Source organism: Dromiciops gliroides, chromosome 2 (assembly GCF_019393635.1).
Source record: "Dromiciops gliroides isolate mDroGli1 chromosome 2, mDroGli1.pri, whole genome shotgun sequence".
In the NCBI taxonomy this organism is placed as follows: domain Eukaryota; kingdom Metazoa; phylum Chordata; class Mammalia; order Microbiotheria; family Microbiotheriidae; genus Dromiciops; species Dromiciops gliroides.
In genome coordinates this window covers 281,114,941-281,238,581 of record NC_057862.1, presented here as the reverse complement: position 1 = coordinate 281,238,581, position 123,641 = coordinate 281,114,941, and the positions used below count along the sequence as shown (strand labels likewise).

Below are 123,641 nucleotides of genomic sequence, written 5' to 3'. Positions count from 1 at the left end.
CTTTGACAACGTTGCAGTTATCATATAAATTGTTTTCCTGGTTATACTCACCTCAGTATGCATCAGTACATACTGTCATGGGGTGCAGAGCACCCCAGAAGTTCTCTGGGACACAACAAGGAATCTTGTCCTTGAGAAACTAAACCAGAGGACAGATAACGCCTAGAGAGATAAGCTGAACCAAATCGGACTGAGCTAGCTTCGGAATCCTACCCTTCATTCTGGTCTCCCTTACCCTGGGGAGATAAATTTGGGTGTGGCTGTGGCCTTTGTGTCCAGAAGAGGGATCCGTAGCCACCCCTCACCCAATTCCTCTAGTCACTACCAGTGGGGGATGGTCCTCCACTCCTCACCCAATTCCCCCAGCTACCACCAGTGGGGGATGGTCCTCCCTCACTAAAGGAACTTTCCACAGGAAGATGGTCCACCCCCATCAGTCCTCTATAAAAGTACCTTCCGGTCTCCTGTTCGAGGAGATTTGGTACCTCTGAGCCATGTGCTTTATGCCAAATCTCCCCATGAAAAGTCCAAGGATTTCTTTCATGGTTTCCCTCCCCCCACCCTTCCCTTCCCTTACTCCTAAATAAACTATTCCCTTATTCTAACTACGTTTTGTGTGTAAGAGGGTGTAATTCTTTAAAGAGGAATTCCCAAGAACCCCAACCCTTACCCCATTTCCCACCATATCAATACAAATCTTCTAAGATTTCTCTGCATCTGTTTCTTTTGTCATTTCTTATGGTATAATAATACTTTATTCCAGTCATATACTGTAATTTGTGTTCAGCCATTCCCCAATTGATAAGCAACCCCTTAGATTTAAATTCTTTGGTCTAATAAAAGTGCTTCTATGAATATTTTTGTATATATAGGTCCTTTCCCTCTTTGTTATTCATTTGGGGTATATGCCTAGTACTAGTATTTCTGGGTCAAAAGATACCTACAGTCTCCAATTTGGAACTGTGCCCAAAGGGCTATAAAACTATGCATACCCTTTTACCCAGCAATACCACTACTAGGTTTGTATCCCAAAGAAATCATAAAAAAGGGAAAAGGACCCACATATACAAAAATATTTATAGCTCTTTTTGTGGTGGCAAAGAATTGGAAATTGAGGGATGCCCATCAATTGGGGAATGGTTGGACAAGTTGCAGTATATTTTGTTTTTGTTTGTTTGTTTTTGGTGAGGCAGTTGGGGTTAAGTGACTTGCCCAGGGTCACACAGCTAGTAAGTATCAAGTGTCTGATGTGGGATTTGAAATCAGGTCCTCCTGAATTGAGGGCTGGTGCTCTAGCCACTGCGCCACCTAGCTGCCCCAAGTTGTAGTATATTAATGTGATGGAATACTATTGTGCTATTAGAAATGATGAGCAGGCAGATTTCAAAAAAACCTGGAAAGACTTACATGAACTGAAGCTGAGTGAAGTGAACAGAACCAGGAGAACATTGTACACAGTAACAGCAACATTGTGTGATGATCAACTGTGAAAGACTTACTTCTTCTTAGCAATACAATGATGCAAGGCAATTCCAAAATATTTATGATGGAAAATGCTTTCCACATCCAGAAAAAACTATGGAGTCTGAATGCAGATCAGAGTATACTATTTTCACTTTATTTGTTGTCATTGTTTTTTCTTTCTTGTGTTTTTTCCCTTTTGTTCTGATTCTTTTATAACATGACAAATATGGAAATACATATAACATGATTGTGTGTGTATATTTATTATATACATATAGAAATAAATATATAGATGTAGATATAAACTCATATCAGATTGCTTGCCATCTTGGGAAGGGAAGAAGGGAGAAAAATTTGGAGCTCTAAATCTTACAAAAATGAACGTTGAAAACAATCTTTACATGTAATTGGAAAATAAAACAAAAAACTACCAAAAAGAAAAAAAAGAATACTCATGATGAGATATGCTGCCTACTTCCTGATAGATTCAGAATGCAGATTGAGACTGTAAACTACAGCCAAATTAAGTGGCCACTCTAGGGTTATAACTAGCAATTCTGTCTACTTGGTCAAGTAGCTTGGAATTAAGATGGGTAGAGAGTACGAGAGACCTTGTGGACTGTCTGTGGACACAAGGTCAAAAGGCAGCAGAGGCTCTAGCATATGACTGATGCAGAAAAGACAGTGAAAAGTAGTAATACTGTGTCCCATATGGCTGAAACATCTTTGAGGCTGTTACTGAGCAAACTCTCAGGGAAGCAGTGACAACAAGACTGGTAGGGGAGGAGCTCATCTGAGGTCTGGCTTTAGGGTCAGAGAAGTGCCTTTTGGCACTATTCTTACTGACTAGATGCTCTACAATGAGTCAGTTGTTTCTGAATTTCAGAGCCTTGGGGCAATGCCACAGTCACCCCATAGTAGTTACAGTTCTGTTCACTTCTCTTCCTCCCTCTTTTCTGCCTCTTCCCCCTCCCTGAAATCCTTCTTATTCTGGAAGGAATTATGTGAACAGCACAATGTCCCAACCCAGCCTTTCAGCCAATGTCATAACCAAATGTTGTTAATCTTCTAAAGTATGTGTGTGGACATGTGGAGAAGGAAGATTTCCATACACTCATGTCAAACATCCCAGGTTATCATTACTAGAAAATATTAAATTTCCCTCTGACTGGGAAGGAAGATCAAAATTGGTCCTGTTCACAAAGGTCTTATAAAAATTAATCAAATCAATTCGACATTCACAGCCATCACTCGGCAGGTCTGAAAAAGAAACAGACAAAAGGAGCCCCAGCTTCACCCTTGTTTGCTTTTGTCCATCAGAAAATTTTGTTAAAAATGCTAATCTCCATCTCCAGTGTATATTTACAAAGAACACACCGTTTCATTTGACTGTGTATACAATGCTGGTTATCTTACTGAACAAGTTTTTACTGTTTATAAATCTACTGAAAAAGCACAACAAATCAAAAGAGAGAACCAGCTGTTTACACAGGAAGGTCCTGTTTGTTCAGAAAGATTAATCACAGAAAGGTTGTGTGCAAATTTATTATTTACGTAATTCTGGAGCTATACAGCACAAGGCAAGGTGATACAAGGAAAATAAATGTTAATTAAAAAGATTTAATATTAGGGTAGATAACATGTCTAAAATAGCAAAATCTTTGGGATACAGTAATTATAGTAACATTATACAGCATATCTTGCATGGCAAAGTGTAGGCTTCCCTCAGTGTAGAAATTCCCTCCAGAAATGTATATGAACACCTCTTCTACAACATATACTTTTAAGAGAGTTGCCTGGGGCACTAAGATATTATGTGACTTTCCCATAGTCATACAGTTAGTATGTGGCAGAGGTAAATCTTGAACCCAGGTCTTTCTGACTCCAAAGCCAGATATCTACTACTCCATGTTGCTTGACTGTTCACTTGATATTAGATGCATAATTATCATTATACACTAAAATTTTAATATTACAGAGTCAGAATGTTAAAACTAGGAGGGACCTTAGCTATCATTTCATCCAACCCTTTCATTTTATATATGAAAGAAAGATACAGATGAAGAAACCGAGGACCGGACAAGTAAAGCTGGAACTGAAACTTAATATATGCCAAATAATTTTCATAAACTATCACCTTAAGAATATATAATGCTTCTCAGACTCATAGTCCTACTTGTCCTAAAATTTTGGTGCAGGACAAATGGGTTTTTTCTCACCTACATTTTATAATAAACTTCAGAATATTCAAAACTTTATAATAAACTTCAGCTTCTAGGGAACAAAGAGAAAAGCCTAAGGATTGAATAAAAGATTTTAAAAAGATATCATATTTTACTTTATTAGCAGTTTTTACATTGTATAGTGTATATGTTGTATAATATATTAATAGTTATTATATTGGTTGTACTAGTATCTACTGATATGGTTGTTTATTTTTAAGTGTCTCATCTTCTCCCAGCAGTGCCCTCTAAACACCCAGAGATATTGATTAAACCAAAACAAAGTTCAAAGAGAACTTGAATGAATCAATCCCTATTTCTAGAAAAAAAAAGTCAAGAATTATACTTTGTTCTAGGTCAAGGTCAATGTCCAAAAGAACATTGGAAGTCTGTTATAAAAAAGAGAAAACTACCAAGAATAGACATCTAAGAACAGGACTAGAAAAATCTGTCTTTACATTTGTTAATTTATTTTCTGCTTGGCCTCTGCTAACTCAGGCAGCATGGTGTAGTGTAAAGAGTGTTAAATTTGGAGTCAGAAGTTCTGGATTCAAATGCTAGCTTTCTTAGTTATTGACCTTGGACAAGTCACTTAACTCACTTAGATTTAGTTTTCTAATTCATAAAATAAAGAGGTTGGAATAAATAAATTCTAAATCACCTTCTAGCTGTAAATTTATGATCCTATAAGTCACAGTTTCTCTCTTATTTATAGTTCCTATTTAACAAACTGAATGTAAGTCAAAAAAACATTTATTTAGTACATTCTTCATATATGACACTGAGCTAGTCCCTGGGCATACAAACATGAAAAATAATATAGCCTTTGCCATCAAATTGCTTATAGTATACTAGCAAGATTTCCCTTCAGATGGCTTCCGAAAAACCTGGGAAGACAAAGTGAAGTGACCAGAACCAGGAGAACATTGTACACAATAAAGGCAATATTGTAATAATGATCAACTGTGAAAGACTTATATACTCTGATCAATACAATCTTCTAAGACAATTTTAAAAGACTCATAATGAAAAATGCTATCCACTTCCAGAGAGAGAACTGATGAGTGTGAACTGAAGTATAATTTTTTTTACTTTATTTTTCTTTTTTTGCAATAATACAGATGTATCTGTTGCATAATTTCACATGCATCATTGATATCACATTGCTTGATTTCTCAATAGGTAGGGGAGCAATTGGAGGAAGGGAGAGAATTTTGTTTTTAAAACATTTTAAAATTAATGTTAAAAATAAATAAATAGGGGCAGCTAGGTGGCACAGTGGATAAAGCACCGGCCTTGGATTCAGGAGTACTGAGTTCAAATCCAACCTCAGACACTTGACACTTACTAGCTGTGTGACCCTGGGCAAGTCACTTAACCCCCATTGCCCCGCAAAAACAAAAAAAACCAAACAAATAAATAATGGTTTTTAAATATAGACTGTCCTTGAAATCTGTGCTTTCAAAGACTCTTTGTAATGAGGGGAGACCCACTTAAACAAAATTATTCTGATACTTTGACAAAATTAATTTTCACATTGGCCATGTCCAGAAATGTGTCTCATGCTGTACCCTGAGTCTATCACCTCTCTATCAGGAGGTAAGTAGTATGATTCATCATCGTTCCTCTGGAATCATGGTTTATCATGATTGATAACATTGTGATCAGAGGTAAGTCTTTCAAAGACTTAACAAAGTATAATTGTTAGTACAAATTGTTCTGCTGGTTCTATTCCCTTCACTGTGCATCAGTTCATACAAATCTTCTCAGTTCTCTCTGAAACTGTCCTTTTCATCATTTCTTATAGCACAATAGTATTCCACTACATTAATATAGAATAATTTGTTCTGCCATTCCCCATTTATGGGCACTGTGTTTCCAGTTCTTTGCTGCTACAAAGAGCACTGCTCTAGTTTTATATCTATGCATCCTTTCCCCTTTTTTTCTCTTTGGGGTATAGGCCAAGTAATAGTATCACTAAGTCAAAGGGTATATATACTAAATTTGGGGGCATATTGTTTTCAAATTGCTTTTCAGAATGTTTAGACCAATTCACAATTCTAACAGTAGGACATTAACGTGCCTATTTTCCTGAAGCCCCTTGAACATTTGTCATTTAGCTTTTTTGTCACCTTTGCCAATTTTACGAGTGTGAAATAGAACCTCAGAGTTTAAGTAGGAAAGTTTTGAAAGAAATGGGTATAATTTATTATATACTTGGAAAAAAACAAATAGAGATTCACAATTTCATAAAAAATTGTCTTTTTGTGTTACATTGTATGTGTGGAAATGTTTTTGTGGTGTATTTGGGGGGTTTTTTTCCCCTTTGGTGTTTACGTTCCAAATTGCTTTTTTATTTTTAAAAAACAGTTTTTAAAAGTACAATTTTCCAAAGACAATCAGATTTGCTTTTCTCCATCTATTCAATTCTGCACTTAGCTCATTGTTTATCCACAATGTCTTTTTTTTTAATTAAATTTTATTCTCTTTTCAAACAAAGATTCTTCCACCCTCCCTCCCTCATTGAGAAATCAAGAAAAACAAAATCCTTGTTACAAACATGTTTATTCAAGCAAATAAATTCCTGCATTAACAATGTACAAAAAAAAAGTCTCAATCTGCATTCTGAATCTGTCAGGAAGTAGGCAGCAAGTCTCATCATGAGTACTCGTTTTCTTTCTTTTTTTTGACAATTTTTTGTTTCATTTTCCAATTACATGTAAAGATTGTTTTCAACATTCATTTTTATAAGATTTAGAATTCCAAATTTTTCCCCCTTCTTCCCTTCCCTCCCCCCTCCCCAAGATGGCAAGCAGTCTGATATAGGCTATAGATATAGATATATACACAATCATCTTAAACATATTTCCATACTAGTCATGTTGTAAAAGAATCAGAACAAAAGGGAAAAACCACAAGAAAGGAAAAAACAACAACGACAACAAATAAAATGAAAATAGTATACTTTGATCTGCATTCAGACTCCATAGTTCTTTTTCTGAAAGTGGAAAGTATTTTCCATCATAAGTATTTTGGAATTGCCTTGCATCATTGTATTGCTAAGAAGAGGTAAGTCTTTCACAATTGATTATCACACAATGTTGCTGTTACTGTGTACAATGTTCTCCTGGTTCTGTTCACTTCACTCAACATCAGTTCATGTAAGTCTTTCCAGGTTTTTCTGAAATCTGCTCATCATTTCTTATAGCACAATAGTAGTAGTAGTAGTAGTAGTAGGCTTCTGCCAGTCAAGGATGACCATGGATCAGCGCCTTGAAGAGCCACAGGCCACAGTGTAGCTGTGCAGTCCAACATGGGAGCCGCAGCTGCCGCCACAACAAGGACACCGGAAAACTGCACTCTATAATATTCCATTACATTCATATACCACGACTTGTTCAGTCATTTCTCAATTGATGGGCATCCCCTCAATTTCTAATTATTTGCTAACACAAAACTGTTATAAATATTTTTGTACATGTAGATCCTTTCCCCTTTTTTATGATTTCTTTGGGATACCCAATTTTATAGTCCTTTGGGCATAATTCCAAATTGCTCTCCAGAATAGTTGGATCAGTTCACAACTTCACCAACAGTGTATTAGTGCTTTAATTTTCCCACATCTTCTTCAATATTTATCATTTTCCTTTTTTGTCATATTAACCAATTTGATAGGTAAGGGGTAGTACCTCAGAGTTGTTTTAATTTGCATTTCTCTAATCAATAGTGATTTAGAACATTTTTCACATGACTTGCATGTGAAAACTGCCTATTCATATCCTTTGACCATTTCTCAATTAAGGAATGACTTGTATTCTTATAAATTTGATTCGGTTCTCTATATATTTTAGATATGAGGCTTTTATCAAAAACACTGGCTGTAAAAATAGTTTCCCATCTTTTCTGCTTTCCTTCTAATCTTGGTTGCATTGGTTTTGTTTGTGCAAAAACTTTTCAATTTAATATAATTAAATTGACCCATTTTGCATTTCATAATGTTTTCTAGCTCTTCTTTGGTTATAAATTCTTCTCCTCTCTATACATCTGACAAACAAACTATTCCATCCTCTCCAAATTTGCCTATGGTATCACCCTTTTATAAATTCATCATGAGTACTATTAAATCATCCACAATGTCTTTTGAAGATATAAGAACTAATTGTCCAGCTTTATAGACTGTCCATACAGATTATCATCTAGGCCATAGGCATTCTTTATCCACTTGGTTTTTTCTAAGTAGATTATAGTTTTTTATTGCAAGTTTTCTTAAACTTTTTCTACTCGTGACCCCTTTTCACCTGAGAAATTTTTATATGATCCCAGGTATGTAGTATATAAAAGAGGTATATATAACCTTTTAGTGTTGGCGAATTTTTCATGACCCCCACATTCAGTTACACGACCCCATATGGGATCACAAACCACAGTTTAAGAAGCTAGGCTCTACTGGATGATTATGGGTCTCATTTAGTAAGTTCTGCAATGTCAGTCATCTCATATTGCAATGCCCAGGATAAGTATTTGCAAAAAAAAAAAAAAATCTACCATGAAGGTCACTGAAATCTATAATGGAAAGAGCACTGACTCTGTAGTCAGAAGACCTGGCTTCAAGTGTGGTCTCTGATATTTACCATTTCTATTACTTTCTGTCACTTAAACTCCATAGGCTTCATTGTCCTTATTTGTTAAATGAGCAGATTAGACTAGACAGGATCTGAGGACCCTTATAACTCCAGCTCTATGGTTCTATGGCCCCTATGATCTGTTGTAGAGGATGAGTTAGAGGAAGTCTTTGAAGAACTTGGTAAAACCCTCCAAAGACAATCATCATGGCTTAGTGGATAGAGAGCCAACCTCAAAGCCAGGAAGATCTGACACATACAGACTTTGTGATTTGGGGATAGTCATTTAACTTCTCAGGGCTCTAAGTGATTGCAGAGTAACACAAATAATTGCTATCCCTACTACATACAAGAAACCATGTTAGGAATTGGGCATGCAAAGACAAAGGTGAAACAGTCCCTGCCTTCAAGGATCTCATGTGCGACTAATACCAAAATAAATATAATATTGAAAGGAAAATTGAGGAGGGGGAACCATATAAGTTTCACAGAGGATTTGGTATCTGAGTTGAGCTTTAAAAGAAGGTATTGTGGGGCAGCTAGATGGTGCAGTGGATAGAACACCAGACCTGGAGTCAGGAGGACCTAAATTCAAATCCAGCCTCAGACACTTAACACTTATTAGCTGTGTGACTCTAGGCAAGTCACTTAACCCCAATTGCCTCACCAAAAAAAAAAAAAAAGGTATTGAGCTTTAAAAGAAGGTAAGGATTCTGAGGTGGAATAGAGTAGGGAGTGTTTTAACAGTGTGTGAAGATGGGAAAGAGAATACTGAGCTCATGGAGTAACAAGTTGTCCAGTTTGACTTGAATGTAGAGGTTGCAAAAAGGAAAAGTATGAAATAAGGATACAGATAGAGGTGGGAGCCCGATTTTGGAGGATCTTGCATAGACAGGTAAGGATTTGTGAAAGTCTAAAAATCCAGTAGTGTATGGATGACTCTGGCCCCTAGGGGCTTACTGATATCAGCCTATCTCTTCCTTCTGGTTCGATGGGTGTTTTAGAGAAACTTTCACACCTCATACTTATTTGGTTCAGCTGGATCTACCTCACGCCAATACCTGGCATCTCCCTGTTTACAGCATCAACGATGAAAAATAACCAGATATGTCTAAGCAAGAAACCACTCCTTCCCTATTTAAAAAAAAATTCAAATAGAATTACAAAATGACGTCTCTTCATATTCCAGTCAAACTGGTTTCCTTGATATTCCCTACATGTGACATCCTATCTCCCCTCTGTGTGGCTTTCCAGTGTCCCCCATTTCTGGAATATTCTTCCCCCTCACCTTGGAGGAAACTAGAAGGAGAAGTAGATAGAGCATTAGGCCTGGAGTCAAGAAGATCTGAATTCAAATTTGACCTCAGATGCTTACTAGTTGTGTGACTCTGAGAAAGTCACTTAATCTTTGTTTTCCTCTGTTTCCTCAACTGTAATATGGTGATAATAATAGTACCTACTCTCCCAGGGTTGTTGTGAAGACCAAATGAGATCATTTTAAAGCACTTAGCACAGTACCTGACATGTACAAAAGGCCTTTCTTGCCCTTCCTCCAAAGTTGTCAGTACTGTTCCCCAACCCAGAAATCACTTTATCTTAATTCTGTATCTATTTCATATTTACTCATCTGTGTCTATTTTGTCATCTGACCTTGCCCCTCCTCAGTAAAATGTAAACTCCTTTAGAGTAGAGGCTGTTTTACTTTGGGTTTTTGCTCCCAACACCTGACCTAGAGCAGGCATTGAATAAATTCTAACAGGAAAGAGGAAGGGGGAAGGAGGAAAGGATACCTTCACAACTAAAGACTTAGGGTGTTACGCATTACTGGCCTAATTCTTTTGTGAAACCCCTTCTAAGCTGTTTTCAATGAATGAGACAGAAACTAGCACAAGATCAGAGTAAGATTAGATGGTTTAAGATCCTATTTTTTACTTTTAATTCTTTTTGCCATAAAACTTATGAACAGACCAAAGCATTTCTAAGTTTGGGGGATTGATACCAAGTATTGAGGACAATTTTGGCATCTGAGTCATAGACTAAGAAGGTGATGCACAATTATAGAGGCCATGATCACTTCCCCTTAGTGAAACATTTTTCTTCTGAATTTTATGATATGCTAGCACATTATTGATGAAGCAGGCAAAAAGGGAATTAACAGATAAACTGAGGTTTGAGTTCTTATCAATAGTACCTAAAAGGGTTAATATGGAAACTAAGGTTTGTGTTCTTATCAGCTGTACTGTGACCAAGAGGGTTCAAGTCCCTATCAACCAAAACTGTCAACAGAAACTTAGGGAAGGTAACCAGGGACCATTAACCAATAAAAGCCATTAATATTCCTAGATGACAGGACACCTAGAAACCAGATCTTAAGTAAAGAAAGATTATAAACACAGAGACCCTCTGGCTTTGACAAGTTTAAGCATGTATTTATGAACATACACAGAAAAGGTCAAATGTGTCCCCCAAAACACACCTCCAAGGAAAAAGGTACCCACCTTGGAGGATGTCTTAGGACCTCAGGAAGTCCAAATTAGGATAAAACCTCCCAAGTACCTCCTTAAGGAGGAGATTAAGATAATGAGGAGATAACCTACTTTTTCTCACTATAAATATAACAATTCTTCCTCTCCCTATTCGAGACACCTATCTCCTTTGGGTGCTTCTCCCTGTGGCCTCACAGTATTTTCCTTCTTTTTTTTTTTTTTTTTGCGGGGCAATGGGGGTTAAGTGACTTGCCCAGGGTCACACAGATAGTAAGTGTCAAGTGTCTGAGGCTGTATTTGAACTCAGGTCCTCCTGAATCCAGGGCTGGTGCTTTGTTCACTGCACCACCAAGCTGCCCCCCCCCACAGTATTTTAATAAAACAGGAAACTGAGTCACTGAGTCTTGTAATTCTTTTGGGACACCTCATGATCAATTTGATCAATTAAATCCATTACTACTACATCATTATGACGAATCCAAAGACCTCTAGCACATCTCCATCTCTCTCTCTCTCTCTCTCTCCTAGAGAAAGGTAAGGAGGGATTGGAGGAGGTTGTACTGATGATGATAGATGGCTTAAAAGGAATAAAACTGAGGGATAGATATAATAAGAACAAAGGACTGGTTAGACAGAAGATTTTTCTGAATTCAGAATTACAGAGGTGTAGCACTGTTATGGATGATGGCAAGAGATAGGGTATAACGAATGTAGGTCATGGAAATAAGGTAAGGAGATGAACTGTGATACCAGGAGTATGAGAAGATATCACCATGTATATTAATATGAGGATCACAGTTGTTGATTTGAAGTACTGAACTCCTTCAGAAAGGAAGAAAATTGACCTAGAAGCCAAAAAAAAAATGCAGCAAAAAGGATTTTAACATGGGAATAAAGAAAAATGAAGTGGTCTCAGAAGAAGAAAGATCGTTGAGTGATGATGATAGATAGAGGTTCTGGAAGTAGTCATGGGAAGCAAAGAGCATGCCAATTCCTTCTCCTACCCCAGCATGTCAGGAGACATAAGGGAAAGTAATCAGTACTGAAGAGGGTGGTCAGTAATGCCATCTTCTGGAAAGAGCCAAGCTTCTGTGAACCCAAGAAAATGAAAAAAATATATAGAATTAGTGTGAAGAAAAATATCATTCAAAGACTTTAGACTTTTTATTAATTCAATGACCTTCAGAGGACTTGCCTTTTGGAAGAAAGACAGCGGGCAATATGTGCAGAATAGGGCATACAGTTTCAGATTGTTGATTAGTTTAGCTTAACTGTACTTGTTTCAAAGGAGAAATAACTTTTTTTTTTGGTGGGGCAATGGGGGTTAAGTGACTTGCCCAGGGTCACACAGCTAGTAAGTGTTAAGTGTCTGAGGCTAGATTTGAACTCAGGTACTCCTGAATCCAGGGCCAGTGCTTTAACCACTGCGCCATCTAGCTGCCCCCGAGAAAGAACTCTTAAACCTCTAGAAGTTTGGGGGTAGGGGGAGAAGTCTTTGAGAAGTTACAGTAATGTAAAAAAAAAACAAAAAAACCCTTTCAGGGGCAGCTAGGTGGCACAGTGGATAAAGCACTGGCCCTGGATTGAGGAGGACCTGAGTTCGAATCCAGCCTCAGACACTTGACACTAGCTGTGTGACCCTGGGCAAGTCACTTAATCCTCATTGCCCTGCAAAAATAATTTTTTAAAAATCATTTTTTTAAAAATCCTTTCAAAATGTAGGTAAAAAGAAAAAACATGGACAAAAAGAAATCAGGAATGAAGGGAATTTTGATTGAACAAGCATTCCAGAGAACACAAAGGAAAAGGAAAGCAGAGAAAAAAAGGGAGTTAAGAATGATAGTCACCAGCTGGATAGAAGAAATTCATGGGAATAAGTAGCAATGGAATTGGGTTTTTACTCTGGGGAAAACTACTCTGAATCACTGGAATTTGAAGAGCAAATGTAAAAATGTGATAGCCATAGATATAAGTTGCTTGGGGTCTCTACCTTCCAGAATCTTGTTGTATTAGAGGGCAACACTGGTGCTGTGTTTCCTCTCTACAAATAATAGAGAGTTGGAGGTAGTGGGGTAGTGAATGGTATGGCATGGGAGTACAAACCAAGGCTTGGGTCCCCAAGAACTAGATCCAATTCACATGTGGTACTATATCCAGTATGACAGGAGATATTTTATACCTGAAGCACATAGCTTTGCATTAGGGCTGATATCCAAAAGTTTGGTCCTTTTGGTGTTCAGTCTGTTGAAAGAAGCACTAGTCAAGGAAGTACTAGGTATTTCCTTGAATTTCTAATTTGTCTGCCTCCAAGAATAGTATCTGAGGCTTGGACCAAAGCAATAATGTTGACTTGATAAAGCAAGGATAAAAATCAATAGAAAACTCTTAGAATAGGAAAAATAGCTTCATTAAAAAGGTAATCCTTAAAAAAAAAAAAGATAATCCTATACTTCTGGTTAAGGTGCTGGAGAGAATAGGAGAACCACATAGTTCCTACACTGTGCTCCAGAAAAGATAAAAGAGTTCCAGGGTGAATGATTAAGAAACAAAGAGGAAAACTACAGTAAGTACTTTCAACCAACCTAGATTAGCAGGGGGAGACACCAAAAACTTTCAGGGACTAAGGAAGGGGCCCAAGCAGAAGAGCTAAAATGAGGCTGGGAGGGCTTCTAGCTTCCACTACCCCAGAGAACTCCAGCCAGGAAGCCTCTGGGCCATTAAGGCTAACCTTCCAGGATGCAGGGGTCGGGGTTGACAAAGTGGATAAAGTTCCTACGATGGGAAACAATCAATTGGCAAACCTTGGCAGCTCTGAAAGTTTGGAGCAGCTGATCTGAGCCGCTCCTGAGATCTTTGAAGAGTTCAACAATATATACCTACAGGATACAAGAAGGCCAAGGACCTGCCAATTATGGGGATTACCATAAAAGAATAGAGAATTGATGGGATATGAGTATTCCCACACTTTAAAATAGCTTTGTCAATAATCAAATCAAACAATGAAAGTTCTTAAAAGCATGAATTGAGAAGACAAGAATTTTAAAAAATCTTCATTTCATCACTTTTTGCATCATCTGCCTAATTATCCTCATGCCATTATCAGAAATTTTAAAATCTAATATAATTGGTAATAGATGTCAAGGCCAAATACAGTGTTGGATTTGGATGATGCCAACCAATCAGCTTGAAGCGGTGTGTAAGGACGGCCTCTGTTCCAGACCTATAAAAAGCTTCCACAATCAGTTTGCTGAAGAGTTTGTGATTGAAGCAGGCTCGTGGCAGAGGACTTGAGGAAGAACCAGACCAGGCTGGAACTCTAGGCTAGGTAGGCTTTTTCTTAACTTTCTTGGGTTTCTTCTACCCACTAAGTACCTAAATATTTCCTAAGTACCTGCTTTTCTCTGGTTAATCAGACAAACAGGGGATAAGATCATGTTAATGCTTCATTTTTGTGGATTTTCTATTTTGATTTATCTTTACCTGCTTTCGCCTTTAACTAATAACTTTATAAAGCATTGGTATTATGAAAGAGAAAATAAAGGTGATCACACAGTATAGATTTTAAACATCACAGTTTTGGCAACCACAAAGGGACAGGAAAGATGTGGAAGGCAACAAAAAGCTTAACAAAGAGGGATCAAAAATCTTACTCCAACAATGGGCTCCATGAAAATTTGAATGGACCAAACAACAAGAACTCAGTGAGACAATAAAAAATTGTAATGCTATGCTTTGATAAGGTTGGATTTATACCAGAAATTGAGGCATAAACTCACTCTAGCTCTTGAACAAAATCAAAAGGCAGAAAAAATAGAAGAAAATTTAATTGATTTAGAAAAGAGATCAAGGAGAGAAATTCTAAAAATCACGGGACTAACAGAGAACCATAACCAAAAAAAAAAGTTTTAATACCTTATTTCAAAATACCTGAAATTAAAACTACCCAGATCTATTAAAAGTAGAGGGCAATGTACTGCTTGATAAAGCCAAAGACTCCAGCTTCTGGGATAGGAACTCAGTATTTGACAAAAACTGCTGGGAAAACTGGAAGACAGTATGGCAGAAATTAGGCATAGACCAACATCTTACACCTTACACTAAAATAAGGTCAAAATGGGTACATGATTTAGACATAAAAGGTTGATACCATAGGTAAATTAGGAGAGGAAGGAATAGTTTACCTCTCATATCTTTGGAAAGGAGAACAGTTTATGACCAAACAAGAGAAAGAGAATAGTATGAAATGCAAAATGGATGATTTTGATTACATTAAATTAAAAAGGGTTTGTACAAACAGAAGCAATGCATCCAAAATTACAAGGGAGACAGAAAGCTGGGAAACAATTTTTATAACCAGTATTTCTGATAAAGGCCTCATTTCTAAAATATATTGGTGCAGTGGATAAAGCACCAGCCCTGGATTCAGGAGTACCTGAGTTCAAATTCGGCCTCAGACACTTGACACTTACTAGCTGTGTGACCCTGGGCAAGTCACTTAACCCCCGTTGCCCCGCAAAAAAAAAAAAATTTTAATTAAAAAATTTTTTAAAAATAAAATAAAATATATTGGGAACTAAATCAAATTTATAAGAATCCAAGTCATTCCCCAATTGAGAAATGGTCAAAGGATATGAAGAGGCAGTTTTCTGATGAAGAAATCAAAGCTATCTACTGCCACATGAAAAAATGCTCTAAATCACTATTGATTAGAGAAATGCAAATTAAAACAACTCTGAGGTACCACCTGACACCTATCAGATTGGCTAATATAACAAAAAATAATAAATGTTGGAGAAGCTGTGGAAAAATTGGAACACTAATGCATTGTTGGTGGAGCTGTGAACTGATCCAACCATTCTGGAGAGCAATTTGGAACTATGCCCAAAGGGCTATGAAGTTGTGCATACCCTTTGACCCAGGAAATACCACCATTAGGTCTTTTTCCCAAAGAAATCATAAAAAAGGGAATAGGACTCACATTTACAAAAATATTTATAGCTGCTCTTTTTGTGGTGGCAAGGAATTGGAAATTGAGAGGTTGCCCATCAACTGGGGAATGGCTGAACAAATTGTGTTATATGAATGTAATGGAATACTGTTGTGCTGTAAGAAACGACGAGCAGGCAGATTTCAGAGAAACCTGGAAGGACTTACATGAACTGAGGCTGAGTGAGATGAACAGAACCAGAACATTGTGTGTTGATCAACTGTGATAGACTTGATTCTTCTCAGCAATACAATGGTCCAAAATATTTTCAAAGGACTCATGATGGAAAATGCTCTCCAAATCCAGAAAAAAGAACTATGGAATCTAGATGCAGATTGAACTATTTCTATTTTTTTTGTTTGTTTTTTCTTTTTTGAGGTTTTTCCTTTTTGCTCTGATTCTTCTTTCACAGCATGACTAATACAGAAATATAGAAATATGTTTAATGTGATTGTACATATATAACCTATATCAGATTGCTTGCTGTCTTGGGGAGGGGAAAATGAGGGGAGGGAAGGAGAAAAAATTGAAACTAGAAATCTTATAAAAACAAATGTTGAAAACTTTCTCTACATGTGACTGGAAAATAATAAAAATACTTTTATGAAAAAAACAAATGTTGAAAACTATCTCTACATGTAATTAGAAAATAATAAAATACTTTTATGATTAAAAAAGTCACAACTTCCCCAAATTTCACCTATCAAATCAATAATCCTTTAATCATCTCAGTTTCTAATTGTTTATATTATTTCTTATTTTTTTAAAGTTTTATTCTCTTTATTCCTAACACAGGCAAATGAGCTGAGGATATCTCTGAAGGTTTCAGCATGGTTCAATATTTCTTTGTGTTCTTGAAATTGCTTCTTTACACTGCCTCTTTATAACATTAGACTGTTCCCACATAAGTGAGGCATCTTGTTACACTGTTCAGAAAGAAATTTGAGTCTTTATGTTGTTTTTTCTCAATTTAATTTATTTGTTACATTTCAAGTTCCAAAATGCCCCCTCTCTCTTCCTCCCTCCTTCCTTCCCCACCCTGCACTAGAGAAGGCCACCATTTGACACAGATTTATAAATATATGTAAAACCATATTACTCATGCATCTATTTATCAGTTCTTTCTCTGAAGGTATATAGCATCTTCTTTCATAGATCCTGTGTACTTTATTGAGTATTTATAATACTCAGAATAACTTGGTCATTTCCAATTGTTCTTTAAACAGTATTGTCATTACTGTATATAACAATTTCTTGGTTATGCTCATTTCATTTTTCAATATTTCATGCAATTCTTTCCATATTTTTCTAAAATCAACCTCATCATTTCTTATAGCACAATAATATTTCATCACAACCCTATATCACAATATTTTAGCCATTCCCCAATTGGTGGACATGCCCATAATTTCCAGTTCCTTGCCACCATAAAGAGGACTGTTATAAATATTTTAGAACACAAAGATTCTTTTCCTTTTCCCTAATCACCTTGGGAAACAGACCTAATAGTAGTATTGCTGGGTCAAAGGGTACACACAGTTTTGTAACTCTTTGGATCTAATTCCAGATTATTCTCCAAAATGGTTGGAACAGTTCACAGTTATACCAACAATGTATTAGTGTCTTTTTCCACATTCCCTCCAACATTTGTCATTTTCCCATTCTATCATTTTAGCCAGTCTGATAGGTATGAGCTGCCATTTTAAAGTTGTTTTAATTTGCATTTCTCTAAACAATAATTATTTAAAGCATTTTATATATAGTTTTGATTTCTTCATTGAAAAACTACTTGTTCATATTCTTTGACCATTTATCAGAGAATGATTTATATTCTTATAAATTTGACAAAGTTCTCTATATATTTGAAATATGAGTCCTCTATCTGAAAAACTGTCTAATAATTTTTCCTAATTTTCCACTTCTAATCTTGGCTACATTGGTTTTATTTGTATGAAACCTTTTTAATTTAATATAATCAAAATGAGCCATTTTACATCCCACAAATTCTTCTCCTATCCATAAGTCTGATAGGTAATGTATTCCCTATTCCCTGTTCTTTGTGTTTATATTTTATATTTTATAACAGTTTGTTTTATGTCTAAAACTGTCCAAATTCCATCTGAAAGCTGCTTCCTTCTACATATATTAGCTGTTTTTATTAAAACAAGATTCCCTTCCTACTCCTTTTATGTATTTATTCCTCTATAACAATCTCATGTCATTTAACAAGGAACATAAATCTTTTCCTTTAAATAAAAATACCTTTTAAGCCCTTTTCATCACTAAACTACTCCATCTTATACCAAGATCTCCACTTGTGTATGGTTTACAAATCTCCCTGAGATTATATCTTCTACTGTCAAATGCAGTAGTTTCTGGTGCCTATGACTTTCTTAATACAAAACTATTCCTATGCTTTTTCAGGCTGCCTCTCACTATCTGCATACAGCACATAGGTCTTCTTTCAAACTGCAAAAGCTAACACTGGTGCAGGTGAGGTAGTTGACCAAATTCTAAAAACTTGTTTTTCCTTCTTGTCTGAATGACCTCCAAAGAGATCATTATTACCCTTCTAGTTTTAGTTCTTCCCCAACTATATACTTAGAAAGGGGGGGGGGAGGAAGGGAAGGAAATCACTGAATGACTTAGCAATTATAGCATAATTCTTCACAAATTTCCAAGAATAGAAACCAAAACCTTAAAACTTCTTTAGTTCTCAGAGATTCATAGGATGGTACCAGCTGTTAAGAACTTTTTTATTTTTCTGGGTCAATAGTCACTCTTCATTGCTAGCTACTATACGGATCCACACAGTCAACAAATGCTCTGAAAGATTGGCACTGGCCAATGGACAGCTTTTGCTTTTAGGCTCTTCCAAGCAATATAATACTTTCGTTACAGAATCATACAATAACAGAATTTGAAGACTGGAAGGAAGCTCAGTGGCCATCTAGTCCAAGTCCCAAAGGCATCTGCCAAGGATGAAGCACTTATCACCTTGGAGGCCAGCCATTCTGGTATCTGGTTTGGGACTCCTGTTATTGGTAGGAAGTTTTTCCTGACTTTAAAACTGTTTGCTTCTTTGCATCTTGCGCCCATTTCTCCTATTTCTAACCCCTCCTCTGCATGACAGCCCTTGTATACTTGAAGATAGCTATCAAATCTGCCCCAAGTCTTTTTTTCTCCAAGCTAGACGTCTCCAATTATTGCAACAGAGGCAGCTAAGTGACATAGTGGATAGAGAGCTGGTTGAGGAGTCAAGAAGACTTAAATTCAAATCCTTCCTCAAACACTTAACAGCTATGTGACCCTGAGCAAGTCATTTAACCTGTTTGCCTCAGTTTCCTCACCTATAAAAGGAGAATAATGAAAGCACCTCCCTCACACTTATTAGCATAAAATGAGATCATCTTTGTAAAGTGTTCTGCAAACCTCATAGCACTATATAAATTTTGTGTTTGTGTGTATGTGTATATTTTATTATTATTATTATTATCATTATTATTATTATTAGATCCTCATATGTCATGGACTAAAGATCCTTTGCCATCCTAGTTGTCCTTCTCTGGACACTCTCTATCTTATCAGTGCCCTTCTCAAACTATACCTCCCAGAACGGAACACAACACTCTAGAGGATGTCCGACCAGGGCTAGGTACAGAGGAACTATCAACTCCCTCTTCTTGAAAACTAATGCCTCCCTTAACGTAGCCCAAGATATAAGCTATTTTGGTTGCCAAAACACTAGAACCTAGAGATCTATTTTTTTTTTCAGACAAAAAGCGATTTTTGTATCTGGATGTAAAACCTTATATTTACACCTACTGTATTTCATCTTCTTAAATTAGGTGCAATCCTCTCACCTGTCATGATCTTTTGGCATCCTCTATCGGTTGTGCAGCATATTGGCTATCTTTCTAAGCTTTGTTGTCATCTGAAAATATAATGAGCATGCCATCTATGTCTTTATCCAAATCATTTATAAAAATATTGGCTATTTGTAACTGTTTCCCTTTCTAGATATTCATCAATGATCTCTTTTTTTTTTTTTTTGGTGGGGCAATGAGGGTTAAGTGACTTGCCCAGGGTCACACAGCTAGAAAGTGTCAAGCGTCTGAGGCTGGATTTGAACTCAGGTCCTCCTGAATCCAGGGCCAGTGCTCTATCTACTTCGCCACCTAGCTGCCCCTGTTCCCATCATTTTCTTTGTTTTTTCTTTTGGTGAAGCAATGGGGTTAAGTGACTTGCCCAAGGTCACACAGCCAGTAAGTGTTAAGTGTCTGAGGCCGGATTTGAACTCAGGTCCTCTTGACTCCAGGGCTGGTGCTCTATCCACTGCGCCACCTAGCTGCCCCTTGTTCCCATCATTTTCAACCCAGCTCCTTCCTGTTAAGTGAGAATCAGATACAGAATAGAATTTCAATGTTTCCTCCATCTTTTTTGTGAGAGATGACATTTTCACTAAAACAAGTCAAGAAGTTAGCTCTTCTACTTTTGGCAAGAACTCCAGCAGATATCTGGATAATTGAAGCCCCATATCACCTCTATAATCATCCTTCTGTAAAAGGTTTAAAATGTTTCCCAAATTCTTTGCCAATTTTCTTTTTCTATCCAGGTGATCTGTCATATAATCCAGAAACAGTTACTTTTGTTTCTCCATTCATTGAACTTCAGCCAAATATTATCTACTATATTTCTCCCTTTTGATTCCTAGATTTTTGCACATGACTAATGTAATTCAGGGGAGTTCAGAAAAGCAGCAGCCCACAGAGAAATAACTTTTTTTTTTTTTGGTGAGGCAATTAGGATTAAGTGACTTGCCCAGGGTCACACATCTAGTAAATGTTAAGTGTCTGAGGCCAGATTTGAACTCAGGTCCTCCTGAATCCAGGGCCAGTGTGCTACCTAGCTGCCCCGAGAAATAACTTTAACAAATTTTATTGCTACTCACAAGAGGAGGAGGAGACTAGCTACCAGCAGAGACTACAGCCTCCATGCACATATTGGGTGGCATAGAGTAAGGCTTCTTAAACTTTTTCTACTTGCAACCCCTCTTCACCTGAGAAATGTTTACATGACTGGGTACATAGGTATATAAAATAGGTATACATAACCTTTTACTGTTGCCTTTTTTTCTACCCGCCCCATTCAGTTACATGACCCCAAATGGGGTCACAACCCGAAGTTTAGAGGCTTTTGCATAGAGGGGGAATGGAGGGAGAATCCACACTCCATCTGAAGGATCCAAGCCCTTCATAAGTCAAACAATGTCTCTGAGACACAGAGTCAGTATAATACTAATGGGAGACCATCCTGTTTTTTCTAGGACTGGTATAGTGAAGGTATTTTCCAAATTGCTGAATGAGGAATGATGTATGAGGAGCAGGGAAGTAGGAAGCCTAACCTTAATTGTGCCAATCCAACAAGAAGCTGAAAGGGGATGAGAAGTTAATGCCTAGTCTTTGAGTTTAGTAGCCTTGGCACACTATCATCCTGTAGAGTTGGGGCCCTACCAGTAAAACTGGTTTTCACTAGTTGACAAATATGCCTTTTTATGCAGGGTGTGTAAGTTACCTCTTTAAGTTACGTGTGTATCCACATTGTTATTGTTGTTCAGTCTTGTTTCTTGACTCTTTGTGACCCATGGATCATGCTGCCCATGGGGTTTTCTTGGCAAAGATACTGGAATACCATTTCCTTCTCCAGTTTTATGCAGGCAGGGTCATGCAGCTAGTAGGTTTCAGTGTCCAAGGTCACAGATCTAGTAAGTGTCTGAGGTTAGATTTGAATTCAGGTCTTCCTGACTCCAGGCTCAGCACTGATAGTGGTTAGAGATCCATTGAGCCACCTAGCTGCCTCATGTATCCACATGGGTTTGTCTAAATGTGGCTGGCAGGGCAGTGTAAACAATTACCTCTAGAATATTGTCAAGGGATCTTTGATTCTTGACTAGAGTGGAACAGGAGTTTGGGGACCACAAGGCTGACCTCTTCTCACTTCAGAGAGGGAATACCAGACTAGAATTATGTCACACAGAGCATTGAGTAATCATTCTCTCCACCAATAAGGAAAGTCTTATACAAATGCACCAGGCTTAAGCCCCCAGTTATATTAATACAGGATGTCCCATCACCTGTTCCCCTTTTACTTATACTGTGTCTTTTGTATAAGGTAAACTCATCCAGAACCATAGGCCATTCAAGTTATCAGTTTCACCCCCATCAAGTCTCAATGATACACATGATATGAACTTTGCTTCCTTGCTTTGGTTCCTCTATTTCTTCTTGCTTGTTGCCTAAACTTTGGGCATCTATGTATAGACCTTTGAGGCCAAGAATTTGACTGCTATCTCCTTTCTTGGATTTTGTCTCCTGTCAACTTCTTCCCTCATCCTTTGTAGTTTAAAGCCTTTTTGATTAGATGTTCAAATCACAAAGACATTCTTACTAGCTTTTGTTATAAGAAAGAAAATTTAGTAGCATGAATTGAGGGCACAAATCTGCCAGACAAATTTATTGATTAAATAATTTCAAGCATGTCTGTTTAGACAGAAAAATCCAAAAGGTCAGAAATTCATTCTGCCTTTGAAAACCTCTCTAAGCCAGCTGAGTTTGAGTTATAATTTATAGGTTTCAAGAACAAAGACAAACTCCATAATCAAGATCACACAGGAAAACAAAGTCTAATAAAGAGCTTTGATTCATCAGGCAGCACAATTGTGGCTTAACTTTTTTTTTAATCTTGAGGGATCATTTTCCCAAAACTGTTCAAAACTCTTTAATTACGCCCTTGAAGGATTCTGTTTTTCCTGGTAAAAGTTGAACTCAAGAATTACTTCTATAGCTGTGTGACCCTGGGCAAGTTACTTAACCCCCATTGCCCCGCAAAAAAAAATTTTTTAATTACTTCTATTAACTGAATATATGTATATATGTATGTATGTATGTATGTATTTAACTCTTGCTCTTACTCAATTGATTACTGGGAGTAGTCCTTCCTGGGCTGATCAGGCCACTCCCTTTAGAAACTGTTTAAGCCTTTGATAAAGATAATTTTAAAAGATTTCAGTGTAGGTCATTGTGTGTCAATTGATAGTTAAAAACTGATAAGCTTTCTCATTTAGATTAGACCAAGGACTTCAGATGAAACTACTGTCCTAATACTATTTTGCAATATGTAGTATAAAGAGGACATGGGTCATGGTGGGGGTGGGGAGTAGATAGAGTAATTCTAGAGTTAGATGTAAATTAAGTGTACTACAACATCCTTATGTTTTAAGCCATTGTCCAAAAGTCCAAGTCCCATTCTCAACTACCATTTTATTAACCAGGTATTTAACTTGTCAAATTATTTTTTTCTTTTCTGTATCCCTTGCCTTCAATGGGCAACAGTGAGGAAAACACCATCTGTGTCTTTGTGGTCTTCTGATTTTCGTCCAAAATTTCATAAACATTGGAAATACTTTTTGCATTCCTTCTGGCAATATCATTCATGTTCATGAGTCCCTCAAAGTGGGTAGTTGTCATCCATTTTGATAAATCCTAGGAGGCTCTCTGTTATGTCTTGGATACATGCCCTGGGAAGACAAGTCTCTCTTGCTGTGATCAGATTGTCAAACAGCTGTCTCAGAATCACTGAGCTAGGAATCAGTAACTATTAATAATTTTCAAATCTTCCTCTGACCTTTACTGCTTGGTCTTTTAACTGATAGTCTCTGTGGTTCCACTATATCATTCTTTAGAACAAAGCTTCTTAAACTGTGGGTCTCAACTCCATATAGGGTCACATAACTTGATGTGGGGGTCGTGAAATGTTTGATTTGTATACCTATTTTATATATCTATGTACCTGGGGTCATGTAAAAATTTCTCAGGCAAAAGGGGGTCTCAAGTGGAAAAAGTTTAAGTCCTGCTTTAGAAGATAAACAACTTCTTTCTCTTTAGAAAAAACAGCTCCCTCCTCTTCAGGAAGACCCATAAATCTTTTATTAAACTCATATCGTAGGTGTCTTTTTTCTTCCTATTGATGGTACAGTTCTAATGCTTTAGTTCTAGTTTGATGTTGGGATGAAAGGAAGGACTTTCAAGTCATTAAACATGTAACAAAGGAGGGGCTTACTTCGCCTTAACACAGCAAGAATATTCAACAAGGATACACAAGTAGCTTCTCTGAAGGCAGGTCCCCTTCCCTCCATCTGGAAACTTGTTGGGCTCCTAAATTATCAGGGTATGGTGATTTGCATAGTTTTAGGGCCTTACCAAGTCTGAGAAGTCCAGATTACATGTGGCAGGGGCTTTTTTATACCCCATGACCTGTAAACTAAAATAAGAAGCTGTAGTCCAAGGAAGTTGCTTTAAAAAACACTGGTCCTGGGGGTGGCTAGGTGGCGCAGGGATAAAGCACCGGCCCTGGATTCAGGAGTTCCTGAGTTCAAATCCGGCCTCAGACACTTGACACTTACTGGCTGTGTGACCTTGGGCAAGTCACTTAACCCCCATTGCCCCGCAAAAAAAAACAAAAAACAAACAAACAAAAAAAAACACTGGTCCTATCACACTTCCCTTCCTCTTCCATTCTAAACATTCTGATCAGGGACACCCATATTCAACCTCAGATCCTTTTTTACCCATTGAAACCTTACTTCTTTTTTCCTTTAGTAATACTTAACTGGGTCATGCTCGTAATCTCATACTTTGTTAATCCCTGCTACTGGACAGGCTGAGATTGCTGAATCATTTGAACTCAGGAGTTCTGAGTTGTAGTAGGTTAAGCCAATTGGGTATCAGTACTAAATTTGGCATTAATATGGTGAGCCCCCAAGAAGTGGGGAGAGGGGACAGCCAGCAAGCTGCCTAAAGAAGAGCAAACCAGCCCAGCGATTGTTAAGTGAATTTATTTTTGTCATGTTGGCTGGTCTATCAGTCTAAATCCCAAACTTGATCAATTAGACAATCCTAAATCAGGCCAATCCTTCATTTGGTGTTAGTTGCCTGTATTGGACTGGAAATGACCTTGTGGCTGTGATGGTTGAAGTGAAGGAGGACTAGGGAGCATTAGGTGATTACACAGACATGGCAGGATGGCAACCTACGACCAGGTCCCTTCTGGCAGTATGTGGTGGGTAGTCTCAATGGGACAGAATGTCCCTGCCAACCTGATGGGATTAGTTTGGTGGATGCTAAAGGAGGTTGAAATAGAAAGTAAATATAGCACCAGGTGGAGCATTCTCTGGCTATTAATAATGATATTCCACTTACAGCCCGTTTTTGTGAACTTGCATTTGTAGTTAGCAAGTTCCTTGCCACAACCCTTCTACCATCCTCCATCTGCTTTTGGCCAAATGTATATGTAGACTGTATATTAGACTGATTGGAGGAATTTGCTTCTGATTTTGGGGGGGTTATCTTTGGTCTTCCTAGGGTCCCTTTCAGGTATCTTCTGGGGTTTATGTAGAAGGGGCCTTTGAAGCATTCCCCAATTCCCTAATATGGAGGCACCATGAAGGGGCTTTCCTGGGCATGCCCAGACCTCCTACAATATAGTCTGTGTCCTCTACCACTTAGGTGGAGGCAGCTGAAAGAGGGGTTACACTCTTTTCTGGTTCACTCTGTCTCCTGAATTCTCTTTCCTGTGAGTTCTTTACTGTGATGTTTAAAATGTAATGTGTGTGTCCTTACCTGCCCCTCCACATCCCACCCCACCCCCCCACTGTGGGAGGAGAATTAGCTAAGGTTTACTGATAAATTCAGCAACAGTTTAGGCTTTTAAGTATTTATTAAAGTATATTAGGGGTTAGCTAAGAGAGAGAGGGAAAGCCGCCTTTACCTAGCTATCCAAAAGAGAACACATGAAGTTCAGAAAGATAGGAAACCTGTCTACCCTAGCCTGCTTCTTCTGCCACCACAAGCTTGTTTCTGAATGAAAGAAACTGATCCTGAGTCTCCTCGAGTGGAAGCTCTCTGCCTAACCAGAAGAGGGGCGGTCCCCACACACAGCTCCAAGCTAATTGCCCAGTCGATTTCAAGTCCATTGATTGACATGACCTAAAGGCAGTCTAGGAATAGAGGTAACTTCCGGTCGCCAATCTAACCTTCAAAATCTCAGAAAGGTCACTTCATGCTTTGTAGGTTCTCACATTCCTATTGTTTCCAGAAGGTGAAGATTGAACAGGTGAGAGAGGTAGGACTTTCTTCCCCACTTCTCAGGGAGAAATGGGCTTGGAGGTGTTTGTTTCCATTCTGTTTTGTTTGTCCTTCTCCGTTTCAGGTAGTGATCCTCACTGGATATGGGAGTTAGAGTCATGAAGACTTTGGAGCCAGTGATGCAAGTAAGTTGTTGCAACTATCCAGCCTGGCAGGAAAGCCTGAAGAAGCCAAGGTACCTTGGACTCAAGCCTGGGTTTGGACTTGGAACTTAGAACTGTGCTGTATAGGAAAAGAGCTAAATATGAACCTAATGATCTCCCCAGACACAAATGTCATGGGGAAAAATAGGGTAGGGGGTTTGGGGAGGGGTTAGGGGTTTGGGGTCCTTAGGGGTTTGGGGTCCTTAGGAATTCCTCTTTAAAATTACACCCTCTTGCACACAAAAGCAATTAGAATTAGATAGTAGTTTATTTCAGGGCTGAGGAAGGGAAGGGAAACCATGAAAGAAATCCTTGGATTTATCATGGGGAGAAAGGCATGGCACAGAGGTAGCTCTGAGATACCAATCTCCTTGAGCAGGAGACAGGAAGGTAGTTTTATAGAGGACTGATGGGGGTGATCATCTGACTGAGGAAAGTTCCCTTAGTGAGGGAGGACCATCCCCCACTGGTGGTGGCTGGGGGAACTGGGTGAGGGGTGGCTGCCATCTCTCAAGCCATCTCCTCAAGACACAAAGGCAGCAGCCACACCTAATCTTATCTCCCCAGGGTTGAGGGAGACTAGAATGAAGGGTAGAGGTCCTGAAGCTAGCTCAGTCCGATCTGGTTCCACTTACCTCTATAGGTGTGTCTGTCCTTTGGTTTAGCTTCTCAAGGAGAAGGTTCCTTTAAGTACCCCAGAGAAATTCTGGGGTGCTCTGGGCCCATAACACAAAGGCGGTAAAAGGGGGAGGGGTGGATTATCCCTCTCCTCTGTTGGGAGGAGTAAGTTTGTGTATTTGTGCTTATACCTTTGAAATAAATATTTCTTTGTAAAAGTTAATACAAATGTTAATGCTAAATGTTAAATGGAATTAGAGTGCCAGAGACCCACTTCTACAACTTATCATGATAGAACCATTTGCAGAGTCTAGACACCTCCCACACCCAACAAGGGTACCAGAGAACCGGGAGGAAGAAGTGAAACCTGCCCTTTAGGCCGTAGGAAAATATGTTTTGAGTTCCAAACACAACCTGTTTTTAAATAGTCACTATATGTAAAAGGACACTTGTAAGCTTTGTGGTTTCCTCACAGGTGCCTTTGCTTCACATGTTGAATTCCTTAAGCCTGAAGAAAGGCAGCACAGGAAATATGTTTTTGTGGGCCCAAAGTACCCCAGAAGTTCTCTGGGGCACATCAGAAACTAAACCACAGGACAGATACACCTAGATAGGTAAGTGGAACCAAGATTGGACTGAGCTAGCTTCAGGACCTCCACCCTTCATTCTGATCTCCCTTACCCCAGCGGAGATAAATTTGGGTGTGGCTGTGGCCTTTGTGTCCTGAAGAGAGAGATGGCTTGAGAGATCTGTAGCCACCCCTCACCCAATTCCTCTAGCCACCACCAGTGGGGGATGGTCCTCCCTCACTAAAGGAACTTTCCACAGGCAGATGGTCACCCCCATCAGTCCCCTATAAAAGTACCTACCTGCCTCCTGCTCCAGGAGATTGGTACCTCAGAGCCACGTGCTTTGTTTCATACCTCTCTCCCCATGAGAAGTCCAAGGATTTCTTTCATGGTTTCCCTTCACCCCGCCTTGCCTTCCCTTGCCCCTAAATAAACTACCATCTTATTCTAACTGCTTTTGTGTGCAAGAGGGTGTAATTCTTTAAAGAGGAATTCCTAAGAACCCAAACCCGTATCCCATTTTCCCCCAAAACATATGTTTAACATGATTTTACATATATAACCTATATCAGATCGCTCGTTGTCTTGGGGAGCAGGGAGGGGGAAAATTTGTAATTCAAAATCTTTCAAAAATGGATTTTGGGGGGCAGCTAGATGGCAAAGTGGATAAAGCACCGGCCCTGGATTCAGGAGGACCTGAGTTCAAATCCGGCCTCAGACCCTTGACACTTACTAGCTCTGTGACCCTGGGCAAGTCACTTAACCCTCATTGCCCCACCAAAAAATAAAAATTAAATTAAATTTTTTAAAAATGGATGTTGAAAACTATATTTACATGTAATTGGAAAAAATATATATTATTAAGGGGGGAAAAGGCAGTATAGCACTGCATTAGTTCTCCAGTGAGTGAATACAAGATGTGAATGTCCAAAAGATGATCTAGGCACATACATGGGCTAGCCTTTCTAAAAGGCTGTAGTATCCCTACTCACCACAATAGATTTTTAACCTGAAAATACCTAATCTGCTCCATGGGCTGAACTCATGGCTTCAAGTGGCAGCCCTGGATAGGCCTAGAATTAATCTAATGGATGACATCGACTATTACTCAAAATATTAAAATATGAAGGATTCAATTTAAACCCAGTTCATGAGCCCCTATTCTGTCTGTTTGGGCTCTCCTTTTCTGGCCATAACTTTATCCACATCCTTAGGACTCTGTGAGAAAATGGGTAGTTGTCTCCTCTTAATGACCTGTTTGTAGGACAAAGGTCTCAGATCCCCTCTTCCCCCTCAGGTTAACACAATCACATGGTTCAAGGAGCCCTGGTCTCAATAAGGTCTGCTCCAGAGTTGTGTCCATATAAGGAAGTATAAGGTGCACTCCTGAGTTATTCCCATACAAGGAAGAGGGGTGGGAATAGTGCATTCTGATTAGCTAGTTTTTGCGTGTAGATTGTAACCCTTGAGTAATAGGACCAGTGATGAAAAGGGGGAGGGGTCCATTTGCATTAGGGACTAGGTTATAAAAGAGGGCCTGCAACCCCCCTTTTGGGGGACCCATTAGCATGTACACTAGGGTGCCTCCTTCTCATGAGAAGAAAATAAAGAGCCTTTGTCACTTCGCTGCTGAGTTCCCAAGAACTATTGAGAAGAGGATGAATTTTTCCCTCACAATTGGAGGTCCCACTGAGATGTAAGGAGCTGCGGGGGGGCCCTCCAGGTTCCAGTACTCCCAGCACTCTCTTCTCCAGCAATGGTCGGAGCCTGGAGGTGGGCCACCCCCAACTCCTGAGTCCAATGAACTGAGCAGAGACGTCACAAATGCAGGGTGGAGTATGCTCACCAAGGGGGTAAGAATTTATCAAAACAGGGACTGCTGTGGGGAGGAAGGAAAAGCTAGCGCTCTGGTTTGTTAGGCTCATGGTGGGGAGTCACTTGCTATACGTCTTTTGCAGGGGTATTGGGTGAATTTATGAATGAAAGCTTACCTCCCAGGATTGTGAGGATAGAGCAAAATGTTATTGGGGTTTATTATAATGTTTTATTTGGGGAGGAAAGCCAGGAGAGAGGTCCCTAAATTTCATCTCTTGAGAAGAGAGCATGGTGCAGAGGTGTGGCTCTCTGGGATGCCTTTCTCCCTGAGTAGGAGAAGTGTGTGTGTGTGTGTGGGGGTAGTCCAGTAGGGTCCTCATCTGACTGAAGGGTTACCTTGTTGGGGGAGGGCCATCCCCCACTGGTGGTGGCTGAGGGAATTTGGGTGAGGGGTGGCTCGAGATCTCTTAGGTCATCTCTCTCTCCCCCTCACACCACAGGGACAGCAGCCACACGTGATCTTGTCTTCGCTGGGGGTGGAGGGAGACTGGAGTGAAGGGTGGTGGTCCTGGAGTTACTCAGTGGGTCTGTCCTTTGGTTTGGTTTTGTGGGAATGGGGTTCTTTTAATTTGCCCCAGGGAACTTCTAGGCCCATTAGAAAAACAAAAGGGTTTGCTTGGAGAAGGTGGGTCCTTCAAGAGTCTGGGATTAACAAAGATCTGTTGTCCCCAGGCAATTCATTTGTTTGGGAAAGGGGAGTATGAATTCAGTGCCTTTTCTTAGAAAAGAGAAAGTAATGTGTATATAATACTTGTGGGATTTAGGAGGCTCATTCTATTTGAGAGTTAATTTGTTGCAAAGAGATTAATACTAGGGCATCCAAATTGCTGCACTAAAGTGTGAAAGGGATCTTGCTGTTTTAATCTGGACTTATTGCTATATTAAGAAAACTTTATTATTTGGCTTGCAACTTTTGTGAGAAATCATTTTTAAAAAATGTTTGAGAATTCCACTTTAAAATCCTGAGAAAACTGTTGATTCCATGTTTTAATTGGTAAACTGTTGACAGATGGAAATTATGGTAATATTTAGCAATTGTTGCATGCTATTGTAAATTGGTTTTATGATTTTGCTAAGGGTTAAATACTGTTTGAGTTTATTGATTAACTGAAAGTTTTCACTGCAGCTTTTGTGTAAGAAATTGTACCTATATAGCCCTCCTCATTAATTCCGATAAAAGTTTTCTATTCATAGAGATTTTCATTCTTTTACATTAATTACCTTTATTCTGAGTTATCAGATCTGAGCAAACAAGGTGCCAACTATCCACGGGGAGAGAGGACTCGGTTTCCCCTGCACTATATTCCATGAGGCTTGGCAACTTTTGTTCTTTTATGGTAACCCCCATGATTATCCCAGGTGGCATGATAAACACAATGTTGAATTTGGCCATGGCATCTGGTATCAATGGTATTAGATTCTTTATGAAACAAAGGTGAAAATTCTATTCTTAATTGTCTTATATTAAATTGGAAGGATATAGGAGTATAACTTTATGGACTCCTTTGCAGGTGGCTTGGGAAAGTTTTTAGCATCTCAAGTTTGTTTCAAGAGAAGGAGAAGAGGGTAACTTATAGAATGTTTTGTTATGGTTTTGTTTTTTGTTTTTGTTTTTTTTTACATGTAAGGTATTTTATTTTTTCCGTTACATGTAAAGATAGTTCTCAACTTTTGTTTATACAAGCTTTACAATTTCAGATTTTTCTCCCTCCCCTCCCTCCCCCCCTCCCCTAGACAGCAGGTAATCTGATATAGGTTATATCTATATATCTATATACATATACATATAGATATATAGTGTGAGATTTAAAATTGGATATTAGATCATAAATCTCCCCTACTTAACCCTTCCCTTAATTCATCTCCCAGACTAGTAAATGGAAGAAGCTTCTGGTTTTCTAGATAGAGCCTTTATTGTATATAAGGTGTTGTTGATTAGAAGGATAGGAAAACAGAAATACAGTACAAATCGTCTTAAATCTAGGCTGTCTATATTCCTTATAAAAACTCACCAAACCGATTTAGGCCACCTTTGGAGTGAGTCAGACCGTCTGTGCCGCGCCGCCCGGAGTCCCGCCAAGCCGGCAAAAAAGGCTACTCCCGTTCTCTCCACCCCGGAAGTCAAAAAAACCCGGCAGGCAGTCTGACATGCGCAGCAGGCGCACTGTACCTGGCAGGCAGTCTGACATGCGCAGCAGGCAGACTGTTCATCTCCTCCCCAAAAGGGTGGTCCTTGAAAAACTGGCGTCTTTCACTTATCCTAACCGACTGTTAAAAACTTTCATATTTTACCACATTTCCCCCCTTTGCTTCCTCAAGAAACGGAATGTTTCCTTGATGGAACAGTAAAAAGAATATAATAACTTTTGCTGACTAATAATATGCGAACAACAATACAGAAAAGGAAGAGAGGAAAGTTTTGTCCAGAGGGGCGATTTTTTTTTTTTTCCTCATGAACCGACGCTTTGACATTAGTCTTGCAAAGGGAGAGCCTCTGCAGAGAGTACATGTTACAGATAGTATATAACAGAAAGGAGATAGTAAAAGCTAATAAAGCAAAACAGTTCATATAAAGTCTCTGAGTTCTCTTGTCTTCTTGAAGTGGTAAGATGTCATCAGGAGGAAACTGGATTCTGGTCTGGAAAACTGGATTCTGGACTCTGGTCTGGAAAGCTGGATTATCTTCTTTAACTGTTTGAATTGCTGTATTTTTAAAACCTTAGCATAGCATTGTCAATGATCAAATTAATAAATTCCATTACATTCCCTCCTTTATATGGTTAGACTTGTAATAGAGGGTTGAGGTAGTTATGCAATGTGTAACACTTTTTACCACCATGTGTCTGGATCAAAGCCAAATTTAGTATGTGTTCATGACACCTGAAAATGTTATGGAAAGGTTATCATACCATATCTCATGGTTCTGAGACAGCCAGTGATTGTGCTAGGCCACAGGTGAATTCAACTGAGTGAGATAAAAAGATAAATAAGTTCAGTTAAATTAGGTTAAATTAGGAGGGAGAGAGGATGAATACTGGACTGTGCCTAGTAATTGTGCTCTACATAGTCACCATCATAAGCAAACCATGGACTTACGTATACCTGTCTCTCCTTTTGTTGCACATATATTCTCTCCAGGGCCTGCGTCAGAGTTCACAGCAAGTTAGTCTCTGAAATGATAAGTTTCCATATTTCTGAAATCTCATTAATTTCACCAAAGACAATATGATGGTAAAAATGTGTGCTATGCTGCATAACTGAGAATATATTAGTGATATATACAATAATTCCAAACCATACCCAGAGTATAATGACATATAAATAATAAACGAATGTAAATAGCTGATTATATTAGACATTGTTACATAATCTTCTTTTAGACATTATTACATAATCTTCTTTTAGCAAGTAGACCACATCATCTTATACATGAATTCTCTGGTATAACAGTAGCAGATACTTAAAGTGGTGATTAATTCATCAAAAAGAAATAAGACTTCAATTAGCAAGATTCAATATTCAATGTTTTCAGTGAGGTATCAAGCAATTTCTGGTACTTTTTAGTTAAACAGAACAACATACAAGAGAAAGGAGAAAAATAAATAAATAAAACAAAACTCATTAGAACTCATGGTTCTCTCAAAAAGAAAGAGTAAATAAAAAAAAAAGAAGAATTCTGGTAGCTTCTGAGGCCCGATAGCCTCACCCACAGCATATACTTAAAATGTCTTTGAATAATCACTTAGTTTACAAAATTTAGTTTTAAAGAAAAGCAAAAGAAACAAAAGTAAAAAAAAAAACCAAAGCAAAACCAAAAATAAAAAATAAAAAGCAAAAGATTCGCTAAGCACCCTTTTGTGCTCTTAAAGAACTTAAAGGTGCAGTCAATTCCAGGTCTTTTCAGTGCCTTTCAAAAGTCAAAACAAAAACAAAAAAACCCAAAAATTAATAAAATAAAAAAAAAAAAATAGTTGAGGTAGGCCAGAAAACTAGGCCATGTACTTCAGTGCTTTTGCCTGTAGAAGGAAATGCTTGTTAAATTATAAGGTATTTAAGCTGCTAGAGTTTGGGGTATGCCACATTGTTTTAACTGGTTCCCCAATTCTCTGCATGCCAAAGTGGCAGGGGTTTCTGAATTGTCATTGATCTTTCTAATGCTGTCATAATGTTCTTTATGGTAGAAAATGTGGAGTTCTGTAGCATCAGTTTTGTCTGTGCCACTGATTTTCAATAAAGGCTGATTTAATTGATGAACCACAACATTCAGCTGATGCTGCTTAGCAAATGCTACAATTGTATCATTTCCTCCCCACTTTCCAAATTTCTTTAATTCATCAACATATTCTTCAAAAGGGGAGTCATTTACTATAAAAGACTCAAACTCTTGTCTATGGTTAATCATATAAGAAGCAGCTTCTTGTCTGTGTCTGAGATGATTTCTACAGTGACCTTCTAGCTGGTCTGCTAAAGCCCTAAAAAGGCAATTTCCGTCTCCTGATACTTTACGAAGACTGAGTCCCAAAGCATTTAACTGATCAGTGGGATTCTTAAATGGGAACTTCCTGTTTCCTCTGAACTTTCTTTGCTCTTTAACAGTTGCTATCGTTAGGGTTTTTACCTCTTTAGCGTCTACCTCAGGTCTATCTGAAATCTCTTCACCTATGAATGGTGCAGGCTTTATATGAGAGCAATGAATCCATGAGTCTTTTTCACCAATTTTAATGGCGGTAGGAGTTGTCAATAATACCTGAAAAGGTCCTTCCCAGGCAGGTTGAGTTCCACTGGTTCTCTGAAAATTCTTTACATATATTTTATCTCCTGGGTTGAAGTTATGCAATGAAAAGTCTAATGGTCCTGCCTGGACCACAGCTCCTGCCTCATGGAGTTCACGTAGCCTGGTCTGTAATTCCTGTATATAGGAAGCAACAGAAGTATCACCTCCCACCAGTGATGTATAAACTGGGGAAAAAGTTTTAGCTTGGATAGGAGGGTGACCAAAAAGCATTTCATAAGGAGATATATGAAGTTCTCCTCTTGGTCTACTTCGTAGATAGAATAATGCCAATGGTAGAACATCAGGCCATTTCAAATGGGTTTCAGTACATAATTTGCCAATCATACTCTTAAGCTCTTTATTCATACGTTCGACTTGGCCTGAACTTTGTGGATGGTAGGGCGTGTGGAATTTTGGAGTCACTCCCAAGAAAGAGTAGATTTGGGATAAAATCGAATCAGTGAAATGTGTGCCTTTGTCAGAATCGATGCGGGCTGGTGGGCCAAAACGAGGTACTATCTCTTTAAGAAGAATTTTGGCAACAAAGGCAGCTGTGGCTCGGGGGCTGGGAAAGGCCTCCACCCACCGAGTGAGCTGATCAACTATAACAAGGCAAAATTTATAATGTCCTGCTTTTGGCATAGTAATATAATCAATTTGTAAGTGCTCAAAAGGTGTATATGCTAGAGGACGCCCTCCATAAGCTTTGACCTTAAAAGCATACTGATTATAAGACTGACATGTGGAGCAGCCCGAGCAGATTCGAGATGCTGTATTAGTCACACCTGGTGCTATCCAGGTTCTCTTAATAGAGTCTACAATGCCTTGTGTACCAAAATGGCCTTTTCTGTGAACAGAGAGGCATACCTGGTGGTAGAATTTCCGGGGAAGAAATGGCTTACCTTCCGGAGACACCCAGATGCCATTGATCTGTTTCGCCTTAAATTTCTTTTTCCACTTTTCTACTTCAGAATCGTCATAGGTTAGGTTGGAAGGAATATCCTCAGAAGGTGAAAGGTTAAATACATGTTCAGGAGCTTCTAATGCAGCAAGCTTGGCTGCAGAATCGGCTCGTGCATTTCCCTTTGAAACAGGATCACTATTCCCTGTGTGGGCAGGGCAATGTACAACGGCTAGGGAAGAAGGCAGTTTTAGGGCATCTAAGAGGTCCTTGATAAGGTCCCCATTGGCAATAGCCTTGCCCGAGGATGTTAGAAAGCCTCGTTGACGCCAAATCATACCAATAAAGTGGCATATGCCAAAGCCATATTTCGAGTCAGTAAAAATGGTGGCACTCTTATCTTTAGCTATATTACAGGCCTGTGTAAGAGCCACAAGTTCAGCAGCCTGTGCACTAAAATGGGAAGGCAGAGAAGCTGCCCAGAGGGTGTCATAATCAGAAACTACAGCAGCTCCAGTAAAACGGGTTCCCTCTCTCATAAATGAGGAACCATCTGTATAGAGGACAAGATCAGGATTTTCTAAAGGTGTATCAAAAAGATCATCACGGGGTTTTTCAGCCATATCAACTAAAGAAGCACAGTCATGCAACGGTTCCCCCGAGAATGGTAAGTTAGGGAGTAGTGTTGCTGGATTAAGAACTGTGCAGCGTTTTAAAGTGATATTCTCATTACCTAACAGGGTTATTTCATACTTAGCCAGCCTTTGATCTGAAAAGGCTTGTGTCCTGTGACGTAGTAAGAGAGCCTCCACTTTGTGAGGGCATTGCACAGTTAGAGGGTTACCTAGGACCAAATCAGAGGCTTTTTCTACCAAAAGCGCTGTGGCCGCCACTGCTCTAAGGCAAGGTGGCGCTCCAGCCGCTACAGGGTCCAGCTGAATTGAATAGTAGGCTATAGGACGTTGGTTAGGCCCCAGTGACTGAGTCAGGACTCCAGAAGCCACCCCCCTTTGTTCATGCACAAAGAGAGTGAAAGGCTTACTATAATCTGGCAGTCCTAGGGCAGGTGCTGATAACAAGGCCCGTTTTAATTCTTTTATGGCTGAGAGATGCTGGGGATCCAACTGTAAACTGTCTGGAACAGAACTTTTTGTAAGAGCTATGAGGGGTTTAGTAATTTCACCAAAAGAGGGTATCCATTGTCTACAGTACCCAGCTGCTCCCAGAATGGCTCTCAACTGCCTCTTAGTAGTGGGGGCAGAGAGTTGTTGAATGGCCTGGACTCTCTTAGAAGAGACAGAGCGAGTTCCAGCAGCCAAAATAAATCCTAAATATTCTACCTGGGGCAAACACCATTGTACCTTTGTCTTGGAAACCTTGTGTCCTCTCTTGTGCAGCTCCAGCAGTAAGTGACGGCTATCTTCCTGACAAATTTCAGCATTAGGAGAGGCCAAAAGTAAGTCATCTACATATTGTACTAGTGTGGAGCCCTTAAAGGTAATAGAGGCCAGATCCTGCTGTAAAATTTGGGAAAATAATGTGGGACTGTCTACAAATCCCTGTGGGAGTCTAGTCCAGGTCCACTGTCTATTTTTCCAGGTAAAAGCAAATAAATATTGGAAGTCCTCATGTACTGGTATGGAGAAAAAGGCAGAGCAAAGGTCTACCACTGTGAAACATGTAGATTCATAGGGAATTGAGGAAATTATCATAGCCGGATTTGCGACTATAGAATGTCTAGGAATAACATAATTATTAATCGCTCTAAGATCTTGCACAAAGCGATAAACAGGTTTACCATCTGGCCCAGGCTTGGGTTTTTTAACTGGCAAAATGGGAGTATTGCATGGAGAGTGATGACATGGAATAATAATACCCTGGCTTTTCAAAGCCTCAATTATAGGGGTGATCCCTTCTATTGCTTCCCTAGACAATGGATACTGTGGAATGGAGGGGGGTGGTCCCCCCTTAACTTTAAAGGTAACAGGCATGGCAGACTTAAGGAGCCCCACCTCATTAGGGGATGAGGCCCATAAAGACTCAGGAATGTCAGAGGGGATTTTGGATACCTCCCCTGCTGTTCCTTGAGCTTCTGTAAGTAAAATTGGTAATAAATGAACAGTATCCTCTGGCAATTGTAAGGAGACAGCCCCATCTGGAGCACAAGATATGGTTGCTCTAAGCTTGCAAAGGAGATCACGACCTAATAAATTTACAGGGGCATCAGGCATGAGTAAAAATGAATGTTCCACTGTTAAGGGCCCCATAGATACCATGCGAGGATTCAATTTTGCCACTCTCTGGCTCTTTCCTGAGACTCCCACTACATTCAAAAATCCTACAGGTCTACACCCAGCATCTGGTTTGCTTACTAATACTGATTTAGAGGCTCCTGTGTCTAGCAGACAATCATAATAAGTCTCCCCCACTTTTAAGGTGACATGTGGTTCATTACTCTGGGGAGGTGAATGGACTGGCACAAGTGCATTCAAAAAATCTGGATCTGGGAATATATGGCTTTCATTATCTATGTTCCATTCCTCCCCAAGACACCATCATTCCTGTGTCCTCTTCTGAGGGGGGTCTTGGTTACCATTATTCTGGTACTGCCTTTCTGTATTCCTCCAAAAAGATCTATTTCTATTTTGATTTCGCCTGTAATTAGAATTAGAATTTCTTCTCCAAGTCCTACATTCTCTCAATTCATGCCCCTCCTTACGACAGTAACAACACACCTTAGTGTCCTTGTTCCGGTGTCCACATGGCTGACTAGGAATCGCTGGTGCCAGAATGCTCTGTTTAGGGTGATCTGGATCTTCCTCACGTGAGTCAAAGACATAATTTGCAAGTTCCTTAATTCTATCTACTGAGAGATTTCTCCAGTCTGGACATTGTTTCAGAAAGTATCTGCGTATTTCTGGCAGTGAATTATAAACAAATGTGTTGAGAATGATACAGGAATCTCTTAAATCTACTGGATCCAATCTGGTGTACTGTCTAGCGGCCTCACAAAGTCTATCATAAAATCTGTTTGGTCTTTCATTAGCCTCCTGAGGTAGGCTTAAAAATTTCTGCCAGTTTTCCGGTTTTCTAGAGCAAGATTCCATTCCCTTCAGAAGTGTTTCTCTAGCATCTTTTAATCTTTGGAAATCCCTATCATCATTATAATTCCACTCTGGATCCTTTAGAGGCCATTCCACATCGGCCTTACCTTTCGCAACAAGGGCATTTCCTGCTGAGATAATATCTGTAATCTCAGTTGGGGACAGTAAAGTTTCCAAAAGGCAAGTAACATCAGCCCAACTGGGTTGATATGCATTAAATATAGTCCTTAACTGTGAAATTACAGTGTTTGGATTTTTCTCAAAACTAGGGATGATTGATTTCCATGCGCTCAAGTCACTTGGTCTAAAGGGGCTATATTTTCTGACTTGAATTGGCACTCCCTTCTTACTATGTTCTATAGCTTCCTGCAGAGGGAGTAGTTTCTGCTGATCTGATTCTGAACTTGGATCATCTCTAGTAGAAACAGCCATTTTGAGGTCTCTCTCCATATGTGAGAGTTTCCCCCACATCATAACAATGATAATAACAAAAACAATGATAATAACAAAAACAAAAAAAAAACAACAAAAAAAAATAAAATCCTTAGTCGTATGAACTATGGATGTGGTATTAAAAGGTATTTCAATTGCAGGCATAAAATTTCTACTTATATTAAACGTATTTTCCCAAAGATTCTCACGTATACTATTATACAAAAAACTTTTTGCTGCCTGAATGAGGAAAAAACCAATAATGTTATGAAGGACCATTGAATAAACTATTCCTCTAAGTCGGGATGTTATGCTGTCCCAATACATTCCGATGAGAAAAATCAAAGGGATGGTAGAATATTCGAGCATCTTGCCCTTTAAACTGGGCTGGCTTTTCTGTTTAAAGCAAGACTTTTAGAGGCTTAAAGTCTTTAAGGGAGATTAGACAAAGGGAAAGTCCGCGGGGGGGGGGGGGGTATTTGGAAAATCCACCGAATTAGCCGGTTTATGGCCAAACTAGGGAGGGTGGGAGGGTCCTTAAGGTCCCTTCGGGGTCGCCAAACTGTGAGATTTAAAATTGGATATTAGATCATAAATCTCCCCTACTTAACCCTTCCCTTAATTCATCTCCCAGACTAGTAAATGGAAGAAGCTTCTGGTTTTCTAGATAGAGCCTTTATTGTATATAAGGTGTTGTTGATTAGAAGGATAGGAAAACAGAAATACAGTACAAATCGTCTTAAATCTAGGCTGTCTATATTCCTTATAAAAACTCACCAAACCGATTTAGGCCACCTTTGGAGTGAGTCAGACCGTCTGTGCCGCGCCGCCCGGAGTCCCGCCAAGCCGGCAAAAAAGGCTACTCCCGTTCTCTCCACCCCGGAAGTCAAAAAAACCCGGCAGGCAGTCTGACATGCGCAGCAGGCGCACTGTACCTGGCAGGCAGTCTGACATGCGCAGCAGGCAGACTGTTCATCTCCTCCCCAAAAGGGTGGTCCTTGAAAAACTGGCGTCTTTCACTTATCCTAACCGACTGTTAAAAACTTTCATATTTTACCACAATAGATATATAGATATATACACATAATAACATTAATCCTATTTCTGCATTAATCCTGTTACAAGAGAAAAAATCAGAGCAGTGATGCAAGATTTGTTATGTTATGTTAAATAATTTGTTAGATAAAGCTTTGAACAGCATGGGGCATTCGTGGCATCTCTCACCGGAACAGATTTTCACTCCTGAAGCAGGATCCTGGGGTTCCTGGATTCTCTTTCTTGGTTTTGGGCGTGCCAAGGTACCAGGCGGTTTGAGTCCGTAGGTGCCAGGCATGCCAGGCGGTTAGAGTCTGTAGGCGCCAGGCATGCCAACCAGGGTGCCAGGTGGTTAGAGTCCATAGGCACCGGGTGTGCCAAGCAATGTTCCAGGATATGCCAAAAAGTGTGCCAGGAGGGGGTGGTTCCCAAGAATTCAAACGGTTCATTAAAGATGAGGAATGCCACGTCTAGTGATACAGAAAAGGAAGAAAGTACACCTCCCCAAAATTCCCAAAGACAGCCCTTTGGAAGACAAATTAGAAATCTGCGATAAACCTGAGAGGTATAGAGAAAAATGCAAGAAGAAAATGATAAAATATTGTTGCCTAATATGGTCTGGGGTTCCCCTCAAGAGAGGTTCAGTTCTTTGGCCTAAATTTGGGTCTAATGAAAATCAGGTATCCCAAGCCTTAAATGTATATGTGAATAGTAAAAATCCCCCAAATCAAGAAGATTTGGATATCCTTACTTGGGAAGGGAAAAAGTTCCCCATAATAGAAATGAAAAGCATGTTTCTCAGAGAATATATTTCTGCCCTCTCTGCCTCTGTTTCTTTACTCTGACAGAAGGGACTTCTGGCCCAGACTCCTCTCGAGTTTCCAGCTCACCAATTTAAGCCTGGAGACTGGGTATTGATAAGAGCCTGGAAGAGCAACAAGTTGGAACCTGATTGGGAAGGGCCGTTCCTGGTGTTACTTTTCACTGACATTGAGGAGCGAAACTGGACTCACTACTCTCAAGTAAAAGGGGCACCTTTTCCAGAAGAAAAACCAGAGCTAAAACATGAGCAGTGGACTGTGAATAAGGAATCTGATGGACCGAGGGTGAAGTTTAAAAAGACTTCAATGTACAATGTACCAAGCCTGGTACAAAAAGGGGGGAAGGGAGGTAACATTTTGGTGTAGTGGGAGCTGCTCAGGCAAACAAGTAGTGGAGGAGCAAAAAGGATTTGGTATATGGGCATCTAAAGGAGGAACTGATCCCATAGGAAGAATAGGAATATCCTTTGAAAATCCCATGGATTCTACAACCCCCTATCCTTTTAAGACTCCAGAAATAACCTCTCCAAGTTCAGAAGGGAAATTAGGAAACCCTGAAACTCCTGAATTACAGGCCAGTGAAGTTAAAGATGTGAGACAGACAGTGGAGACAAACTGGATTTGGAGATTCAGATGCTCGGATAGAATGGGTCAGCACTTTGGGAAGACCAGCTGCCCATACTCTAAGTCCACATTTTAGCCTGGAGGAGTTCCGGTGTCTCCTTCAAGTATATACCAGAACAGGTTGGCAAAGGGTGGGAGTTGCAGGAATTTGGAGCTACTCTTCCCTATAATAAAAAGGACAGCAGAAAAGATCATACCCACTTTTTGTGTGTGTGTGTGGGGGGGGCAATGAGGGTTAAGTGACTTGCCCAGGGTCACACAGCTAGTAAGTGTCAAGTGTCTGAGGCCGGATTTGAACTCAAGTACTCCTGAATCCAGGGCTGGTGCTTTAACCACTGCGCCATCTAGCTGCCCCCGATCATACCCACTTTTGTTGGAGTCCCAGGAAACCATCCCTCCTGTCTCTCCAGATGGGTGAGAGCTTTTCTGGTCTTGGGTAATATGAGTTGTGTCCAAACATGGGAAGTAACCAAGAACAACTAGGTAGATTTTTCATCCCTGATCCTCCCCCAAGCTGACCTATGGTGGTACTGTGGTAGAAGACCAATTTTACCCCCTAACTGGAGTAGGACTTGTGGGCTGGTGTGGCTGGCCACCCCCTTTACCATGGCATCTGAGCATTTCTCCAAATCTGAGTCTAAATCAAGAAAGAAACACAGCCCAGAGGGGCAAAAAGGGTCATCTGATGCTCTAATCTGCCTAGATAGCATACCAAAAGGCAAAGGAGATATTCAATAAATGGAATGAGAGGAGCCAAATAGTCAAAAATAAAGAGGAGAGATTGTGAGAAAATGGGTAGTTGGCTCTTCTCAATGTGGATATAACAGTCAGTCATACTCCTCCTGACCTGTCTGTAGGACAAAGGTCTCAGATCCCCTCCTCCTCCTCAGGTTAACACAATCACATGGTTCAAGGAGCCCTGGTCTCAATAAGGTCCACTCCAGAGTTGTGTCCATATAAGGAAGTATGAGGTGCACTCCTGAGTTATTCCCATACAAGGAAGAGGGGTGGGAATACTGCATTCTGATTAGCTAGTTTTTGCACATAGATTGTAATCCTTGAGTAATCTAAGCAGTAATGAAACTGACTGTATATTTTACTAAATATCAGCAAATATGAAAGGAAAAAGATCATGCCCACATATGGAACTACTTGCTTCAAGACATTTTGTATATGTCCCCATGGCTTTTAGGTAGCACAGCGGATAGTGTGCTGGGCTTGGAGTTAAGAAGACCTAAATTCAGATACAGCCTCAGACATTTACTAGTTATGTGATCCTGGACAAGTCATTTAACCTCTATTTGTATTAGTTTCCTCATTTGTAAAATGGAGATAGTAATATCACCTACCTAGTTGTGTTTTGTGAAGATCAAACAAGATAATATTTGTAAAGTGCCTAGCCTGGCACATAGTAGGCACCTAATTAATTCTTGCTGAATTCCTTGCTTTTCCTCAATCTTTGGGGGCACAAATTATTATTGAACCATTCAAACTTGTGGTTCTGGAAAGGAATAAGAAAAATAGGGTACATGTTTTCAGGACTTCATGTCTGGATCATGAATAGTTTATAAGAAAGCATGAGGAAGAGCAATCGGTTCATTCTCCAGCTCACTAACCCAAGGGGAGTCTCAAGAGTTAATGGTGTAAGAATTGGAGATCCTTCCTCTATGTGACTCCAGTCTCCATCTCTTCTGAGACCTAGAACACTGCTGGTCCCCAGAAAGCTCAGCCTCTATCCACTTTAGTGTCAGGTTGCAGTTGTAATAGTACTAGTAGCCACCACAGTAACAATACCATCAATTTCTGTCTGTCTCATGGAAACTCAGCTGACCCAATCCTGTATACCAGCCTATACATAGCTGGAGGCAGCACTATTTCCCTGTCTTCTTTCTGTCCTAGAGAAGATGGAAGAGTCTAATTTAAAAGTGTCTTGCTGACTGTCTGTCACCCACTGTGGAAATTTCTGGGGCTCTCTGGTCCCCACATTAATGAATTGGCTAAAATTCTTAAGTACCAACTACATGTGGAGAATTTTTAATTCAGTCATACAAACAGTGTCTTACCAAGTGTTAACTAAGTACATAATGGTAGGTACTTGGAAAGCATTAGCTGTGGAGACCTTTAGAATGTAACCCTCACTTGTATGGAAGGCTGGGGTAGTTTTTCTGAGGGACTGTTCTGTGATGATGCAAATGCAGAAAGATATGTGACTCCTGATTAACTGAGAGACTGCTAAACTGACAACACCTGTGCAAGGGACGGAACTTCAGAAAAGGCATTGGAGATAGGCAAGAAAGAACTTCTGAATGGCCGATTCAGAAGCCATAGAAATGTGGCGAAGCCAGCCCGTACTAAATTACCTTGATTCCCATAGCTTGTAACCCTAGAGATTGTTAAGAGAGAACTCCCTCAACCCCTCTCAGAATATTTATTTGAGCTGGGATTTAATCTCCCTCCCAAACTGAAGAGCTCATTTGCTTTTGTTTATTTTTTGGTCTATTCTAATCTGTATAACTTCCCCAATCTTGTTTACTGCTTACTTTGATAAAGAGGTTTACTAGCTACTCATGATGTGTCTTTTATGTAACCAACCTTTTGATGGAGATTGCAAGCTGTTACCCTCTCCTTGAGAGTGATGAAGAAAGTACCTTTTACTCTTAATACCTAGTAATTCTTAGACTACAATTATTTGATATGTGATATTTAGAAATAATTCTAGTTTGGAAACCAAAGATGGGTGAGTCACAATAGTACTGGATCCTGCCAGGCCTTCCCTCACTTAGCAACTGGTAGTCCATTCTCTGCAAAGGTAGAAATTTCACCTTGGAAATCTCAGATCATATATCTATCTTGCCACATATAAAGTGTATCTTTGTATCACACACCCACTACATATATATTAAGAAAATAAGTATTGTTTTATTTTCAAATTTGTTTTTGCTTTAGGTTTTTAATAATTTCTCACAACAAAGCAAAATTAAAATTTGGAGGAAACCCACGCACACAGGTAAAAACCATGCTTTTGACTGGACAGAAGAATAGAATTGAGAAATTAGCAATATTTTCTATCTTTCAACATAGTTCCATGAGTCACATGTTGTCTTAAGCAGCAGTTCAGTAACAAATGAATCTTTCATATTGAATGTCAGTTTCAGTTCCTTGAATAAGAGTTTGCAGAAGTACTTCCTTTCTAAGATATAAGGTCTTTTGGCAGGTAAGAGATCAAAGTGAAGCAGACAAACTGTTCATAAAGTACACGTTTTCTCATCTAAATAAAAATTTAGCTATTTTGTTGCCTGATTTCTTTGTGCAGTTTCATCTGAGAGATTTTTCACCTCTGGCCTTAAACTATTGTACAAGAAGACTTGATGTTTCACTCTCTGGATAGCTATATAGAGTACTATTTGCAATTAAACTTTAGATATTACATTAGTGGTATCAGAAATGAGGACGATTAGAGAAATTATAGCAATGCAAAAAGATACCAGGCATTAACTAATCAATCAGATTCACCCTCTCCACCCCCACCAAAAAAAAAAAAACCAACCCTCCTCCAAACAGATTTAGAAAATATATCGGGTTGAATCTGGATTGGGAAATCCAGACATTTCCAGAAATGAGAATCAGACAAAGAGATCTATGGGGTTGGGCTCTGGCAAGGAGCAAGTCAACCAAACCACTCCACTATAGGAAGAAGCTGTATCCTGGGGTAAGACGAGATCCTAGAATCAGCACAGAAGAGCCTAAACCTGTGAAGGGTGCTAGAACAGATGTCAAGTAGCAGATTTGTCTGCCACTACCAAGTTCCAGGTGACAAATCTAGGGCAGACTGGGAAGACCTGTACCCAATAATGGCGTTCCAAAGAAAGGCGTGGTCTTGGGTCCTGGGCTGGTACTGAGAGGAACAAGTTTAGAAGCAAGCAGCAGTAGTCTTATTTGGACCTGAGGGCATTCTCAATTCTAGCTTCTAGCCTAGTTTGAAGCTGCAGTAGAATTGTAGGGATCTCAGAACAAAGGGTAATAAGTCTAGGTTCTGTCACTCAGAGTCAATAGAGCTTTCTAAATGACTAATAGTGGCTGAGTCTAACCAAAGTGTAACTCTTGCTCAGACCCAAACTGGTCACTGAAAACTTATAAAAGTCCCCACACTCAATACCCACAAGAAAGCAGGAGCAGGATCAGCACTGATTTTTCCCTCTAGTAGTGCTGCAGAGCCCAGTTCTAACATAAAATCTGAAATCAGAAAATACATTAGAAGAATAAGCACACACACAAAAATCCCACCATAAGCCATTTTGGTGACAGAGATGTTCAAAACACAAACCTAGAAAAGAATGACTCCAAAACATCTACAAGAAAAACCTCAAGGGAAACCACAACTTGGGCACAAACTCAACTAAAATTTCTGGAAAAGAAGAAACAAGAATACAAAAAGTTAGTTTTTAAATATTTTCTGTAAATGAGTGGGACAAAAGGGGGGAAATGAGAGCTAGGGAAGAAAGAATTTGGAAAGAGAATTAATAGCTTAGAACAAGAGGTGCAACAAACTCCTGAAAATTAGAATGGACCAAATAGAATGTAATGACTTCTTTTTCTGTTGTTGTGTTCAGAGGTAGTTCGGAAGGTTCTATAAGTTTTAGTTTTTCCAGTTAGTATGATCTAAAGAGAGGTATGGTCAATCATCTCCTGGTCTTTGCTCTGGTCTGTGAGTGATCACAAGCATTCCTTTCTACCCTGTAACTGTGACCAGAGTCCCTGCTCCTGGTAGTCCTTCTCCTCATCCTGGAATTGTGACCCAGAATCACACATCAGCAATGCAACAAAGTCCTGTACCCAGTGCCAGCAAATGTCCCCGTCATCTCCTTTTCACCAGTTTTCTGACACCCCCCTGCCCCCCCCCACACACACACACCAACTCTGGGCTGAGAGCTCCAGAAACTGCTACTGCCAGTGTTGATTCAGCTAACTTCAAGGCCTGTGCTAGCTTGCTGGGGTGACTGAGCTGGACTGCTCTCCACATCCCAGTGAGACAGGCCCTTTCTGCCAACCTTCTAAGTTGTCTTGAACTGGAAAATTCTTTTACACCATCCTTTTGTTGGCTCTGCCACTCTAGAATTCATTTTGAGGCATTATTTTAATGTTGTTTGAAAGGAAATTTGGGAGAGCTCAGGCAAGTTCCTGCCTTTGCTCTGGCATCTTGGCTCTATTCCCAATTCTTGGTTTCAATAATTGCGGGTGCTTTAGGACCTGTTGCTGGCCATGTGGCGGTGATGGAATTCTAGATGAGCTATTTAAAATCCTAAAAGATGTTGCTGCTAAAGTGCTACAATCATTGTGCCAGCAAATCAGGAAAGCTCAACAGTGGCCACTGGATTGGAAAAGATCAGTTTATGTCTCAATCCTAAGGAAAAGCAATACTAAAGAATGTTAAAATCACTGAACAATTGCACTCATTTTACACATCAGCAAGGCTGTGCTTAAAATTCTACAAGCCAGGCTTCAGCAGTACATGGACTGAAAGTACCAAAAGTGTAGTCTAGTTTTTGAGAGGTAGAGGAAGTAGACACCAAACTGCAAAGATTTGCTGGATCGTGGAGAAAGCAAGAGAGTTCCAGAAAAACATCTACTTCTTCTCCATAGACTACACTTCAAACCTTTAACTGTGGGTCACAACAAGATGTGGCAAGTCCTCACAAAGATGGGAATACCCAGTCATTGTCTCCTGAGGAATCTGTCTGTAGGTCAAGAAGCAACAATTAGAACTGAACATGGAACAACAGATTGGTTTAAGATCGGAAAAGGAATAGGACAAGGATGTATATGTTCACCTTATTTATTTAACTTCTATGTAGAGTACATGATGCGAAATTCCAGTCTGGACAAATCAAAAGTCAGAATTAAAGTTGTCATAAGGAATATCAACAATCTTAAATATGCAGAAGATAATACTGATGGCAGAAAGTAAAGAAGAATTAAGAAGCCTCTTGAGAGTGAAAAAGGAGAATGTAAAAGTTGGCTTGAAGCTTAACATGAAAAAAAACCTAAGATCTTGGCAACTGGTCCCATCACTTCCTGGAAAATAAAGGGAGAAGAAATGGAAGCAGTGTCAGATTTTCTTGGGCTCAAAGATCACTTGCAGACAGCAACAGCAGCCATGAAATTAGATGCTTGCTTCTTGGAAGGAAAGCTATGGCAAATCTGGACAGCATACTAAAAAGCAGAGACATCACCTTGCCGACAAAGGTCTACATAGTCAAAGCTATGATTATTCCAGTAGCAACATATGGCTTTGAGAATTGGACTATAAGGAAAGCTGAGTGAAGCAGAATTGATGCTTTTGAATTATGGTGCTAGAGAAGACTTTGGGTCTTCTCATTGAACAACAAGGAGATCAAATCAGTCAATACTTAAAAGACATTTATTCAGACTATTCACTGGAAGGTCAAATACTGAAGCTGAAGCTTAAATACTTTGCCAACATAATGAGAAGACAGGACTCGCTGGAAAAGACCCTCATGTTGGGAAAGATTGAAGGCAAATGGAAAAGAGGATGGCAGAGGATGAGATGGATAAAAAGTGTCAAGGAACATGAGCTTGAACAGACTTGGGAAACAGTGAAGGATAGAAGGGTCTGGTGTGCTATGGTCTATGAGGTCGCAAAGAGTTGGACACAACTGAACAATAACAACATCTGGCCATGTGGTGGCCCATTCCTGAATGGATTTTTCAGTTTAGTGTAGGGTAGGGGCTACCTGAGTTCAAAGAACAAAAAGCTTCCTGTTTGGGGTCTTAGTTGCATCTCTTCCTTTTAGCAAGTAGTTTGCTCTTTTCCTTTGGCTCTCCTGTACATTGGCGGGGGGGTGTATTTCTCCACATCCTTCCACAAGCTTCTATGAGGAACATAAACTTAACTAAATGAATTTGGACCTGGGTTCTACAGGCTTTACCCACTATTTTCTTTCCTAAGTGGGTGACCAAATGCGATTTTCCAAATGGATGTGTTCTGGCTTAGATGCAACCTTGTGAGTTCTAGAGGTTCCAGTGAGAACTTGTGGTTGTGACAGTAACCTGGTAGCAGGGAAATCTTCATTAGTGAATACAACCACTAACAAGAAGATTGGTTCAAGCATAGACCAGATATGTACCAGAAATGGATTATATAGTGTAATGCCAAGGGATATGTAAAATGCCTAATTAGTTGTCCTACAAACTGCTTTATGTTCTCATAGAGGTTTAAGTATTTGCGTCACAGAAAATATTTACACTACTTCTGTAATTACATCCTGTTTTAAGTTTCTTTTTGTTAAACATAACCTTGTGAGTATCCTGTGTAGCATACCTTTTAAATTAACTGCCCTATCCCTAATTAATAATATATATCGGGTACTTTTTAAAAAATTGTGTCCTTTTATGGGTGATCTAGATGTGAGCCAATAATAAAAATTGTCCAGGGGAACTGGGTTAGGGTTAAGGATGCAAAGCACATAAGAACAGAGAGGTCTAGCCTTTTTCATTAAAAGCAGGCCCCCTCAGCTCCGAACCTGGCCCAAGTTATATGTCCGGGTCTGGAGCAGAAACATCCCTTGGATATCTCAATATCTACATCCCCTGTGCAGCTGCAGCAGACCCAACAGCCGTTCTAAGAGGTCAGACGTTATACTAGGCTTAGAAACAAAATATAAAATCCATTTCTGGAATGCTATTCATACAAAGATTTCAAAGCACTTTACAAACACGAGGCACAAAACCAGTGCTAAAACCAATCTAACATCATTCGAAGTGAAAAGAACTCTTAAGTGGAGGGGGAGGAGAGGCAGCGGCGAAGAGTCAATCTCACTATCGGTCCCTGTCATATGAACGTGGCTGGGCTCTCTCCACTCCCCGACTCTCCAAAGTGCCAGAAATGCAAGCAAGCTGGCATGGGTCTCGGTTTCCCTCACTGTAAAGTGGGTTGGGCTCAACGGCTTCGGATGCCCTGTCCAATTCCAGATCTCTAAGCCTTACCGGAAGGGAAATGAACCACACGGAGAGCAAGTGCCAGATAAATTCCCTCCCCAGTACAACTAGATGAGTTGGCAGAGGGCTTGGCTCCGTGACGTGGCGGGCAGAGTTCTCTCTCACCCCGCCTCCTGATCCACGCGTGACGCACAGCGGATAGGGCGAGGCAGGAGAGGTCGGTGAAGAAGCCTCAGGCGCCTCCCCTCTCTGGTTCCAGCCCACTAGGAGGAAGTGCCACGTGTACGTCGTGCGCCTGCGCGGCCAGGCGGCTGACAGGCACTTCCGGCGAGGGCGTCCCTTCTCCCGGGTCCCCCTCCCCGCCTCCTCTTCCTCTACTTTTCCGTCCCCCTCCCTCCCCCTAGTCCTCCCCCAGTCCCCCAACCCCGCTCCCCTCTCCGGCAGCGCTGGCTCCAGGGCCGGGAGGCTGTGGGCCGCATGACGAGAGACTGAAGACGCCGCCACCGTCCGCCCGTTCGCTCACGGACCTTCACCTCCGGGCCCTCCGGGACGGCTCGGCCCGGCCCGACTGGAGCAGCTCGCGCGGTCGCCATGGCCCAGCCGGGGAGGCTCGGCGCCAGTTCTCCGGCGCAGAATGGAGCCGTCTCCGCCGTGGGGCCGTCCTACAGCAACGGTGAGTGCCTCGGCCGGCCTGGGGAGAACGGAGGACGCGCGGCCCGGGAGGGGGCCGCCTACTTCTGCCCGTGCCCCCGGCCCGGGCGCCCCGCCGGCTGCCCCAGATTGTGGGGTTTTTCTTGTCAAGGTCCCCACCCCGCCAGGCGACTGACACCGAAAAGTCCCGGCCACTGCAGAGATCTGGACCCTGAGGGATTTCGGAGCCGTCATTTTAAAAGGAGGGAACTGAGGTTTCTGAGAACTTCACCCGCGGCTACACAGCTCCAAGTGAGGAAGCCGGGGATTCCAGCCCTGCCTCTCCACCACACTACCCCAAAAAGCTCCTAGTTATAGTCCCGGGGCAGGCATTCCCTCTCCCGCCCCCTTCCATTCCGAGAAGCACCCCCCAGCCCACCCCACCCCCATCCCTACCCTTTACCTAAGCCCGGAATGCGCCCTGTCTAGGGCGAGTCTCGGAATCCTTACTTAAAGCCTTGTCAAGCTCCATGGACACCAGCTCCGGGAAGCCTTCTCTGATTCCGACCCCCCACCCCATTTGTTAGCGCTTTCCTCAGATTACCCAGATTGTGGACGTGTGCTATTCCCCCGTAGAATGCAGACTTACTCGGAGTGAAACGTTTGAGTTAAAATCTGCTTTTCTGCTTACTCTGACCACTGTAGGTGTTCTTTAGGAAACGCATTGGATAATAGTCGAGGAGATAGCAAGGACATACCTTGTTTGTTCTACTTTTAAGGACCAGTCTAGAATTAAATAGTATTATTGGATTTAGAGTTGGAAGAAACTTTTGAGATCGTTTTGGAAGAGGAAACTGAGGCTAAGAAAGGTTTTAAGTTGTCGATTGTATACTTAAGTTCGGGGGCGGGGGGGTTAGTTGTTAAACAAATACTTAAGTGCCTGCTATCTCTAAGGCACTGTTAGGCTTTGGGGTTGTTATGTTTCTGAGGTAGAGGAGGATCTAGATACCTATTGATACCAGGTACTTCATCTTTATGTTTAACTTTATGTTTATCCATGAAGATGAGCAACTTTGTCGTAGTTGCCTAGGGCACCGAGAGGTCAAGGCACTTGGGGGAAGGGAGTTTCTCACTGAACCCAAAATCTCTTTGATTTTGTGACTACCTCTCTAGTCACTATGCCGCAGGGCACTGGGGGATACGTAGACTAAAATGGGCGGGGGGGGGGGGTGTCCAGTAGCTTACATTCTGAAACTACTCACTCAAAAGTTCCCAATGTTTTCTTAATTGCCAAATCTGAAGGTCTTTTCTCTGTTCTAAACCTTCTGAACCGATTTGCTGTATTTGGCACTGTTAACCAGGAGAGTGAGGAGTCCAGGATAATACCGAGTTTATGAACTTGGGTAATTGGAAGGTAGTTTGGCACTGACAATGCCAAATCTTGCCATTTTTATCCCCATAAAGTCTTTTATATATGTTTTTCTCACTCACATATCACCATAGTTCAGGCTTTCTTTGTATTACCCCTTGCCTAGATGATTGCAACAGATTCTAATTGGTCAACCTGCCTTAAGTCTCTCCTCACACCAGTCTATCCTGCACATTGGTGTCAAAGTAAATTTTTCATAAGGGCGGATCTGCCCACGAGACTCCCATAATCAATCAATCCCATTGGCTTCCTATTGCCTCTAGGATCAAATATAAATCCCTCTGCTTATCTTTTAAATCTTACATAACCTGGCCTCAGTCTATCTTTCCGGCTAGATCCAGTCCCAACTGCACTTCTGTCTCTTCTTCTAGGGGGAAACTCCATGGCCTTTGGAGGTTGGAGTTGCCATCCCCTTTGCCTGGAATGCACCTAAGCACCACCATCTTTCACAGATCCTAAAATCACCTTAGTGCTTAAAGCTCCCTTATCCTCACTTCCCAATCGCTAGTGTCCTCCCCTTCCAGACTACCTTGTATTTAACAACTTGATTTATAGTTGTATTTTCTTGATTTAACTTTATCATCTATATCTTCTCAATCTCTCTCTCTCTCTCTCTCTCTCTCTCTCTCTCTCTCTCTCTCTCTCTCTCTCTCTCTCTCTCTCTCTCTCTCATTGCCTACCCCATTGGTAATTGTATCCCCAGAGCATAGTGCCTGGAGTGCTGAGTACTTGCTGATGGATTAGTTTTACTGAGAAAATAACAGTATTTAAATATATTAGTAAGTGCAAGGAATTTTGAGGCAGGAGAGAGCCCTAAGTAGCTAGGGAAATCAACATCGAAGGAAGATAAGAACTCTGAGAGGTAGAGAATCCTTTCCTCACACACTGCTTAACTTTTAAACAAGGTAGAGAGGTTGAAAGACTTTTTAAAGGCTCCTTGTTAGTTTCAGGAGAGTTCCTAGTAACAGGCTGGAGAATAGTTACAATCAAATCCCTGACCCTTCTGCCTGAAGTAGATATGTGACACCATAAGTTTGATAGGTTTGCCATTTGGAATGGGAGGGTCGTGTCATTTTATAGCTTGTCTTGGACTCCCAAAATTGACTTAAAATGTGACTTACTAAGTTCAGTGTACTTGAGAAGAAGTTAATTGGTAGTTCCTTTCTAACATACCAGTTGATCATTGATTGGGATTTGAACTGTTTAACATGTTGTTTGAAAAGAATTTAATATATTTAGTATGTTGCTTTCTGGACCTTGCATCATCTCTTTGATTAAAGGGGAATTTAGTATTGTAAGGTGGCATTTGAAGAGGAATTCACTTACAGTATTTAAAATGTTGATAAATTTAAATTATGATTTTGTCATGATTTGTAATATATTTTGTAATAATGTACAATTTGTTATATACTTTAAGTGATACAATGACATTTACCACAGAAACAAATTGTCCTTTTGTGTGTAGGGTAGTATGTGGGCAGAAGCAAGAATAAGTAAAAGAAAAGGCTGCGGCATCTTGAGCTAAACTGAACAATATGTTCATTCCATTAAACTAAGGGGGGAAAATTATGTAAACTGATTTTTATCACTAGGCTATTTAACAACTTGCATAAGTAAAGTTGGAATAATTTAAAGGCACTTGCTCTAAGTATCTCAGGTTTCATTCACAATGTATAGAAAAGCTTGTTATCTTTCCTTATAACCTCTAATTACAATTACAGTGATACAAGAAGCAAATATCTATTAGTGCATTTGTAAACTTAAAAAATATAAAACTATAATCGTAATATTTCAAAATGATTTTTAAGTGTTATGACAGAATTGGAGCTATTTGTATGAACTTTGCATGCATATATTGAACTATAATAGATAAATGCCCTCTTCGGTTTTTTAGCTTTAGTTTATATTCATCTTGAAAGCCTTCTATTGTGCCTAAGTCTCCACAGTATTATTTAAAAGTATGAACTTCCATGAGATTCTGATTGAAATATATTGGCTCACTTAGGCATCTAACTCTCTTTGACCATGAAGATGATAATTTCTTTTGAGAGTAAAGAGGTTTCTAACTTCCTCGCAGGAAAGGTGTTTCTGATGTCAGTTATATTCACTTCCAAGTCCTAAATATTTGCTGGCCAAGAATGACACTGAAAACTCCATACTTCAAATGGAATATAATTCAGTTGAGTTACATATTATATGTATATACATGTGTGGTGCTTTATAGTGAGGTAAATGGTATGGATACCTTGAAGGTAGAGAGAGGAAGCTGAGGTGTCAGTGACTTAATTAGGGCACACAACTAGTAAATCTCAGACTTGGGACAAGGGACTCCCAGGCCATTGTCCTTTTTTTTTTTTTTTTTTTTTGGTGAGGCAATTGGGGTTAAGTGACTTGCCCAGGGTCACACAGCTAGTAAGTGTTAAGTGTCTGAGGCCGGATTTGAACTCAGGTACTCCTGAATCCAGGGCCAGTGCTTTATCCACTGCGCCACCTAGCTGCCCCCATTGTCCTTTCTACTACAGCAGCCTGCCTTACTTTAAAAACAACAACAAAACCCATATAGTTTATGAATCACAAGGGTGAGGTTATTCATAGGTTGTCTAGAAAGGTTTTATTAGAGTAAATTGCTATATGCATATATACCTTTCAAATTCTAACTTTAAGACTTCTTAAGCTGTCTTTGGCCAGTTTGTAGTTAGAGTCAAACACTGTTGAATGCCATTAAACAGCTACTTTATTGAACAAATTGATGAGAGCTGTTAGGACATGTCTGTGCCATTAATACGGAGAATCCTTTTTAGTATAATTGAATAAAGTATGAGTTGATTATCTAAATTTTGATCAACTTATAATTTTTTCATTTGATTTTAGGTCTTAATTCTCGCAAATTTGTTGTGTTTTTTTCCTTTTTTTTTTTTGTCAGCCAATGAATTCTTTGTCAATAGTAAAGCAGCTACTCTAACAATCTAAATATAGCTTTACTTGTGTTAAAGTGTAGAGTGCTTATTTCAACATTCTGAGGATCATTTATAAGAATTGAAAGTAATTAGAATCAAAACACAAAAATGAATAAAAATTGACTTGCATATTGTGCTGGTAATTAGTACTGTGAATGTCTTGTGCTTTTATTCAATCTAAATGTCTTAATGTGTCCTATTGATGGCACCATCATCCTTATTTTCAAAATTGCCAACAATTATTTATTCTTAAATTCCAACTTTTATTCAGAAATCTGTATCCCTTGTTCCTTACTCATCTTCCTGCTTTATTGACTTTCTTTGTTTAATTTTCCTTTCTATAGTATTACTTTCTACCTTCACACTTTATGGATTTATTACTAGTTTCTTGAAATCACCTTATATTTTGCATTTTAACATATATTATTTTCTTCTTTTAGATCATTTCTTATTTGTATTTTAAGCATAAATATGCCAAAAGATTGTCCTCTGGAAGACATTTGGTTTCCATTTTTACATCCTTGTGATTGTTTAAAATGCTTTCAGAGGAAATATTATGTATGTGGTAATTTTGTCATTAAAATTGTTACTAAAAAACCTAATCCTTTTTACTTGAAGTGAAGATATAGAGGAACTGAAGTTGGCACTGTTGTGACTGATACACAGAAAGACTACTGCAAAAATGTGAATTAATAATGATTATATGGATTATAACAGTAACTAGCGTTTATGTAGTATTTTAAGTTTTGTAAAGCATTTTTAAAATGTCTCATTTGACCTTCACATCAACCCTGTGAGGTAGGTGCTATAATTATTCACATTTTACAACTGAGGAAACTGAGGCAAAAAGTTAAGTGACTTGCCCAGGGATACACAACTAGCAAATTCCTGAGGCCAAATTTGAATTTATATCTTCCCGGTTCTAGGCCTATTGTTACAGCTATCCACTGTACCACCTATCTGCCACTTAACTGTAGTATTTAATATTGTAACCCATTAGAAAAAATCCCATTCCTATACCCAAAAAAAGCACTTAAAGAGTAGAGAAAAACAATTTAGTTCAGCATTCCGGATTTGCAAAGAAAATTTAAGACTGATTGTATTTTTTGCAGTTCTAGTTGTTCATGATGAAGTTCTTTTGTAATTCATTGTATCAGCCTTCAATGCTACATAAATTCCCTTTTTTCTTCCCTTACTAATTTACTTCTAATCTTCTGTGGCTTTAGGAGCCAAATTTCCAAGCTTGTTAGACTTGTGTGTTAAATCAGTTACTCTTTTGGGTGTTGATGATTTGTTTGTTTTTTGTGAGAAAGATATTCATTAGTGCACAAATTGTTTATGGTGATCCATTATCCATTAACCACTTCTATTTAGATAATGGGCTCAAACCAAGAAAGTAAAAAAACAAAAAAAAAAAAACACCTTTGAGCAACCCAAATAACATTTCATAATCAAAAAACCTTGTTGTATTTAAACATCACAGTTCTATAACTATGTAATCTAAGAGGTAGTGAATTTTTACCTTTTGTAATTCCAATTATAGGCTAAAAAACTATCTGAGATTATCTTTTCTTCAGTTCTTGAATTGTAGATCAGAGTTGTAGAAGCCTGACAGGAATACCCTCATTATAATGGAGAGATGAAGTTTCAAGGGCAATAAGACTAATGCCTACTTCCAAACGGAAATAAACATTTTTATTCTGAGTTTAAAAATACTTTTAAAGTCTTTATAATATTCGGTATATGAATGTTTAGATTTTAGGGATATCAAAGTTATTTTGTATTGAAGTTTGTGTTATTTGTATAAAATAGCTTGATCAAAACATGAAAACGATCTTTTTGCACAAATGTATTGTTTGATTTTTTTTTCTTCTTCTCCAAAGGTCCTGTGCAAAACCCATTGATGCAGTCACAAGTTTCAGTGAGCCAAGGATACAATTCTCCATTTCCAGGATCTTACCCTCATCAGATACCAGCAAAGACTTTGAATCCAGCCTCTGGACCGTATAATTATAGTGCTTCTCAGACTGTTTCTTCATTAAATAGTTATCAGGGACCTGGGCAGACTCTCAATAGACTCCCCTTGGAACCTAATCCAGTGGCACCTTTGCATTCTACTGCCCCTGTTCCCCGAATGCCACCACCGCCTTCATCTCAAACCCCAGCTGCTGTACCAGCATCTTCTGATAGCTTTCTTTATGGACCTGACCCCTCACCATCTTCAAACTGGCAATATAGTCACCCACCAGTGGGATCGAAAACAAATAACTTTGTTCCTGTATCAACACAACCATCTTTATCAGGGAATACAAATCTGTTAAGAAATAATCAGTATGTTTCTCTTGGAGCTCCTTCACTTCAAAACAACTACGTGAAAACAGGTAGTTCTTATAGAAGCATTTGGACTTTTTAAAAGTGAAACTATTATTCTTAGGATTAAGTTCTTCTTTTAAAAAAAAATCTGAAAAATTTGTGGATAATTGTTTTCATAGTCATTAGATGTCAGTCAAAAAAACTACTCAAGAGCCAATTTACATCAAGTAATTGAGAAAATTCTACCAAACAGATAACTATACAATACCTTTTTTTTTCTCTCTAGAGCATTATTTTTAATCCATGTTGCTTCTTTTCTGAGATTAACGTCCCTAAAATGGGCTACTAGAATAGACTGGAAATTTCCTTTGCCTCTTGCCCATATTTTTATTATTTCAGGGTCATTGATAACTATTCCTAATTTTTTGTTTGTTAGTTTTGTTTTTTAGGGCAGTGAGTTGATAAGGGACTTCAGTTACTAACATTTAGTATCTGAATATCATTTTAAGATCACCTTGCTTTCCTTTTTATTTTGGGGTTGACTGTATAGGAGAAATATTTTCATCATTCTTTTATATTTTGTTCCCACTTAAAGATTCCTTCATATGCTTCAGAAAAATAATAACTACCACTTAAATAGCATTTTTAATTTTCAAACTGCTTTACATATGTTATTTCTTTTTTTTTTTTGCAGGGCAACGAGGGTTAAGTGACTTGCCCAAGGTCACACAGCTAGTAAGTGTCAAGTGTCTGAGGCCAGATTTGAACTCGGGTACTCCTGAATCCAGGGCTGGTGCTTTACCACTTCGCCATCTAGCTGCCCCCTATATATGTTATTTCATTTGAGCCTCACAGTGATGGGCCTCTAAGATAGGTGCTACATATGCCTACATTATTTTTACAGACAAGGAAACTGAGACTCAGAGAAATTGAATGACTTGTCCAAGGCTTCACAGCTAGTGTGTCAAAAGTAGGATCTGAACCCTCTTCTTTTGACTTTCATGTTCTACAGTCTTACCTACAATAACACATTGCCCTCACGTTTCAGTACTTTTCTGCTGTGTTGCATTTTGGAAATGGGAAAGATGGAGTTCATGAAGAAACATTTACTCAGTACCTACTATATACCATCCACTGTGTAACATCATGTAAGAAATAAAAAGATTGGTAAGATACAGATTTGCCTCATGAAGCTTATGGTCTAGTAGGAGAGATAAGCCATTCGCATTTCACCTTAAGTGTGGCTATTTGCATTTTTCTCCTTAAGAGAGTTATGGGGGCAGCTAGGTTGCGCAGTGGATAGAGCACCGGACCTGGATTCAGAAGGAATCCAGCCTCAGACACTTAACAATTACTAGCTGTGTGACCCTGGGCAAGTCACTTAACCCCAATTGCCTCACTTTAAAAAAAGAGAGAATTATGAATCAAGTACTATGGGAGCTTGGAGGAAGTAGACATTATTTCTGTTTAGGAATATCATGAAAACCTTCAGAGAAGACTTGGCATTTCTGCCAGACATTTCAAACAGGAAAGACATGAGGAGAGTTTGTGAAGGTGAGAAGCATTGAGTGTGTTTAAAAAGGAAAACAAATAGTCCAGTTTGTCTAGTGTTTAGCGTATATGAAGAAAAATAGGGGAAGATAATAGCTGAAAAGGTAAATTGGGGGCAAGATTGTGAAGGGTGTTTGTGAAGGATCATTGTTCTGGTGAGCAGTTTCAGTGGGAAATAGTTAAACCATTAAAACTTTCCGAGCAGGGGAATTATGTTAATATGATAGATTGTAGGGGCCAGTTGGATGGGGAGAGACCCAAAATAATAATGGGGGGAAATTTGTTATGTCTTGGCACTTTATAGATGGTCAGCAAATTATAATTAGCAACTATAAATGAATAGTGAATAAAATAGTTCTTTAAATTATCATTGGAATTTAAAATACTATCTTCTCCAAAGGTGTACAGGTTTTATCCTCATGATATTTAATTTCCACAAAATTTAAGTACTTGGACACCCAGATTCTTACCCTATGTCTTCCTAAGTCAGTCAGTATTCACCTCGAATATGGGAGAAGACACATAGTTAACTATGCTTCCACTTTTCTTATCTGAATACAAGAGGCGGGCAAGCAGAGCTAGGAGAGAGCAGTGCAATCCTGCCTGGGTATCCTGAAGTTGAAGGGTACTTACGGCCCCTGACTGATGGCTTACAGACAGTTTCCCAAAAGGGTACAGAAAAGTATTAAAGGGGGAACCTGTTGTGCAGATCCTATACATTAAGGTTATTTTGAATTGAGCATCACTGAGTGATTTCCCCTGAAAATAGAAAACAATGTGATTGGCTATTTAGAAACATTCCCCACCTTCATTTTGGTCTTAGAACATTTACTCAGTATCTACTATATGCCATCCACTGGGTAACATCATGTAAGAAATAAAAGGATCAGTAAGATACAGACTTCCCTCTTGGAGCTTATAGTCTAGTAGGAGAGATAAGCCATTCACATTTCTCTTTAAGTGTGGCTATTTGTGTTTTTCAGATTAAGAGAGTTATAAACCAAGTACTCTGGGAACTTGGAGGAAGTAGACATTAGAACATTATATCTAAAGAATACCAGTTATCAAAACAATACCCTCAATCAGTTACATTTCAGATGCTTCCCAAATCTTTGTTATGTGGACATATAATTTTCCTTGTACTGTATTCTTTCTGTTCTATGAGAGAGAATAATTATGATTAGTGTGTGCTAACACAATTAGCGTGGGGTAGTTAAGTTGTTTTCTTTTCTTTTCTTTTTTTTTTTAGTGAGGCAATTGGGGTTAAGTGACTTGCCCAGGGTCACACAGCTAGTAAGTGTTAAGTGTCTGAGGCCTTATTTGAACTCAGGTACTCCTGAATCCAGGGCTGGTGCTTTATCCACTGCGCCACCTAGCTGCCCCCTGGGGTAGTTAAGTTGAAAGCATTAATGATTTTTTTACACTTCAGTTCTGTTTCTTATACAGTTAGAGATTGTCTTTCCGTTTCACCATTTTAAAAGGCTACAATAAGTGCCTAGTTCCTCTCCTGTGTTAAAGCAGAATCCTGGTGGAACTCCATCATTATTTTCTGCATAGAAGAACAATAGGGTTTTTTTTTTGTTCTATGTTTAACTGTTAGTTAACTTAGTTTAACTGTTGTTTTATCCTCAGCTTCTGAAGAGTGATGAGAACACTAAAGCGGAGGTAGACCCAAATGTCTTGTCCAAAGTAATAAATTGGAAAGAAAAAAATAACTCTAGGTTTAACTATCTTAATAATTTTAGACCAGAATTTTTCCTATGAAACACCTAGTTTGTTTTTAGTCTTAATTTACTGAATTGTGTTATCTTTAATAATCCGTCCTCTGATGCCTTGCTGTGGTGGTCAGTAGACCCTGGTTTCTTGAAGGTTTAACCAGGCAGAAGAGGTCTGACAGAATTTTTAGTTGTTAGTCTGGGCATAGTGACAGATTGTACATCTTTTATCTGAGGATCAACCATATTAATTTTGGAGAGGCTCATAACCAATTTGATAACAGAATGATGCAAATTTTTTTTGCAATGGTCTTAAAGACTATTAAATCAAAGAAGGGTTGTGCTTTTTGTTCATGGAGGGACATTGGACTAGACCAAAGGTTCATAATCTTTTTGTGGGTCATGGTTCCCTTTGGAATCCAAAGCCTATAATCCCTTCTCAGAGTATTTTTAAATGCATAAAATAAAATGCAAAAGAATACAAAGGAAACCAATTATATAGAAATACAGTTAGTAAAAACATTTTTTCTTAGAAAAACAAAGTTCACAGACCCCAGGTTAAGAACCCCTATCCCATCAAATCTTTCAAGTATCAAAGTAATGGTTTCTTGCTGTTTGTTTCAAACTGCCAAATCTACATTATGGCCATTTCTCAGAAACTGCAATGAGCAGTCTTTAGACGTGTAGCTTTTGAATGTGTAGCCTCATGGCATTTTAAATTTTATATTATTACTTAAATGCATCACAAAGACTTGGCTTTACTGTCATGGATACTTCTTCCACAGAGGTAGATTAAAACTAATACTACTATGTGAGAATGATTTTCATTTGTTGTGGCACAAAAACATTATGTTGTGTTCTTCAAATGAAGATTATCACAGTGCACTGTGTTATAGGACCCAATAGGTTACATTTATATCACAGTAATAAGGCATCTGAGGAGGAGTTTAGTGTAGGTTTTTTTAAAAGTATGCAAATGTAGGTATCTTAACTCACTGGTTCAGATGAAAATGATATACTAATAGAAGCCCCACTAAGCAGAGATGTTAAGCAAGCTATTCATGAACAAGTAGAATTTCTGAAATATTAATTGCCTTTTTGGCAAGCTTTCATTGACAATGATTTTAAGAATATTTCTGTATTCTTTTGTTATATGCATTTTCAGAAATGGAATCAGCCTTTTATTAGGATATGTATTAGGTCTTTAAAAAGACAAGTAAATTTGTTCTGGGATGAAAAACTGACTTTTACAGTTTCTTTTTTAAAAAACTGTCTTGTAGTTCAAATAAGTAAGAAGGAGCAACTGGAATTTATTGAATTGAGGGGGAGGGGATTGGCATGTTCAGACCTATGATTAAGGAACATCAATGTAATGTGGCAACTGAGTCAGAGGATTGATCAGAATGAGGAGTGATTTGAGGCAGGGAGACTAATGAAAAGGCAATTGGAGGAGTATAGTTATGAGGCGATGAGGCTCTGCATCAGGTGTTGGGCGGTGTTCAAGGAAAGACGTATATTGGAGATGTATTTAAGATAAAAACAACAGGTTTTGGAGCCCGATTGGCTATACAGGTAAGAGAAAGTGAGGAGTTGGGGATAACACCTGGATTGTGATACTGGGTGACAGGATAGAAGTATTCATGACAGGGATAGGGAAGTCAGAAATAGAGGAGGGTTTGGGGAAAAAGATAATGAATTTTGGACTTGTTAAGTTTAAAATATCTGAGACATCTAGTGACAGGGAGGCATTTGTAGATGAGGAAAAGTATGGGCTTGTCATACGGATCTGAGAATTATCTGCATAGATGTAATTGATAAATTCATTAGAGCTGATGAGATCACTTAGTAAAGTAGTAGTTGTATAGAAGAAGAAAAACCCCAGGACAGAGCTTTGGGAAAACCTATATGACCTGGATATAGATCCAGCAAATGAGACTGAAAAGGAATAATCATAACTTAACTAGGCTAGTCCATGACAGATGTAAATTCCATCATCATGCCCATAACTTGAAGCCTTTCCTAATTGATATTACCTGCCATTGCTTTTGTATATCCAAAGTCACTTGCACACCACAAATCATCTTACTTTAGTGAATAAAATTTAGATTATGAAATGTTCTATATTGTGGTTTTTCAACGTGGAGTTAAAAAAAAATAATTCCCAGATTACACTGAGACTGTAATAGAATTCTGCCATTGATATGGAAGAATTTAAAGTTGGAATAGATCTTAGAAATTTAGCCTTCACATTTTCCAGATGAAACTAAGAAACCCAAAGGTTAAAAGATTTGCCCAAAGTGACAGATGTAGAGAACAGCAGTATCAGAATTTGAACCTAGGCCTTCTGAATAAAAATGAGTGTAGTTTCTACTATGCTAGATATTAAATTAGTATATATACTCCATGTTAAATGTAAGTTTGTTACATTTTTGTGACCAGATGTATCTGAAATTCTTGTTCACAGTCTTTGCTGATTTGGTCATGTACCTTGCCCCTTTGTTCTTTTTATTTGTATTGCCAAAGATAATGTGTGGGTGCTGTCACAGGTAAGAGAACTAAATGGGGAGGCAGCTAGGTGGTACAGTGGATAAAGCACCGACCCTGAATTCCGGAGGACCTGAGTTCAAATCCGGCCTCAGACACTTGATACTTATTAGCTGTGTGACCCTGGGCAAGTCACTTAACCCTCATTGCCCAGTGGGGAGAACTAAATGGAAGTAAGCTTTGTCTTAGCTTTTATCAATAAGACTGACTAACCCTCTAAGTAGCTACAAATTCAATGGTGAAATAATGTTTTATATTCATCTCTTCTGTAGTTTCTGAGTGTTAACTACAATTAAACAGGCATACTAAAAGTGTTTAAATATGAGGACTTTGGTCACCCTTATTCTAATAAATTAGTCTTATACTATTTTTTATGTAGAATTCTTGAATTTATACGGACTAGTAGTGAATTAGAAAAGATGTATGATCCACAAAGAACACATACTAGGTAAATCATTGATTGTGAGTGATAGGAAAAAAAAATCAAATCTACTTGAGCCATAAAGGTTGCTGAATAATGTGCTTTATAATTGCCTTCCCCTTGCTCTTCCTCCATACATCTCCTAGTGACTTGTGGGAGAGGGATATAATTCACTTATAAATGGGGAGAGGGGAGAGCATAGTACTTTTCTTGTTTTGTTTTGTTTTGTTTTTTTAAAGAAAATTCTTTGTGCCAGAGTAAATGATCATAATAGCAAGAGCATCATAAAAATCTCATTTTCTACCCTCATTTTACAAGGGAGGAAAATGAAGCTCAGAGAAGGAAAGTGATTTTCCCAAGGTCACAATGCTGCCACAGATTATCTGACCTGAGACTAAAACCTTGGTTCTTAAGTTCCATTTAAGTGCTCTTTTTACTCTACTAGTTCCTACTTAGTTTTCTAATGAAAGAAGAATGCAGTTAGAACAGAGATTACAAATTAGTGAAATATTAGTACCAATTTTATAAAACCGTAAAATCTCAAAGTCGAAAGGAACTGCAGAGGTAACCTATACCTGATTTAGAATCTTTTTCTAACATGTTTGATGTTTAATGTCCACTTGAAGACCTCTTCTACCTTCTGAGGTAGCCCTTTTAACTTTTTTTTTTTTTTTTAGTGAGGCAATTGGGGTTAAGTGACTTGCCCAGGGTCACACAACTAGTAAGTGTTAAGTGTCTGAGGCCGGATTTGAACTCAGGTACTCCTGACTTCAGGGCCAGTGCTCTATCCCCTGCGCCACCCAGCTGCCCCACCCTTTTAACTTTTGAACAGCTCTAATTGTATGCAGGTTTGGTTATATGTTCTGAAACCAAAGAAATTAAATAGAACACTTCTCCCCACACACACACTATTTATTTAGTTAATTTTTTTAATCGTAAAAGTATTTTATTATTTTCCAGTTACATATATTTTCAACATTTCTTTTTATAAGATTTTTTGAGTTCCAGATTTTTCTCCTTCCCTCCCCCCTCCACAAGACAGAAAGCAATCTGATATAGGTTATATATGCACAATCACATTAAACATATTTCTGCATTAGGAATCTTGTGAAAGAAGAATCAGAACAAAAGGGAAAAACATCAAAAAAAATAAAAAATTTTTTTTTAAAAAGGAGAAACTTTATGGTTCAGTCTACATTCAGATTCCACAGTTCCTTTTTTTTTTTTTTTATTGCAGGGCAATGAGGGTTAATTGACTTGCCCAGGGTCACACAGCTAGTAAGTGTCAAGTGTCTGAGGCTGTATTTGAACTCAGGTCCTCCTGAATCCAAGGCCAGTGCTCTATCCCCTGTGCTACCTAGCTGCCCTCAGATTCCACAGTTCTTTTTTCTGGATGTGGAGAGCATTTTCCATCCTGAGTTCTTTGGAATTGTCTTGAATTATTGTATTACTGAGAAGAGCTAAGTCTATCACAACTGATCATCACACAGTGTTGCTGTTACTGTGAACAGTGTTCTGCTCACTTCCTTCAGCATCAGTCCACTTAAATCTTTCCAGGTTTTTCTGAAATCTTCCTGCTCATCATTTCTCATAGCACAATAGTATTCCATTACATTGATATACCGCAACTTGTTCAGCCATTCCCCAATGGGCATTCCCTCAATTTCCAGTTCTTTGCCACCACAAAGAAAGGTGCTATAAATATTTTTGTACATGTGGGTCTTTCTGGTTTTTTATGATCTCTTTGGGATACAGACATAGTCCCTTTGGGCATAATTCCAAATTGTTCTCCAGAATGGTTGGATCAGTTCACAACTCCACCAACAATGCATTAGTGTTCTGATTTTTCCACTGTAACTATTGGAATGATGCCACCTGCTGGAGACTTACTGTAGAAGAGCTCCGACCATGAGGTGAAGGTCTTTGAGGGCAAGACTGTGCCTCTTTTCTTTGGCGTCAGGAAGTTACCTTTGCTTATGGGAGGAAGAAGGGGGAGCCTGGCGCTCTGACTTTCGCTCTTTCCTGTTGACTCTGGCGGAGAGCAGAGCTAGAAATGCGCTCTCCCTTTAATAGATAGATGAATGTAGGCCTTCTCTCTCTCTTTACCAAATTCTTATTCTCCTTAATAAATGCTTAAAAGCCTAACTCTTGCTAAAGCTTATAATTTATTGGCAACCACTCATTAGATATTTTATACAGACCAGCTAGAATTTTAGCCCTTAACACCACAGTTTCTCCAGCATTTATTATTTTCCTTTTTTGTCATATTAGCCAATCTGATGGGTGTGAGGTGGTATCTCAGAGTTGTTTGAATTTGCATTTCTATAATCAATAGTAATTTAGAGCATTTTTTTATATGGCAAAAGATAGCTTTGATTTCTTCATCAGAAAACTGCCTGTTTATATCCTTTGACCATTTCTCAATTGGGGAATGACTTGCATTCTTATCAATTTGATTTGGTTCCCTATATATTTTAGAAATAGGGCCTTTGTCAGAAACACTGGCTATAAATATTGTTTCTCAGCTTTCTGCTTCCCTTTTTTTTTTTTTTTGGTGAGGCAATTGGGGTTAAGTGACTTGCCTGGGGTCACACAGCTAGTAAGTGTCAAGTGTCTGAGGCTGCATTTGAACTCAAGTCCTCCTGACTCCAAGGGCCAGTGCTCTATCCACTGCGCCACCTAGCTGCCCCCTCTGCTTCCCTTTCAATTTTGGCTACATTGCTTCTGTTTGTACAAAACTTTTTTAATTTAATGTAATCAAAATGATCCATTTTGCATTTCACAATATTCTCTATCTCCTGTTTGGTCATAAATTCTTCTCCATATATCTGAAAGGTAAACTATTCCTTACTTTCCTAATTTATCAATGGTATCACCCTTTATGTCTAAATCATATACCCATTTTGACCTTATTTTGGTATACAGTGTAAGATGTTGGTCTTTTCCTAGTTTCTGCCATACATCTTCCAGTTTTCCTAGCAGTTTTTGTCAAATAATGAGTTCTTATCCCAGAAGATGGAGTCTTTGGGTTTATCAAACAGTAGATTACTATAGTCATTTATTATTGTGTCTCCCGTGCCTAATCTATTCCATTGATCCACCACTCTCTTTCTTAGCCAGTACAAATAATTTTGATGACTGCCAATTTACAATATAGCTTCAGATTTAGTACAGCTAGCCCACCATCCTGTGATTTTTTTTTTCATTAACTCCCTTGATATTCTTGACGTTTTGTTCTTCCAGGTGAATTTTGTTACTTTTTCTAGTTGTATAAAATAATTTTTAGGTTGTCCGATTGATATGGCACTGAATAAGTAAATTAATTTAGGTAGAATTGTCATTTTTATTATATTAGCTTGGCCTATCCATGAGCAATTGATATTTTTCTAGTTATTTAGATCTGATTTTATTTGTGTGAAAAGTGTTTTATAATTGTGTCCGTAGAGTTCTTGGGTTTGTCTTGGCAGGTAGACTCCCAAATATTTCATATTGTATACAGTTACTTTAAATAGAATTTCTCTGTGTAACGATTGGAATGACGCCACCTGCTGGATACTTACTGTAGAAGAGTTCTGCCCATGAAGCGAAGGTCTTTGAGGGCAAGACCAGGAGTCAGGAAGTGACGCAGACTAGTGGGAGGAGGTCGCCATCTGTTAAGGGCTAAAATTCTAGCTAAACTGTCTAAAATATCTAATGAGTGGTCGCCAATAAATTATAAGCTGTAGCAAGAGTTAGACTTTTAAGCATTTATTAAGGAGAATAAGAACTTGGTAAAGAGAGAGAAAGGCCTAGATTCCTATCTATTAAAGGGAGAGCACATTTCTAGCTCCCTTCTCCGCCAGCGTCCTCAGGAAAAAGACCGAGACTGAGCGCCAGTCTCTTCCTTCCTCCTCCCACTAGTCTGCGTCACTTCCTGATGCCAAAGAAAAGACTCCTGGTCTTGCCCTCAAAGACCTTCGCTTCATGGGCAGAACTCTTCTACAGTAAGTATCCAGCAGGTGGCATCATTCCAATCGTTACATCTGTCTATCTCTTGATGCTGAGCTTCGTTGGTCATTGACAAAAATGCTGATGATTTATGTGGATTTATTTTATATCCTACGACTTTGCTAAAGTTGTTCATTGTTTCAAGTAGTTTTTAGTGGATTCTCTAAATATATCATCATATCATCAGCAAAGAGGGAAAGTTTTGTTTCCTCCTTGCCTGTTCTAATTCCTTTAATTCCCTGTTCTCTTATTGCTAAAGCTAACATTTTCTAGTTCAGTGTTAAATAATAGAGGTAATAATGGACATCCCTGTTTCACCCCGAACCCTAAGACAACCAATAAAATGTTTTGTTTGTTTTTTCGGGGCAATTGGTGTTAAGTGACTTGCCCAGGGTCACACAGCTAGTAAGTGTCTGAGTCTGGATTTAAACTCAGGTCCTCCTGACTCCAGGGCCGGTGCTCTATCCACTTCACCACCTAGCTGCCCCCTGTTTGTTTGTTTTTTGGTGGGGCAATGAGGGTTAAGTGACTTGCCTAGGGGTCACACAGCTAGTAAGTGTCAAGTGTCTGAGGCAGTATTTGAACTCAGGTCCTTCCTCCTAAATCCAGGGCTTTCTCCACTGCCCCACCTAGCTGCCCTTCCCCCCTCCCCCATTCAAATGTTTAAAGACAGTTATGTTCTCCATTCCTATAATTCTTCTTCAGGCTAAACATCGACAGCTTCTTAGACTGCTCCTCCCCAATATGGTTTCAAGTTATCTCACTGTCTTGGTAACTCTTCTTTAGATGTACTGCAGCTTATCAGTCCTTCCTAAATCATGTTGCTCAAAACTGATCAGACCCCTCTCAGTGTGGTCAGACCAGGCACAATACAGTGTGACTCCTAGGGCTCTCATGCCCTGTTGTTGATTATTCAGTTTACAATCTACTAAAAGTCCTAGATCTTTTTCTTTTCCTATTTATTAAAATATCTTTTTAATGAATTTTACAAAACTATGTCCATATACAAAGAAGATAAAAAGATTTTATATGAAATGCATCTCCTACATATTTCATTTTTTAAAAGCATTTAATAAATTTGACACTAGTTCCCAAACCACCTTGCCTGTTTATGTCTTTCTGAACTTCTTTCTTCTTTCTTTTTTTGCATTTTAAAAATATTTTATTGAATCTCTTTACATTTTTTTTCCAGGCAGAGGTAGCTGTGGCAGGGGCTGTTGGGGGAAGGAGGGGGGGTGGGAGTGGGGGGAGAAGAGTAGTCACTGTTAGTATTACTTCTTCTTTCTCCCCCCCCCCCCCCACTTCTTTCTTATAGCTTTCCAGGTCATTTTCTTATGACTACATGCTAGTCACAGCTCTCCAATTCTGTACTTACACAATTTTTTTTTTTAACCCAAGCATAAGATTTTATTTACTTTCATGTATTTGGGTTGAGCTCATTATTCTAACCTATTGACATCTTTTTGGATCCCAATACTCTTTTCCAAACTGTTATCTATCATACTCTGCTTTGTGTCATCCTCATATTTTATAAGTATGCCTTGAAGCAAGTCATTTGTAAAAACATTGAATAGAATCTGGACAAGGACAGAACCATGAGGATGCAGTAATGAAAACCTTTATCTAGGTACATATTGATCCATGAACCACTACTCTGGGTCTATTTATTCTGGCAGCTTTAAATCCATCTAACTTATATCTCTTTATCTTGTCTCCAGTGACACAGTGAGAGAAAATTCCTATGTATTCTATCTGCATTTAGTCTTCCTCAAGTTGTAGAAAGTCCATGTGTAAGTTTCAAATTATTTGAGATCTATAGTATAGAATAAAGCCTTTAAAAATATATTCTGTATCATAAGTTAGCATCCTTTAATGACTTTGGGAAAATGACAAATGAAAATGTGCAAATTCATAGGTGTTTTAATTTATAGGAAAAACATTGGAAGCTTTATGAATAACAATGTCCCATCTTAGAAGTTTTACATAGAGCCATGTTGAATATAAACTGAACTGAAATAGTTTGGCAAACTTTTTTTCCACCATTAGCAAAATCAATTCAATGTTGACTTTTACCAAGAATAGAGTCTTGATAAGTTCAGAGGGGTATTAATGAATTTTAACTGAAAATAGGTTAAAAATACATAGATACAAAGAAGTTGACTGGAAAAAGAAATAAACAAATAAACAAAAAAATGAGGGCAGCTAGGTGGTGCAGTGGATAAAGCACCGGCCCTAGATTCAGGAGGACCTAAGTTCAAATGTGACCTCAGACACTTGACACTTAATAGCTATGGGTCCTTGGGCAAGTCACTTAACCCTCATTGCCCTGCAAAGAAAAATAAATAAATAAAGAAGTTGACTGTACTGACTACCTAGAGTTCATTTTGAATTGCAAGGTGGGGTGTACTCCAAATGCTTAAGAGTATAATAAAATAGAATTTTCAAGATTAAATTATCAAGTTGGTCTTGAATGTAGAAATTTATATTGTTGTAATTAGTTACTACTTGAAATTTAGAGAGAAGGGACAATTTCAGATTTCATAAAGGAAAGATTCCTATTGATTTGTATTTCTTTTACAAGTGATGTGAAAAACCAATTATTTCTATAGGCTCTGTACCTCCACCAACAAATCAGCCTTTACCTACAATTTATCAACCAACTCGAGCTCCTCTTGGACCACCTCCATCTGGAGGCCCACCTCCAGTAAGATCATTGGATCCCCAGAGAAAAACATCAAACAGTGTTCCACCCCCACCACAGCTTAACTCAGCTGTGAACCAAGAAGGTAAGCAAGTCATAACAGAAATAACTTTATTAAAAAATCAAATCTTAAAGTAACTTTCTGATATTTTAGTCTTATACTTAACAAGTTTACAAAGCTCAAATTTTGACTTTTTATGGAATAATAATAGAAACTTATATTCTTATAGACTTCTTTAGTTACAAAGTGTTTTCATATATACAGAGTAGGCCAAAAGTCACAAAAGTATTTCAATATTTAATAACTCATATTTTTTTGTTTTTAATTTACAATAACATAAGCATCATATGCAGTATATATAGGAAATGAGTTTCTATTACATGTGAAAAATCAAATATCATGAATGGCAAAAGATTAAAAAAATTAAGTTTCAAAAAGTTATTAAAACATCATGACTTTTGGCCCACCATGTACTCTTATTTGGGAGGAACCTTTATTTCTTTAGTTCAGTTAATTCATTAGTGTGTTTTCTACCATTATGCCATTTGTCTAGAATTATTTTGGAGTGGCTATCTCAAGGGTGAGGCCCTAACTTTTAAAAAATTCTATAATGCAGAAATATGTTTAATGTGATTGTACATTATATAACCTATTTCAGATTGCTTCCCATCTTGGGGGGGGGAGGGGAGGGAGGGTAGGAGAAAAATTTGGAACTAAAAATCCTATGAAAACAAATGTTGAAAACTATCTTTACATGTAACTGGAAATAATAAAATATTTTTATGATTAAAAAATAATAAATTTAGTTTTTAAAATTCTAAACCTAACAGACACCAAAACCATGAGCATTTTCATATGCAGAATGGAATGTGTAAAAAGAACTTTATATCAAACTGAATGTTTTTCCAGTACTGCTTGCTATTTAAAAAGATATATATAATAAATTCGGTGCATTGCTTTCAAAACTACCCTGCCTCTCTGTTTCTCCTGCTGAATTTCCTTTTGTTCTCTGCACTTTTAAAAATGTTTGTTGGTTCTTCTCTTTTTACCTTTTTTTTTTTTGCATTATCATTGCTACACTCTTATTACTTATTACCTTCCCTCTCACCTCCCGTTTAAAAAGAGAAAAAAAATAAACCCTTTAAACAAATAAGTGATTATACTTGATTTTTGCTTGATTATAAGCAAAATTCATCTGTACCATGGCCATGTACATTTTACTTCCTAAGCTTATGTTTCCAGGGCCACTTCCATGTTGCAGTAACTCCAGGAGGAAAACTTCTAGGGTGTTATTGTTATTGGTTTGTTGTTGGGTTTTTTTTTATTGATGCAGTTTATTTTTTATTTCACTTTTATTTTCAAAAGGGAAAAAAAGGAAAAAAAATTAGGAAAGAGAAAAAAATTCATTAAAATCCACCTGCAGTTATATTGTTATGTAATTACTACTAGTAATTTACATACTTTCTATTACTAATATATAGCATTTTAAAATGTAATTGGGTACCTAGCAGCATTGCATTGGTGCTTAGTAAATACTTGTTGTTTGTAGATTACATAAGATATTTTCCAGCTTCCCTGAGACAGCAGTTGTGGCAGGTAAAATTCTGAATCTAAATAATGTCATTTTAAAGCATTATGATTTGGGGAAGTAAAACAAGCAAGTAGATTTAAAAGATTGTTGCGAGTATATGTTATAATTTAAAACCAGCAGAAGTAATAATTGTCAGAATTGCTCTAGAACCAGAGTTCTTAACCTTTTTTGTGTTGTGGACTCCTCTAGCAGTTAAACCTATGGATCCCTTTAGCATTTAAATTAAATGTATGGACACCTCAGAATAATGGTTTGTTGCCTAAATTCATAATACAGAAATTCCAATTTTCATTTTATGGTTGGGAAAATAAAAATTCAATTTTTTTCCCATCCAAGTTCAAGGATTTCATGAAATCTATACACAGGCCCCTTTGGCATCTATGGACCCCAGGTAAACAGCCCCTGTTCTAGAAGCAGGTTCTAAAAAATTTTTTAAATTTAAATAAAATTTTTAAAAGCAGGTTCTGTCTAGTAGAAAAAAATTTAGTAATCCCAGAACTTTAAATTAGAAACTTCATTCAAATCGGAAGAAATTTACCAACTTACTATTGTTAAAATTGATTTTTTATTATATCTGCCATGACTAAAGTCAAGGGGGATTTTACTAATTGGAAAGATCACATTTGAAGCAGTATAATTATATTTCCAGGTATAGAGGTAGTTGGTAGATATTAATGTTCTGCTGAATTTAGCACCTTAGGAATTTGAGTTCTTTCAGGTAGGTAGCACAGAAGTTTTTGAAGTAGCTTTGCTTTTCAAAAACAGATATACTTATTGAGAAGATGCCCATCAGTTGGGGAATGGTTGAACAAATTGTGGTATGTGATTACGATAGAATACTATTATAAGAAATGGTGAGCTCTCAGAAAAACCTGGAAAGACTTAGATAAACTGATGCAAAGTGAAATGTACTGTGTACAATGTAACAACAATATTATAAGATCATCATCAGCTGTGAATGATTTAGCTGTTCTCAGCAATACAATGATCCAAGGCAACTCTGTAGGACTTATGATGAAAAATGCTGTCCACCCCTAGAGAAAGAATGGATGGTGTCTGAAGAGAGATTTAAGCATGCTTTTTTTAAACTTTATATTTCTTGAGGTTTGTTTTTTGTTGTTGTTTTTTACTGTTTTCTTTTATAACATGACTAATAGGAAATATGTTTTGCATGGATATACATGTATAACCTATATCAAATCGCTTGCTTTCTCATTGGGGGGGCAGGGAGGGAAGAAGGGAGAGAATTTGAACTCAAAGTTTTAAAAATGAATGTTAAAAATTGTTATTACATGTAATGGGGAGGGAAATAAAATACTAAACAACAACAAACTAAACAAAAAACCCAGATAACCTTGTTTATGACTAATGTAATGCTTCTTAAACCCTTGTGAAATTTTGTTTGGATTTTGTATTGCCCTTTAAAAAAAATTTAAAAACTGAACCTAACAAGTTTAGCTCAGGCGAACAAACTCTTTGGTCATAATCGTATAGTGTATGATTCTTCATAAGTGTCCTATAAAATTTATAGTCATTTAAATTCTCTGTACCTATTTCCTTATCTGTAAAATGAGGGCATTGTACTCAGTGGCTTCCGTGCCCTCTAGCTCTGACAGATTATGATCTCTCAGATGGTTGCATCTTAAATAAGAGCCTAGATTTAGAATTGCATTGCCAATATGTATTCTGAGCAAACAGGATTCTTGCCTTAAGAGAACTTGCATTTCCTTCCACTGAGGTATTGTCTAAATGATGCCCAAAAAACTAGACTAAGAAGCAAACTACTTAGGTATTTAGGCATTTTAGCTTATATGATTCCAAACATTTGAATATTTGAAAGAATCTAGTATAATTATATCAGTTTCTTACTTAATATATTTGGCACCTTGTCAGCACAGCTATTTTATCTATAATGATATTAAAATTTGTCTGTTATTATTTCAGTAGAAAATGAGAGTACAATTTGATGAGATTCTCTTACAAAACTAGTTCTTATGTTTTGTTAATAGTTCCAATATTGGAAAAATTGTGAATAATCATTCTTGATATTGAGCCCATTAAATGATTTCAATGAACTTTTTTCCTAGGTGATATATCAACTGCCAATAATGGCTCCGTGGTTGAGAACAGTTATGATACAATTGAAGGAGGTGGCTTCATGGGTAAGGTACTATTTAAGTGCCTAATGTAAAAAATTTCTCTTGAATGGAAACTTAGTAGATTGTTTGAAAATCAACTGAATATACAAGTTGTCCCCAACTTGCTAATGGTCGGTCATTTATAAAATGAGTATATAGAACTGAAAGTATGCACCCTTACTTGATCAACACTCCTCTGTGTGTATTGTCTCCCCTGTTAGAATGTAAGCTCCATGAGGGCAGGGATTGTCTTTGCTTTTATATTTGTATCCCCAAACATGATAAATACTTAATAATTTTTTTTTACTCATTCATTTTTCTTACAGAAATAGTATTATAAATGGTGGTTGGTAGTCTCAAACTAACCTAAGAAAAGCCTGTTTAATCCATAATATACTCAGAGTATAGTACTTGATACAGAAATGTTATAAAAAATTAATTTCCTATTGTAGAAATTTATTCAAAATTTTAATTCAGGACACATTTTTAAAATATTATGTGCGTTCCCAAGATGAGAGAAGGGGGTGTGTGTCTGTATCCTGTGAGGTCAGAGGGAACTCTTTTTTTTTTCCCATTACTTTCATGGAAATAAGAACGGGGGCTCTTCTCTTGTCTCTCAGCTAGAGTTGATGATTCTATGGCCTGTGGCTTGAGCTCCAATTGGTTAGGGGATTAAGACTCTGGGTATGGAGTAGGAAGTGAACAGATATAGAACAATGGAAGTGGAGTGGGGGGGGAGATAAATCCCCTGGGGATAGTTCGTAGTTTGAATTGGTCCCCTTTCTTTTTGATCACAAATTCTGTAAATTAACCCACCCACCTATTTTTCTTTTCACTGCTGTCTTGGTTTTTCTTCTCCCTTCCCTTCTGCAGAATAGATGGATTTTCCTTTGTTTCTGTCCTTAAAGTGAGCACACTGGGACACTAATACACTATTGGTGGAAGAGTGAGTTCACTGATTTAACCATTTTGGAGAGCAATCTGGAATTATGCCCAAAGAGTAATGAAACTCTATATACTCTTTCACTCAGAAATTCCACTATTCTGTTTCTCAAGGTGATTGGGGAAAAGGAAAACAACTTTTATATTCCAAAATATTTATAGCAGCTCTCTTTGTGATGACAAGAACTGGAAATTGAGGGGATGTCTACCAATTAGGGAATGACTAAAAAAGTTGTGGTATATGATTGTGATGAAATACTACTGTGCTATAGGAAATGATGAGCAGGTTGATTTTAGAAAAACATGGAAAGAACTTAAATGAAATAATGAGTGAAATGAACAAAACCAAGAGAACCTTGTATACAGTAACAGCAGTATGGTTCAAATAATAATTGTGAATGACTAAATCGTTCTGAGTATTATAAATATTTAAATCAGCTGCAAAGAACCTATGAAGGGAGATGCTATCCACCTCCAGAGAAAGAACTGATAAGTAGAAGTATACATAGTATGGTTTTACAAATGATACAGAGAGAGAATGTGTGTGAGTAATGGTGGCCTTCTCTACTACAGGGTGGGAAGGAAGAGAGGGAGACGGTTTGGAACTTAAATTGTAATAATAAAAAATAAATTAAAAAAAATAATAGAGTGAAGTTTTCCAAATATCTTTATTTTAGCAACTGTAGGAAATATGGGATTAAGGACTTCCTCCCTATTGTTTCCCTTTTCTCTTACCTTTTTCTCTTTTTCTTTTCCCATCCTTTAGACCCTATAATGAAAAATGCATTTAGAGGTTAAATGGAATCCTTGAATACATATTTTTTGGAGGAAAAATAAACTCAATTTGTTCTGGGTATTTCATCGTAGGGATAGGATCAGCCTTTCAGGAATGTGAGAAGATTTCTAGTTCCAAATTTTTCTTGCTTCCCTCTCCTCAAGACAGCAAGCAATCTGATATAGGTTATATATGTACAATCACATTAAACATATTTCTGCATTGGTCCTGTTGTGAAAGAAGAATCAGAACAAAAGGGGAAAACCTCAAAAAAGAAAAACAACAAGCAAAAAAAGTAGAACCAGTATAGTTCAATCTGCATCCAGTTTCCACAGTTCTTTTTTCTGGATATGGAGAGCATTTTCCATCATGAGTTCTTTGGAATTATCTTGGGTAATTGTATTGCTGAGAAGAATTAAGTCTTTCACAGTTGATCATCACACAATGTTGTTGATACTGTGTACAGTGTTCTCTTGGTTCTGCTCATTTCACTCAGCATCAATTCATGTAAGTCTTTCCAGGTTTTTCTGAAATCCGCCTGCTTATCTTTTCTTACTGCACAATAATTTTCCATTACATTCATATACCACAACTTGTTTAGTCATTCCCCACTTCAGTTTCCAGTTCTTTGCCACCACAAAAAGAACAGTGATAAACATTTTTGTACATGTGGGTCATTTCCCCTTTTTTATGATCTCTTTGGGATATAGACCTAATAGTGTTATTGCTGGGTAAAAGGGTATGCCCTTTGTCTGCCCTCCTTTCTTGAACCTAGTTAGGTGAAAAATTAGATGGAGAGAAGTAACAATAGCAAATGGGCTAGAGAATGGGAGAGAAATCTTACCTTATTTGTGTGTATATCAGTTGGAGATTGATTATTATATACTGCATTTTGTTGTGTGACAGTAAAGTATACATTATGCTGAAGTTACTGCATTTTTTTCCTTCTGCATTTATTTTCTCTTGTTTGTTTGTTTGGTTTTGGCAGGGCAATGATGGTTAAGTGACTTGCCCAGAGTCACATAGCATAGCTAGTAAGTGTCAAGTGTCTGAGGCCAGATTTGAACTCAGGTCTTCCTGAATCCAAGGCCATTGTTTTAGCCACTGCTTCACCTAGCTGCCCCCTTCTGCATTTATTTTCAAATTATCTCTCCTGGATCTATCTTCCAGGCCAGCTGTTATTCCAAGGAGATAGTTCACATTGCCTTCTATTTTTTCATTCATTTGGATTTGCTTTATTGTGTCTTGATTTCTCATAAAGTCATTAGCTTCCATTTGTTCAATCCTAATTCTTCAGCAATTATTTTCTTCAGAGAGCTTTTCCATTTGGCTTTTCAAGCTGTTGACTTTTTTCATGACTTTTCTGCATCACTCTCATTTCTCTTTTCATTTTTTCCTCCACCTGTCTTACTTTATCTTCAAAGTCCTTTTTGAGTGCTTCCATGACTTAAGACCAATTCATATTTTTTTTGGAAGCTTTGGATGTGGGAGCTTTGACTTTGATCATCCTTGTCACCAAAGAAACTTTAAATGGTCCGCATTTTTTTCTAGCCTATTTCTTGACTTTTAACTCCTTCTTAAAGTGGGGCCCTTCCTCCAGGATGCACTTTCCCAAGCTTTAGGGGGTCCCAGGTGGATCGATTTAAGGAGAGGCAGGTTCTTCACTTTCCTGGCCTGTGCTCTGGTCTGTAAATAGATTCAATCTTGCTTGCTCTTTAACCCAGAAACAGAATTCTGTCTCACTATGGTTGCTAGCTTTGGGCATGCCTATGCCCCTCCCCAACCTGGGCCCTCCACTCAAGACTGCTTCCTGGTTCTCCGCACTTGCAAGACAACTGAGTTCCACCTCAGCACCAGCAGCAACCCCTGAAATCTCCCCTCAGCCAGCCACTTGCCAGATGCTTGACCCTTTCACCAGACTGTGAGCTGAGTTTCAGACATAGTCACAGCTGCAGTTGATTCAGAAGCTCGGGAGGTCTCTTTCTCTGCTGCAGCCTGCCTGGGGCTGGATCTGTGTTGGTGTGGCCATGGGGCTGGGTTCCACTCTCACCCTGGTACAGCCGACCTTTCCTGCAGACCTTCTAAACTGTCTTTGGAAAATGATCTTACCCCATCCTTTTGTGGGTTCTATTGCTCCAAGAATTGTCTTATGGCATTATTTGGAAATTTTTGGAGTGATTATGTGGGGAACTCCGAGAGGTTACTGCCTTTCCTCCACTCTTCTGCATTTATTTTATTTTATTTTATTTTATTTTATTTTTTTTAGTGAGGCAATTGGGGTTAAGTGACTTGCCCAGGGTCACACAGCTAGTAAGTGTTAAGTGTCTGAGGCCGGATTTGAACTCAGGTACTCCTGAATCCAGGGCCGGTGCTCTATCCACTGCGCCATCTAGCTGCCCCTTCTGCATTTATTTTAATCTGGTAGAGAGATACTTGTCATTTGACTTATTTCACAAAATCAAATTCTCAAACTGATTGAACTAAGCACTCACTATGGGTAAATGTATTTAGCACTTTGAAACTTTTTGAGCACGTGTTTTGGTTTTGATCAAAGTAAGGATTCCTTTGATTTATTTAATAAAGTTATTTCTAAACCCTGTTTTTCAACTCAAAATTATTTTTTTTTCTTTTAGCAACACCACAACTTACCAACCAGAATCCCAAAATGAGTCGAAATGTTGGCTATTCATATCCCTCCTTACCACCTGGTTACCAAAACACTTCTCCCCCTAATATGTCAGGAAGGCCGTCCACAGCATTGCAATACACTACTGGGCTGCAGCCATTTTCTCAGGTAAATGCTTTTCCTCATTGCACCATTTCTCTCTTCTTAGTTTAAAGAATTTTGTACTTGGGCAAATTTCAGGATAACTTTCCATATTTTATATTTGCTTAATTGGTTAGGATAATGTGAATTGTTATATATAAAAATGTTTGTCTTTATGTTTGTTTTCTCCAGAGCTAAAATATTGACATGGAAAAAAATCAGTTTTATTCGTCAGATAAATTAAATAGCGAAGCCCCTCAACGTTGTATTATATCTACTTTTACCTTAAAATTACTTGTTCTGAAATTATATTTTTAGTCTCCCTTAGGTGCTAATCATTTAACCACAAACATGGGTGGGTTAAGTCTACATCCAGAAGGACTACGAGTTATCAATCTTCTTCAAGAAAGAAATATGCTTCCAACAACCCCTTTGAAGGCTCCTGTCCCAAACTTGCACGAAGACATACAAAAACTTAACTGTAACCCAGAGTAAGATTTTTAACAATGTTTCTTATGGAATGTAGCTTAAAATAAGCCCCAGAGTTGTTTTCTTACATGTTATATGCAGCAGTATATGGGTAGCTTTTGCCGGGGCGGGGGGGCGGGGGGGGGGGGGGGCAATGAGGGTTAAATGACTTGCCCAGGGTCACACAGCTAGTAAGTGTCAAGTGTCTGAGCTCAGATTTGTACTGAGGTCCTCCTGAATCCAAGGCCGGTGCTTTATCCACTACGCCATCTAGCTGCCCCAGGGTAGCTTTTTAAAAATGGTTTCTGTTTAATTAGAAAGATATTTTATTACATGTTCCATTCAATTATGAAATAAACCTAATTAAGACAGAAAACCAGTTGCTACTGCATATTAATATCAATTCATCTAAGCATGTCAAACCTTGCCCATGTTGCAATGTTGATATCATTTCATCTGCTAGATATGATGACACACATCTTTAATCCCAGCAGCTGAGGAGGCTCTGAGGCTGGCATATCTCTTGAGCTCAAGAATTCTAAATTGCACTGAGCTATGATGATCGAGTGTCCACATTTCAGCATTAATATGGTAGTCCCCAGGAATTGAGGACCACCAAGATGTCAAAAAAAAGAGCAAATCAGCCTAGGCCAGACACAGGGTCCATCAGAGTTTCTATGCCAATCAGTATTGGGATTGGTTCTGTGAGTGGGCCCCTACATTTTTAGCCTGAGTGAGGTACAGACCCTGTCTTTAAAAAAAAAAAAAATTACTTCTAAGAGAATGTTAAACCATACTTGTGATGCAAATTGGGATTGTGATGACCCAAAATAAAGTACTTAGCACAATGCCTGGCATATAATAAATACTATATAAATTTTAGTTGTTGTTATTATTAAAAATTTTATGCCATGTTTAATTCTATCTTGTAGAAATCAAGTAACTTATGTGTTTCAAATGGTCTTATACAAAGTTCTAACAATTGGAATATGATATACTTGAGTTTCAAAATACTTATATTTTCATCTGTATATATACTCTTTCCATTGATGCTAAGGACACTCAACCCACCCCCACCTCCCATGCTTTAAATGGTTTCATGAGTTGCCATGACCAACTTTCACTGATGAGCCCTTAATTGTTAGCTAGACAACCATTTGCCCACCACAATAGCTAAGAAAATACTTTACCTCTGTTATCTCATTTGATCTTCACAAAACCCTGGGAGGTGGATGCTCTTATTATCCTCTTTTTAAAATGAGAAGATTGAAGCTGAAAAAGATTAAATAACTTGTGCAGGGTCAACCCACCACTAATAAGTGTCTCAGTCAGCATTTGAATCAGGTCTCCTGATAACAAGTCCAATGTTTTCTTTGCTATTTCTTCTAGCAGTCACTATGATGAATCATCAGAATAGGTCTTTTATGGAATACCTATTAAATAATAATAATACACATTTATATAGTGCTATAAAATTCAGATATTTTAAGTGCATTATTTCATCTGATCCTCACAATACCATTGTTACATAGGTAGTATAGGTACTATTATCCCCCTTCTACAGAGAGGATACTAGGATTTAAAGAGGTTTATTGGCCTGCCCAAGCTCCCATAGGTAGTAAGTGGCAGACCTACCTTTGAACTACTTCAAATATAATTTGTAATTATGTAAGTAAAGGATGAAATCATGGTATTAGGATAAAAAAGCCAGCCTTTGGAGTTAAGAAGATCTGTATTCAAGTCCTGCCTCTGACATACTCTCTCATTTGTTACAACCACAAGCAAAATTACTTCTTTATTGCCCACTGGTAACTCTCCAAGACAGTAAATTACCAGACGAATTGCTGATCAGCAGAAAGTTTCCACCCTAGGCATTCCCTGCATGGATCCTTCCCCTCTCCCTAATAATGTATGTAAAAATAAAAATAAATAAATAGAATTAACTCAGCCCATTCTGAACAAGATATGCAGTTTTTTGGTTGTTTTTTTTTTAAGTCAAGGAGAAACAAGGCCATGTGAGTGTAAACTACCTGCCCTCTCTTTAGATGGGATTCAACTAAAAAGAGTTAACTTATTGAAATTGGAGAGGATCTGTTTGATATTATTCAAGTGAGCTATGATGATCAAGTGTCCACGTAAATTTCAGCATTAATATGGTAGTTTCCAGGAATTGGGGACCACCAAGTTGTCCAAAAAAAGGACAAACCACCCTAGATCAGAAACAGGGTCCATCAAAGTTTCTATGCCAATCAGTATTGGGATTGGGTCTATGAGTGGGCCCCTACATTTTCAGCCTGAGTGAGATGGAGACCCTGTCTTTAAAAAAATAATAATAATTACTTATAAGAGAATGTTAAACCTTACCTATAATGCTAACTGGGATTATGATGACCCAAAATAAAGTACTTAGCATAGTGCTTGTAAAGAAAAAATAAATGCTTTCTTCTTAATCTTTAATTATATTTCCACAGAAATATTTGAAGCAACTATTTACGTGTTATATGTTTTCATACAGGTTGTTTCGATGTACTTTGACTAATATTCCTCAGACTCAGGCCTTATTGAACAAAGCCAAACTTCCTTTAGGGCTACTGCTACATCCTTTCAAGGATTTATTGGTATGTTAAACTTTTGGAAGTGACTAACTTTATGTTGAGCAGAATTACATGGATTTTGTGTTCGTCTTGATGATATTTGAATTATTGTACGATGAGTTTTGTAAGTTATAGTTCTAGTAACCTAGATGATAACTTTAATTTATTACTTTTTGTCATTCTTTCAAAATTTAATCCCATTTAGAATGGTTTTTTTGGAATAAAAATTAAATATATTACTGAAAAGTTTAAGGAATATTGTGGCATGTGGTTTTTACCATTTAAGGGTTAAACTTAAACCCCAGTACACGGCAATTTTCTCTTTTTTTGCTATTTCAGTGGATTCTCATATTTAATCTTCTTAAGGTTGTTGTAGCTTTTGACTCTTTAATGTGTAAAAAATACATAAAATTGGAAAACGATAAAACTAAATTTCATGCTAAGAAAAAAATTTTGTTTAAATGGAAATTCTTTCATAAGAATTTATCAGCCTATTCACTTAGAATACATTTAGAAACTTGGCATTTATGCTTAGAACAATTGTACTTAAAGCTAGCTTTGTATTTGGTATTTTTAACAATTTTTTAAATTTCTTCAGTATTTTTAACTGTTAATGCTGAAGAGATGGATTAATCCTTGGCTTTTAAAAATGAAGAGTTCTTGTCCTTTTTTTTTTTTTTTTTTTGGTCCTTTAAAAAAAAAAAAAACTAGCTCTATTTTTTGGATGTTGTTTTTCCCCAGCAATTGCCTGTGGTTACCTCTAGTACAATTGTGAGATGCCGTTCATGCAGGACATACATCAACCCTTTTGTCAGCTTTCTTGACCAAAGGAGATGGAAGTGCAACTTGTGTTACAGAGTAAATGATGGTATGTATTTTTTAAATGGTGATTCTTAAATGTTTTTTGTTCAAGAACAGTTCCCATGTCTTTTTCCTTAGTCTCTGACTAAATTACATATTGAGGAAGAGGAGAGGTATAGGAAGAACTTACTGAATATAGTCTTCTCAGTAATTCAGAGAGGGCAAGAGGTCTATTTCTAGAATCACACATTTTCGTTGCAGTTTTCCCTAGGGTTTTGATTGCCAGTTAAGAAAACATTGTTCAGGGGGCAGCTAGATGGCGCAGTGGTAAAACACTGGCCCTGGATTCAGGAGTACCTGAGTTCAAAGCTGGCCACAGACACTTGATACTAGCTGTGTGACCCTGGGCAAGTCACTTAACGCTCATTGCCCTGCAAATATATATATATATCAACCAAAAAAAAAGAAAACATTGTTCACATACTATTTCTTTTGTTTTTGATGCTGTTGTTTTTCTTTTTTGAGGTTTTTCCTTTTTGCTCTGATTCTTCTCTCATAATATGACTAATGCAGAAATATGTTTAATGTTATCGTACATATATAACTTATATCAGATTCCTTGCTGTCTTGGGGAGGGGGAGGAGGGAGGTAGAAAAATTTGAAACTGGAAATCTTATAAAAACAAATGTTGAAAACTATCTCTACATGTAACTAGGAAATAATAAAATACTTTTATAATTAAAAAGAAAACATTGTTCAATTAACCATTTTCAGTTGAATTTATACCAAAAAAATAACATTTTTGTTCATTTAACTTTGAAAATTAATTCAATTTTTAGAAGCAAAGTAGTAAAATCAGCAGTTAGGATAAGCAGACTGCTTTCAGGGATTTAAAAAAATTATAAACAACAAATAGTCCAACTTGTAAAATGAGAAAATTTCATATGCAAAACTCTTTTTACAATATGACACCCATTTTAATAATGTAGACCAAAGAGATAGACAAAAAATACATTTGCCATACATCTCCTTTGAGCTCTAGCTGATATTCCATTACTTTGGGGGGGGGGGGGAGTCATGAGGGTTCAGTGACTTGCCCAGGGTCACACAACTAGTAAATGTCAAGTGTCTGAGGTCGGAGTTGAACTCAGGTCCTCCTGAATCCTAGGCTGGTGATTTATGCACTGGGCCACCTAGCTGCCCCAGGGTGCGCATATTTTATAACCCTATAGTACTATTGTGAAGCTCTTTGTATACAAATGGAAAACTCTTTGTAAATCTTCATGTTCTACATAAATGTCTGCTATTCATGTAATATTTGAAAATGTGACTATTTGGAAAATGCTAAGGCTTTGAGCCTTTATTACTCATGCATTCCACAAGAATGTATTTGGTACCTTTGATGTGCCCAGCTTCACACTAAGGATACAATAACAAAAATGAAGCAGTCCTTTTTTTTTTTTTTTTGCGGGGCAATGAGGGTTAAGTGATTTGCCCAGGGTCACACAGCTAATAAGTGTTAAGTGTCTGAGGCTGGATTTGAACTCAGGTCCTCCTGACTCCAGGGCCAGTGCTCTATCCACTGCGCCACCTAGCTGCCCCTGAAGCAATCCTTTTAAAGATGTTATATTCTGGAGGGAGGGAAGGAGACAGATACAACATTAACACATATAAAAAAACATATAAAATGTATTCACAATAATTGGTGTGGGGAGACAAACTGTAGGAGATGATAAGCATTTGAACTGTATCTTAAAGGAAACTAGGAATTCTATGAAGCAGAATTAAGGAGGGAATGCATTCCCCCATGGAGGACATCCTGTGTAAAGGAGATGGAATTTTGATTATGGGAAATAACAGGTAGGAAAGTGTGGCTAAAATGTTTTGTGCCAAGCAAAGGAGTGGAGCTTCTTTAGTAACAGAGTAATATGGTCGGATCTGTGTGCATTTGGCAGCTTTTTTTTTTTAAATAAATTTAATGTAAAACTTTTTTTTCAATTACATGTAGAGAGATTTTTTTGTTCCAAATTTTTCTCCCCTTCCCCCCCAAGGCCAGCAAGCAATCTGATATAGATTAAACATGTTTCCACATTAGTCATGTTGTAAAAGAAGAATCAGAACAAAAGGGGAGGAAACACAAGAAAGAATAAACAACAACAAAGGTGAAAATAGTATGCTTCAATCTGCATTCAGACTCCTTAATTTTTCTGAATGTGGAGAGCATTTTCCATCATGAGTCTTTTGGCATTGTCTTGGATCATTGTATTGCTGAGAAGAGTTAAGTCTATCACAGTTGATCATCACACAGTGTTGTTGATACTCTGTACAATACTCTTTTGGTTCTGCTCATTTCACTCAGCATCAAATCATGTCTTTCCAGGTTTTTGTGAAATCCATCTGCTTATCACTTCTTACAGCACAGTAGTGTTTCAGTACATTCATATACCACAACTTGTTTAGCCTTTCTTCAATTGATGGGAAGCCCCTCAATTTCCACTTCTTTGCCCCCACAAAGAGAGCTGTTATAAATATTTTTCTACATGTGAATACTTTTCCCTTTTTTTTTATCTCTTTGGGATATAGACCTAGCAGTGGTATAGGTGATGAGAAAGATAGTGGTATCCTCAACAGAAATAGGGAAGTTACCAAGAAGGGAGAATTTTTGGAGAAAGATGATAAGTTCTACTTTTGGATATTCTGAGTTTAAGATACCTCCGTATCATTCAGTTGGAAGTTCCCAGTAGGCAATTGGTGATATGTGACTGGAGCTCAGGGGAGAGGAGGCCTGGATATATAGATAGAATCAGTTGCATATAGATAATCATTAAATCTATTGTGTGTTTTTTATTCTAAATTTGAATTAACATTAGGCCAAACGAATTGTTAGGCATTGACTTAAAATTTTATCATTATATACAGTTCCTGAAGAATTTATGTACAATCCTATGACCAGAGTATATGGAGATCCTCTTAGAAGACCTGAAGTTCAAAATGCTACTATTGAGTTTATGGCTCCTTCAGAATATATGGTAAGTTTACAACTTAGTTTATCCAATACCTGTCTATTTAATCTGGACCATCTCACTATGTAGTCTTCAAGAGTGACCTACAGGGGGCAGCTAGGTGGCACAATGGATAAAGCACTGGCCCTGGATTCACAAGGAGGACCTGAGTTCAAATCTGACCTTGGACACTTGTCTCTTACTAGCTGTGTGACCCTGGGCAAGTCACTTAACCCTCATTGCCCCCACCAAAAAAATAAATAAATATATGTCGAGTGACCTACAAATTCTCCTTCTCCTTGTTTATGATATTTTAGTAATATCTGATAGCATTTTTAGTTATTCTTTATTTGAATTAAAACTGTAAAGGTTTTAGAATCTCTTTATCTCCCAAATGTTCATGGAGATGCTTAACTAAAGCAGATAGTGATTATCTAAGAGGAAGTTACAGCCTCTCCGGTTTCCTCATTTAATTTTTAAAGGGTATTAAATAGTTTGAATGTCTATTCCTCATTGATAAAGCTGTAGGAATGTATAGAACTACATTATAATTGAATTTGACTTAAGTTCCATTGGTTAATTGTTGTCCATCATTCTCAAAGAGGACCAAAATGATATCACTATATCAGTCAAGTTACCTTGTGTTCTACTGTGGCTGATCAGACCAGTATGAGCTCAGAATGCACTACCACAGGTCAGACACAAATAGTCCATGTGAACATTTGGGGTAGACTTTAAATTTGCATATCTCACATTTCTTTTGAGCTGTTGTAATTCTGCTTTCATTATAGAGTACAGTGCCTTCTTTGATGTGAGCATGCCATGCTGGGTGGTCTTTGCCAGCATCTCCCATGCCATGCAATCAATTCTGGAGTTCTTCAGAGAGACCTTGAAAGTGTCCTTTTATCACTTTTTTTGACCTCCATGTGAGTGCCTTCCCAAGGGCAGCTTGGTAGCATATTGAATAGAATACTAGCCCTGGAGTCTGGAGGACCTGAGTTCAAAGAAGTTCCATGTGAACTTAATCAGCCTATAGCTGTGATATATTTAGCTGCACAAGGCCAAGTGTGGACCCATGAATTTTTACTTTAGATATTCAACACAAAGTTATATATAATCACACCCCTATTTTCATGTTTCTTTTTCATGACTTATTAAAGGATCTATATTCACTATTTTTAAAATTTTTCTATACAAAGCTATGTCCTATTAATTAAGTTATGAGTGAAGTAGTATAATCTAATTTTCTTGAAAAATGAGGGTATGTTTTAATAAAGCCATTCTTTTCCTTTCTTTAGTTACGTCCACCTCAACCTCCTGTGTACCTCTTTGTATTTGACGTGTCTCACAATGCAGTTGAAACTGGATATTTGAATTCTGTTTGCCAGAGTTTACTGGACAATCTAGATTCGTAAGTTTTTAGCTTTGCCTATAGAATTTTATCACAAACCTGAGGCTAAGTGTTAAGCATTAATCCCTCAATTTATAGGTTGAGTTCCAAAAATTCATTGACGTCACAGGATTGTGGGACTTAGAGCTGGAAGGGACAGTAGAGGCCATCTGATCTAACTCCCTCATTTTACAGATGAGGAAGTGGGGCTCAAAGAAAGTAGGTGACTTGCCCATTTGTCTAAAACGCAGAACTTTTTTTTCCAGTTGAAACAGTGTTTCAAATATTGGTTAGATTCCTAAGCCAGACCATATAGTGTATTATACAATAATGTAGTTGAACTACAGTAGAACTGCGTGGTAGAACAAGAGAGCAAAATGATCCTGTGCAGAGGGAGAGAGAAGTAGGGAAAGGGAACCACCATTATCACCATTCCATTCATGGAAGAGGAACACTGCATGTAGGGTGTAAGTCTCCTGAGGATTGCCTACCTAGTAATTCCAAAGCAAGAACAATAGGAACAAAAACTTTGTACTTGGTTGTTTTTTTTTTTCAGTAGTACTTTTGTTTAATATTCAAGATATATGGGAGCTATCTCATATGCATATATGACATATAAAGGGAACTACCTTTAGTCCAGTGCACTATATTAGTCCTTAAGAGTTTATTTATAGGGGCAGCTAGGTGGTGTGGTGGATAAAGCACTGGCCCTAGATTCAGGGGGACCTGAGTTCAAATTTGACCTCAGATACTCGACAGTTACTAGCTGTGTGACCTTGGGCAAGTCACTTAACCTTCATTGCCCCACCAAAAAAAAAGAGAGAAAAGAGTTTATTTATACACATACATTCTTTTTTTTTTTTTTTTGGTGGGGCAATTGGGGTTAAGTGACTTGCCCAGGATCACACAGCTAGTAAGTAGTGTCTGAGGGCGGATTTGAACTCAGGTCCTCCTGAATCCAGGGCCAGTGCTTTATCCACTGTGCCACCTAGCTGCCCCCACACATACATTCTTCAATGTATTGTTAATTTTGCAATTTTTTTCTAATTAGTACAGGAAGTCTGTATTAAAGATTTTTGTTATCTATAAATGGGTCTTAGATATTTGTTAAACTTTTTGAGGAAATCTTTTAAAAACAGGAAAGTTGATATTTTTTAAAGAACATTCTGTGAACTTGAACATCATAATTATAGTATATAATAAAAAAGGATATATTTATCTGAAATTTTCAAAATATTATCATTAATAGAATCAATATTATTTAGAATGGGGCAGCTAAGTGGCACAACAGATAAGAGTGCAGAGCCTGGAGTCAGAAAGATTCAGGAAAACTTCCTGATTTCTAATCTGGCCTCAGATGCTTACACAAGCCATGTGACTCTGGCCAAGTCACTTAACCCTGTTTGCCTCAGTTTCCTCATCTGTAAAATGAGCTGGAGAAGGAAATGGCAAATCACTCCACTATCTTTGCCAAGAAAAACCCCAGATGAAATCACAAAATCTAAAACAACTGAACAACAACAAATGATTTGAAACAGTTTTTGGTGTTGAGGATTATTACTTTGTGTAGTTATTTTGCTGTTTTGAAAAAAGTATGTTTAAGAGTTCCTATACTCAGGATGTTGAGTATAGGACTTGAATTCTGTTCCTAGCTAAATTACTGGCTCCCATATAACTGCTTTATGTACATAATCACATCTGTTACGTATTTATAATACTTCACATTTATTGGTTTTGTTGCGGAAGTAGAGATTGTTTTGGTCTTGAGCACTGATTTCATTAGTGTAAGTAACTTTGAGTATAGAAACTTCTTTCTGCCAATGCAGATCAGGTCATCTGAAATTTATAGCTTTAAATAGTTGCCTTAGTGCATTTAGAGGTTAATTGACTTGCCCACAAAGCTATTATGTATATGGCACCGGCTTGAGCTGAGGTGTTCTGAATCCAAACCCTAACCTCTCTCCACTGTGTTACATTGACTCTCCACATTTATGTAGTGCTTTATAATTTACAAATCACTTTCCTCATAAGACTTTGTGAGGTAAGTTGTACAAATATTTCTACCCCCATTTTACAGATGAGGAAATGGACTTTAAATGTGATTTACCAAGTATTATAGACAAGTGAGTGTCAAGAGTCAGGACTCAAATCAGTGTGCTCTGACTCTAGGTCTAGTGTTCTTCTAGTATACTAAGTTACCTATCAAAAGTTTCTGAAATTCATAACAGGTATTAAATCTCCTGTCATTGAACTATTTGGGTACAGATTTATGATAGAAATTAACCTTATGAACTTCTTTTTAGGCTTCCTGGTAACACTCGAACAAAAATTGGCTTTATAACATTTGACAGTACAATCCACTTCTACAGTCTTCAAGAAGGTCTCTCTCAGCCTCAGATGCTAATAGTTTCAGATATTGAAGGTATATTTATCAATTTAAAGATTAAAATTAATATTAAACTGACTTTTTGGAAAAAATATTAATCAGTTATTATGTTGAGCATTAAATGCTAAACCTTGTATGCAAATTATATAATTTATCATGCTGGAAGGGACCTTGGTGATCCTTTAATCCAGCTTCCTCTATTTGACAAAAGGTGAATGAGAGTCAGCAGGTTACCCATACCTCCTGTCCTAGGAGAGGCATACTCTGAGCTAGTTAGTGTGGTATTTATGAAATACATCTTGGCATCACAGATGTTATTTTCTCATTCTTTACTTGAATTTATTTGTCCTACTAAGAGGTTGAGTTGCTGACAAGTGAGAATTTGTGTAACTAGAGAGCCTAGTGACCTTGGTAGACCTGGGACTAGGACCTAGTTTTCATGGCACTAGTCTTCCTTATTTTATTATACCATGCTAACCCTCTCTGATCAATTAGCATAAATTAACATTGGAGTCTCAATCCATTAGGATCATAATTAAAACATATAGTGAGACACTATCAAAGAGTTGAGGATTTAACAATGTAAATTATAAGAGCTTTCATAATTGATATTCACTGTTTAATTTCTATTCTGCTAATCTTTTCGGGAGAAATAATATCTCATTAGTAAAAATTGAGAATTTCATTTTCCATATCTGTAAAATGAGAGGGTTTGCTTAGAAATTCTCTAAGGTCCCTTCAAGCTCTAAGGCTTTATAGATAGTATTTCAGCTCTCAACAAAATAAAAATGTAGAGAATTTGTTTTGATTCCTGAAAGGTAGAGTTAGATATTACAGCATTTAAGACAAAAAGTAACTTAAAAGTAGTATGAGATATTTCTTATGCGAAATGCCTATTACACATTAAAGATACCACTTTACCAAATATGTAATGCTTTTAAATTTAAAATGTTCAAAACTAAAGTGCTACGTTTAATTTTTTTAAAATTTCATTACAAAGCTTTTAAGCCTTTTTTTTTTTTTTAGTTTAATCTAAAGTATCACATGTGATAGGATACACTTTTTTTGCCCTTGGACCATGCTCTGTGGTTTGCTATATTGAACCATCTAATTTTTAGAAACTATGATGGCACCATTCTTGTTGAGAGATATGATTACTTTTTGAATTACACAGCTGTGGGGAACTGCACCACTTCAGTGCAGTAACATAACATCCACGTGTTTCTGGTTATTTCACATTTGCTTTCTGTATGTGCCAAGATCACGCCTATGGCTGGCCTCTAGGAGCAGGCAAAGCTGAGGCAGCATTCCATTCCAAATTATTTCCTTATAGAAACATAGTTTTTTATGTGAATCAGTAGTGAGTTCTTGGCAAATAGCAGGAAGTCACAGGCCAGCCAATTTGCTATTTCAAAGTTGTTTGATTTTAGGGTTTTACTGAGAAGGCTAGCCTGTGTTACATTGTTTCTAGAATGAGAAGGCTAGAAACACAGGAACTAATAACTTAGTCCTCATGTAAACTCAATGTCATATTTTTGGCAAGTGCAGAAATGTTGCATCTTTGGAGTTTTAAGGCAAGTAATTTCATCATTTTTATAAAGTTTATAAATTATTAACTTTAAAAAACAAACTTTTGTATTTTCAGATGTGTTCATACCAATGCCAGAAAACTTACTTGTAAATTTAAATGAAAATAAAGAGGTAAGAATCATTTTATGTCAGTATACATTTTATGATAACATTTTAAAGCATTAAGAAATTTTAAATTAAGATGATAAAATATTGCTTGTAACATTTTTCAAACAGATGAACTTTTTAATGTTATTATTTAGTATTTAAAATTTATCATACTTTCACACTTGTGTTTAGATTGACATATTAGAACTATTGTGTAACAAAGTACTTCCTTATTAGTAGTAGGGTGGCAGGTAGATATATTTCCTAAGTGAGTAGAATCTGCCAGTCTGCTTCACCAGCCATTTGAGGACCAAAGGGTCTCTTGAGCTAAGGCATCAGATCATTTTAAGAAGCACCACAGGGGCAGCTAGGTGGCGCAATGGATAGAGCACCAGCCCTGGAGTCAGGAGTACCTGACTTCAAATCCGGCCTCAGACACTTAACACTTACTAGCTGTGTGACCCTGGGCAAGTCACTTAACCCTCATTGCCCCCACACCAAAAAAAAAAAGAAGAAGAAGAAGCACCACAACCATGCTGCTTTCCCTGCACACTGCTTTTCTGATTTGTAAAATGATGGGGATTTGGTTCAAGAGAAACAATATTATTGGCTAGCTTATATAGCTAAATGTGCACTTTAAAAAATTGAAATTGCTATCTTTAAATTTACTATCAGGGGCAGCTAGGTGGCATGGTGGATAAAGCACCGGCCCTGGATTCAGGAGGATCTGAGTTCAAATCCGGCCTCAGACACTTGACAGTTACTAGCTGTGTGACCCTGGGCAAGTCACTTAACCCTCATTGCCCTGCCCCGCCCCCCCCACCCCCCCAAAAATTACTATCTTAAATCTTGAAATAGGGCACAGTGAAAACTATTTTAGGGTTGACTTTAGATTTAAAATGTATATGAGGGAGATAAATGGCTATGTTTCATGGCATTCTTTTTTTTTTTTTTAGTGAGGCAATTGGGGTTAAGTGACTTGCCCAGGGTCACACAGCTAGTAAGTGTTAAGTGTCTGAGGCTGGATTTGAACTCAGGTACTCCTGACTCCAGGGCTGGTGCTCTATCCACCGAGCCACCTAGCTGCCCCTCATGGCATTCTTTATAACATCATATCTGTTAGTAAGCATTTATTAAGTGCCTAGTATATGCTAAGCGCTGGTTGGGCTAAGTGCTGAGGATACAAAAAGAGGTAAAAGACAGTTCCTGCCCTTACAATCTAATGGGGGAGACAACCAGCAAACAAATATGTACAAACAAGTTACATATAGGAGAAATTGGAAGTAAGAGAGGGAAAGCACTTGAATTAAGGGGTGGGGGTGTTGGGAAACACTTCCTATAGAAGATGGGATTTTAGCTAGACTTAAAGGAAGCTGGGGAACCTGGTAGATAGAGGGAGAGCATTCCAGGTGTAGGGGACTGTTGGAGAAAATACCAAGGACTGAGAGATGAAGTGTCTTTCTTGTTCATGGAATAATAAGGCCAATGTCACTGGGGAATAAGATATAAGAAGACTGGGAAAAATAGGAGGGGACTAGGTTATTAAGGGTTTCAAATGCTAAACAGAGGGTTTTGTGTTTGATCCTGGAAGCAATAGGGAGCCCCTGGAATTTAATGGGGGAGAGGGGAGTACAATAGTTTGGCATGCAATTTAAGAAAATAACTTTTGTGACTGAATAAAGGATGGACTGAATGGGGTGAGACTTGAGGAAGGCTGACCCACTGGCACATTATTGGAATAGACCAGGTGTGAGATGATGAGGGCTTCATGCATCAAAGTGGTAGCATTGTCAGGAGAGAAGGGGGCTTATTTTAGGGATTTTATGAAGGTAAAATCCACAGGCCTCAGTAACAGATTGGATATGGGGGATGAGGGATAGTGAAGAGACATGTGAACTTGAGGTACTGAAAGGATTGTGTTGCCCTTGATGGTAATGAGGAAAATAGGTGGAAAAGGGTTTAGGAGAGGGGGTAAGATAATGAGTTCTGTTTTAGACGTGTTTAAGATGTCAACCAGACATGCAATTTGAGGTGTGTGAAAGGCAGTTGGTAATTTGAGATCAGAGGTCAGGGCAGGAAATGTAAATTTGAGAATCATCACAACAAAGGTGGTAATTAAATTCATGGATTTATCTATTATAAATCTATTACATTAGACATTTTTTTCATAACAAAAAGCTTTGTCTTAGAACCTTAGTGGAAGTTTTGCATTTACAAGAGCTTTAAGACATGAATCATAATTTGTACTGCTTGACAGCTGTGTAATGTAGACTAACTTAAGATGACTCACTTCTCTTAAGACAAGCTCATCATTTGATGTTCCAGTTGTAAATTCTCTTGCTATCTTCAGTGACTGTCTTTCCTATGTTATTAACTAGTGAATTTTTTATATGTAGTGAAATTCCAGTGTGTTCTTCATTTCTCCAGCTTATTCAAGACTTACTGAAAACTTTGCCACAAATGTTTACCAAATCTTTGGAAACACAGAGTGCTCTGGGACCTGCGCTTCAGAGTGCCTTTAAGTTGATGTCTCCTACTGGTGGTCGAATTTCTGTTTTCCAAACACAGCTTCCATCTATTGGAGTAGGAGCATTAAAATCCCGAGAAGAACCTAATCAAAGATCATCTGCTAAGGTTAGAAAATTACCAATTCTTAGTTTCTAAAAAGTGTCATATTTGTGCTCATGCATAACACCCATTTTTTTAGATTTGGATATGCTTACTGCATTTACTTTACAAACCTTAGGATCTTATTCAGCCCTATCCTTACCTAATCTTCCCTTCCTACTTTATTAAGCTTCTAGTAAGCTGTAGAGCAGAGGTGCTGCCCCCAAGGTGAGGCATATTGAGGATGACTCAGGTGCTTTCAGAGGAAGAGGTGAACTGCACAGAGACAAGCAAAACCTTAAATTCTGGCTAGGTTTACTGCTCTGTACTGCATTTGAATGCATTGTGGAAAAGTTGTTGTGTTATATACCATACCATTGAGAGATAGAATGATAAGAGTACTAAACTTAGGCCTGGGTTTATTTTTTTAATTCTTTTTTATGTTATTTTTAGTTCCAAATTCTCTCCCTTCTTTCTCCCCCTTGTGCTTCTCTACCTGTTGTAAAGGCAAGAAAAATAAAACCCATTACAAATATGTATAGATTTGCAAAACATGCCTGCATTAGCCATGTTCCTTTCTCTCCCCCTCCCCCTGGGAAAGAAAAAAGTAGAAATAGAAGAAAATGTGCTTCATTCTATACTTTGAATCCATCTGGAGTTGGATAGCATGTTTCATTATGAGTTCTTTGGAGTTGTTGTGGGTCATTGTGTAGATCAGAGTTACAACAGAGTTGTTTGTCTTTACAATATTGCTGTTATTGTGTACATTGTTCTTCTGCTTCAATTCATTTCCCTCCACATCACTTCAAACAAGCCTTCCAAGGTTTTTCTGAAACGATTCTTTCCTCATTTCTTTACAGCGCAATAGTACTCCATTACATTCATATGCCATAACTTATTTAGCCATTCCCCAGTTAACAAGCATCCTTTCGGTTTTCAATTCTTTGCTACCACAAAAAAAAAGCTGTTATAAATATTTTAGTAAAATGGTTCCTTTTCCTTAATCTCTTTGGGATATAGATAGACCTAGTGGTGATATCTCTGTGTTGAAAGGAAGTTTAATAGCTTTTTAGACATAATTCTAAATTGCTTTACAGAATGGTTGTATTAGTTCACATTTTCACCAACAGTGTATTACTATACTAGTTTTCTCACAGCCCCTCCAGTATTTTAAATTTTCATTCTTTTTTTGTCATATCAAGCAATATGAGTGTGAGGTGGCACCTTGGATTGACTTAATTTACATTTATCTGATAATTAGTGATTTAGAACATTTTTTTTAATATGGCTATTGACAGTTTGAATTTCTTCCTCTGAAAACTGCCTAGTCCTATTCTTTGACCATTTTGTCAGAGAATTACCTTTGTGGTAAATTTGATGCAGTTCCTAATATATTTTAGAAATGAGACCTTGATCAGAGAAACTTGTTGCAAAGAGTTTTCTCCCAGTCTCCTGCCTTCTAATTTTACCTTTTTAATTTTATGATATCAAAATTAACCATTTTACCTCCTGTGAATTCTTTTGTCTCTTGTTTGGTCATGAACTCTTCCCCTATCCATAGATCTGACAGGTAATTTCTTCTGTGCTCCACTAATTTGCATAAGATATCACCCTTTTAATCTAAATCATGGACCCATTTTGAGCTTGTCTTGATACAAGCTTTTCTTCTTGTGAGATGTTGGTCTATACGTAGTTTCTGCCTGACTACTTTCTAGTTTTCCAACATTTTTTGTCAAATAGAGAGTTCTTGTCCCAATTGCTGGGATCTCTGGGTATCAAATGCTATGTTACTGTGCTTATTTGCTTTTATATACTCTATTGTGTTCCTAAGCTGTTTCACTGTTCAGCCTCCCTTTTTCTTCTCCATTGCCAAATTGTTTCAATGATTATAGCTTTGTAGTGTAACTTGAAATTTTGTATTCATAGTCAGACCTGGATTTAAATCATTTCTCTTACATACTTTCTAGCAAGTCATAATTTCACTGGCTTTGAGCCTCAGTTTCTTCCTCAGTAATATGGGGATAATAATGTAAGGCATTTTACAAAACTTAAAAGTGCTGTGTATGGTATTATTTTTATTACCAATATAATTTACTTTTATGAAGATATATTTGTGTGTTTTAGAGTAACAACCTAAAATTATTTGGGGAGAAATTATCTGGAACAGTAATTGTGTTATTATTTAGAATAATGTAATGATTACTGTATAATAACATTAACAGGAAATACATCTTACACCATCTACCGACTTCTATAAGAAGTTAGCCTTGGATTGTTCTGGTCAGCAAGTAGCAGTTGATTTGTTTCTTCTCAGTGGGCAGTATTCTGACCTGGCTTCTTTAGGTAAGTTATTTTAAATTATTTAAGTGATTCTAGATTTTTGTAATAGAGATTAAGTGTAATGGAAAGGAACATAGACATGACATAAGAATTTACACTGCATCAAATTTGAATAGCCTGTTTTCTTATTTTACTTGTGTGGTAACTTAAGGGAAAGAAATTTCTAGTTTATAGTTTTAAGTCATGGAAGAAAATTCTTATTAAATGATGCCATGAGAAAGTAGAACAGCCTTGGATTGGATTAAAAATTTTGTAGCCCAAGTAATCACAGGAATAATAAACTTGCATTCTGCAAATTTATAGAGATTGTGTATTTCATTTTCCAGGCTGTATTTCAAGATATTCAGCGGGTAGCGTCTATTACTATCCATCTTATCACCATCAGCACAACCCAGTCCAAGTAGAGAAGTTACAGAAAGAGTTGAAACGATACCTAACCAGGAAGATTGGTTTTGAGGCTGTCATGAGGATAAGGTGTACCAAAGGTGAGGAAATAACATTTTACTTGGAAAAGAACATTTACTTTGCTTGTGTGTGTGTGTGTGTGTGGATGTGTGGATGTATGGATGTGATATACTTAGAAATATGTACTGGTCATACTTAATCTTTGTTTAGTTTTTGCTTTTAATGGCAGCTTCTTATTATAGCTGTTAATTTATGTCATTTGCTTTTGCTAATATAGTCTTAAAATCTTTCAGAAACAGCCTAATCTTTTTTCAAAAGCTTGCATTTAAATTTTATTATGGAATAAGATTTCAATAGTCATATAATAGTCTGAAAATTATTCTAGTGATAATTCTCCTAAATGAAAACAAATATTTTTTCTTCTAGGTCTTTCCATTCATACCTTCCATGGAAATTTCTTTGTACGATCAACAGACTTGCTGTCCTTGCCCAATGTAAACCCAGATGCTGGATATGCAGTACAAATGTCAGTGGAAGAAAATCTTACCGACATTCAAATGGTTTCTTTTCAGTCAGCTCTCTTATATACGTCTAGCAAAGGTCAGCAACCTGAAAGAGCCATGGCGTTCTGAAAATTGTACCAAAAATTTTGTTAGCTGAATTCTAGTTAACCCTGCTTTTGCCAAAGTTAACATTTTTAGATTTATTTCCCTAACTCTTGAGGCTTATAGCTTGAAATGGGAGAGGTAGAGTAGGTAAGAACTTCTTTTTAAAAATTTTAATTTTTTCTTCCTGAATTAACCCTAACTTTCAAATAGTCCTAGGGTGGACATTAGCTAGAAATTGTAAAAGCCTGGAGAAAATTGTAAAAATTTGAGGAAGGTTCCCCTCCCCCAAAGGATTTCTCATGTAAGAAGTAGAATTTGAGCAAAGCCTAAGAAAAATAAGTTTAGGGGCAGGTAGGTGGCACAGTGGATAAAGCACCGGCCCTGGATTCAGGAGTACCTGAGTTCAAATCCAGACTCAGACACTTGTCACTTACTAACTGTGTGACCCTGGGCAAGTCACTTAACCCCCGTTGACCCGCAAAAAAAAGAAAAGAAAAATAAGTTTAAGGACAGGGACATCCTAGTTAGTGGAGAATTAAGTGATACTTAGTTGACTAGACAGAGGTGTTAGGAAGTAAGCTGGGACCAGACTCTAAAGCACCAGGATATTTATATTTTATTGCAATTATTGGGGAGGTATTGAAATTATGGAGCAGTATTTGCAGCTTAGGGGATTGTTGTAGTAGAGAAGAATCTGGAAACTACAAATCCATTTTGATAATTCAAACATAAGGTGATAAAGAACCTGGAGAAAAATGGTAATATTAGGAATAGACAGATTTAGATAAATTATGATGAAAGAATTTACAAGATTTGGTAACTGACAGAAAACTTCTATTTTAGCCTTCTTTTTTTCTTTCTTTTTTTTTTAAACTATGACTTGACACTAAGTAGCAGGATACAAAAATAAACCCATAAAAATCAGTAACTTATCTCTCTAGCAATAACAAAATCCAGGAAGAAATAATGTAACAGGAAGTCCTATTCACCATAACTGTGAAATACATAAAATATCTGGGAGTCAGTCTACCAAGGGGCACTCAAGACTTATATAGGCACAATTTAGAAACACTCTTTTTTGGGGGAGGGGGGAGAGGCAGTTGGGGTTAAGTGACTTTCCCAGGGTCACACAGCTAGTAAGTGTCAAGTGTCTGAGGCCAGATCTGAACTCAGGTCCTCCTGAATCCAGGGCCAGTGCTCTTATCCACTGCGCCATCTAGCTGCCCCTAGAAACACTCTTTAAAGTAGGGATTCTTTTTTTTTTTTTTTAAGTGAGGCAATTGGGGTTAAGTGACTTGCCCAGGGTCACACAGCTAGTAAGTGTTAAGTGTCTGAGGCTGGATTTGAACTCAGGTACTCCTGACTCCAGGGCCAGTGCTCTATCCACTGCTCCATCTAGCTGCCCCCAAAGTAGGGATTCTTAATCAGTGGCCCATGAATAGATTTCAGGGGAGAGTCTGTCAATTTGATGGGAAAACTGTTACATTTTTACATTCACTAACCTTCACTTTCCTTTGTAACCCTATGTATTTTATGCAGTTCATCAGACTGCCTAAGGGGTCCATGACACAAAGGTTAAGATTCCTTCCTTTAAGGAAATAAAGAATGATTTAATGGGAGCATGAGGGGGCTACCTCACTCATGATGAGACTATACTAATATGCTACCTAAACTAATTTACAGATCTATTGCTATACCAATAAATTGTGAAAAGGATACAGTATAGAGCTAGATAAAGATATTTGCAGAATTCATTTGGAAGAGCTAAAGCCCTATAATATCTATGGAAATACCTCTGAGTGGCTTTGGAGAATGATGGTACCATTTGGTGAAAGAGAAACTTGTTTCAGGAAAAAGCTAAAGAGTTTATTTTTGTTTTTTGCTTTTTTTTTTTTTTTTAGTGAGGCAATTGGGGTTAAGTGACTTGCCCAGGGTCACACAGCTAGTAAGTGTTAAGTGTCTGAGGCTGGATTTGAACTCAGGTACTCCTGACTCCAGGGCTGGTGCTCTATCCACTGCACCACCTAGCTGCCCCTAAAGAGTTTATTTTTAAATATGTTGTTTGAGGTTACAATGAGATATCCAAGTAGAATTGTCTAGCAGGCAATTGGAAATACAGAAATCAGCATTAGGAGAGAGATCAAGAATCAGAGGAAAGTAGATCTAGAGCTGGGAGGGTCCTTGAGGTCATTCAGTCTATCTTCATTAAAACATGAGAAAACAGGTCCAGGGAGGTTTAGCGACTTGCGCAAGATCACACAAATAGTAAGCTTCAGGTGGGATTTGAACCCTTTTGATACCAGCTGTCATAGAAGTAATAGTTAAAGTTATGAGAAATTTCTAATGGTGACTCAGTATATAAAGACTAAGAGACAAAAAGATGGACCTTGTGGTATGGCCACATTTAAGGAATGAATGGAAAAAGAGCCAGATACATCAGAGAGATAGGAAAACCACAGTATGTATACTATGACATAAGCCAGGGTTGCAGAGTTTCGGAAAAAGAGTAAGCAGTCAGCAATTTCATATGCTGAAAAGAGGCCAAAGATGATGAAGATTAAGAAAAGTTGATCAGATTCAGTGATTAGGAAGGTGGTCTTTGTTTGAGCTTGGAGACAATTTTAGCAATCTGTGTAGGAACCAAATTATAAAAGATTATCAAACCAAGCAGTCAAATTAGATGGGGGGAAAAGTATATCATTATGTTACTAAGCAATAGAAAAATGAAAGCAATGCTTATAAATAGTTCAAAAGTTTGGCAATAAAAAGGAGAAAGAGGAACATGGTTAGCAAAAGCAGTAGAATTAAGGGGTTTTTATTTTAAAAATCCATTGTGGGGGGCAGCTAGGTGGCACAGTGGATAAAGCACCGGCCTTGGATTCAGGAGGACCTGAGTTCAAATCTGACCTCAGACACTTGACACTTACTAGCTGTGTGACCCTGGGCAAGTCACTTAACCCTCATTGCCCTGCAAAAAGACAAAAAAAAAATCCATTAGGTAGGGGGCAACTAGATGGCACAGTGGATAGAGCACTGGCCCTGGAGTCAGGAGTACCTGAGTTCAAATCCGGCTTCAGACATTTGACACTTTACTACCTGTGTGACCCTGGGCAAGTCACTTAACCCCAACTGCCTCACCCCCCCCCCCAAAAAAAAAATCCAATAGGTAGAAGAGAAATTCTGAGTACAAAGGAAGAATAAAGATCATTAAAGGAGACAAGTGAAAGGCCTAGACTTGGACAAAAGGAAGATTATTTCTTTATGGGGGGTAAGATGGGATATACAGAAATAAAATAACTTTTTGAGTTTAACAGGGTGGGAAAAGGAGGGAGTCTTAATTTGTCTCAGTAAAGTTAGAAGTGTTTATGCATGTTGGAGAAAGGAAAAGGAGGAGAGTTCTAATAAGAAAGTTTGCAGTAGCTATATGAGGATTGTGTTAGGAAGTAGTTGATTGAGGACTGAGAGTCAGCATTGAATCCTCTTAAAATGAAAGTCAGTTATATTGAGCTTGGTTGAGAGTTCTAATTCCCCTCAATATGGAGAAAGACGTCCCTTGTTATGTTTTTCAAAAAAATAATTTCCTGGGGGTTTGGGGTTTTTTGTTTGTTTGTTTTTTGGGGGGGTTGGGGTTTTTTTGTTTGTTTTAGTGAGGCAGTTGGGGTTAAGTGACTTGCCCAGGGTCACACAGCTAGTAAATGTTAAGTGTCTGAGGCCAGATTTGAACTCAGGTACTCCTGACTCCAGGGCCAGTGCTCTATCCACTGTGCCACCTACCCGTCCCTCCTGGGTTTTTTTTTTTATCCTCGGTTATTACCTTATATTTACTATCTTCACCATACCTTTTTAGTATGTTTCCAATTTTCATTTCCTGTTTTTCTTTTTGATACCATCCTTCCCTCTATTTTTTGAGCATCGGGAAATGGAATTTGGAACCATCCCCAAATTTTTGGAGTTTTTTTGATGCCCTACCACTGAATATCAAATAATAAAAATTGTATGTATTGATTATGCTAAGCCTTTTCCTAGAATAGCAAATCTCTTAACTGACTTTTGACCATATTTGACTGGTTCTATACAGCCATAAAGAAAAGGTCCCTATCAGCAGGACTAGGTATGTAATTGGCAGGAATTGAATATAAGTAATTTATGGAAAGATAGGCATTAAGAACTCCTTGATCAGTCACCCTGTTGTCTGATGAGGGCTTCCAAAATTTTCAAGGGATTAGATTTCAAAATATGGTAATAATAAAGGGGTTGGATTAGTTAATATCTCTAAGGTCCTTTCTAGCTCTAAATCCTATATGTCAGAAGTTCTCAAACTTTATTATTTTAAAATAATAACTAGGTTTCTTTTTTTTTAAATGTAATTTGAAGGGGCGGCTAGGTGGCGCAGTGGATAAAGCACCGGCCCTGGATTCAGGAGTACCTGAGTTCAAATCCGGCCTCAGACACTTAACACTTACTAGCTGTGTGACCCTGGGCAAGTCACTTAACCCCCATTGCCCCGCAAAAAAAAAAAAAATGTAATTTGAAGAGTGGCATAATTTTACATTTTTGCAAATTTCTGTAATGTTTGGCTTAATAGAAGTTGGCTAGAGTCTCATATCTACTCCTGCATTTAATCTGTTGTGATAATATTTTGGTTGAAATACATAAAGAAAATCTGATGTCACAAAGATATGTTGGAAAGGTGTGTATTTTACTAATTTTTTGAAAATAATTGTGGATATTCTTCTTTGATAGTACACCAAAACTCAAGAAATGGTCGTGTTTTTGTTTTTGTTTTTTGGTGAGGCAATTGGAATTAAGTGACTTGCCCAGGGTCACACAGCTAGTAAGTGTCAAGGGTCTGAGGCTGGATTTGAACTCAGGTACTCCTGATTCCAGGGCTGGTGCTCTATCCACTGCACCACCTAGCTGCCCCGAAATGGTCATTTCTTAAAACTTAGCTGCAATGTGGAATCTGAAACTGTAATTATCCTTTTGTACTTTGTTACATAAAAATCCATTGGTCTATCTTATATTATCAATGTATCTTTTACCAATAGATGATTTTGTAACAGCATACATTTGGTCATTATTGGCTCACTGAATTATATAGTTCTTCCAAATGGACACATTTCATATGCAGTTTTTTTATTTTATTTTTGTGGGGCATTGAGGGTTAAGTGACTTGCCCAGGGTCACACAGCTAGTGTCAAGTGTCTTTGACCTGATTTGAACTCAGGTCCTCCTGAATCCAAGGCCGGTGCTTTATCCACTGAGCCACCTAGCTTCCCCCAAGCTGCCCCCATATGCAGTTTTTAAAAAACCAAATTCATTTATATCACCTGATCACCTCAGAAAAATCTCTTAAGTATTGGGAAGCTGTCAAGCTCATGGATACAGGTTTTCCAGAATTTAAGAAAATATCTTCCAAATTCACCTCTGTATAGCCATAGTTTTCTTTCAAGCAAAAAACGATAAAAGCGGCTTGTTCAGTGTGCAGCTGAAACAGTTATACCAGTGCTTTTCCTCAAGACAAGCAATCATACCTTAGTATGTAGTGGAGGAGCTTTATGCATACTTTCCATTTTGTCATATAAAATGTTAAAAAGATGTATACTTGGGGCAGCTAGATGGCGCAGTGGATAGAGCACTGGTCCTGGAGTCAGGAGTACCTGAGTTCAAATCCGACCTCAGACACTTAACACTCACTAGCTGTGTGACCCTGAGCAAGTCACTTAACCCCAATTGCCTCACTAAAAAAAAAAACAAAACAAGATGTATACTCAAGGGTCAAAATTTAATAATTGTCCTTGCTTAATTAAGGACATTCTTAAGTGAAATTGTCTCTTTTGTTTGATTGTTTTTAACTACGATTGTTTGATGAAGAATTCAGTGATTACTGGTACAGTTTGGTGTCACTGCTTTGATTCACGCTAAGGTGCCAGCACTGGTGCCTACCATTACATTTCCATTGTTTCCTTCTGTTAGTATAAATATCAACACATTGTTCCAGGATAAACCATAAGATTCAAAAAAAGTTATTTAACACTTTGAATATTTCAGCATCACTTATATTTGCTTCCAGGCATTCCCATAAAAAGGATCTTCAATGTTTGGCGGGCACTGATGCAAGTCCAGCCATGTTTGTTGATGTGTCCATTTGTAAGGCAAAAGTACAATTCTGCAGATTAAATGTTAACTCTGTTTTCGTGTTTGCAACTAAATATTTAAAATTTATCTTACTATGGAAAGCACTACCCCTTATGATTGCTTTTGTACCTCCAAAATTTTTATAAGAATGGCTTATGCATTGAGGATATCCTTAAAGAAAATATAAGAAGGCCTTTGCTTAAATTTTCTATACTAGACTACTTTTTCACAAACTAAGAAATGCAAAGCATAGACGATCTTATTGTATCATTAATTTCAAGAAAACAAAATGCGGCTTTAAAGGCTTGCCTCAAATTTTTTTTCCACACATAAAATCAAAATTATATAAGATTACATGACAGATTTGACCATGGAGATAACTTCTTCATTAACCTGCTAAAGTATCAACAACAACCAAGGAATGAAAAAGAGAGGCATTCTTATTTAAAGAGTTCACTAGGATCATGGGAAATGTTCCAGGTGATATCCAAATAGAACTCTTATGGTGAGTTCCTCTAAATACCATTGTTTGTGTTGTAATGACATTGAACCTTGGAACACCACCAAGGACACTCAATAAAATCTATAGAAATCAGCTTAACTATCCACAGTGGATAAACAGCATAAGTTGTAATTAAGTAAAAACTTAAATCCTTTATTTTCTTTTTAAAGATTCAGTAATGTCTCTAATTCTAATCACAAGAATTAATTTCAGTCCCAGTGTCCTATTTCTAATTTACTTGCCTCATACCTTTATTTGCATTTCTTTCCCAAAGGCGAAAGGAGGATTCGTGTACATACTATGTGTTTACCAGTAGTTTCAACACTGAATGAAGTCTACCTTGGAGCTGATGTTCAAGCAATTTCAGGATTATTGGCCAATATGGGTAAGAGTAGTTGATAACCTACTATAATAATTTTCTAGTGGTATGATTGGACAAACCCCCAAATGGTTGTTTTTGGAGAATACAAAGGCTTTCTTTTGTATTACCAGATCATGTTACCTTCCATAGATTATTTAGGCTCCCTCCATAGACAAGTTTGATATTAAACTTTTTTCTTTTCTTTTCTTTCTTTCTTTCTTTCTTTTTTTTTTTTTTTTGTGAGGCAGTGAGAGTTAAGTGACTTCCCCAGGGTCATACAGCTAGTAAGTGTCAAGTGTCTAAGTCCGCATTTGAACTCAGGTCCTCCTGAATCCAAGGCCAGTGCTTTATCCACTGTGCCACCTAGCTGCCCACCCCCAAAACTTTTTTTTTTAAACAAAGATCCACATTGTATTAATAGTAGCTAGACCTATCTATTCTATTTTTCCCCTCCTCCATATTAGTTTTTTATCCTTTTCTGCTCTGGGAAAAACTGCATAATTTGTTTTTTTCCAATTGCAATTCTATCAGTTCTACTTTTAATAATGCATGGTTACATTTTCCCTATCTTTATTGCTTTTTGGGGTGGGAGGGCAAGGCAGTGAGGGTTAAGTGATGTGACTGTCAAGTGTCTGAGGCTGGATTTAAATTCAGGTCTTCCTGAATCCAAGGCCAGTGCTTTATCCACTGCACCACCTAGCTGCCCCTGTCTTTATTGCTTTTAAAAGTGTTTTTCTTCTGTGGAACCCAGTAAAGAAGTTATGCCCACCTACCTAACTCCATAAAGTGTTAACAACATATTAGTTGAAGTTTACTTTTAAAAAAAAATAGTGCCTCCTTATCCCACTCTCCAAAAGAGGCTCTTTAGGAAATTTAATTTTTTGATGATCACCCCTAACACTGATTGTGTAACTACTATAATCCTTCCTTTTTGTTCCCCCCAGCTGTTGACAGATCCATTACTGCCAGTCTGAGTGATGCTCGTGATGCCCTAGTAAATGCCGTAATAGATTCTCTGTCTGCTTACCGCACTTCAGTCCTAAGTAGTCAGCAGCCTGGTCTCTTGGTTCCCTTTTCTTTACGTCTCTTCCCACTTTTTGTGTTAGCTCTTCTTAAACAGGTAAGAATGAAATGGAAAAGTTAAAGGAGACAAATATCTAATATGTTTCATATTAATGATTTTAATGTTTTCTTTAGCAAATGTTCTTACTTTGCTACTCTTTCTATATTTTCTATTCTCACTTTTTATGAAGCTCAATACCAAGTATCAGAAGTCTCAACATTGTCTATGAATTTTCAGATTGGCAGTCCTTAATCACTACGAAAAAAATTCATTTTACCTTATGAATCCATCACAATTTATATTTCTGATGAATTGGTCAATACATGAATGATTCTAACAGCCCCTCTATTTTATCTTATCTTCAGTATTGTGGTACTCCTCTTAGACCACAATTTACTTACTTGTCATTATGTTTGTATTCAGCTTGCTTTTTTCATTGTGACCTTTGGTCTACTAGTTCCAGCCAATTAGCTTCGCTCATTGACCATCAGGTCTAACTAATCTGGGCTCCCTTCTGTTCTCATCCTTCTTTAACCTCAGTAAAGTTGCCATTGGTAACATCTTTCCCCATCCCAACGCTCATTTCCCCCATTTAATTCTTTGTACCTTTTTTATCTTCTATAACACTGTACAGGTTTGTTTCCCCTAATCCTATGGCAATACTCTGTTCCTCCTTTTTGCTACCCTTGTCACCTGTCAAACCATTACATATATACTTTTCTGGATCCTCCTTTCTTTGTGTATTTGCGCTATCGATCTACTCATCTGAATTAAACTTTTATCCTGTATGTGAGAATCCATGTGCTCTGTCTTGAGTTCTTACCTTCTCCCATTTCTTTATAGCCTATAACTTGGATTTTTTGCCTTCACCTAGAGCTTAATATGTAGCCATTTAATTCTCTGTCCTTCTCCTATGTGCACTAAAGGATCCCCATAAAGATCTGCTGACATTTTTGTCATTTACATGTAGATACAAACATTTGTATATGTATTGTGTATGCATTTTATGCTTGAACTGTCCTTTTCCTATTCACCACCTTAATTTAGGTCTACCACCTATAACTTAAATTGTCTGCTTTCTTTTTCTCACCTTCATGTTTTCTTCTGTCAGTTCTATCAAGAGCTATGAAGCTCCAATTTATTAAATCATCATAGAGAGACAGATAAAATGGCTTATATTTTATATACATGAGGATTATTTATCTGATGACAACATATAATTCATAGTAATTATAGGACTGTGACTACTAAGCATTGTCAAAATTTGACTTACTGATAAAGCTAATTCAAATAAGTAAAAAAACAAATGGCCAGTACTTTCTAATGATTCTTATCAATGTTAAGTCTTGAAAAATAGCTCTTCCATTGGTGTTTAGCAAATGAAAGTAATTTGCTTTTTGGTGTGGGGGGATTTGATATGTTCTGTTTACAGAAATCATTCCAAATTGGTACTACTGCTCGCCTGGATGAACGTATTTTTGCTATGTGTCAAGTGAAAAATCAGCCCCTGGTTTACCTCATGCTTATGACCCATCCTAATCTATACAGAGTTGACAATCTCTCAGATGAGGTAGGTTACTTTCTTAATAATGAATCCAAAGAAGAAATGAAGAAGGATTCATTCCATTTATTGTAAACTTAAAATTTCTACTGTGAAGACTCAGAATTTGGTTTAGTGACTCATTTAAGGAATATTTCAAATTATAGCTGTCATTTAAGAATTCCCCCCAAAATGAACTGATTGGAAAGAAATGTGCATTAATAATCAATTATTTAATTGGTATTGTAAGGTCACTCATTGTAAGTTGTTCTAGTAAGGTCCATGAATTAAGGAAAACGGATTACAGAGGCTATGGCATTAATTTCCCTTAGAGAAAATGTGATAATTGTGATTAATGTTTGTAAAGACATCCCAAGTCTAATACAGATATTTTCAATAAACTATTTCCTTTCCATGTAATTAAAGGAAGAAAGGTTATTGACATATGATAGAGTTTATTAGGAATTAGAAAACTCTAATGATACTTTTAATAGAATTTTAAAATTTTTGTTGAAATAGTAACCATAAGTCAATCCTGTATTTAAATTTATTAGATTTAATTAACTAGACTTACTTATAATTACCACTTCTGGTTTTACTAATTGCATGTCACACTATAAACATTTACTGATGCTTTAAGTTGATAGTGGTTTCAACTTGTTAGGATAGAGATGAATAGCAGCAGCTGATTTTACATTAGAAGATACAGGGGGTAGCTAGGTGGAGCAGTGGATAAAACACTGGCCCTGGATTCAGGAGGACCTGAGTTCAAATCTGGCCTCAAACACTTGACACTAGCTGTGTGACCCTGGGCAAGTCACTTAACCCTCATTGCCCTGCAAAAAGAAAAGAAGATACAATAATTTCAGCCAACAAAATTGTGTGTGTGTGTGTGTGTGTGTGTGTGTGTGTGTGTGTTTCATTTCCTGCTCCTTGAAGTCTGGAACTTTGATTTTTCTCATTATATCCCCTGAACCTAGCATAGTCCATGGCACATAGTAGGTAGTTAATAAAAGGCTTTTTGATTATTGATTTAGAATCTTTTCCTGCTGACAGCATTGTGATTTTTTTTCTTTTTAACCTTTAGGGAGCCCTCAACATCAATGATAAGACTATACCTCAGCCACCTATTCTGCAGCTATCTGTAGAGAAGTTGAACAGGGATGGAGCTTTTCTTATGGATGCAGGCACTGTAAGTACCCATGTTCTGACTGAATAGGATAGTCATACTGTCGTACATTTAGTCATAAGTCTTAAATAGTCACTTAAAATAGTAAATGCTTGAATGAGCAGATTCAGTATATTAATATATGCCAAATGAATTTTCTTCCTTAATTGCCAGGTAATGATGCTGTGGGTTGGAAAAAATTGTGGACAAAATTTTCTCAGCCAAGTTCTTGGAGTTCCAAACTATGCATCTTTACCACTCAATATGGTAAGAATGTCTCAGTGTAGTATTGTAACACCTAAAGAGAAATTCAAAATTATACCATATTTGTCTATTTTAAAATCAGAAAAGAATCATGCTTCTTTCTAAATAGTAAATGTTTGTTTCAATTAGAAATGGTTTCCAACAGTACAAGTTGATAAAAATTTAAATTTTTTTAGATCATTTCCTTTAACTGATGTGTGACTATTTCTCATATATTTAAAATAAAGGTACATGTGAAACATAGTATGAGATATTAGGAAACAAAACAAAAAGAAATTTATCTAGTTACTATTTACATCTTGAAATTCCTTTTACGTGTGGAGAATTGTAAGAAAAGTTATATACTATTATCACCTCTTTCAGTGGATCAAAATTTTACTTGCTTTCTGTTTTTTGGAGGTTTTTTTTGGTGAGGCAATTGGGTAAGTGACTTGCCCAGGGTCACACAGCTAGTAAATGTTAAGTGTCTGAGGCTGGATTTGAAGTCAGGTACTCCTGAATCCAGGGCCAGTGCTGTATCCACTGCGCCATCTAGCTGCCCCACTTGCTTTCTGTTTGAAGGAAAGAAGTTGGGTAATTACATCAAGTAAATATTTACCTCAAAGTTAATGACCAGATTTGAAGCAGTTATGCAACTAAAATTTCAGAGGAAATTTGGAGGAAAGGTAGTATAATCGAATTGTGTTTAATTCAGATAGATGCTGTAGAATCTGTGAATCTCTCTAGTATTTTCAAGTCAATAATATATAATTCCCATCATTATAGAACCTGAATGATTTCACCACCACTATTTCATTATTAAAACATGGATATTGGATGATATACTAAGTCATCCAGGGGTCTATGCAGTGTTCAATAGGACTACCTTGGTGTGAGACCTTACCAAGCCCTTTTAGAGGCTATTCATCTACCTTTTGTGTCCACCTGATTCACCCAAGTCATCTGTGGCTTGTATCAAGAAGCCGTAGCATGCACAGAAGCCACACCCTCGTAAACAGTCTTGGCAGATGGGCTAAATAAACCAGGGTGAGGGTAACCAACAGGCCTCAAACCTGTCAGTGAGTTAGAGATTTGTCTACCCTAAGCATGTGAATGGGCAGATGAAAACAGTTTGTTCCAATGGCAATGAAAGTGGCTGAAGCAGGCAATGTAGAGTCCTCAGAGGTTGGTCAGACATTGAAGATGCCAAGGTTATCCACGACATCCAGGGCCATTGCCAGTTGTCTTGACTTTTGTCTTGCCCCTGGACTTCGATGACTCTGAAAGAAAGAGGGTGACCACTTTGTGCAACCCTACCTCACTTAAGTCCAGCTCATTCATAAGTCAAGTCATCACCCATCATGTCATTGGTCCTCTTTAAAAACAAAGGACAAACAATAAAGTCATTTCAGAAAGCCAGTAGGTGCTGGCATTTCCAGTCTCCGGAAAAACATCTGAAGGTACTACATATACTGAAATAATACTGAGCAATTGAAAATGGTGATCCTATTTGTAATATAGCCTTATGAGGAAATTATTTACTGAATGAATCATTTGTTCTAGATTTAATAGCTTTAATAGATTGAAAATGAGTATTCTTTAAGGTAAAGAATGTTATATATATATGAATATACATGAAAAGTATATTCATGACCCCTATTACTGTTGATAGTACCACCATCCTCCCAGTCACCAAGCCTTACAACCTAGGTAACAACCTCAACTAATCACTCTCTTTCATTCTTCTTTATCCAATCAGTTGCCAATACCTGTCTATTTTACTTTAGTAACTCTGTCTCTCCTATAAGTTTCCTTCTTTCCTCGGATACCTCTGCTTCAAATACTCATCACTTCACACCTATATCATTACAATAGCCTTTCAATTGATCTCCTTGGCTCAAGTCTCTTTCCTACTCCAATCCATCCTCCATTCAGGTGTCAGGTTGATCTCCCTAAAGTGAAAGTCTGACCATATACACCCCCTACTTAACAAAATCCAGTGGCTCCTTATTCACTGAACTTTAGTGGCTCTCTATCACCTCCAGGATCAAATATAAAATCCTCTGTTAGGTATTCAAAGCCCTTTATAATTTAACCCTTCCCTCATGTTTCCAGTTTTCATACACATGTACACAGACATTTACAATTTTCAGTCCAGTAACACCGACCTTGCTTTGTCCTCAAACAAAATACACCATCTCCTGGCTCCATGTATTTTTTTTTTTTTAATTTTTATTTTGCAGGGCAATGAGGGTTAAGGGTCACACAGCTAGTAAGTGTCAAGTGTCTGAGTCCGAATTTGAACTCAGGTCCTCCTGAACCCAGGGCCGGTGCTCTATCCACTGCGCCACCTAGCTGCCCCTTGACTCCCCGTTCCTGAAATTCTCATCTTTACCTTGTGGTTTCTTTGGCATCCTTTAACTCTCAGCAGAAATCCCCCTTTTTACAAGAGGCCTTTTCTTTTTCTTTTTTTTTTTCTCTTTTTAAATTTTTTTTCTGTTTTTTCATCATAGAAGTATTTTATTATTTTCCAGTTACATGTAAGGATAGTTTTCAACATTTGTTTTCATAAGATTTTTAGTTCAAAATTTTTCTCCCTTGATCCTTTTCCTCCTCCTTCCCCAAAACAGAAAGCAATCCAATATAGGCTATACATGTACAATCACATCAAACATATTTTTGCATTAGTCATGTTGTGAAAGAAGAAGCAGAACAAAAGGGGAAAACCTCGAAAAAGAAAACAACAAAAGTAGAAATAGTATGGTTCAATCTGCATTCAGAGTCCACAGTTCTTCTTTCTGGATGTGGAGAATATCTTCCATCATGAGTTCCTTGGAATCATCTTGGATCATTGCTCTGCTGAGAAGAGCCAGGTCTATCACAGTTGATCATCACACAGTGTTGATGTTACTGTGTACAATGTTCTCCTTGTTCTGCTCACTTCACTCAGCATCGGTTGACTCAAGTCCCCAAGAGGCCTTTTCTAATTTTCCTTAAAGCTTAATACCTTCCTTTTCCAAGTCTCCAGTTTATCCTGTGTATATTTTTTTGTACATATTTGTTTATATTTTATCTTCTCTATTAACTTTGAGTTCCTTGAGAGTAGGAACTGTGTTTTTGCCTTTGTTTGTATGCTGAGTGTTTAGTGCAGTGACTGGAACATAGAAGGAGCTTATTAAATGCAAGTTGATCTATTGATTGGTTGATCTTTGTTCAACAGACATACCTTCCAGACCTTGATACTGCAGAATCTGCCAGAATAGGAAGTTTCATCTCATGGCTTAGAGAACATAGGCCGTTCTTTCCAGTACTTTATGTAATAAGGTGAGCAGGATTTCTTTTATTCCTTTTTCTTATTTGAGCATGGCAATTGTACCTTATAAAAGCTTGACTTTTAAGTCATAGATGTTACTGTAATAAATTACTGCAAAAATACAATTTAGAGTAATAAAAAAGACAGTGAACAAGAAAGTTATTCATCCTATGGAAGATAAATATTATCTTTGTATTTATATCAGTCAACTAACAAGTATTTATTAAGTATCTAGTATATGCTGGCCCTGGAGATATGATTACAGTGAATGAAATAATCCCTACTTGCAGGAAGCTTCCATTTTAATAGGAGAGACAACTGACACATGGTATATACAGAGTAGATATAAAGTTGTTTAATAGTTTAATAATAATAGAACTCTTCAATATTTAAATAACTTTACACTTAACAGTTTTGTTAGCATATTAGGCCTGACAATTCTAATATCTATCTCTTTAAGTCATGGGGTTTCATATCGTAGAATTGTTACTTAAGAAAAGCATCTTGAAATAAATGTATACAAGGTATAATAATGATACTTAATAAAATAATTTAAATAGCTTATGCTAGTTAAGAGCTTATTTGTAATTATTGTTGTTTATATTACGATTGCTATTGTTATTGTCATTATTAAATGAAATCACATGAACATTTTCTCATTTTATTTCTTAGGGATGAGAGTCCAATGAAAGCAACTTTCCTTCAGTACATGGTAGAAGACAGAACAGAATCTGCCTTATCATATTATGAGTTTCTCCTGCATGTACAACAGCAAGTGAATAAATGAAGAATATGGATCATCTTTTCCCAAGGAAAATCACGTGTTGAGAACACTTGAGCTTGTAATGCCCTCTTTTAAAAAACTTTTTTATTAATTTTGTGGCCTAGTATGATGGTTAAGATATTTTCACTGTGATTTCAATAAACTACAGCAAATAATGGACCACAGAAGAAAATCAAACATGCATCTAAAGATGCTGTATTTTTCAAATCAAAATATATCTAAATATGATTGGGCACTTTTTATTTGCTGCCAATTATGTTTGAATGGTTGTAGACTGAAGTAAGTTGAAGATAATATTGAGACAAAGTACATCTTGTAAAATAAAGACTTCTTTGTTGCTCAAAATATATATATTCTTATTTTTTATTTTTGCTGAATTTTTTGCTGCTACAATTAAAACCTCACGTGACTAAGTGTTGCAGGGAAGTTATATCCACTGATAAGACCTTTTAAAAAAATATATAAAAAGTTTAATCCACTTATAAGTCAATGGATGTTTGAAAACCTTTGTTGTTCCCTCCTTTTTTAAGGAAAAAAAGGGGGGGTTATCTTGTTAAATAAAACTAAAATTAACTTTTTCTGGGGCAACTAGGTGGTACAGTGGATAAAGCACTGGCCCTGGATTCAGGAGGACCTGAGTTCAAATTTGGCCTCAGACACTTACTAGCCGTGTGACCCTAGGCTTAACCCCAATTGCCTGGGGGGAGGGGGGGAGGAAAGAAACTTTTTCTTAGTTCAAGAGGGAAATATGAAGTAGTACATTCAAGCTTTTAAATCCATCAGTATTCTTTATACTTGAAGGACAAAGCCCTAATGCAACAAAAACTATAATTGTTTATCTGATTTGGCTACAGTAGGACTGGACTCTGTATTCAGCCTTGTTCTGCATTGAAAATAATCTGAGCTCAGTAGGCATAAATACTCTTGTGATTTTTTTTCCTAATAAGGGAAAGGAGTAATGCCTGTATATTAGGGAGATGTGAATCTTTAATGCTCTTGATCCATTGTAAGTTCTTGTTTGATATGTTTCTGATTTCTTCTTGTATTTCATCAACTTTCTGGCCTATAATGAACAATAAATATATTCTTTTGATAAGATATGGATGAATGAAAGAAATCAAATGTTTAATGTTGTTTCAAATGCACCTGAAACTTAAGGTAACTTTCAGGAGTATGAATGATGGCATTGGAAATGGTGCATAAGTAATTTTATTCTTGGAAATTAAAATCTATTAAAGCATGAACAGATGTTTGATTCAGTGGATTTTTTTTTTAAGTTTTCATAAATTTTAGTGACATTAATATTTTTTTAAAGGCCTGGTTTTAGGATTTGTTCAGAAATAATGGGTTTCAGTTCAGCAAAGGAAATATTTAAGCCAAAACTATTCAAGGCATTTTGTTTACTTATTTAGTCAACGTGCATTCATAAACTATAACACAATGGCAAATATTAATAAAGAATTTGGCTCAAGGATTTTTCACAAATTTATCCTTCCTTGTGAGTAACAACTCATTAGTAAATGAAGTTTCCTTTAATTAATACCTAGTAGAAGCTTTTTATTTTAATGGAATATAAATATGTTTACAATGTTGGCCTAGGTTGATCAGCAAATGAATAGTAATGGTTAAGATTTACATCAGTATGAGCTGTACTTTAACTGAGTTGCCTTGATACAAGGGGAAATAAAAGAACTTACCTGGGAATAGAGCTACTGTTTTCTGTTGGATCAGAAAAATTTAACATATTTGTATTATTTTTAAAGAGACCTAAGCAGTGTCAGACTCTGTTCTCAGTGTTCAAGTCCATTGTACTGGAAGCTTTGTGAAAGATGTTACCAATATGTGATTTATTATTTTATTCACTTGGTGTGTGGTAGCTTTCAAATTATAACAAAATAGGGGTTTTTTTCTGTAATAAAATTCATTTCACCATATCATGTGTTGACATTTCTCAAAAGAACTAAAATTCTTATAAAAATAAGAATTGTACATTATTTTAACTTTTAAAACCCTTTGAGGAGTTAAAGAATCTTCCAGGGTGGGAGGTACATCCTTCTAGGGAGAGAAATCCTCCTTGTGCCTCAAACATCCCTACAGGGGAAATGGTTCTTATTTGCTCAACATGCTTTGTTAGCATATTTCATAAATCTCTTATTTTTTTAATTCCTATTTTAGATATTTTCTAATTTATGTGTGAACTAGAATGATTAGAACTTTGAATCCATGGGTCATAATGAATATTCCATTTAGGATTCTCCATGTTTGGTCTGTAATTTCTATAAACAGTGAATGAATGAACCCTCCTGGAGGTAGAATGCTTTGGAAATGTTGATATTTAAGTAATTATTCTTTGCAATATGAAATTTTCCTTTTTAATTCTATTCCCAGTAGTGGGCACATGACCTGCTGTTTCATCTTCTATTACATTTTGATGTTGTAAAACAGTCCGATATTTACACAATGCCATATTTTTCAATGTAGCTGTAAACTATTAGAAATGCTTGCATTTTCTATAGCTCTACAACTGCTAAAGGTAATAAGCAAGAGCAAGTTTGTTACCTGTTTGTGAGCAATGACAGTCCTACCACAGCAAATGCACTCTATTTTTCTAGTTTCTGGGATTTTTAAAATAATATATCTATAAGTTTGACTTACTAGTATTCAGTCAAAAGCAGTAATCTTAATTTGCATATATTTTCATTATTTTTAATTTAATATATTGAATCTAATAGACTGTTCTGCAATAATTAGAATAAAATTTATTTTATTCATTTAACAATAATCAAAGATGCATAACAGCTATTATCTAGGGGACCATCAAATGTGATTTTATGTTCTTGTTCTATATTACAATGTAATCCTTATAGTAAATTTTAATTTTGTAAAGTAGTGTATAATATTGTAACATTAAATTCTTCTCAAACCCAAATATGTATTGTTCTTTAGTGTGATGTGTTAAATCTTGCCCCTTTGAAACATTAAGAGCCAAGATTTACTTGTCCTCTTTTTTTTATAGTTTGTAATTTTCACTGTAAAAAGACAAGTCATTTGTAACACATGCAAATCCTTATTTTATCTGTACTAACTTATCAATTTGGCTACTCAATAAAATTAATTGAAAGAGCTTATAACAGATGACCAATCATTTGGATTGATAGATGCACCATACTACAAAAGAAACTAATCTGTGTCATGTTGCACTATGTTACATAATATTATGTGTGTGGGAAACAGCAAAACTGAAGGAATTTTGAATCTTGCATCCAGGTTTGAGAGTTAGACTGTTATTTCCCATTGACTAGAGTACATACAAGCTTTGTGTCCAAGCTCCATTTGTAAAATGAGAACACCAAGCTACCTCAGGAATGTTAGGGTCAAATAAAAATTGTATACTAAATGCATTGAAAACATTGAGTAGTGTGATAAAATGGCTGTTTTTTTTTTCCTTTAAATGTATTAATTTGGCCATCTATACATCCATTCACACACACACACACACACAACCCGCCAACACACTCGTTTTACCAGGGCTAGTCATTCACATTCTCAAAGCCTGGGCCAATCTCTTAAGACTATATATACATTGCTGAGTAGCTATTGATCTTCATTGGTATAGGAAATTTTCCCACCAAGATTTCCTTATAGCAATGAAATTTCAGGCTGGGGCCAACAAAATTAAAGTACAAAACATCCATTTTATTCTAAAAGTAATTAGAGGGGCAGCTAGGTGGCGCAGTGGATAAAGCACTGGCTCTGGAGTCAGGAGTACCTGAGTTCAGATCCGGCCTCAGACGCTTAACCCTGGGCAGGTCACTTAACCCCAGTTGCCTCACTAAAAAAAAAAAAATTAATTAAAAGTAATTAGAGTTCTTATCCAAGCTTTGCATATTTGCAAGAGAAAAATATCTATATTCCATACTTTGTGGTTCATTGTGGAATTCTTTTAAAAAAAATTAACTTTTTTTTTAAAAAACCTAGATTTGGGATGAGTGGCTTTGAATCTAAGGCCTCAACTCTGAGATCAGTTATAATCTTTTTATTTTTGAAATAATTATGAATAATTTAATAGTTCTCACTCATTTTAAATATGGAGGACCTTTTTGGTATCAAATTTAACAGACCCCATGAAATCAGTCCCTTGATTGAGGAAATGATGAAAAAAAGCTACTTATGAATCCAATAACCTTTTTAAATGAATTTTTATTTTAATTAGAGCATCTATATGCATTTGAAAAATAGCAATTCATATGTGAGAATTTACAATGTATACAGAAATGCTCATTTTGCTTGGTGTTTAAGTTCAGAATAAAATAAATGAATAAAAAATGCATTATATGGTCTGCAAAATCTACATGTTCTTATCATATTTGACCATGCTAATTTGGGGGGGAGGGGAGAGAGGCTCCAAGCCTGTGACTCCATTGGAATAGGGGGCTACAAGTGTGCAGTAGGTAAGCTCTTTACACTAATACAGACGAAATTAGTTGGGTCACTGAGTTTGTAACTCACTCAGGTCACATAGTAGTAGGTGTTAAGAGATCTGACTTTAACCCAGGTCTTCCTAACTGTAAGGTGTCCAAACCTCCCATTCTTTATATTCTGTTAGAGCTAAACACTTTACAATTATTTTTAATGGCATACTTTGTATGCATATGGATTCCTGGATCCTGGAATTCTTTGGCCTAGGGACTGGGAACCACTGTTTATTTTATTTTTTCTTTTTGCAGGGCAATGAGGGTTAAGTGACTTGCCCAGGGTCACACAGCTATTAAATGTCAAGTGTCTGATGCTAGATTTGAACTCAGGTCCTCCTGAATCCAGGGCCCATGCTTTATCCACTGCACCACCTAGCTGCCCCTGGGAACCACTGTTTTACAAAACTGAAGAAAAATTTCAGATCCAGTGTGTTATTGGATTTTTGTGTATGTGGCAATTTCCACATCATATTTCAGGACCTGCTAATACTCAAAAACTAGGAAAGAGTTTCTCATAAGAGACATAAAACTGGATTATGGATTCAAATAGCCAGGGTCTTATATCACAGCAGTTAGTTATATAGGTACATATGGAATAGCTTTTGACTGCTTAACTGGAAAGAGTGGAGTTGTAAAAAGAGCACCAGACTTGAACCCAGGAAACCTGGGTTTGACTCCCATTTCTGACCCTAGTTTTGGAAACATTTACGTGTCATCTAACCTCTTTGCACTTCAGTTTCTTCATCTGTAAAAACAATGAAAATAATTGGATTACTTCACATGATTATTATAAAGAAGGTACTTTCAATATTAAGCCACCATATAAATGTAAATCATTATGTATTTAATTGCCTGAGGAGGACAGCTAGGTGGCAGTGGATAGAGTACTGGCCCTAAAGTCAGGAGAACCTGAGTTCAAATATCACCTCAGATACTTAATAGCTGTGGGACCCTAGGCAAGTCACTTAACTCCAATTGCCTTAAATGTCTGAGACCATCTCCAGTCATCCTGATATATATCTTATCACTGGACCCAGATGGCTCTGAAGGAGAAAGTGAGGTTGATGATTTTGCATGGCCCTCCCTCCCTTAAATCCAATTCAGTGCAAGTCATTACATCACCCCAATGTCATGGTTTTCTTTGAGAATAGCCAAACAACAACTGGCTGAGGACATGCAATTTACAGAGACCTGCTAGAAGACCAAGGAATAGGAGGTCTGTAAAGATGTGGAAAGATACCCATATCAGATTCTTGACCTTGTCTCTCTCAAAAACACTCGTATGAATGAAGGCAAGAAAGTTTAAAAATGGAGTTCATGTTATACTTAGAGAATCCTAGAGAATCAACTAAAAAACTACTTGAAACAATTAACTTTAGCAAAGCTTCAGGATATAAAAATAAATCTGCACTAGCTGTGTGACCCTGGGCAAGTCACTTAACCCCAATTGCCTCACTAAAAATAAAAAATAAAAAAAATAAATCTGCATAAATCATTTTTATACATAAACAACAAAGCTCAGCAGCAAGAGAGAAATACCATTTAAAATAACTGGACAATATAAAATATTTGGGAGTCTGCCTGCGAAAACAAAAACAGGAACTATATGAACACAATTACAAAGCACTTTTCACACAAATAAAATTAGATCTAAATAATTGGAAAAATATAATTTATTCATGGATAGACCAAGCTAATAAAAATGACAATTCTACCCAAATTAATGTACTTATTCAGTGCCATACCAATCACACTACCTAAAATTATTTTATAGAGCTAGAAAAAATAATAACTGCATCTGGAAGAACAAAAGTTCAAGAATATGAAGGGAACTAATGAAAAAAATGGGGGCAGCTAGGTGGCGTAGTGGATAGAGCACCGGCCCTGGATTCAGGAGGACCTGAGTTCAAATTCAGCCTCAGACACTTGACACTTACTAGCTGTGTGACCCTGGGCAAGTCACTTAACCCTAATTGCCCTGCAAAAAAAAAATGCACAGGAAAGGAGGCTGTCTGTACCAAATCTAAAGCAGTCATCAAAACTATTTGGTACTGGCTAAGAAATAGAGTGGTGGATAACTGGAATAGGTTAGGCACAGGAGACACAGTAGTAAATGACTATAGTGATCTACTATTTGATAAACCCAAAGACTCCAGCTTCTGGAATAAGAACCCACTATTTGACAAAAACTTCTGGGAAAACTAGAAGAGAGTATGGCAGAAACTAGGCACAGACCAACATCTTATACCTTATACCAAAATAAGGTCAAAATGGGTACATGATTTAGACATAAAGAGTGATACCATAGGCAAATTAGGAGAGGAAGGAATAGTTTTGCTCTCAGATCTATGGAGAAGGGAAAAATTTATGGCCAAAGAAGAGATAGAGAATATTGGGAAATGGAAAATGGATCATTTTGATTAAATTTAAAAGGTTTTGTACAAACAGAAGCAATGTAGCCAAGATTAGAAGGAAAGCAAAAAGCTAGGAAACAATTTTCACAACCAGTGTTCTGATAAGGGCCTCATTTATAAAATATATAGAGAACTGAATCAAATTTATAAAAATGCAAGTCATCCCCCAATTGAGAAATGGCCAAAGGATATGAACAGACAGTTTTCAGATGAAGAAATCAAAGCTATCTATTGCCATGTGAAAAAAATGTTCTACATCACTATTGATTAAAGAAATGCAAATTAATACAACTCTGAAGTACCACCTCACACCCATTAGATTGGCTAATCTTACAAAAAAGGAAAATAATAAATGTTGGAGGAGCTGTGGGAAAATTGGAACACTAGTGCGTTGTTGGTAGAGTTGCGAACTGATCCAACCATTCTGGAGAGCAATTTGGAACTATGCCCAAAGGGTTATGGGCTGTGCATAGCCTCTGACCCACTAATACCACTAACCATATGTGTATCCCAAAGAGATCATAAAAAACGGAAAAGGACCGACATGTACAAAAATATTTATAGCAGCTTTCTTTGTGATGGCAAAGAACTGGAAATTGAGGGAATGTCCATCAATTGGGGAAATGGCTGAACAAGTTGTGGTGTATTAATGTAATGGTATACTATTGTGCTATAAGAAATGATGAGCAGGAACAGTTAGGTGGCTCAGTGGATAAAGCACTGGCCTGGGATTCACGAGGACTTGAGTTCAAATCCAGCCTCAGACACTTGACACTTACTAGCTGTGTGACCCTGAGCAAGTCACTTAACCCTCATTGCCCTACAAAAATTTTTTTTAAAAAAGAAAGAAATGATGAGCAGGTAGATTTCAGAAAAACCTGGAAATACTTAAGTGGACTAATGCTGAGGGAAATGAGAAGAACCAGGAGAACATTGTTCACAGTAACAGCAACATTGTGTGATGATCAGTTGTGATATACTTAGCTCTTCTCAGCAATAAACAATAATCCAAGACGATTCCAAAGGACTCATGATGGAAAATGCTCTCCACATCCAGAAAAAAAGAACTGAGGAATCTGAATGCAGATTGAACCATACTATTTCTACTTTTAAAAATTTTTTTTTCTTTGTGAGGTTTTCCCCTTTTGTTCTGATTCTTCTTTCACAACATGACTAATGCAGAAATATGTTTAATATGATTGTACATATGTAACCTATATCAGATATCTTTTAATCTTGGGGAGGGGGAAAGGGAGGGAGAAATATTTGGAATTCAAAATGTTATAAAAACAAATGCTGAAAACTATCTTTACATGTAACTAGAAAAAATAAAAGACTATTAAGATTTTTAAAATATTTTTTCAAATGGAGTTCAAACTGGAAAAGATTAAGAACAGGTTGCCATTTCTAATGCATAATGCCCTTTATGGTTAGGTTATACCTGTCCATGAGACCATGAGGGAAGACTCACATGGCCCACTGATCCCTTATTCTTGCCTTGGGAAGAGCCTCGCACAGCTTTGCCAAGCAGGTAAAGGGATACCAGGTAGGTATTTCTGCCCAAATATATCACCAATATGTTTTGCCAATTAGTTATGGAAGTACAGGTACCACCCTGGAAGTATTCTTTAGTAAGAGAAAGATTTTCTAAAAATAAAATATAATTATGCAACTCAAGTTTTTATACTGGACAGGGAATTTTGGCAAAAGCAGAACATTTAAAGCAAAGGCAGACTTGAAGTGTACATGTACTTATTGACCTTTAAAAGGTGGCTTTTGACAAACAAGGGCAGCATTGTCCTAGGAGATGAGAAGGTCCCATAGACAAACCAACTACTTTGATCTTTATCAACATGGTAGCAATTTCTTTTGTAGCTCTGAAAATTGTATCTGTGTGCCTATTGCTAACATTTGCTCATAGCTGGAATGTCAGATTAAAGGATAGGTAACACTATATGAGATATATGTATGTGTGTGTATATATGTGAATTAGCATAACTCAACTAGAAGACTATCAATTTTAAACTTTTTGATGATCTTAAAAAAAGATAAACCCAACAGCAAAACAATATTTTTAAAATGTGTCATTCATTAAGAATGAATGGTTGGGGGGGGGCAGCTAGGTGGCTCAGTGGATAAAGCACTGGCCCTGGATTCAGGAGGACCTGAGTTCAAATCCAGCCTCAGACACTTGACACTTACTGGCTGTGTGACCCTGGGCAAGTCACTTAACCCCCATTGCCCCACAAAAAAAAAAAAAAGAATGAATGGTCAATAAGGAGTTTAGATTATTACCCACTAATCTGCCAGGGGTAATTTGGTCAAGCTGCATAATAGTTCAAGTAGCCTTTCCTTTTATTAAGGAACAGTTTGAAAGGACAAAAGCTACTACTAAAATTATGTGACTGAAGCCAGTTTGGAATCACCATTAACCAAAAGTACTATGAGACAACCATATGAAAAAATAATAAGAAAAAGTACAAATCAAAATAATCCTGAGATTTCACATCCTGCAAATTGGTAAAGATGATCAAAGATAGAAAATACTCTCTGGGGCAGCTAGGTGGCACAGTGAATAAAGCACCAGCCCTGGATTCAGGATGACCTGAGTTGAAATCTGGCCTCAGACACTTGACACTTGCTAGCTCTGTGACCTTGGGCAAGTCACTTAACCCTCACTGACCTGGAAAAAAAAAGTGAATGTTGCAAAAAAAAAAATGGGGGGGGGGGGATGAGGGTTAAATGACTTGCCCACAGTCACACAGCTAGTAAGTGTTAAGTGTCTGAGGCCAGATTTCAACTCAGGTCCTCCTGAATCCAGGGCTGGTGCTTTATCCACTGTACCACCTAGCTGCCCCAAATGTTGCAAAATTTTAAAGAACAAGCATGGTTCAAAAGAAGAGATATGAGAAGACACTTCCACCTTTTCAGAGGTAGGAGGTCCATAAGTATACATTTAAATAGATTTTCTGATTTTTTTTTCATGTTTTTTTTTTCTTTTATCTTTACAAATATTATTTGTCATGGGGTGGCTTTCTGGGAAAGAAGGGAATTTGGGGGAAAATTAAAGAAAACAGAGTTCAGTTGTTTTTCTGTTGTGTCTGTTTGGGTTCCATTTGGGGTTTTCTTGGTAAAGATAATGCAGTGATTTGCCATTTCCTTCTCCAGCTCATGTTACAGATGAGGAAACTGAAGTAAACAGGATCAAGTGACTTGCCCAGGGGTATACAGTTAGGAAGTGTCTGAGGCCAGATTTTAACTCAGGAAGATGTCTTCCTGACTCAAGGTCTCCACGGCTCCACCTTAGGAAACGAAAGACATCAATAAAAACTTAAAAAAAATTTTTTTTAAGTAGTATGGAGTTGTGCAAAAATTATGCATAGCCTTGGAATTAGAGGACCTAGGTTTGATTGCTGATTATGCCATATATTTAGCTATATGACCTGGGGCAAGTCACTTCATTTCATTGGGCTTCAGTTTCCTCATACGTAAAATGCTGGGTTGGATCAGATAATTTCCCAAATCCTTCTAACTCTAAATTTTATGGATTTTATAATAGGGATATGATTACAGTAAACCGTAAGCACTACACTATTAATCATACACTGAAGTATGAAAGATAAACCAAATTAAAACTTCCAATAAAGTATTAATGTCAAGAAAACTAAATTCTGCTGTTTTTGCATGCTTTTAATCATTTGGCTGTCAAATGTGTATATGACTGTGAGAGAGATTCAATGAAGTGCAAGTTTCTATGCTTGATACAGCTACTGGAAGAATTTTTTGTGTTGTTAACCAATTCATTTGTTGCTTTTGATTTTGGAAATTAAAGAGTGATGCTTCTGAACTAATCTCGAAACTGAAATGGCCACTCTGGATAGTGTTGCAAGTCCACTTATCAACTTCACCTCTATATTTGAACGTAATTGTCATTTAAGTTTTCTGGAATCCAGTTCCATACAATTTCTCTAAGTTGTGAATAGATCTCTTCCCTTTGCAACTTGGAATTTTATATTTGATTCTGGAAGGAAAGAGCCACTGGAATTTGTGGAATACAGGGAAGTGAGAAGATCTGACTTGTGCTTTATGAAGATAACTTTGCTGAGTGCAGTATGAAGTCAAGTGGGAAAAGTTTAGGCAGGGAGGCCAACCATAAGGGTGATGAGGCCTGCACTAAGGTGGTGGTGATGTGGGATGGAATTTGGGGTCAAATTGATCGTGAGTTGTCCCAAAAGAATTACAAGACTCAGTGACTCAGTTTCCTAAATTTTATTGCAACACTGTGGGTGACCACAGGGAGAGAACCAGAATATTGGAAAGGTATCCCTCCAATAGTGAAAGAAAAGACTGTTATATTTATAGTATGGATAAATTGATATTATTATAATAATTATGATAATCTCCACCTTGGGGAGGTACAGGGGAGGGCGTGTCCTCATTATAATATTCTCCACTTAGGGGTGTTACAGGGGAGGGCTTATCCTAATTTGGAGTTCCTGGGTTCCTAAATCAACCCCTGAAGTGGGTAACTTTTTCTGTGGAAGTGTGTTTTGGGGGTTTACGGGTCATAGGTGAACCTGGGGACAAATTTGGCCTTTTCTGTGCATGTCTGTTTCTGATTCCCATGGCTAGTTTCAAAATATAATCATTTTTCATTAGAATTTCTATAGGTTGTCCCTTTACTTTATTGTTATTTTGACCTGACCCGGTTTGGTTTGTTATGGATGCTTATCACTGTGGGTCTGAGAACCTAGCTTAAGTTATCCGTTAACTGGGATCTGACTCCCTTTTAGAGCTAATATCTGTATTAGAGCTTGGGTCTTAGGTTTTTCTATTAACCCTTTTTTCACCTCCTACATCAGTGGCAGTGTCAGAGGAAAGAAGGGGGTATAAAGAGATGTTGTGAACGTAGAATTGACAGGAGTAGGAAAACAGAATTGAGAAATGATTGCCTAGGTTTCAAGCCATTGTGACTGGGAGGATGGTTAACTTTCTCAAGGTATTCAACACAAGGATTTTTTGCTTCTTTCCCAATTCCTCCACTTTCCAGAGGAACCATGTCTAAAATAAAAATTTTTGACACTTCCTTATTAAATGTAACACTGAGGGCGGCTAGGTGGCGCAGTGGATAAGGCACCGGCCCTGGAGTCAGGAGTACCTGAGTTCAAATCCGGCCTCAGACACTTAACACTTACCAGCTGTGTGACCCTGGGCAAGTCACTTAACCCCAATTGCCTCACTAAAAAAAAAACAAAAAAAAATGTAACACTGACAAATAGTAACTGGAAGATGTGATCGATATCCAGGATTTCAGCCACAGAAAGGCTCAAATCCAGCAAGCTTTTCCGTAAAGTGGGTTAAGATAGCAATTGACCACCTAGACGAACTGTAATTGCTCATATCATAAAACTGGGGCTTTCTCATTTCTTCCTCAAATTACTTTTCCTAGACCAATAGAGTTGGACAGTCATTAAAAAAAAAACCCCAAAAACTGTTAGCCCTAGGGAGTTTCATTGTACCATAAAAAATTATAGGATGCATCCAACTTAAGCCTTGGCCCCGTGATTAGTTACCATTTTACTAGCGGCTACTTTAGGGTTTATACAACTCCTGAGCTTATGAAAACCGAAATTCTGGTAGATACGGGTGTAAATAACGTATTATGAAAATTGTGGTTTTTTTTTTAAACCGGGGCCATGTACCCGTGTCCCATCAAATAATCTTCCTCTAGGCCAGGGCGGCAGAAAGTAACTTGTCCCAGGTGAGTTGCTGCACTGGCTCGTCTCCTTCCCTTTCACTAAAAGGGCCGGTGACCCTGGGAAGGCTGGGCCTGGGTTTCACCGGGAATCTCTATTAGCCCAGCGCGGGTCCGAGGCCTTCCCTCCAGCCGCAGGGCCAAAGGGTCGACTGAGCCCGGCCTGGAGCACCCTTGGCCAGGGCTGTTCAGTCCTGGGCACATACTTTCCGCTCCTGGCCCCGAGTTACTATCTCCTGGCTCTGAACGTATAAAAATCCATCCTCTCTCCCCTGCTGCCTCGCCTAGATGTCCAAAGTTAGTCCTTATA

At 37.7% G+C, this 123,641-nt stretch overlaps 1 protein-coding gene across 1 annotated transcript; it reads left to right on the top strand.

Moving 5' to 3' along the window:
- The first annotated feature begins 49,211 nt into the window (after positions 1-49,211).
- SEC24A (SEC24 homolog A, COPII coat complex component) lies at positions 49,212-114,364 on the top strand. The gene is made up of 23 exons (XM_043983986.1): positions 49,212-49,508; positions 55,735-56,232; positions 68,992-69,168; positions 72,763-72,837; positions 77,164-77,324; positions 77,616-77,788; positions 80,281-80,383; positions 81,101-81,227; positions 84,080-84,189; positions 85,461-85,573; positions 87,856-87,974; positions 89,584-89,639; positions 92,043-92,249; positions 94,445-94,565; positions 94,889-95,047; positions 95,394-95,567; positions 102,490-102,600; positions 103,521-103,696; positions 105,072-105,209; positions 106,267-106,371; positions 106,522-106,614; positions 109,811-109,914; positions 110,576-114,364. The coding sequence occupies exons 1-23, from the start codon at positions 49,427-49,429 to the stop codon at positions 110,688-110,690; spliced, it is 3,297 nt and encodes a 1,098-aa protein (XP_043839921.1). The 5' UTR covers positions 49,212-49,426; the 3' UTR covers positions 110,691-114,364.
- Positions 114,365-123,641: the final 9,277 nt, after the last annotated feature.

Excerpts from the sequence above, each read along its gene's own strand:
- SEC24A (XM_043983986.1), top strand. The coding sequence starts at position 49,427 with ATGGCCCAGCCGGGGAGGCTCGGCGCCAGTTCTCCGGCGCAGAATGGA. Across the intron at positions 77,789-80,280 it reads AAACTTAACTGTAACCCAGA|GTTGTTTCGATGTACTTTGA; the intron begins GTAAGATTTTTA and ends GTTTTCATACAG. Across the intron at positions 105,210-106,266 it reads TTGACAATCTCTCAGATGAG|GGAGCCCTCAACATCAATGA; the intron begins GTAGGTTACTTT and ends TTTAACCTTTAG.